The sequence below is a fragment of the Mauremys reevesii genome, linkage group 1 (assembly GCF_016161935.1).
Source record: "Mauremys reevesii isolate NIE-2019 linkage group 1, ASM1616193v1, whole genome shotgun sequence".
NCBI classification, from domain to species: domain Eukaryota; kingdom Metazoa; phylum Chordata; order Testudines; family Geoemydidae; genus Mauremys; species Mauremys reevesii.
Genome location: NC_052623.1, coordinates 15,751,837 through 15,878,041, shown reverse-complemented (window position 1 = coordinate 15,878,041; position 126,205 = coordinate 15,751,837). Strand labels below are relative to the sequence as shown.

The following is a 126,205-nucleotide window of genomic DNA, read 5'->3' as shown; positions in this document are numbered from 1 at the left end:
CGGTTGTACAATCTAAGCAGCTTACATGCCAGAGGCTGTGTGTGAACAGCCCAGGAGTGGGGGTTCTCACAGCAGAGCAGGGTAAGGCTGGCTCACAGAGTCGAGGATTGGCATGACCTAGCAGATCACCGGTCCAGATAACACCAGGGGAACGTCACACCACCGTATAAGGCAACTTCACAAATATCAGTTAAGACCATAAACATAAGAACGGCCATACAGGGTCATACCAATGCTCCATCTAGCCCAATATCCTGTCTTCCAACAGCGGCCAATGCCAGGTGCTTCGGAGGGAATGAACAGAACAGGCAATAAGCAAGTGATCCATCTCGTTGTTCACTCCCAGCTTCTGGCAATCGAAGGCTAGGGACACCCAGAGCATGAGGTCGTGTCCCTGACCATCTTGGCTAATAGCCACTGATGGATCTCTCCTCCAGGAACTATCTAATTCTATTTTGAACCCCGTACTACTTAAGTATGACAACATCCCTGTGGAGTCAGTGCTTTTTTCCCTTCTTTTCATATAGGGAAATTGCGGCAAAGTGAGGTTAAATGACTTGTCAAAGCTCACAGAAGAACATCAATAGCAGAACCAGGAACAGAACCCAGGAGTCCTAGTTCCTAGGCCTCTGTGCTAACTACTAGATTACACGTCCCCACATAGTGACAGTACTTTCCCAGAATTGTTTGAAATGAGATGCCTGTCTAGACCTGATGTGAGTGACTATGGAAAAAATCACGTTTCCTATATGGCTCTGTGATGGGGTGTTCACCCCACAGAGGGCAGAGCAGGTTAAATTAGGTTAATTACCCTGATAGGCTGCACCTGGGAGAGCCAGAGATTGAAAGGCTGATTGAAGACCAGCAGAGAAGGAATGGGTGGGGCTGGTATAAAGGCAGGAAGTCAGCAGAAAGGGACTGCTGGGGGGTAGTCTGCAGTCACTCCCTGGGAGCAGGGAGGTATGTTTGGGGCTATGGAGTTAAGTAGTCAGGGAGTTTGGGCTGGTAAACCCAGGAGGAGCCAGAAGACTAGGAAGGAGACTGGGGAAAGAACAAGAGGGTCTGGGAGAAAGCAGACCTAGGATCCCCGTGGAGTAGAGGGTGGGCCTGGGTTCCCCACCAGCCACTGGGGAAGTGGGCAATGGAGCAGAAGGCTGCCTGGGACTGTTGTCTGATTCTGACAGGATTTTGCTACCCTGGAAGGGGAGGACTATAGTGACATGGCCAGAGGCCAAGCCATGAAGAGAGAGCACCCTGAGTCTCAGTGAGAAGCACCAGGGCGAACGAGTGAGTGACAGAAGGGGGCATTGTTCCTGGATGGAGCTAATCCCCAGAACAGCCTGGAGGAGGCACCCTAGCAGTGAGTGTATCGTATCCCCTGACAGACTCCCACAATAATCCCCAGGATTTTCTCTGAATGAGAACTCCAACTGTTAAAAATCTTTCTCCACATCCAGGGAGAAGAAAAGTGATGAGCTCACCTGGATACAGTAAAACCAGTCTTAAGAGACCACTCAAGGGACTGACGACAGTTGATGGTATAACAGAGTTGTTTCCTGGTAAATACTGAGTATACATTTGGGAATAGTTGCGGGGGAGGGGGGGTTCTCTTCAGTTGCCCAGCAGGGTGGTCTCTTGTGCAGGTTTTGCTGTGATACTCTAAGGATGGGAGAACACTTTACAAACGTTAGCTAACCACTTGACACAAAAGCCCTGAGAAACGCATGAATATTCTTCCTATTTTATGGATGAGGAAACTGAGGCACAAAGGCCTGGCTTAGGGACTTAGGCCTTCGCTACAGGAACATTTAGCTTGCAGCAAGCTGAGGCATGAGTCGATGCTGCATTAGCCTGCCATGGACTAAGGGCTTGTCTACACTTAAAATGTTGCAGCGCATCAGTGAGGATGCTACCTACGCCGACGGGAGAGTTTCTCCAATGGGTGTAGGTAATCCACCTCCCCAAGAAGCAGTATCTAGTTTAACAGGAAAATTCTCCTGTCAACCTAGTGCTGTCTACACAGGGGGTTAGGTCAGCTTTTCACACCCCTGAGCAACACAGTTATAATAACTGACCTAATATCCTAGTGTAGACCAGGCTGAACTGTCCACATAGACCTTGCTGATGCAAGTTAACAGTCTTGTTTCCAAGAGGACTAGATCAAAGCACATTAACAAACTGTTAATGTGCATCAGCAGAGTCCACATGGGCCATTAGTAGGCAGCAGGCTAGTGCAGGGTAGACTCAGACGCCAGCTTCCTGACAACTAAATGTTCATGTAGAAAAGCCCTTAGACAGTGCAATGCTTAGCATCACAGCCCCTAACTTTTAGGCACCTAGAAAAATCACCAGAACACCCTGTGATCCACAAAGCCTGAGTTAGGCACCTCGGCTCCTACACAACCAACGGGGAGTGATAGGCACCTTAGAGTGTAATCCACAAAAAGCCAGCATGCTCAGCGGGGGATCACCTAAGCCAGCCAATAGACATTGAAGCTGCCTGACTCCAGGGGATGGGTTCCCATTTGCAGCTCACAAGCAGAGACACACACCTTGCGATACAGGAACGGGAAGCCATCTCCTGTAGGAGGGGGGCTTAGGCACCTACATTGCCTCTTGCGGGAGTGAGTTAGGCATCTACCTTGCTCCACAGAAAAGCAGCCAGAGGCAGAGGCGCTGCCGTTCAGCTTGTAACTTTTAGCCCCGTGATTAACGCACTCATCTGGGATGTGGGACACCGAGGTTCAGTCCCCCCCTCTGCTGGAAGGGGACAAGGGAATTGAACAGGGGTTTCCCACCTCCTGGAGCAAGCTCTAACTGCTGAGCTATGGCATATTCTGCTGTTGGGTGCTCTCAGTCTCACCTGGTGAAGCTGTGTCCCTCTGGATATCTATTGAAAGAGCATTTGAAGCACGGGGACCGGTCCCTGGGTGTCCCAAGTGGGTGCCCTCACCAATGGACTACCAAGCCCTTCTCACTCACTCTCGTTCCCAATGAGGATTTAAATGTTTATGCAGAGCGGAGCAGCTTCCACAAGAGAGACTGAGGAAGCCTCAGCCTATGCTCTAATCACCAGACAATTTTCTTCCAATCGTCACCTATAAACTCATGGTAACACTGTACTTACAGATGCTCAGAGCCAGAGCCACCAGCACCAGCAGAAGCAAAACCCGAGGACTCATCATGGTGACAGCCATGTGGTGGACACCTCCTTGAAGATTAGCAAAATGGCTAGTGTCCCTGGATACTTGTTATATACAGCAGCTGGAAAAGAGCACCTTGGGGAGGAGTCTATTTAGCTGGATTCTGTTAATGTTCTAATTTTCCATCGTGAGATTTCCTAAGACATCTAGCAGTGCCTGAGCAGAATGAAGGAAGGGCATGGGAGGAAACACCCCAGTTTCAAAGCCCAGCTAATTAAATCTGCCCAGAGCTGATCTAATTATTGATACTGAAGAATCGCCTCATCTTGGACCTTATCATGAGACATCTATTAGACTAGAGTCTGCTGAAGCGATCCAGTGTTCTGGGGGAAATATGTTCCACCTGATTAACGGGCAGGGATTTCAATTATCAAATGAAACTCACAGGATCGATGCACAAATAGAGACACAGGCCCAGATTCTCCTCCCACCAGTGTAAATCAGGAAAAATTCTATGGAAGCAAATGGAGTCCTTCCAGGACTGGTTTCATACTAGTTTAACGCTAGTTTGGTGTAAGTGAAATAAGAATCAGGTCCTTAGCCTCCTTCCTCCCGAATGCACAAAATGAGCCACAAACAAGCTGGAGGAGTTACCATCAGTCACTTTCACTTACACCGCAGAAATTGATGTGCCTCCTGGTTTGCAACAGACAGAAACAGAACAGATGTCTGGTACATTTTGAACATGGCCTTAGGGCTTGTCTTCATGGGGAAACTGAACAGAATAACTACTGTGGAATGAGCTATTTGGCAATAACTCCCCACACAGACCCTCTATTCCAGTATAAAAATCACTCTGTTCCAGATTAAAAATGGCTAGGGCTGGAAGGGACCTCAAGAGGTCATCTAGTCCACCCCTTCGCTCTGAGGGAGGATTAAGTATATGCTAATTATAAATATCATTATTACCATATATAAGTATCATTTATATTACTTCAATAATTCTATTCAATGTCTTCATAAATGATTTGTATAATGGCATAGAGATACACTTATGAAGTCTGTGGATGATGCCACACTGGAAGGGGTTGCAAGTGTATTAGAGGATAGGGTTAGAATTCCAAATGAACTTGACAAACTGGAGAAAAGGTCTGAAGGAAATAGGATGAAATTCAATATGGACAAATGCAAAGTACTCCACTTAGGGAGGAATAATATTTGCACAAATACAAATGGGAAATGACTGCCTAGGAAGGACTGCAGCAGAAGAGGATCTGGGGGGTTACATTCTGGGATGTATTAGCAGAAGTGTTGTAAGCAAGACACAAGAAGTACCGTAATTCTTCCGCTGTACTCAGCACTGATAAGGCCTCAGCTGGAGTACAGTGTCCAGTTCTGGGCACCACATGTCAGGAAAGATGGGGCCAATATGGAGAAAGTCCAGAGAAGAGCAACAAAAATTATTAAAGGTCTAGAAAACATGATCTATGAGGGAAGATTGAAAAAAATGGGTTTGTTTAGTCTGGAAAAGAGATAACTGAGGGGGTGGGACATTATAACAGTTTTCAAGTACGTAAAAGGTTGTTATAAAGCAACTTTTGTTCTCATTATCCTCTGAGGACAGGACAAGAAGCAATGGGCTGAAATTGCAGCAAGGGAGGTTTAGGTTGGACATTAGGAAAAAATCCTAATGGTCAGGATGGTTAAGCACTGGACTAAATTGTCTAGGGAGGTTGTGGAATCTCCATCATTGGCGATTTTGAACAGCAGGTTAGACAAACATCTGTCAGGGAGGGTCCGGGTAATATTTAGTCCTGTCTGAGTGCAGGGGACTGGATTAGATGACCTATCGAGGTCCCTTCCACTCCTACATTTTTATGATTCTACTTGCAATTATGGTATCATTATAACTGGATTATAATAATTAATGAATAGCTTATAAAAAGGTACAAATGGCTTGTTTCACAATTGTTATTCTGGTTAATTTCCCTGGGGAGACAAGCATTTAAACAAGAGCTGGACGAGGCAAAGCACCAAATGGGAGCAGTGCCTTACTCCACAAGGAGTCCTGTTGGAATCACACACAAGGAGCAAAGCTAGTAGACGGCGGAATCAACACTAAGTCAAAGATCCTGAACTCCATTCTAAAATCTGGCTCCAATGAGAAAAATAAAGAAAAGATGTTCCAACAAGTAGGAATTTATGAAAATCTCATACAAATAACTAGTGATAAAGGGAAGGAAATCCTTGGGGAAGCAGAATCGGGGCAGCTATAGCTATGCTGTGCCAGGAGCATTGCAGGGAAGGAGTCATGCCTCGGGGAAGCACAATTCGCTCCCTGTTTCCTCCTTGTTCTGGGGGAACAGCAGTTTGCCACAGCAGCAAATTCCAACTTCCTCCCCATCAGCTCCATTGTATGTGCAGGGGGGACAGGAGCAAGGCTCCAGCTACTCCCTGCTCTGGCTGGGGGAGGGAGTAGTGGGCAAATGATATGTACTCTCTCCGGCGCACCTAGAGCCTAGGTCTGGGTAGTCCAAGCAGGGGTCTTACTTTTGCTAACACCTTGTGTGGACAGGCATTACAAGCTGCCAGAATTTAGCTCCTACTGAGATCCAGCTTGGGAAAGAGAAAGCTAATAGCTCTGGGGGGAAAGAACCCAATCACACACGGCCAATGGCAACAAGAAACAGTAACGCTGACCGAGACCCACTGGAGGGGTGATCGAGGTTAGAGAATTAGACTTGAGTTTGTAATGTGATAGGACAGCAACAAAAACCAGAGCAATTTTGGGCCACACGGACATTGTGTCCCAACTGGGGAGGTAACAGGCCTCCTCTGTCGAATTACAGTGTGAGCCGAGCTGGAATATTGTACTGCAATCCGTTCTGGGCATCTCCCCACCAAAATATCAGGCTCTAATGTAATACCTCTCTCTAGCAGCAGGTGGCAGTATATAATACTGTGCTGCCCGCGGGCTAGTTATACCTGTGGTTGTTAAAACGCTGCCGCCCCTTTTTGTAATAGCAGGGGAGTTCATTGTTGTCCTGCTTAACTTGAAACTCGCAGGCTGTTAAATGACCGCTTTGTTCCTCCACAGAAGTGGCTGCATTTCAGTAGTAGGTGGCTTGCCTCTCCTCTGAGATCTTCCAGGTAGAAAGGTGTTATATAAATATGTTTAGCTAGTCCTGTGTAGGGCTGGGATTTCAAAGGGGCCTCAGGTAAGATGAATATGGGAATTTTCTATAATGTTTTTATGAGCTATCTGTATGACGGCACCTATCACCATGGCATGGTTACCCACTTGGGGGAAGGGGGGAATTCATTTTCTCTCTAGGACATAGGAAATCAGGCTAGGAGGTATTTGAGGCACGTTGGGGCATGTCTACACTGAAATTAAAGACCCACAGCTGACCTGTGCCAGATGAATCAGGCTCATGGGGCTCAGGCTAAAGGGCTGTTTAACCATGATGTAGCGATTCAGGCTCAGGCTGGAGCGTGGGATCTAGGACCCTGTGAGGTGGGGGCATCCCAGAGTTCAGGCAGTAGCCCGAGCCCAAACTGTCTACACTGCAGTTAAACAGCCCCTTAGCCCAAGCCCCACAAGCCCGAGTCAGCTGGCATGGGCCAGGCGCAGGTGTCTAATTGTAGTGCAGACATATGCGAGGAGAGCTGGAATGGAAGCAGCACATTGGAATGGAAGACACTACAGCAGTGGTGCCCAAACTTTGCCTCTCTGTGGCAGGAGAACAGACAAGTGGTGTCAGGTGGTTGTGTTAAGAGGTGGGCTGTGTTAAGAGCTCAGAGACACAGGGCTCTCACTGGGACTGGCAGACAAAAAGGACAGAACGCTTTTCACAGAATGATCACTCCATAGCTGACCTCTCAGTCCTCGTCCTCAAAGAAAACCTGCACAACAACAAGACAAGCCTGGGAGCTTAAATTCATAAGTCTGCTAGACACTTAAAATCATGGTCTTAATAAGGACAATGGATTTATGGCTTATTAGAACAATTTGTAACCCACTAACCCTGTGTTTTTGTCCTATGACTGCAGGGGTGTTAACGGGCCACCTCTCCTGGAATGGTCCCTTAGAATACGTGGTAGCTACTTATGCTAAACAATCTGTGACACTCCGAGGACCTTTCCCAGACCTGAAGAAGAGCTCTGTGGAGCTCGAGAGCTTGTCTCTCTCACCAGTGGAAGTTGGTCTATAAAAGATATTATCTCCCCCACCTTGTCTGTCTAAGGCCTGGTCTACACTAGGATCTTAAATCGAATTTAGCAGCGTTAATTCGAACTAATCGCTCAACCGTCCACACCAGGAAGCCATTTAATTCGAACTAGGGGGCTCCTTAGTTCGAATTTGGTACTCCACCCCGACAGGTGGAGTAACGCTAAATTCGCACTTGCTAGCTCGAATTAGGCTAGGTGTGGATGCAAATCGAACTTAGTAGCTCCGGGAGCTATCCCACAGTGCACCACTCTGTTGACGCTCTGGACAGCAGTCCGAGCTTGGATGTTCTGAGCAGCCACACAGGAAATGACCCGGGAAAATTTGAAATCCTTTTCCTGTCTGGACAGTTAGAATCTCATTTCTTGCTTTGATATCGGGGCGAGCTCCGCGGCACCTGCAACGATGCAGAGCTCTCCAGCAGAGGAGTCAGCCCAATGCAAGAATAGAAAGAGGTCCCCAGCATGGACAGACCGGGAAGTCCAGGATCTGATCGCTGTGTGGGGCGAGGAGTCTGTGCTGTCGGAGCTGCGCTCCAACAAGCGTAATGCAAAGACCTTCGAGAAGGTCTCCCAAGCCATGACACAGAAAGGATACAGCCGGGATGCGATGCAGTGCCGCGTGAAAGTCAAGGACCTGAGGCAAGGCTATCAAAAAGTCAGAGCGGCAAACGGACGCTCCGGAGCACAGCCCCAGACATGCCGCTTCTACGAGGCACTGCATGCCATTCTCGGTGGGTCTGCCACCACTGTCCCACCAGTGACCGTGGACTCAGTGGATGGCATAGTGAACCAGGACAGTTCCTACTCGATGTTCGCCGATGGGGAAGACGACGAAGGGTCCGTGGAGGAAGGCGCAGGCGACAGCGGACACAATGCCGCTTTCCCTGACAGCCAGGATCTGTTCCTCACCCTCACAGAGATCCCCTACCAACCCTCACCGGCCGTGAACCCGGACTCAGAGTCAGGGGAAGGATCAGGCGGTAAGTCGTATAAACAAGAAAATATTTATTTGTTCGAAAACATGTATACCAAAAATAGAAATTCTATCTCTAAATACTATATCTAAAAGTTTTTAAAGGGAAACTATACGAACAGTAGGTCCACACAGATTGGGATGGAACAATAGTCCTCCATGGACAATTCCACAAATGCTTCGAAAAGTTCCTCAAATACCCTCCGCAGGAGGTTTCGAGGAAGAGGTGCCTTATTTGGTCCTCCGGTGAAGCTCACTCTTCCACGCCACGACATCCTTAGATACAGGGGAACCATCGCCTCTACCAGCATGGCCGCGTAGGGTCCCGGTCGGTGAAGTGCTTCCCTTAACATCCTGTCTTTCTGCACTCGAGAGACACGCCTCAGGGTAATCTCGTTACTGAAGTGCTGCATCTAATTAGGGCAATTAGCGAATAGTTACTGTTCTTAATGGTTTACTTATACTTTGCATAACAAAGCCCCTCGCTTAGCAGCCACGTGCTGTAGGCCACACAGGAAAAGCATACATTGATCTTTCCCCTGCAGTGTCGGGAGTGGCTGCAAAAGGGTCATAGTATCTGATTTCCAGATTGCCTTTAGCACGACGGCACAGCTATCCGTTAACTGATAAGCATAATGTACTGTAAGGCTTACCAGGACTCTCTGCTAGACGGATTCTGCTATCTCTCCCGACTTCTCCGCTCTCCTGTGCAATGGCGCAGCCAATCAGAGCGTAGCCCAAAATGTTGTGCTTCTCTGGAGACCACGTGACACTTGTTGTCCGGTACGGTCTTCTTCATAGAAATTGACTAGACGGTGTTCACTGTTCGCCAAAATGTATCTGTACAAGGAAATCACTAACTTTCCCCATCACACAGCTTCGGCTCCTTCCCGGACTGCCCCGGCATCCCCCTCGCAGAGACTGGCAATGATTAGACGGCGAAAGAAGAAGACTAGGGACGACATGTTCGCTGAACTGATGGCCTGCTCCCGAGCAGAGGCTGCAGAGCAGAAACACTGGAGGGAGACCCTATGTGAGCAGCATCTCACACTCATGGAACGTGAGGATAGGTGGCAGCAGGAAGACCAGCAGACCACCCAAACGCTGCTTGGTCTCATGAAGGAACAAACGGACACGCTTCGTCGCCTTGTTGATGTCCTGCAGGACCGCAGGCTGGAGGACAGGGCCCCCCTGCAGTGTCTCTGCAATCGCCCTCCCCAGCCAAGAAGTCCTGGCCCCCCCTCACCCAAAAGTACAAGACGGAGGGGTGGTAGAGGCCGTGAGAAGTGTCACTGAACCAGAGCAGAGCGGCCGTGTACCCCACACTTCTCACGTTAGAAATTTGTAGAAGTGCTTCCCTTATAGGCTCAGCCAGTCCCAAATCCAAGGTTCATCCCCCCACTGTTTATTAGATTAATAAAAGATGTTTGCTGTTAATCACTGTTTCCGTCATGTCTTTCCTGTCAGAGGATTTTTCGGTGTATGGGGTGGACAGGGGTTTCATACTTGCACGGTATAGCCTACAGTACCAGGGTACAGACTTGGGGAAAGGATCAACTGCGGGGCACACACACACTGCAGTCAGTAGGCACCAGGGTCATTCTGTGTTGTGTATGCTGCCCCTGGTCATTTCGTAATGTGTATGCTTGTCCAGGGTCCTAGCGCCTGCCATGCCATTAATGTGAAGGCAGGCTGCCCTTACGATGCACTTGCAACGGATCCACGAGCCTATCCGCTGCCCTGAGCCCCAACAAGAGCCCTCATCCACGGACAGATAGTCACCCTTCTCCCACACCCATCACCCCTTCCCACGCAGAAACCCGCAGCCCACTGCTGTCATCCAAACCCCTATGCAAAGAAGGCACCACTCGCCCCTTCCTGCAAACCCTCCCCTTCATGCAGAACCACTTTCAGCCGTCCCCCACCCCAGAGACCTATGTAGGAGCAGGAGGATGTCAGTCCTCTATGGAGGAAGCGGTCTGTACGTCAGTGCACACCGTGCCCAGCACAGTATGCGTCCATGTCTCAACACCAGAACAGAAATGCAAAGTAAAAGAAAGATTTATTAATAATGAGTGTAACAATTAATTTGCTTAAAAACGTGCTTTGGAAGTGGGGGAAACTTGGAGAACGCGGCATGTAGCCGCAGATCGAAATCAACACAAACTGACACAGGCCCAGGGTCAGTTTCTCTTGAAAGCAAGTGGAGAGTCATAGGTTACCCTGATCTCCGAGGAAACTTGCTTTCAAAGCCTCCCGGATACAGAGCGCTTCCCGCTGGGATATTCTCTCGGCACGGGTGTCTGGCTGAGCGTAAACTGCAGCCAGGCGATTTGCCTCAACCTCCCATCCGGACAAAAAGGCCTCGCCCTTGCTCTCACACAGATTGTGCAGCACACAGCATGCAGCAATAACTACGGGGATATTCTTTTCGCTGATGTCCGAGCGAGTCAGTAAGCTCCGCCATCTCCCCTTGAGACGTCCGAAAGCACACTCCACCACCATTCTGCACTTGCTCAGCCGGTAGTTGAAGAGTTCCTTCTCTCTGTCCAGGGCGCCTGTATAGGGCTTCATGAGCCAGGGCATTAGCGGGTAGGCTGGGTCCCCGAGGATCACTGTAGGCATCTGCACATCCCCAACCGTTATTTTGTGGTCCGGGAAGAAAGTACCTGCCTGGAGGAGTCTAAAGAGACCAGAGCTCCTGAACACACGCGCGTCATGAACCTTGCCCGCCCACCCGACGTTGATGTTGGTAAAACGTCCCCTATGGTCCACCAGTCCTTGCAGCACCATGGAAAAGTAGCCCTTTCGGTTAATGTACTGGGTGGGCTGGTGCCAGGATAGGGATGTGAGTCCCATCTATAGCCCCACCGCAGTTTGGGAATCCCATCGCGGCGAAGCCGTCTATGACAACCTGGACGTTTCCCAGGGTCACCACCTTTGAGAGCAGTTGCTCAACGATTGCGTGGGCTACTTGAATCACAGCAACCCCCACGGTAGATTTGCCCACGCCAAAGTGGTTCGCTACTGACCGGTAGCTGTCTGGCGTGGCAAGTTTCCAGAGGGCTATGGCCACTCGCTTCTGCACACTCAGGGCTGCTCGCATCCGGGTGTCCTGGCGCTTCAGGGCAGGGGACAGCAAGTCACACAGTTCAAGGAAAGTGCCCTTACGCATCCTGAAGTTTCGCAGCCACTCTGTGTCATCCCAGACCTGCAGCACTATGCGGTCCCACCAGTCCGTGCTTGTTTCCCGGGCCCAGAATCTCCGTTCCACACCATGAACTTGACCCATTGCCACCATGATCTCCACTGCCCGGCGTACCCTGCTTTCTGAGAGGTCTGCGCCACTCTCCTCACCGCGCTGCCGGAGCCTCCTCGCCCGATTTCTCATCAGCTGACCGTGGAAGAGGTGGACGATAAGGTGCGAGGAGTTGACAACGGCCATAAGTGCAGCAATGATCGCAGCGGGCTCCATGCTCGCAGTGCTGTGGCGTCCGCGCTGTAACCGACCAGAAAAGTGCGCGAACAGATTTCCCGCCGGCGCTTTCAGGGAGGGAGGGCGTTTGTGAGTGACGGTTGAATGATGACAATTACCCAAAACCACCCTCGACACATTTTTCCCCCAGCAGGCATTGCGAGCTCTACCCAGCATTCCAATGGGCAGCGGGGACTGCGGGAACTGTGGGATAGCTTCCCACAGTGCACCGCTTCCAAAGTCGACGCTGGCCCCGTGAATGTGGACTCAGAAATTCGAATTAGTGTATTTAGTATGGATACACAAATTCGACTTCATAAGGTCGAATCCACAAATTCGAACTAAGTTGATTCGAAATAGCCTTGTAGTGTAGACAAGGCCTGTAAGGGGCAGAGACAGAAAGGAAGCAAAGGCGGTTTCTTCTGTCTCATGGCTCAAGACAGCCATGGCTTTGGCCAATCTGAACCTGTATTAACCCTTCTGTATTAACCTTTTTGCCTGGTCTTACACTGATGTAAGATACGCAACTTCAGCTACGGGAATACCGTAGCTGAAGTCTAAGTATCTTATTCTGACTTACCTCCCATCCTCATGGCGCGGGATCAACATCCGCGGCTTCCTGTGTTGACTCCGCTACCGCCGCTCGCTCCAGTGGAGTTCCAGAGTCAACGGGGAGCGCGTTCGGGAATCGATATATCATGTCTAGATGAGAAGTGATATATCGATCCCCGATAAATCGATCGCTACCCACCGATAGGTAGTCTGGACGTACCCTGTGTTAACCGAAAGTCTTGCAGCTTCTGCAGGCCAAGTGACTAATAAATTGTTACCGTGTCTTGAGAAGACTGCATAGTCTCACTGCAAATGGTTACTGAGAGCCTCCAGCAGGAGTCTGACTCAGGTTGGATTCGTTGCAGGGACCCAGAGAGACAGGGATAACTGGCATCAAAAGGCCCAGGTTCGGAGTCACGGAGCCTGCGGGCCTGCCCTAGTGGAACTGTGGACTCTTGGGGTCTGGCGCACTAAGGAGTCACTTCCAAGCAGGCTGGGACCTAGACGGAACCCTGTGAATCCGTGACGTAAGGGAGTTAGGCACTCAACCCCCAGACTCGATGCTCCTTTGGAAGAAGATAGTAATTCCTTTGAAATTCTAATAATAAAGTTTCCCCTCTGCCAAGTGACAGCAGATGTCGGACTTTAGAGATCTGCTTCCCATTGGAGAAGAAATCAGTGATGCAGATCCTGGGTGTAGTCTTAGAGCAACTTGTCTGTTTACATGATATACCCCAGTCCTTGAACAGAGGCAGCCTACACAAACAACAGTCAGGCCATCCCTTCTTTTGGGAAACTCAGCCAAAACACCAGCGCCCACATCCCAGGAACCAACTCTGCCCCGAACAGATTAAGGCAGAGAGCAAACTCTCCTACTGTCTGCAAGCAGCTCCCCCAGAATAAACCACATCATGAAACTAACACAACATAGCACATCTTCAGCAATAAATATTGGACAGAGACCATTGCTAAGCAGACCCTCAAGCAGTCATGTCCCATGGAAAATTAGAATCCATTCAAATGTAAATGAGTATCATTTACAGGCTAGTAGCATGTGGGGGGAAAAAATAAGATAGAACGATGGAAAGATCAACCAAGATGCTGTTAGTTCTCCCACCCCGCTCCTTCGAAAAGGACGAGATAGTCATTGTCCTTGGCGAGTTGCCCCCACGCTTCACTGATTATTTTGCATAACTCTAAAACAAGCGGAGCTTAAAAGGACTAAAAATGTCAGGAGAGGCCTCATAAAGGAAGCCTGACCTGCGACCAGGCCAGATTCAGATGTGATGCCCTCTGCACAGGGGTGAATGTCACTCCATGAGAACTCAAAGAGGATGCAGATCTCTAGCATGAATGCGTCATTTTTTTACTTAGCGAGGCTGGGAAGGAAATTACAGAAGTTTGGCCGGACTTAAAAATAAACTCACATGACGCACATGACCCCACGGCATGCTGGAGAATGATTCTTCTTCCTGGTGGTCACAACAATTGCATTACTCAGCTGGCATCATGCTTGTTTTGCTGGTAGCAAAATTGTATACATCCTCTTCCTACCCTGCCTTTCTCTTTCTATTGCTTTTTTTTTTTTTTACCATATTGGAGTTATTCTTGCATCAAGAAATGTTGCTCTTGGCTTGATGCGGGAGCTTGGTTTACGGAAGGAATCCTCGGATCTTAACGTGTTGCTCATGGTTTTTTTTTAAGGCCTCTTTTCATTTTTTGTTTTTTCCTCCTTTAAATGTCCTGTTCTGGGCCTCGTGGATGATTTTCTGACCTTGGGAAACATGCCTGGTAGGTGCAAAGCTGCTTCTACACCTAATGCATTGTGCAGTGTTTTTCTTGGGTTTGCAAATGATTTTCAAGACAGGAATGAACTTGTTTAGAGTCATTTTGCTGAACACTTCTTTTACAAAATGATCAGCAAAGAAGTAGATGCAGGAACAGGGCTCGATTATACCAGTTTTGCATTGGGGTAGCTCCAGGGAAGTTACTTCTGATTTGCACCAGTGTAAATGAGAGAAGAATCAAGTCTCTAGTGGGGTTAAAAAAAATGGGAGGAGGGGGATTCCTGAAGTGGATTTAGGACAAGGACCTGATCTTACAAGGTACTGAGCGCCCCACAATTAGCATTTCTACTCAGGGCCGGTGCTTCCATTAGGCGACCCTAGGTGGTCGCCTAGGGCGCCAGGATTCGGGGGCGGCATTTTGTGCGCTCCCCATGGGGCACACAGGAGCTTCCAGTTCCGCTCCCATCGCGCTGCCGAAGAAGGACCTTCTGCCGATGTGCCGCGGAAAACAGCGGCGGGCAATTGAGCAGCTCAATGACTGCCGCTGTCGCCTGCGGCATTTCAGCGGAGGGTCCTTCTTCAGTGGCACGATGGGAGTGGAACCGGAAGCTCCCACACGCCCCGTGGGGAGTGCACAAAATGCCGCCCCCCGAATTCTGCCTAGGGTGCCAGAAACCTTGGGGCCGCTCCTGTTTCTAAGTCACTTTTCATCCAAGGATCCAAAGTACTTTACAAAAGAAGGCAGGTAGAATTATCCCCACTTCACAGATGGGGAAACTGCAGCACAAAAAGTTAAATAACTTGCTAAAGTCATACAATGAGTCAGTGGCAGACCCAAAACTAAATCCCCGGTTCCCGGACTCACAGCCCAGCAGTTCCCAGCACATTGCAGGACTAGGTCCAACATTTCCACAGCTCTAATCTATCCTGGCTTGTGCTTTGACAGGACGATTAGAAGTGATACAGTCCATGGAGTGAGGATCGCCAGACTGTGTGATCATCCTTAAACTAAGAAATTTACAGCAGTGCCTCCAACAGGACCCCATTGCTTGCTTTGCTGCCCCATGGATAACAGTCTGCATGTCAGTCATGTTTGGGTCACTGGCCCAGTCCACATCCATAACAGTGATGCGCCAGTGGAAATCCTCATGAAAGAGGAGTGCTGGGATCAATGACATGGACTTTACAATTTTCAGATTCACACACTCAAGCATTCAGCTTCATGTCTAACAACAGGCAGCTGTGCACATGAACTGCTAAGGGGGGGACATTCACCCTCACGCAGCGGGCCAGCACAAAGCTTATGCACCACGTCAACCTACTTCAAGGATAGGGCTGGGGACATTTCACCCTCTGTGCACACAGTAACCAGCTTGGTGCATGCCACTGCTTGGGCTCCAGTCCTGCATTGGGCTACACTCGTCAATGGGACTAGGGTGACCAGATGTCCCGATTTTATAGGGACAGTCCTGATATTTGGGGATTTTTCTTATATAGGCTCCTATTACCCCCCACCCCCATCCCAATTTTTCACTCTTGCTGTCTGGTCACCCTAAATGGGACTGACTCCATGAAGGCACAAGAGGTGTGTGTCATTATCCCCATTTTCAGATGGGGAAACTGAGGCAAGGGGAGGGAAGTGCCTTGTCCAAAGTCACCCAGCAGCCCATAGGCAGAGCCAGGAATAAAACTCTGCTTTCTTGTCTAGTGCTCCATCCACTAGGCCACACTGCTCTACTGATCATGATGCAGAGGCTCACATCTTACTTTTTTATTAGGGTGTCAGTAGGATTATTGGCACGAGTAAGGTTTGCAAGGGCTGGGTGCTCTCACATGGATCTCAGTATAGGATCGAGGCCTTACACAATGCAGGGACAGACACTTCAGACACATACTTAGATGAGTAATATGGATTAGATACCACTGCCCATCGTGCCGATCAATATTGTCCCCTTGTTTCCTTGTTCTCTCCCACCTGTCTGTATCCATCTGGTGGTTTGTCTTATACTTAAATTTTCAGCTCCTTGGGGCAGGGACTGTCTTTGTGTTGTGCGTTTATACACCACTTAGCGCAACGGAGTCCCGATCCATGACTGGGGCTCCTTGGACCTACTGTAATACAAATGATAAATAAAATAATAAGAACGAATAATAATGGATTGAAAATAGATATGTAAATAACAGCTACATGGGTCCTGCATATGCACACATGTGTCGCTTTACTCATGGAAGTCATCTCACTGATTATCATGACACTACTCGTGTAAGTAAAGTTACTTACATGCACAGTTACATGACTGTGCCAGTAGCACCCAGCCTTGCAAACCTTACTTGTGCCAATAATCCTACTGACACCCTAATAAAAATGTAAGATGTGAGCCTCTGCATCATGATCAGTAAAGCAGTGTGGCCTAGTGGATGGAGCACTAGACAAGAGAGCAGAGTTCTATTCCTGGTTCTACCTATGGGCTGCTGGGTGACTTTGGACAAGGCACTTCCCTCCCCTTGCCTCAGTTTCTCCATCTGAAAATGGGGTTAATGACACACACCTCCTTCGTAAAGCACTTTGAGAGCTGCTGGTGAAAATCCTAGTATGGGCCATGTGCTCGTTCCACAGTTTTATTGCCAACTGTACAGAGTCTAAGCTTCAGATCAAACTGCTAACTCCCCTGGGATGTGAAAGGCAGAGAAAAAAAGTCACCAAAACTTTGGGGCAGTTGCTGACAAAAGAGGAGTCTGTAAGGAACCCTCCTTAGTTGCGGGTAAGTCTTAATTCAGGGTGTTAGAATTACGTAAGCACTTAGCTGAATAACTTGCCTCAAAGCCTTCTGTGCTTGTCTCTCTTGAGACTGCGGTCATGGGAAAAGTACATTGGAGATTTATAATCTGAGGACAGCTTGCAGCTTGGCTCGGAGAAGTCTGATTATATTGAGATAGTTGAGTCAGGTGGCCAAGAGACCAGTTACTTGCTGTGACAGAGAAAGGTTACCACCACTAGAGGGTAAAGTAAGGCCTGATCGATGGTCCATTGAGACTCCCATTGACAATGTCCCTTGTGGCCTTAAACTCGATGCACCCGTGACTTCAGTGGGCTTTGGCCCAGGCCCACAATGATATCTGGCTGCTAGAGCGGATACACTGTAGTCAGACCAGACATTCTGCATCTAAAACAGAGGTGAGTGAACACCTGGCTACTTTGAACTGCTCCCTATCTGAATTCCACTTCATGAGCTCTGAGTGAAGGGGAACAACTGAAATACTTACACAGGGGTCTGTCCTTAGAGGGAGACCACCAGCTCTGGACTTAACAGCCTCCACAGTGCAGAGCATTTGCAGGGCATGAGAAGATGCTTGCACTTTTGAGACCTGATCTTGCAACTGGACTGCATTACAGTCAATGGGGGGAAACATAAGAATGGCCATACTGGGTCAGACCTATGGCTCATCTAGCCCAGCATCCTGTCTTCTGACAATGGATCGTGCCAGATGCTTCAGAAGGAGTGAACAAAACAGGGCAATTTATTGAGTGATCCACTCCCTGTCATGCAGTCGCAGACTCTGGCAGTCAGAGATTTAGGGACACCCAGAGCATGAGGTTGCATCCCTGACCATCTTGGCTAATAGCCATTGATGGACCTGTCCTCCAGGAACTTCTCTAATTCTTTTTTGAACCCAGTTATACTTTTGGGCTTCACAACATCTCCTGGCAACAAGTTCCACAGTTGACTGTGTGTTGTGTGAAGAAGTACTTCCTTTTGTCTGTTTTAAACCTGTTGCCTATTAATTTCATTGGGTGACCCCTAGTTCATGTGTTATGTGAAGGGGTAAATAACACTTCCCTATTCACTTTCTTCACAACATTCATGATTTTATAGACCTCTGTCATATCCCCGAGTCGTCTCTGTTCTAAGATGAACAGTCCCAGTCTCCTCATGCGGAAACTGTTCCATACCCCCTAATCATTTTTGTTTTCCTTCTCTGTATCTTTTCCAATTCTAATATATCATTTTTGGGAAGTGGCAACCAGAACCGCATGCAGTATTCAAGGTGTGGGCCTACCAGGGATTTATATAGTCACATTATAATATTTTCTGTCTTATTATCTGTCCCTTTCCTAATGGTTCCTAACATTCTGTTCGCTTTTTTCACTGCCGCTGCACATTGAGTGGATGTTTTCAGAGAACTATTCACAGTGACTCCAAGAGCGCTTTCTTGAATGATAACAGCTAATTTAGATCCCAGCATTTTGTATATATAGTTGGATTGTTTTCCAATGTGCATTACTTTGGAAGCATCAGGATCTGAGATAGTAAGTGCAGAGAAATATGGGGGTTATATTTATTCTCTTTATAAAACACTATCCTCACTTATGGTGCTATATAAAAATATTAAGTAATAATAACAAACCCCCAGCCCAAAGATTGGAATAGACCTCGTTAATTACATTGGGAAAAGTCATTTTTAAAAAATATGCTACATGTCATCAGTGCAAATGTGTGTGGGAAGGGGAGGCTCAGGGAACTGGTAATGGGATACAGAGCCTTTCACCTGCAGGTATTGGATCTGAACCTCACTCTGGTCTGCAGTGTGGCATATGGGAAATTAGTTTGGTAGGTCTCACTCTAGTTCCATGCAGACAGGTGCACCTAGCACAAAAACACCACCGCAGTTAGCATTAATCAGTACCCTGGACGGCTTTTGGATATGGAAAGTGAATTCCCCTCTGACTCCACAGCAGGTGACTCTTGGTCATTGTCGAGGCACATCGAAGGGTTGTGGGCAGGGGGTGGGTGGCTTGTTCTTTGAAGTTTATCCATCTATAAAGAGATGACTTCAGTCTCCAAGGCAGTGAACCTTATGCCCACACGGAATGAAATTCACAAAAAGCCTGATCCTGTGAGATGCTGAATGTCCTCAGAGCCCATTGACTTTAATGTGATTTAAGGCAGCTCAGCAGCTTGCCGGATTGGGCCCTAATTGAATCAAAAGTCTGCTGTGGTGGTGATGGCAGGAAAGAAAAATAAGGAAATTCACTCCACAGGCTGACCTCCAATCCCCAGCCACAGCAGGGAATTTCCTTAACTACTTCCTTAATACACCCTGCTGTGGGTGTGGACTGGAGGTCAGCCTTAAATGTGGATATCCTTGTGTTTCTTTGCTTCCGTCACAGCCTCAGGAATGTATTTTTGGGTCAATGAATATGCTGTACAAGGGAAGCCAGAATGTTTTTGGCTCTAATCACAACTCACCAGGATCCTTAAGATGGTTTATGCTTTCAGTCCGGATGGTTATTTCTAATTGCCGTAGGTAGTTAAATATTTGCTAAGCACTAATCCACAAAGGTATTTAACCTTTGTGGAGCTGGGCATAAATCTAGAGAGAAAAATATGATTTTTCAAAGCAATGTTTGGAACTAGCTGTCAGCATCTTCAGTATCTCCATGAATGGAGATGGGGTCCTTCACAGAGAAGCACCATTCGGCTGAGACTTCACAGGCCATCACTGTAACTAGTTCCTGAGTTTGGAGACAGGAAGTGCACCACAGTGTATGAAATCATGAGAGAAACTGGACACGGTCAGAGCTGTAAGGTGTGTTAAAGGAATCTCACAGTCCAAGGTTATTAATACAAAACCTTTCATGCTACCAACATGCTAGGAAAAAAAGATGAAGATGCTCTGGTTGGGGAAATAAACGTCAACTGTAACTCATTCAGGCAGGGATCCTTTTCCTGTTCTGTGTTTGTACAGCACCTAGCACAATGGGGCCCAGTCCAGGTCTGGGGCTACTGCAATACAAACAATAAAAACAGCAATAAAGAGACGGATGAAGCAATTGGAATCTCTGCCAGGCCCTTTGAGTGCAGGGAGTCAAGAAGTCACAACACTTCTCAGAGGTGATGTTCTTAAAAGGAGATTTGGATTCTGGATTATAATTCACAAAGCAGAGATCAAAACTACGCTGTAAAACAGAGAGTGTCATCTACTGGTTAGAGTATGGGAACGAGGATGAGGACCCCTGGGGCCACACCCTCAGCTGGTATAAATCTGTGCAGCTGAGAACATGGCTGCTGGATCTGATTTGTGGCTCAGCTGATAACTTGTGATTTAAGAATAAGTCTCTCAGCCTCTTTTGGGGAAATTCTGGCCCCATTTAAGTCAGTGAAAGGTCTGTCATTGATCTCAATGGAGCCAGGATTTCACCCTTTGGATGTGTCTCATTTAGTAGCTGTATAAAATGAGGATAATACCTGCTTTACAAAGCTGGCCTATATTAATGGTTGTTCTCATTGCTGTGACCCTTGTCCTCCCTCTCCTGCTCCTTGCTACTTGTTATACCTTCCTACTCTGTTATATACTCTGTGGATCCATGTCTTGAATTTGATTGCGAGCTCCTCAGGGCAAGGACTTCTACTTCCTGTAAAGTGCCTAGCACAATGGGACTCCACTACTTTAATAAAAAAACAATTATAGCGATTTCAAGAGGAACGATTGTTTGTAAAGTGCTTTTTGCCACTCAGATGAAGGCGCTACATTGTGTGCTTCTGTTGTGGCATACTGACAAGATCCTGTAATATCCTGAACAAACTTTCTGGAATTAAGATACACTTTACTGGATTAGGGTAAATACCTTTGTATATTGTATTCAAAATGTAATTGTGTATGTGTTATTGTGGCATTGTATGTATCTTCTCTAGTAGGAGGGGGATGCTAATGAACTTCCTCCTTACCAACCCTTTGAAGCCACCCCCTTCAGAGATATGCCTATCTTAGTTCAAACTGGATTCTCCAGGGACCAAGAGACAAGGAGAAGTCTTTTGGATAAATGACCTGGGTTTAAATGGACTCAGGGCCTTCTTCCTGATCCAGCAATCAGATATGACCTTTGTTCCACAGAAGGCCCCAATCCTCTGTGTAGGGTTGGAAGGATAGGGCCTGCCAGAATGCATGTTAGCATGTATATAGATTCTATTCTCATTCTTAATGTTTTCACTGTTGTGCTTTTTACCTTATATCTGCAACAACTCTCTGTTGTCTGTATCTGAAGAGAAAACAAGCAAGTTGATTTAGTCTCGGCAGTGAAGGCAGAGGACTGTGCAGCAGAGCCATACCCTGCTCAGATGGGAGTGAGACGCAGGCAACAGCTGGGGAAGCTGAGAGTGAGTGCCCTTGCTGGACCTCAGGGGAGGGGGAGAAATACAGGTGCAGTTACCCCGAATGGTGAGTCATGTTCTGGAAAAATGTAACATTGTATGCACTCTTTACAAAAATTATTATGCCCTTCTATCTGGAGAAACATTAAACCATCTATTGCTGTGTTCCATGCAAATTCTCCATATCCTCTCGGCTTCAAAAGCCGGATATTGACAGTAAATAGTGTAAGTATACGACCAAGCTAATTCTTGGCTTCTTATTTACAAAGGATCCCAGACCTATTACATACCATTTTCCTGATCTTACGCATGCACCACCATAGCAAGCCAAAAAGGAAGAGCATTCGGCTTTGATGTCCAGCAAAAATTTGATGATTAATCACAAAAAAGGAAATAACTTGATACACATACGGACACACACACACACAAGCTTGGCACAATATGCAAATATCTTCTGCTAAGGGCAGACACAGCAAGCCAGATTCTGATTTCAGGCCTGGTCTAAACTAGAAATTTAGTTTAGTTTAATTACACTGGTTTGGGGTGTGAAAAATCCACAACCTTGAGCAGCGTTGTTAAGCTGACCTAAGTCATCGTGTAGACAGCGCTACGTCGATGGAAGAATTCTTCTGTTGATCTATCTACCGCCTCTGGGGGAGGTGGATTACCTACACTGATGGGAAGGGTTTTTCCCATTTACGGAGATAGCATCTACAGTGAAGCGCTATAACCTCAGTTGCAGTAGTGTAAATCCAGAATAACTCCACTGAAGTCAATTAGTGAGATCAGGAACTGGCGATAAAGAGAGCAGTGCTGAACTAAACTGGATCCTGAACTGAATGGAGGCAAGCCAGTGCAGTTGTTTAAGGAAACTGGCTAACTGTGGTCGAGCGTGACCTGGCACAGTACAACCGTGTTTATTTGATGGTGCTTTTTCCCAGGCTACACTAATCTTATAGACCTTTGTTATCTTTACTCCTTTTCGACAAACGAGTAGGTAAACAGAAGAAAGTGCCTCTTATCATTCACTTCTGCCTTTCTTGCAATTTCTCCAGGACAACAGTAACCACACTGTAGTACTTGCAAAAAGGCTGTTGGCTGAGGTGAGAGCTAATTTGTTTAGAATGACAAAGAGTAGATATCCAGAAAATAAGATTTGTGATAAAGAGTTTACTAATGCAGTTGATAGCTCTATAAACACTAAATGCATGAATTGTAACTTTTATATGATTAATCTAATTGATAACTTGAAACAACAGCTTTACAAGAGCTCACTGGGTCCTTTTTATTTTGTTTTTAATGACTGACTCATTTAGCAGTTCGGTGAAATTTGAATATTTTATAGAATAGTACTTAAAACCTAAGACTGGATCATCTGATTATTCTCTAAAGGCCCGACATGGTTAATTTCAACCCACTCAGGATCTTAGTCCTGATTTTTAAAACAAACTATAATTAAAACTCTTATTTACTCTTACTGGAAAAAAGCAAATATAGTATCCCTCTTTTAAAAAGAGAAGAAGGAGAAACCAGGGAACTACAGGCCAGTTAGCCTCACCTCAGTCACTGGAAAAATCATGAAGCAGGTCCTCAAGGAAACCATTTTGAAGCACTTGGAGGAGAGGAAGGTGATCAGGAACAGTCAACATGGATTCACCAAAGGCAAGTCATGCCTGACCAACCTGATTGCCTTCTATGATGAGATAACTGGCTCTGAGGATATGGGGAAAGTGGTGGACATGATATATCATGACTTTAGCAAAGCTTCTGATACCGTCTCCCACAGTGTTCTTGCCAGCAAGTTAAAAAAGTATGAATTGGATGCATGGACTATAAGGTGGACAGAAAGCTGGCTAGATCGTCGGGCTCAATGGGTAATGATCAACGGCTCCATGTTGGCAGCCGGTATCAAGCAGAGTGCCCCAGGGGTCAGACCTGGGGCTGGTTTTGTTCAACATCTTTATTAATGATCTGGATGATGGGATGGATTGCCCCCTCAGGAAGTTCGTAGATGACACTAAACTGGGGGAGAGGTAGATATGCTGGAGGGTAGGGATAGGGTCCAGAGTGACCTAGACAAATTGGAGGTTGGGACAAAAGAAATCTGATGAGGTTCAGCAAGGCCAAGTACAGAGTCCTGCACTTAGGAAGGAAGAATCCCATGCACTGCTACAGGCTGGGGACCAACTGTCTAAGCAGCAAGTCTGCAGAAAAGGACCTGGGGATTACAGTGGATGAGAAGCTGGATATGAGTCAGCAGTGTGCTCTTGTTGCCAAGAAGGCTAACGGCCTATTGGTCTATATTAATAGTAACATTGCCAGCAGATCAAGGGAAGTGAATATTCTCCTCTATTTGGCACTGGTGAGGCCACATCTGGAGTATTGTGTCCAGTTTTGGGGCCCTCACTACAGAAAGGATGTGGACAAATTGGAGAGAGTCCAGTGGAGGGCAATGAAAATGACCAGGAGGATGGGGCACATGACTTATGAGGAGAGGCTGAGGGAACTGGGCTTGTTTAGTGTGCAGAAGAGAAGAGTGAGGAGGGATTTGATAGCCTTCAACTACCTGAAGGGGGATTACAAAGAGGATGGAGCTCAATTGTTCTCAGTGGTGGCAGATGACAGAACAAGGACTATTTCACAAGGAGGGTGGTGAAGCACTGGAATGGGTTACCTCGGGAGGTGGTAGAATCTCCATCCTTAGAGGTTTCTAAGGCCCAGCTTGACAAAGGAGGCTGGGATGATTTAGTTGGTGTTGGTCCTGCTTTGAGGACTAAATGGCCTCCTGAGGTCCCTTCCAACGCTAACATTCTATGAGTCACAATAATCATGTAAGTTTAACTACAACATAATTCTAGACTTGGTTTTGTTACTCAAATTCTTTAGGTCCATTTTGTACAAATGGGTTTATTATACGGCTGCTCATGAGAGCTGGGGAGTTTTGCTCTGGTTTTATTATGGTAGGGTTACTCATTACAGGTTGGTATGTTCCTGGACCCTGCTTGTGAATGCTGGGTAAGGGGAACACTGGAGTGTTGCTGTAGAGTTGTTGCTGTGGGATGAGCTGCTTGCAGTTTTATTTTTGTTTAAGAAAAAACTCAAACAATATATTTTGCTGCCTTCTAAAAAAACATATTAACTAATTATACTAAATGCCATGTGGGGAATATCCCCTTCTCAGGCTGGGAAGCTCCTTTCCTTACTTCTGCCTGAAATGAAACCTACATTTCATGGGGCATATAATTGCACAAGTCGCAGGCCCTGCAGTGTGCCAACAGCAGTCTGTGCTGCTAGCACAGTGATAACTTGACACGTGTCATGCACCCACAAGTTTTGCCTGCTGGGGTTGCTCTTAGGATTTTCTGGCCATTCTCTGTACTGTTCTAATGTGCAATGGAGCACAGAACAGGGGCTGTGCACTGTATAAGAATCTCCAGGGCAGTTCGCTCCCAGTAGTTGTTGTGGAGGCAAAGAACTTCATGAGTTTTAAGAGAGAGCTGGACAAATTTATGAGTGCAATTGTATGACAGGGTTGCTTCTGATGGTAAGGGGCAGGGCCCAGCAGCCCTGGGGCTCACTTCCAGTTTATGTTTCCTTCATCAGGGTTTCAGCCAGCCACCTGTAGGGATCAAAAAGGGATTATTTTTCAACCCACCCAATGTATTCTGTTTTTGGGGTTTTTTATTGTTTTGTTTATTTGTTTTTGTCTCCTTCCTCTGAAGCATCCGAGATGGCCTGGGCTAGAAATGGACACTCGATAAGGAGGGCCAGAGCTCTGAGGCGGGCAGCACCAAGCAGGCTCTCTCAGGTGCTATTCTTGCTCACATGTTCAGGGACTGATTGCCATAGGTGGGATAGGGAAGGAATTTTTCCACAGATCAGTCTCGCAGTGACCTTGTTTTTTTTTTTTTTTACCTTCCTCTGCAGCATGGAATGAGGGTCACTTGCCAAAGTTATATCTGGGTCTATCTCACCCTACCTTCCCCCTGACCCCTGCCTGACCCCTACCCCACCCTGCCTCTGACCCCTACCCCACCCTGCCTTCCGCCCCTTGCTGCAGAGCCCTACCCACCCCGCCTCTCCTACCCCACCTCTGACCCCTACCCCACCCTGCCTTCCCCCTGTCTCTGAGCCCTACCCCACCCTGCCTTCCCCCGCACCTCTGACCCCTACCCCACCCTGCCTTCCCCCCCCTTGCTGCAGAGCCCTACCCACCCCGCCTCTCCTACCCCACCTCTGACCCATACCCCACCCTGCCTTACCCTGTCTCTGAGCCCTACCCCACCCTGCCTTCCCCTTCCCCACCCCTGAGCCCTACCCCACCCTGCCTTCCCGCGCCTCTGAGCCCTGCCCCACCTCTGAGCCCTACCCCACCCTGCCTTCCCTGTCTCTGAGCCCTACCCCACCCTGCCTCCCCTACCCCACCCCTGAGCCTCCCACCCTGCCTCCCCGCGCCTCTGACCCTGCCCCACCCCGCCTGCCCCGCCTTCACCCCAGTGCTACCTCTGCCCCCGACCCCCTCCCAGCCCCGCCTCGAGTCGCCCCCGCCGGGACCCCTCCCCGCGCGCCCCCAGCCGGCGGGCAGCGGCGGGGCGATGCGGGCCCGGCCGGCGGTGCGGCTGCTGCGGCTGGGCCGGCTGCCCTACGCGGAGTCGCTGGCGGCGCAGGAGCGCTGCGTGGGGCGGCAGCGGGCGGCGGAGCCGGGGCCGGAGCCGGGGCCGGGCGCGGCGGGCTGGCTGCTGCTCTCCGAGCCGGCGGGGCCCGTGTACACGCGCGGGCTGCGGGGCGGCCCGGACCCGGCGGGCGAGGAGCGGCGGCTGCGGGCGCGGGGCGCCGAGTTCCGGCGGGCGGCGCGCGGCGGGCTGCTCACCTTCCACGGCCCGGGCCAGCTGCTGGCCTACCCGGTGCTGGACCTGCGGCGCCTCGGCCTCTCGCTGCGCGCCTACGTGGGGGCGCTGGAGGCCGCGGCGCTGGGCCTCTGCCGCCGCCTGGGCCTGCCCGCCGCGCGCGCCCTGCCGCCGCCCTACACCGGCGTGTGGCTGCGGGGCCGCAAGCTCTGCGCCGTGGGTGAGTGCGGGGCGCATGGGGGGCACAGCGCGGCGGGGAGTGAGGGGTCCCTGGGGAGGAGCGGGAAGAGGGGCGAAATGGGGCAGGAGAGAGTTGGGGTGAGGGGGCCCAGGGTCCCTGGGGAGGAGGCAGGAAGAGGGGTGAAATGGGGGCAGGAGAGGTGTTGGGTGGGGCTCAGGGTCCCTGGGAAGGAGACAGGAAGAGGGGTGGGGTGAAATGGGGGCAGGAGAGGGTTGGGGATGGGGGGCTTGGGGTCCCTGGGGAGGAGGCAGGAAGAGGAGTGGGGGTGAAATGGGGGCAGGGAGGGTTGGGGATGTGGGGCTTGGGGTCCCTGGGGAGGAGGCAGGAAGAGGGGTGGGGTGAAATGGGGGCAGGAGAGGGTTGGGGGATGTGGGGGGCTTGGGGTCCCTGGGGAGGAGGTAGGAAGAGGAGTGGGGGTGAGGTGGGGGTTGGGTTATGTGGAGGGCTCAGGGTCCTTGGGGATGAGGCAGGAAGAGGGGTGCAGGGGAAAAGGGAGTAGCAGTTGGGGGATGTGGGGGCTCAGGGGGTCCCTGAGGAGAAAGCAGGAGGGGTGAGGAGGTCTTTGGGGGCAGCAGAGAGGTAGAGGATTAGGGGATAAGTGGAGACTTGGGGAGCTCCTGGGAAGTTGGCAGGAGATGGGCCAGAGCGGCCTTGAGTGAGGTAAGAGTAGTTTTAGGTTTTGCACCTGCCCAAGTGCCCCACCAGTGTTTGTGATTTTATGATCACAAGCCCCGATGCTGCAGTAACCCCACAGACACTAGTGGGGTTCAGTACGGATGCAGGGATCCACCTATGTGGTTTTCAGTGCAGGATCAGGGCCATGCTTTTCTTCCTCACCTGGTCTGCGCCAATGAGTCATACTGGCATTGCTGTGTTGGTTTGGGGTGTGATTTTTACTAACGTAGATATGCGGTAGTGTAGACACAGTTATAACTGTGTTTATACTGGTATCGTTGATCCCGGTCAGGGAAATCCAATAAGCACTTTTATACCAATATAAATATGTCCACACTAGAGGTTTTTGACAGTATAGCTCCTAGCGTAGGCCTGGTCTACCCAGTGTTTGCCAATCTAGCTATGTCATCAAGCATGGAAAAATCACACCCCATAACTGACCTTGTGGTGGTGGCAAAAGCACAAGTGAAGTTGCAGTTATACAAGCAAAACTATGCTTTTGCTGATATAGTTTATTTCATTTAGGGAACTGGTATAAGTTATACCAGCAAGTGCACTCTTCCTGGTATAAACGGCACCTCCTCTAAAATGGTTTGCTGGTATAGTTACATTGGCAGATCCTTTTCTAGCAGAGACAAGGCCGTAATGTAGCCTTTATTAAACTGCTTCTCCTTTCATGTGCTGCTGTGTGAAAGATCCATGGAAAATAGCAGGTAGAGTGAACTGATTATACATGGAGTGTGGCTAAAGGCAGTCCACATACTGAAATAATAGTGATTCCTCCACTGCTCCCCGCCCCCACCCCAGCACGCTAATCTCAATTCTGATAATTTTAGGGGTTACTTGTAAATCACTAGGAACTACATTTTTATGCCTCAGTCCTGGAAAGATTTATGCACATCTGTACCATTACTCGTGTGTAATCTCATTGGATTACTTCTCTGACTAAAATTGTGCACGTGTGTAAATCTTTAAGGACATGGGCCTTAATTCCTGGACATTTTTTGCTACTGAAAAGTCTGTGATTCTCTAAAAACAGTGGTCACAGTAGTGTAGAGTCCCAGCTCTCCTGTTGTGCAGTGCAAAGCAGGAAAATCAGGGATCTACTATGTATGACTGTGAACATGCACATCATGCTGTCCTTTGTCCTCGTTCGCTACCAGAGCCAATCCTGCTAATAGGCAGGATTTGCCCCATTAACAAGCAGATATTTACAAGTATTTCGCTTCCTCATGAGGGACTGCACACCATGCATGCATGTCTCTGCAATAACAATGAACCCTGGGCTAGCTTACTTATTGTTCTTTACTATTTGTATTATAATAGGGTCTGGGAACCCCAATCACAAATACAGTACAGACAGGCAGGTCTCTGCCCTCAAAGAATTTACAGTTGAAGTGTAAGATGAGATAACAGATGGTGGGGGAGTACAGGGAAACATTGAGACCGTATTGGTGAATGTGATTGGTGTGGTCTCAGCACCCTTGCTGCTGCTAAGCACCACAGCACTGTTGCTTCATCACCATGTGGTAAGGTGGATAGGATTCTTAGTGTGAAGGGGACATTTAACCATTGGAACAACTTGCCAAGGGCTGTAGTGGATTGTCCATCATTGGTAATTTTTAAATCAGGATTGGATGTTTTTCTGAAAGATCTGATCTGGAGGTTATTTGGGGGAAGTTCTATAACTCCTGTTATACAGGTCAGGCTAAATGTTCACGATGGTCCTTTCTGACCTTGGAATCTGACATTTAAGATGACTTTGGGGGAGGGGTGGTGTGTGGTACATAGCACTGAACTAGGCAACATGTATGTTTTGCTTTTCAGGTGTCCATTGTGGAAGGCATGTAACCTCTCATGGTCTGGCGCTGAACTGCTGCACAGACCTCACGTGGTTTGATCACATTGTTCCTTGTGGACTCGAAGGGACGGGTGTCACGTCCCTGAGCGAAGAACTCCAGAGACATGTCACAGTTGATGAAATCACTGAGCCTTTTCTGGACGCTTTTGAAGAAGTGTTCCAGTGCACCCTAACTTCCCATGAGGAATCTATGGGATAAAGGGCTCCCAGTGCCTCACTTACCTGTAGAAATGTGAATATTCTTTGGTGCTTTCATGGTGTTACTATAAATCCAACTTGCATGTTCCATCTTCCTTTCAGCAATTAAATATGTGTAACAAACTGTACTCCTGGCATTTGAAACATATTTCTTGCTTTTGTAAAAATGAGCTGCTGTGTCTTTAAGTATACATGTCTTTCCGTATACATTGCATTCTGACACTGATCTTGGCCTTCTTGATTTCTTTGTCTTAATGATCAAATGACATACAAAACAGGGCAAAAAAAACAAAAGGGATTTAATTTTCCTGTACACTAACCCCCTTTACACCATTCTGGTGGTGTTACAATGCTTTAAAGTGGGTGCAGGTGTAATTTACTCCCACTTAAAGTCCCCAATATAATGCCAGAGCAGTGTAAAGGGGTCATAGCATAAATGGGATAAAGCCCAGGAATTTAATTGATGAACTAGATGCTGTGTTTTTGCTGAGCTTCCCCGGAGAAGTAAATTTGAAATTAAAACAGGAAGGACTGTGTGACTCATGCTAACAGCCAGATCCTTTTCTGCAGTACTCATGCCTAGGCAGTTATTTCCCACTATGTATTTGTGCAATTGATTATTCCTTCCTAAGTGTAGTACTTTGCATTTATCCTTACTGAATTTCATCGCATTTATTTCAGACCATTTTACCAGTTTGTCAAAATCATTTTGAATTCTAATCCTGTCTTCTAAAGAGCTTGCAACCCCTCCCAGCTTGGTATCATCTGCAGACTTATAAGTGTATTCTTCATGCCATTATACAAATCATTTATGGAGATATTGAGTAAATTGGACCCTGGACAGATTCCTGTGGGACTCCACTTAATATCCCCTTCCAGCTTGACTGTGAACCATTGATAATGGCTCTTTGAGTATGCTTTTCCAGCCATTTATGCACCCACCTTATAGTAGGTTCATCTAAGCTATATTTCCCTAGATTGTATATGAACAGGTCATGTGAGATGGTATCAAAAGCCTCAGGCTAAAGTCAAGATATATTACAAGGCTTGTTATCCTGTCAAAGAAGGATATTAAGTTGGTTTAACATGATTTGGTCTTTGACTAATCTATGTTGACTGTTACTTATCACCTTATCTTCTAGGTGCTTACAGATTGATTTTTTTGATTATTTGCTCCATTATCTTTCCAGGTAACAAAATTAAGATGATTGGTCTGACTGGTGAGACTAATTCTTTAATTTGTCAGGGTCACTTTGAATTCTAATCCTGTCTTCCAAAGTGCTTCCGTCTCTCTCAGCTTGGTGTCATTCTCAGATTTTATAAGCATGCTTTCCACTCCATTATTCAAGTCAGTAATGAAAATATTGACCAATACTGGACCCAGGAGTGACCTCTGTGGGATCCCACTAGATATGGTCTCCTGGTTTCACAGTGAATCCTTGAGAACTACTCTCTGAGTTCAGGTGTCAGAGTGGTAGCCATGTTAGTCTGTATCAGCAAAAACAACGAGGAGTCCTTGTGGCACCTTAGAGACTAACACATTTATTTGGGCATAAACTTTCGTGGGCTAGAGCCAACTTCATCAGATGCATGAAGTGAAAAATACAGGAGCAGGTATAAATACCTGAAAGAATGGGGATCTCTTACCACTTCAAAAGTTATTTTTCCTCCCTTGGTATCCTGCTGTTAATTGATTTATCTCATTAGACTGACCTCACACTTGGTAAAGCAACCCCCAGCCTTTCATGTATTTATACCTGCTCCTGTATTTTTCACTTCATGCATCTGATGAAGTGGGCTCTATACCATGCAGGCTTATGCCCAAATAAATTTGTTAGTCCCTGAGGTGCCACAAGGACTCCTCATTGTTTTTTCTCTGAGTTCAGCCTTTCAATCAGCTGTGCACCCATGTTATATTATTTCATCTAGACCACATTTCCCTAGTTTGCTTATGAGAATGTCACATGGGACTGTGTCAGAAGCCTTAGTAAAATAACCATAGATCACGTCTACTGCTTCCCTCCTATCCGCTAGGTTTGTAACCCTGTCAAAAGACGGAAATTAGGTTGGTTGGCATGGTTCTTGAAAAATCCTTGCTAGCTATTCTTTAGAACCCTATGATCATTTAGGTGCTTACAAATTGGCCATTTAATATTGATAGTTCGAGTATCTTTCTGGGTATTGAAGTTAAGCTGACTGGTCTATAGTTCCCTGGGTCATCTTGTTCCCCAAAAAGAATGATACCAGGAGTGTGTAATGGAATTGAACCAGATATTTATTAACAATCCGATTTAAACTATTTCTTTTAGTGAATGATCTTCTGGCATTTACAGTAGCTGGGTCCTCTTCTTACAATGATGAATCCCAGTGCAGAACTCCCATGACTTTACTGGGTCTCCATACAGTCACAGTGCTCTGCCCATATAATTCACCCTTGCAGGACCAGGACAGCTGAGAAAGTGACAAGATTATCAAAATCATGAAACAAGAGGAAGGGTTGTCTAGTGGACAGGGCACAGGACTGCAACTCAGGAGATGTGGGTTTGGCTCAGCTACAGATTTTCTTTGTGCTTATTTGGGAGAGATTTCTAAAGGCACAGCATAGTTAGGCACCCAGTGCCCATCGAAAGTCACTGGGAGTTGGGTACATAACTCTGATTCAGGCCTTTGAAAATATCCCCCCTTGGTCTCTCCATTCCCCCAACATTCCACACAAAGATGGACTACAAGCCATCAGGAATAGTATCCCCGATAATATCATGGCTAATCTGGTGGCTGAACTTTGAGACTTTGTCCTCACCCACAACTATTTCACATTTGGGGACAATATATACCTTCAAGTAAGCGGCACTCCTGTGGGTACCCGCATGGCCCCACAGTATGCCAACATCTTTATGGCTGACTTAGGGAACAAGAGCTAAGGAAGCGTTGTTCTAACGCCCCTACTCTACTTGCGCTACATTGATGACATCTTCATCATCTGGACTCATGGAAAGAAGCCCTCGAGGAATTCCACCGTGATTTTAACAATTTCCATCCCACCATCAACCTCAGCCTAGACCAATCCACACAAGCGGTCCATTCCCTAGACACTACCGTGCTAATAAGTGATGGTCACATAAACACCACCCTATACTGGAAACCCACTGACCGCTATACTTACCTACATGCCTCCAGCTTCCATCCAGGACACACTACACGATCCATTGTCTATAGCCAAGCTCTAAGATACAACCGTATTTGCTCCAATCCCTCAGACAGAGATAAACACCTACAAGATCTCTATCAAGCATTCTTAAAACTACAGTACCCACCTGCTGAAGTGAAAAAACAGATTGACAGAGCCAGAAGAGTACCTAGAAGCCACCTACTACAGGACAGGCCCAACAAAGAAAATAACAGAACGCCACTAGCCATCACCTGCAGCCCCCAACTAAAACCTCTCCAGTGCATCATCAAAGATCTACAACCTATCCTTAAAGATGATTCCTCACTCTCACAGACCTTGGGAGACAGGCCAGTCTTCGCTTACAGACAGCCTCCCAACCTGAAGCAAATACTCACCAGCAACCGCACACCATACAACATAAACACTAACCCAGGAACGTATCCTTGCAACAAAGCCCGATGCCAGCTCTGTCCACATATCTATTCAAGTGACACCATCATAGGACCTAATCACATCAGCCACACCATCAGGGGCTCGTTCACCTGCACATCTACCAATGTGATATATGCCATCATGTGCCAGCAATGCCCCTCTGCCATGTACATTGGCCAAACTGGACAGTCCCTACGCAAAAGAATAAATGGACACAGATCTGACATCAGGAATCATAACATTCAAAAACCAGTGGGAGAACACTTCAACCTCTCTAACAACTCAGTGACAGACTTGAAGGTGGCAATTTTGCAACAAAAAAACTTCAAAAACAGACTCCAAAGAGAGACTGCTGAACTCAAATTAATATGCAAATTAGATACAATTAACTCAGGCTTAAACAGAGACTGGGAATGGTTGGGTCATTACACTAATTGAATCTATTTCCTTATGTTAAGTTCTCCTCACACCTTCTATGGGTCATCTTAATTATCACTTCAAAAGGTTTTTTTCTCCTGCTGATGATAGCTCATCTCAATTGATTGGACTCTTCCTGTTGGTATGCATACTTCCACCTTTTCATGTTCTCTGTATGTATAAATATCTCCTGTCTGTGTGTTCCATTCTATGCATCCGAAGAAGTGGCCTGTAGCTCACGAAAGCTCATGCTGAAATAAATTTGTTAGTCTGTAAGGTGCCACAAGTACTCCTGTTCTTTTTGCAGATACAGACTAACACGGCTGCTACTCTGAAACATTCCCCATTTGTGCATTATTATCTGAGGATAATACTTTCCTACCTCACAGGGCTGTTGTGAGGATAAAATCTATTGATGACTGTGAGGCGCTCAGGTAGAGCTCTGCATGGATACAAAATTTGTATCCGCATCCAATCCATGGCAGATTTGCAGGGCTCTACACTCATGTACTACAGTGATAAGGGACACCTAAGTGGCTAGATAGATACCGGCTGCCATACAAATGAAACCTGGTTAACAAAGAGGGGGAGTGATTGTTATTCAGACTGTTTAACTCAACCTGACACACAGCTGGAAGGAAAGGTCTTTTCAACACCCATGTAAATCGATTAGTGGCTGCAAGAGCTGACATCCCAGTTCTTATGGCCCTGCAAGGGCATGTGCAAGACATGATCTGATATTCCTAAAGTAACAAGAAAAAAGCAGTCCCCCCTGCCAACTGCATTAAAAAAAAAAAAAAAGCATGGCCCACCTCCTTTGCAGTCATCTTTAACATCAGCATATGTATTTTTAGTGTGAATCTAGTGCATGGAGGTTAAGGCTGCTATAGTTTTCTTTGGGATTGTCTGTAGAAGACTCTTAAGGAAGTGCCCGGTGACCCTCAACTAGCTCCCCCTTATCTATCAAACATAAGCTACTTGTCTTCACTTTCAAGGCCTATCTTCACCCTTCCTAACATCTCTCATTCACCAGAGATGTCAACTCCTACCTTCATTCAGCTTATGATATTCATGGCGGTAACGTTCCCCAGGGTACAATCTGGACTGATGGACAGCTGTGTCCCTTCAATTCTACAACCTGGGGTGCCTTTTACACTGCTTTGCTGTGAGAACAACCACTCCTGGCCTTCTCGCAGCCAGCCTCTAGCATGTAAATTATTCTAGCTGAGTTATATGATTGCTCTTAGCCAGCCACTCCTGAATTATATTTCAGAGTGACACCAGAAAATTCCCAGTCCCAAATTTGTCCCCAGAAATGTGCTTCTTGTACTTCCCACCCAGTACCTTCCACACACATTTATCAGGACAATAATGTTCAGCAGATTATGAGCTTTCAAATGATACCTCACAAGGCATACTTTGTACAAAGTTTATCATAGGCTGGTAAAACGTAAGGGTACAGACTGTCACAATTGCCCACTTGTTAAGTTTTTAAACAAGCACCTTTGTGCTTTCTCCCATGGGGCCCTTAAACTTGGGAGGTTCGCCCTCTAAACATCTGCAAAACTAACTTACTGTCCTACCCTACAGCCTTTCTTCAGATTCTCCTTTTCCATTATGTCTATTAAACACTTGTCAAGAGTTAGGCTGCTGATATGCTGAGACCACTGCCTGTCATGTTGACCAGTGGTGTCTCATTGTTACCCTGTACTCCCCCATCTTTATCCATCTTTACATAAGAACATAAGAAAGGCCGTACCGGGTCAGACCAAAGGTCCATCTAGCCCAGTATCTGTCTACCGACAGTGGCCAATGCCAGGTGCCCCTGAGGGAGTGAACCTAACAGGCAATGATCAAGTGATCTCTCTCCTGCCATCCATCTCCATCCTCTGACGAACAGAGGCTAGGGACACCATTCTTACCCATCCTGGCTAACAGCCATTTATGGACTTAGCCACCATGAATTTATCCAGTCCCCTTTTAAACATTGTTATAGTCCTAGCCTTCACAACCTCCTCAGGTAAGGAGTTCCACAAGTTGACTGTGCGCTGCGTGAAGAAGAACTTCCTTTTATTTGTTTTAAACCTGCTGCCATATTAATCTTTGTCTCTTATCCTACACATAGTCCTGATCTACACAAGAAACTTACATCGGTACAGCTACATCCACACCCCAAGAGACATAGCTATGCCAACCTAACCCCTGGTGTAGACTGTGCTAAGTGGAGGTGGATTATGCTGATGGAGAACCCTTCCTGTCGGTGTAGGTAGTGTCTACACTGAAGCAGTGCAGCTGCAACAGCGTTTTAAGTGTAGCTTTATCCCTAGACTGTAAGTTCCTAGGGGCAGGGGCCATCTTCTAGTTCTGTGTTTGTATAGCACCCAGCATAATGCTGTCCTGGTCTATTACGAGGGTTCCTACAGTAATACAAGTAATTAATTATAATAACAATGTTGAAGGGCTTATTCAGAAATGCAGGAGACAGCATGCATCTGTTCAGCACATGGGGAACTTTAGAAGAAAAATGCCACGTATTTTTAAAGCCTCTTCACCTGCTTGTAAAAATAGATAAAACAGTAATAAAATAAGATTAAATATAATAAAACAAGTAAAGAAGCAGGTGTTATTTGGCTTGTCTAGTGACACAAAGTCTAGGATTGCAGGTTTGCGTAATGCGTTGTGTATTTACCTTTAGGCCATCAGCCAAGCCCTTGAGAATGTGTTCAATGCATAATAGCTTGTTTTTATTGTACATCCAGAGAAACTCCTATGGTTTCTTTGAAAAGCAAAGGATCCATATTATGTTGTCAGAACGGGCTGAAAAATGGTGCCAAAGGCAGATAAAAATCTGGAAAAGGTGATTAAAAAAATTCCACTAGCAGGGTTAGATGGTGGGAAAGTTAAGTAAAAGGCAAAATGGCAGAGTGGCAGAATAACATAGTGATCAGAAAATGGTTTGAACTGACACGGTCCAAGGTCAATATTTGGTTTGAAAACAAGTTAAAAGCTTTCTCGTTAATCTGTTTTCCAATCCCATTGTTAGGTGTGATTCAGTTGAGGAATTCAGTCTCTCAGGGTTCATGCCTTTGGTAACCAACTACCAACATTTTGATTTATTGGAAGGGAGAGATTTAAACAAAGAGGACGTTACCGCCGGAATGAATTCAGAGGAGAAAATTCTCTCTCTAAGTGGAGGCTTAATTCATTTCTGAAGTGACTGGAGCCCCAGCATTAAAATCCTCTTCAAGCTTTGATCCCATCCCAGGCGATAACCACTTAAAATGTGCAACTTTGAGGGGGAGGGGGCTGAGATTTTCAAAACTGCCTGGGGGATGCTCAGCTCCCGTTGACTTTAATGGAATTTGGGCATCTCAGGTGGCTCTGATTCTCTCGGCCTTTGTTTTCTCCAGGTTTTCATGGTTTTTTAACCTACTCGTCAGTGCAAAGGGAGGAGTGATACGCTCCATGGCCTTTGCTAAGTCAGTTACCCTTTGGCCCTCTGCTTCTGGATCATGGCAATGACAATGCCTAGAGCTTATGGGGGCATTGGGAGTCTTAAAGGATTTTGAGACTTTCAAGACTATATAACTGGCATGAGGTGAATTCCCCTTTGTGAGGTGGAGGACCACAAAGTACACAAGTGGGGGCTATTTTCCACCAGTACTCCTGACTTACTGTCGAGAGGACAGAATAAAACTAACCAGCCCAATGGACATGATATACCTTGACTTTAGCGGAGCTTTTGATATGGTCTCCCACAGTATTCTTCCCAGCAAGTTAAAGAAGTATGGGCTGGATGAATGGACTATAAGGTGGCTAGAAAACTGGCTAGATTGTCAGGCTCAATGGGTGGTGATCAATGGCTCAATGTCTAGTTGGCAGCCGGTATCAAGCAGAGTGCCCCAGGGGTCAGTTCTGGGGCTGGTTTTGTTCAACATCTTCATTAATGATCTGGATGATGGGATGGATTGCACCCTCAGCAAGTTTGTGGATGACACTAATCTGGGTGGAGGTAGATACGCTGGAGGGTTGGGATAGGGTCCAGAGTGACCTAGACAAATTGGAGGTTGGGACAAAAGAAATCTGATAAGGTTCAACAAAGACAACTGCAGAGTCCTGCACTTAGAACGGAAGAATCCCATGGACTGCTACAGTCTGGGGACCGATTGGCTAAGCAGCAGTTCTGCAGAAAAGGACCTGGGGATTACAGTGGATGAGAAGCTGGCTAGGAGTCAACAGTATGCCCTTGTTGCCAAGAAGGCTAATGGGCATATTGGGCTACATTAGTAGGAGCATTGCCAGCAGATCGAGGGAAGTGATTATTCCCTCTATTTGATACTGGTGAGGCCACACCTGGAATATTGCATCCAGTTTTGGGCCCCCACTACAGAAAGGATTGTGGACAAATTGGAGAGAGTCCAGCAGAGGGCAATGAAAATGGTCAGGAGGCTGGGGCACATGACTTATGAGGAGAGGCTGAGGGAAGTGAACTTATCTAGTCTGCAGAAGAGAAGAGTGAGGGGGGATTTGATAGCAGCCTTCAACTACCTGAAGGGGGGTTCCAAAGAGGATGGAGCAAGGCTGTTCTCAGTGATGGCAGATGACAGAACAAGGAGCAATGGTCTCAAGTTGCAGTGGGGGAGGGTTAGGTTGGATATTAGGAATCACTATTTCACTAGGCGGGTGGTGAAGCACTGGAATGGGTTACCTAGGGACATGGTGGAACCTCCATCCTTAGAGGTTTTTAAGGCCCGGCTTGACAAAGACGTGGCTGGGATGATTTAGTTGGTGTTGATCCTGCTTTGAGCAGGGAGTTGGACTAGATACCTCCTGAGGTCTCTTCCAACCCTAGTGTTCTATGATTCTGTGATTCACACCTTCATTCCAATCCTCCCCATCCCTAACCATATGATAGCAGAGTACCAACTATGTTGCAGTTAAGGTTGAGTGTTGCTATCTCTTTAAAGGTGGACTATTCTAAGTACTTTCTAAGCCACATGCTGCAGTGGACTGTCTTGAAATTTGCCACACCTCATGGGGGCACTGGCTCAGGTTAGTGATCCAAAGTTGGGGTCATTTGAGCAAGAGGTTCTTGAGGTGCAGTCCCCACAAGAAAACAGCATTTTATAGAATCATCTCATTCTTAAAAATTTAGTTTTGTGTTTTGCACACACTTGGGGCTCTAGCTATGGCTTTGATCCTTCCCACATTGATCTCAGTCATTCAGGGTATACTTCAACTACTGCACGGCCCCCCACAGTTCCCTTGGAGAAGCCATAGTGAAAAAGCTATTAAGGGAAAAGTTTGTCACTTCTGGTCAGTGTGAACCAAATGGAGTCAAATGTACATGTGCAGCAAGAGGGTTTCCAGGCACTCTGTTATCATAGTAACTGGGCGACTCAAGGGGACATTCTGTAGCCATTCAACCCCAGCTGCACCAATAGAAAATGCCCTCAAACTTTGTTTGTGCAGAGCTCAGGTTGCCTGGTGGTGCCTTGTGCCCTTCCAAAATGTGGAGAGTGACTAAACTTAAAAATGTCTGAAAACCAGGAAATACAAAGTCAAGGTATAGGCCACCCTTCCAATGTAACCTTAACTCTTCCCCTCTGGAGCTGGCAATAACCACTGGGAATGGTTCAGTAAGGGGGATTCAAAACTTAAACTACCAAGGGAAGTGGTGGATTCTTTTCTCTTGATGTCTTCAAATCAAGACCAGATGCCTTTCTGGAAGATGTTTTAACCATAATAAGTTATTAGGCTCAATATGGGAGCACCTGGGTGATATTCTTTGGCCTGTGATATACAAAAGATCCCTGATATAAAATCTATGATTCTACTACATGTAGATATGAGGAAGGCCTAAGAGAACTTGCCGTGGTTTGTGGTGTTCTACAGATTTGAATTCTAGCATCTGTTTGCATGCACTCCGGCTATGTTGGCTGTGTGAAGAGTAGCTCTGCTGAATGGTGGAGGGATTACTTGGAGCAGCTGGGCACAGATGTGACTGTGACAGAGGTGCATGTGTACCTTGAGAGATTAAGTATGCCTCGTTCTGTAGGTTGTGTATGTAGAGATCTTACCAGGGTGTCTTCTTGCCATGGGGATTGTCAGCAGCCTGGTGGCAGACATGACTGTGGTCTCCAGGACTCAGTGAGGGGCAGGTGAAGGCAATGCTTCAGAAGGAATCCCCAGGGCAAGGGTGAAGAGGTGTGTCATGAATCGTTTGTGGTAGAGCGCCCCCTTTGGGCTACATGGGAAGCGTGCACATGAGTCCAATGAATCTCTCATCCCTGCAGGTGTTGCCGGGTGTCTTTCTATCAGGCCGGTGCTTAATTCTCCAGCTGAGGCCTCTCAACTTTCTCATCCCCTCTCAGGCTCTCAGCTGAAATCACAGAACAGCTCACAGTCAGCAAGCGGGGTTAAGCAAAAGAAAGGTAAAGAAAAACCTGCAAGCAGCTCCCTCCAGGCTATGGGCCTCTCTTACTTCAGAGGGGGCCGTTTGAATGCCACTGCCCACTTCAGAGTCCACTGGGGTTCCCGTGCACATCTCAGTCCTTTTCTCCCTTCAGCTCAGGCGTTCTGCACCCACCTTCTGCCAGGGCAGGGGGCTGCAGGCTGTCAGTATTCTCTCCAGGACTGGAGAAGCTCCACAATCTTACCCCCATCCCAGCAGAGTTCCCTCCTTTTAACTCCTCCTCCAGTCCTGGCATGATTTGCCCTTATGGCGGGGCGGGACCACTCCAGCCCAACTCAGCTCCTTAACCCCTTCCATGCAGGGTTTATATGACCACATCACAGGGTGGTGGCATTTAGCAAGGCTGGGGTGTTTGTGTGGAGTAGGCTTGGGGTTGAGTGTAGGTAGCTCCTGTGTGTTACACCTGACCTAAGCCCGAGCTCTGCCGTAGTGAAGAGAAGGTGTTATAGACTTTGTCCTACAGTGCCCATGGTGCTGAATGCCCAAGTATTCTATAGCATCTGGAAGTGGAGACTCCAGTATGCATGTTATTGGAGTGCTGGGGCATTGCTCAAAGAGGACTGAGTTAAGGTTGCATTGTGGAGGTGGAATGCAGCTTAACTTCCTATTTCCTGGCTTTCAGAAGTTTACGTTTAGCCACTCCACATTTTGGAAGGACATGAGATACCACAGGGCAACCTGATCTCCGATTAACAAAGTTCTGGGGCATTCAATATCCTTCATAGCAAGAACCATGATCTCTGAACTTGGTTGTTCAGAGAATGCACTCAAATACTGCAGCGTCGCTCCATAACCAGTGGCTGGGGGGTGGCCTCTTTCTTTTAAAACCCAAGAGCATATTGTTCCCAGCTAGCAAACCCCACCCCACACTCTCCCCATAAAATCAAACCAAACCCTGAGACCCAAACCCCAAGATTTTGAGATCTGGAATCTGTGACTGTAAAGACTCGAGATTGGTTGTTTGCCAACCCACTGCATCTTCCTTACCCAGGACAATCCACGTTCTAGTGGCCACCCTGTTGTTACAGGGAAGGAAAAGCTTGGCCCTTCGACATCAGCTGTGTGTTCATATTCAGATTTCAGCAGCTTCTCAACAGGTGTAAATCCCACAGCTCCACTGACTTCAGCAGAGCCATGCTGATTTGCACCAACTAAGGATCTAGCCTAGGGTGAACAATCCGGTGCCTCCATATAAAATATGCACCTCTGCTGCATTGCTTCTCGTGGTTTGTTTGGAAAGGCAGCATGAGAACATGCCCCTGTTCAACTTTATTATTACAGATATTACAATAGCATCTACCAGTCCCGACAAGGGCAGTCCTAGCTGTTCTGCTGGCCAGGGCAGCAAACATTTTTGGCACCCTGCTGGCCACTCAGTAGAGAGGGGAAAAAAACCCCAAGTGGCACAGCAATCCCAACAGCGGCTCTGCTTTCTCACCCCTGGGTCCCAACCGTGACTGGGACCCTGTTGTACTGTGCACAGTGAGAGCCAGTCTCTGCCCCAAAGACCTTACAATGTTGTAGTGGGAATGGAGTAGGTAGAGGCCCTGAGACAGACACTTTGGTATCAAAGGCCCAGTATGAGGCCTGAGGCCTGAACTAAAGCAATGGTCAAGACTTTGCTAATATTAAGCAAAGTTAAGCTGTGAGCTAGAGGCAGGCCCCTGCTCACAGAAGTTGGCAAGAAAAGGGCTGATGTTGCATAAACATATATCCACATAGTGTATTGAAGCATAAACACGGTACCAGGACACACCAATACTGAACATTCCACACAGATAACAAGGAACAGACTGACCCATCCCAATGACAGGGGCAAAAGGGTAATATGATGGATAGAGTTGTTTTGTTCGAACCAACATGTACAAGGTGAGAGGTGGCACCTTACTACGTAGAGGGGTTGTAGCTTGCTACGTAGAGGGGTTGCACCTCAATACGTCAGGAGTGATGTGGAACTTGTTTGTACCTGTGTATAAGAATGCATCCCTGGGGCGGTGTCTTTGTCCGGCTGAGGGGGCAGTGGAAAGTCCCGCCACTGACTGAGCCGAGTCCATTGCCAAGAGGCACTCTCTCGCAGTACGCCCTGTAGAGTAACGATCTAGGGGGAACTATAATTGTGTCCATACAGCAATAAACCTGGCCGACGTGCCTTCGTACCTTACTAGACTCTGTGGTCATTGGGGGTTCTCTTTGGGTCTGCTGTGTCAGCTATCTTCAAAGAGCTGGGACAGCACGCAGAGGGAACACACGCACGCAGCCGAGTGATATCAACACTGAACAGAACAGAGCACCACACTGGTAGCATCTGACAACAAATGTAAATAGGTAAAGGACAGGAGGGGAAACTGAGGCATGCAGAGCTGAACTGACTTGCCCAAAGTCACCCAGTGGATCAGTGCCAGAGCCACAACAGAACGAAAGTCTCCTGGCTCCGAGGTCAGTGCCCGTGCCTCTCATCCAGGTCAGTACAGTAGATAACAGAGTGAGGGTGTTACATTCCAGGGGTACAATCCAGACTAGTGGGAGGCTGTGTCACTGCTGCCCTGCAACCTTGGCTGCCTTACAATGCATTGCTATGGTAGCTCCCACCTGGGCTGCTCACAAACAGCCTTCCAGCATGCAGGTCACACCCTGAGTGTCTGTTTGTAACTGCTGCCTGCCAGCAACACCCTCTCTCACCACCCTCGGTTATACTGCACCCCCCCACACACCCCAGTCCTGGATTGCCCCCCAGAAATGTATGTCCTGTACTGCCCAGCTCTCTCCTGGACAGTACAAATATATTAAGTCCCTTATTCCTGTAAGGGAATAATATGCCACTTTATTATTTTAAATAGAGTATCCAGACACTCCAAATTAAACACACTGGATTAGGTAAAAGAGGTTTATTACCTACAAAGAGAGAGATTTTGAGTACAAGTAATAAGGCAGACAAGTCAGAGATGGTTACAAGAAAAATAAAGATAAAATGCTTACCAGTATCTATTTAAGAAACTAACAGTTTCGAAGGAAACTTTCTCACCACGTTTCCAGCAAGGTTACTATAGACCAGGACCCCTCCCCCAGAGTCCAAAGGCTGTTTCCTCTTGTCTTCTCAGGTGCAGAGAATGAGGTGAGCAGGGAGAGATTGGGGGGTGGTTTTGTCCCTCCTTTTTGTAGTTTCAATCCCCCTCTTGAAACGCATTTCCAGCTGAGCCCCAGGAGAAAAAAAGTCTATGTGGAAGGATGTTCCCTGCTGTTTTTTCACCTGTTTGAACTTCCTTTGTTTTCTCTCTTTGCTTGACAACTCTATTTACTGCTAAAATGCAAATTAAGGCGTACACATTCCTTCCTTTGTTTAGAGAGACACAGCGGGTGCGTAATATCTTTTATTGGACTAACTTATGTTTGTGAGGGAGACAAGCTTTTGAGCCACAGAGAGCTAGGGTGACCAGAAAGCAAGTGTGAACAATCAGGACGTGGGTGGGCGGGTAATAGGTGCCTATATAAGACAAAGCTCCAAATATCGTGACTGTCCCTTTAAAATCGGGACATCTGTTCACCCTAGACAGAGCTCTTCTTCAGGTCTGGGAAAGGAACTCCCAGCATCACAGCAAAATGCGAGGTGTAACAGACTGGTTAGCTGGTCAGCACATTATAGATGGTGAGACCTCGTGGGATGATGTTTTGTTTAATGCATTTGCTCAGGAAGTAGATGTCACTGTTAAGTTTTGCTTCCTTTTTCTTCATGTTGTGGAGTTTCAGACCTGACTTCAGCCTCGGCAGGACTGTGGGGTTTGGAACATGTGTTAATAACATCACACAGGGGAATCTTACAACTTCACATACAAAGTCCCCACACATATTGGACCAGGACAATACTGACCAGCAAATTCTGAGTTTTCAAATGATACCTTACAGGGCATACTTTGAACAAAGATTATGATGATAGTGTATAGGGTGTAGACACAGGGGTATGTCCTGTCACAGAGAGAAGATGCTAAGTTGTGCTGAGCAATCAAATTTAAAATCCATGTTTTATTCTATATTTTGCTTGGAATTTCAAAATGTTTTTTTTTTTTGCATGACTTGCAGAAAGACACAATTGTACGGGGAGATGTCAACAAACCAGTAAAGTGCCTGAAACCACTATGGCTCATTGCTAAAAGCAGCCTAGTCAGCAGGCAGTAAATTGGCCATTCAGCAGTCTCAGCTTGACCAAGGCAGGAGGGGAGGGGGTTTTGGGGGGCCACAGAAAGGGCAGCTTGACCCCATGTCCTTCCTGATAAGAATTGTGTTGAAGTTGCTGATACATGCATCTGAGAAGAGCAGGATGTGCCCTCAAGGCTGCAAACCCTGGGAAAAACCCACACCTGGTTAATCAATAATCAAGGAAGCCCCTTGCTTGACTGTTGGAACTACTTGCTTAACAAGTTTTCTTTAAGGGACATGTCATTCTATTACTAATGTATAAATAAGGGGGAAAGTTTGAGGCAGTTGGACTCTTCTGGACTCTCCCTCTGGATACATCTTGCAGTCCCTACTGGCAGACGGGCTGCTGTTGTGCCACTTGAGAGCCACACTCAGTTTCAGTAACTATTGAGGGTTGGAGGTGTTTTACTGACCTGTTGCGGACGTGTGTAAGTGCTTGAAACTAAGTAAAGTTTAGCTTTAAGTGAAAGCACTCTTGTGTTGTCCTGTTCGTGCCAGCCAGCTATCAGTCGGATGGCCGTGTCTCCCCTGATTTATTTCCTGACACCACCTCGCACAGAGTAAAAGTTACCAAGAGCTTTGGGTTGAAAGAACCCCGGGTAACAATCAACAACTGAAGTTTACAGAAAGTCTTTCACCCTGATCCATCCCAAAGGCTTTGCAATGCAGCTGGCAGCCTGAATGCAGCCACCGCTGGGGTGAAGGATCAGCAGGTGTTATTTTAGTGCTTAGAGGCCACGATCCAGGCTGGGTCCTATAGTACAGGCACTGTACAAACAGAGAAAAGGAGAGTCCCTGCCCCAAAAAGCTCACAGTCTCACAAACAAGGCACAGTACTGTCAGGTGCATGAGGCAAAAATGGGGTTCAGTGTTATGCTGGGAAAAACAGGGTGACAAAAACAACAGGATGTGTGCAATTCTTCACTGAATAACGGGCATGCAGCATATTGTACAACAGTACTATAGGGTGGGGAAGTGAAACAAGGATGTAGTTTTGGCCAGTTATACCAGGACAAACTGCTTCTCATACCGGAAGTGCCATGGCTTCTTTAATGTCAAACAACGCAGCCTTAACCTTGGGCTCTTCTGAAAGCATCACCTAGTGGCAGGTGTTTCTGGCTCTCGGTCCTATGCTTAGACCGCTAGCCCATACTTCTCTTGACTGTAGACTGAGTCTCTCAAAGGAAGTGGTGGAAGCCGTACTGCTTGAGTCACAAATCTACAGGATAAAGCAATGGAAATAATCCCCCATTGGTCCTTACACCCATTTTACACGTGTAAATGGAGGCACTGAGAAGTCGTGCCATAGGTCACGCGGTAAAACGACGGCAGAGCTGGGCCTAGAACTCACATCTCCTGACGTTCTGCCCATTCCACCAAAAGAACTATGTGAGTTGTGAGCAGCACCAGGGAAAACCCTGGACTTTGTTAGAAGAAATAAGGGAAGACAGTATCTCACGGTGAGCCATGAAACGCCTCCCTCTCTTCCTGAATTAGGTGCAATTTAGAAACAGTCTATTAATAATTCTAGAGAAAGGTCACCCCTTTTAAATGATCATTAAATCATCCAGCCTGCAAGTAAGACTCAGTGGTTAAATGGGTAAATCACAAAAGACTAAGTAACCTTTGGAAGTGCCACCATTTCAGCTAGCAAACCAGCTCTGCCTATTTTGATTCCCTCCATATCAGCTAAGAGGCAGCTAAATCACACTTTCTGCCTAACACACCAGGCTCTTCTACATTCTGCAGCCTGCAGCCTATGGCCGCTTTGCCAGCTGTGCATTTGGTTCAGAGTTGCTCATTGCTAGGCTTGAGATAGTCCTTGCACAAGCAGCGCCAGGACACAGTCTAAGGTAAGGAAAATAAAGGCAGATGAGCACATTTAACCCGTGGGGAGCTGTGTCATTGTTTTGTGATGGATTTATTTTAACTGGTGCAAATCTCTGTGTGGTACATTCCAATCAGTTTATAAATGATTTATATAAATTTACCTTAATTTGCTAAGGAATTGACTTAAGCTAGATCGAGGTAAATCAGCTGTAAACCGATTGAAGTGTGTCCACATAGGGGCTTGCTGCAGTGTAATTTTAAAACCGATTTTAGTTAAACCTGTGCAAGATTTGTGTGCAGACAAGGCGTTAAGAACGATTGTGTTCAAGTCTAGCGCATGGTTTCAAATGCAAACTTGAAAACATGACCTGACTGTAGCCAGTGCAGTGACATCTGCCTGAGCCTGCAGCCTGCCTGAACCAACAGCTCGGAGAAATGAATTGCCCCACGTATCACAGTGGGGTGTTCAGAGATTCAAAGCGGATAAAGCCAGAAGGGACCATCTAGTTTGATCTCCTGCATAACACAGGCCAGCATGTCTATTCGAAACACATCCACTCCCTATGTAAAGATTCCAAGTGATGGGGAACCCCCACCTCCCTAGGTCCGCTGCTCCAAGGATTAATTAATGACCCTCCCTGTTAAAAAGTGTGCACACTATTTCTAGTCTGCATTTGTCTCCCGTCAGCTTCCAGCCTTTGGACTGGCTGTTAACACATCCGGAAGTGAGAGGTGAAGGCCCTGCCACTCCCTCCCACCCACAACAGAGGACTCCGGGGTATGTCCACACTGCCGAAAAAGACCCGCGACAGTGATTCTCAGAGCCCGGGTCAACTGACTCTGACTCAGGGGGCTCGTGCTGCGGGGCTAAAGGCAGCCATGTAGACATTCAGGATTGGGCTCTGAGCCCCTCCTCCGTCGCCAGGTTCCCCAGCCTAGGCTCCAGCCCAGGCTCGAGGGACTACACTGCTATTTGTGTCCCCGCAGCGTGAGCCTGAGTCCATTGAGCTGGGCTCTGAGACTTGCACCTGCAGAGGTTTGTCTGCTGGTGGACATACCCTGTGTGTAGCTGAACAGGGCAGCAGGCCCAGCCCCAGAGGCGGCTCTAGACATTTCGCCGCCCCAAGCATGGCGGCATACTGCAGGGGGCGCTCTGCCGGTCGCCGGTCCACCGGAGCCGCGGGACCAGTGGACCCTCCGCAGGCACACCTGTGGGAGGTCCACCGGAGCCGCGGGACCAGCGGACCCTCTGCAGGCATGCTGCCAAAGGCTGCCTGCCTGCCGCCCTCCCGGCGACCGGCAGAGCGCCCCCCGTGGCATGCCGCCCCAAGCATGCGCTTGGCGTGCTGGGGTCTGGAGCTGCCCCTGCCCAGCCCACCCACCCAAGCTGATACACCCCATCTGCTAAGCTAGGTACTGGGGGGGGGAAGGTGTCCCTGCCTCTCTGGGAATGGGGGAAAGGGGACCCCTTTGCAACCCCTGCTACTCCTGAGGGCAAGGGGCAGGGAAAGATGGCCCCACGCAGCTGGCAGGAGAGGATGGCCCCCAGGTACCATCACTCCAAATCGGGGCAGAGCCTCATCTCCAATCTGGGACAAACCAAGGAGGCCTCTGGAGGTTCCGCAGCTCGCTGAGCAGAAAGCACAGGTCGGAGGCCAAAGGCGGCACCTTCCCTGATTTGAAGCCTTTCTGGGCCGGCTCTGTTACTGTGTAGGCAATTATTACCCGCTCTAATCTCTGTGCTGGCTCCATTCCATCGGCTATTGCAGCCCAGTGTCAAACATCCCCAGGCTAAAGAACAAAGCAGGGCCCAGCACAAGCTAATCAATCATGAGCGTGAGTGCAGAGTTCAGTTCACGATGGATCCAGTGCCAACTTGTTAGCTCTCGCCAGAGGAGCGCGGGGGCTGTGAGTCCTGCCGTCTGGTTGCTGGACAGAGCTGACCTTCTCCTTACTTCGGATCATGGCCACTAGCTGCAGCAGAGGAAAATGGTTCCCAACAGGGACAGGGAGCACATGCAATATGTTTTATTGCTGGGGCAGGGGGTGGTATGACAGCGATCTCCACAGGGAAATTATTCTATTCTACTGTAGCAAATCCACGTCTGCCTATGTCACTGTGCTGGGTACCAGGAGCACTGGGATACCTCAGTGACAACTGTAATAGAGCTCAGATCCTCCTACTCAAAAAGCACAGGCCCTTACCACTTGAACTAAAGGAGAATCTCCATTAATGTTATCACTATAGGGCCTATGACAAAGCGTTGAGCAATTCCATTCCACAGAAGACAGTGATACCTTTACATGCTAGTTAGTCCATTGCACACTCCTCTTTTTAGAAAAAACTTGTGTCCCAAGTCTGGGTTTTACCAACACTTAATCCTGCCAGTGTAACAAATCTACGGCCACATATCCTGAGTGGCCACTGGATTGTTATTAGGCAGAAGTTAGCTGGGGCATCAGGGATTTTAATAGGTCAGCTGATATTAACCCATGAGTACTTGCCTTACAAGTCCATGCACAAGACAGATGATGCATTACTCATTTGAGCTATCAGGCCTGACGTCCTCCAACCACCCCTGCCAACTGCCAGCTCCCCCTGTCCTGACATGGAGGCTTTCATCTTTGTTTCTATTCAAAACAGGTTCCCAAATTTTCCTCCCCCACGATCGCAGAATGATGTAGGGGGGGAAAGACAGCTTGCTTAGAACAAAATCATTAGGAGACCACATAGTTCCATAGATTCCTTCAGCTTGGTTTAATTCTTTGCTCACATGTTTTCCTGTTCTCACACGAGTTTTTAAATAGATGGCCCAGTCCTTTCAACTTTGGCGGAGGTCACAGGTGAAATGAGTCTGTGGCCTCAGCTTACTTAAAGCACCAATGCAATTGTGACCTGTCATTGTTTGACCAACAGCCATCAGGGGAGGAATGTTTATGAATATTTTTTCCCATTTGCTCAAAGATTACAAAGAGCTTTCCAGACAGCATGTACAGCAGGTATCTGTTCCACCACCACTGAAACGCAGCCAGTTCTGGGGTGTAACATGGCGGTTGTTTCACAGCACAGGGCAACACTACCTAACATTTTAGAACAGGAAGCAGAGAAGAATTCTGGATCCATATGAAACGTCAGGGAAAGTATAAGGAGACAAATGACCATTAACTACACAAACTGGAACTTAGCCAGGACACCAATGGTGACATCTTTTCTCAAGTCCCTCCCCCGCCATAGATTTCCTGTGTGACCTTAGTCCCTGAGTCTCAGATTTGCACTGTGCAATGGGCATAATAGCATTGCCCTGCCTCCGAGGGGTGTCCTGAGTATAAATACATTAAAGATTGTGAGGTTCTCAGTTGTTATGGTGATGGAGGCCATATAAGTACCATAGATGACCGATACCCCCTTAAGGAAAGCATAACAACACTTCTGTATCAGCTGCCATCCAAAGATCTCAAAGATCATGGATACATTAAGCCACACAATACCCCTATCAGCTAGCTGTTATTACCCACTTTTACAGGTGGGGAAACTGAGGCACAACGCTGCTAAGTGACTTGTGTACAAGGGCACCGAGAAGGCTGAGGGGCAGGCCCTGAATAGAATTCAGATCTCCTGATTCCCAGCCCGGTGCTGTAACCAGAAGACCATCCTTCATCCCTATGCTTAATAATAATCATGGTTTGAGAAAGGTGTTTAATGGCAGACCAGTTTTATACCTAAGGGCGAAGGTGCATTCAAGGACTCTGTATGGCTCCTGTAGGTCAATGGTGGCTTGTAGTGTTACCAGTTAAGTTCCCATCCCCAGGGATACCTATGTAAGCAGGGGCTGAATGAGCTCTCCCCTGACCGCTAGCTGGGAGCGGGAGAGAGTTCAGTAGCAAACTGTATTTACATGAACACACCTCCTCTGCCTAGATATCCAGCAGATAGAGCTGTGCTGCTCAAAGTGATCAACTTTGGCTGGCGTTGGGTTACAAATCACTTTGGTACTGAAAGCCGGGGTAGTGAGATGTAGTTATCAATGCTGTTGTATGAATAAAGGGGAGCAGAACTGTGCTTAACCTAGCCCTAATGAGGGGGTCACCCTCAGGTGAAAAGACCTTGTTAAGTCAGGGTCTCAAATGCCAAGTGTCCCAACCAAGAAGTATAGACTCTCCAAAAGGGTCCCTGGTCTGATTCAATCTCTTCCTCCCCACTGTTCAAAGACAGAGCTAAATAGGCTCTATTTAGAAACTGTTGTTATTTCAAGTGCTTAAATGGGAGCTGAAATCACTTGAGGCAGGGCCCAGGCTGCAAAAAAGCTGACAATCATTAAGAGACTGACCTGCAGAGGTCACAGCAAAGAGGCAGGTAGCAACAAAAGGTAACTGACAGTCAGCCAGTGGGAGTGGCAAATAAGCAGCTGGTGGGGTGGCTAGTGGAGAGAAACCACAACAGTCAGGGTGGCCAGCCAGAGCAAGTGCTAAGATAGATGGCAGAGCAAGCAAGGTGCCTTCCTCCCCGGGGTGCAATTCACACAGCTGCACCTCTGAACCCTGGGTCCTCATTGACCAAGGACAACCACTGTGAGTGGGGTATGGTGAGGGAGCAGAGAGGGGCACAGAAAAGCAACTTTTGGTTGTAGAACTCAAGAACACAAGGCGGAAGGCTCTGCCCCACGCACGCTGGGGTGGGTGTCCTGCTCAGTTTTATGTTTTATCTATCTCCCCTTGTAAGTATTCTCACACTTCTTATCAAACTGTCTGTACTGGGCTAGCTTGATGATCACTTCAAAAGCTTTTTTCTCTTACTTAATTGGCCTCTCAGAGTTGGTAAGACAACTCCCACCTTTTCATGCTCTCTGTATGTGTATATATATCTCCTCAATATATGTTCCATTCTATGCATCCAAAGAAGTGGGCTGTAGCCCACGAAAGCTTATGCTCAAATACATTTATTAGTCTCTAAGCTGCCACAAGTGCTCCTGTTCTTTTTGCGGATACAGACTAACACGGCTGCTACTCTGAAACCAGTTTTATGTTTATGAATCCTGCTTGCGGCATTTCCCCTAATTAACGTCGGGTGACTTCCCTCCTTTCATTAAAAATTTCTTTTCTACACTCAGGCTCTGTGCTTGTGAGTGGGGAAGTTTTGCCTCTCAGAGGCGCCCAGGGGTGGTGTGTAATCTTCCCAGGTTACTGGGTAGGGGCTCGAGCCAGTTTTGTGTTGTATTGTTGAAAAGGAACCCCTAGATACTGATCCCAGCCCTGGCTGCTGCCGGCTCCACCTGGCAGAAGGGTTACACCTTGTCTGAAGTGTAACGCAGGTATATCTCTTGGGTTTGTCTATTAATGAGCAAGGGTACACAGAGATCAGACTGATTTTGGATTACAGTCATGCCACAAAGCACAAATAACATGGTGCAGCCTGCTCCCACTGAAGTTGATGGGAGTTTTGACCTCGATTTCAATGGGAGCGGGAGTGGACCCACATGTTGTTCTCTTCCTTTGCCTGAAGCCAGGATTGTGAAATGCTGGTTTCTCTAGTAAGAGATTAAATAATGGTGCTCTCAGACATCCTCTCCCAAACTCCAGACGGTTATGCATGCCAACTCTTACGTGCACAGAACTTCCTATGCAACGTCCTGGATACCCCGTTCCTCAACCTGCAGCAGCAGTCCTTGCTCACAGCATCAAAGTCCATTGGGATCACTCATACTGGATCACTGGGGTGCAAGCCTGCAGGATCAAGTTCCAAGTGCACATGGGAAAACCCCTGATACCCACGCGCACAAAGCCTGTAGTGGGAAGGAGGGGGACTGTGTCTATTTATTTCGGTCTATAAAACACAGCTAATGGAAAGGCTCATCCCAAGCTGGGGGAGGGGTTACAAGATTCCTTATTCAAGGAATAAAGAATAACATTACATTAAAGGTCTAGAAAACATGACCTATGAGGGAAGATTGAAAAAATTGGGTTTGTTTAGTTTGGAGAAGAGAGGACTGAGAGGGGACATGATAACCGTTTTCAAGTACATAAAAGGTTGTTCGAAGGAGGAGGGAGAAAAATTGTTCTCCTTAACCTCTGAGGACAGGACAAGAAGCAATGGGCTTAAATTGCAGCAAGAACGGTTTATATTGGACATTTGAAAAAACTTCCTAACTGTCAGAGTGGTTAAGCACTGGAATAAATGGCCTAGGGAGGTTGTGGAATCTCCATCATTAGGGATTTTTAAGAGCGGGTTGGACAAACACCTGTCAGAGATGGTCTAAAAGATAATACTTAGTCCTGCCATGAGTGCAGGGGACTGGACTAGATGACCTCTTTTAGGTCCCTTCCAGCCCTATGATTAAATAGCTTAGATCCAATGCCACCGTCCCCCATAACCATCCTTAGGTCCAGTCCCCAATGTAATTCCCCATGAGCCTTGCAGTGCAGCCCTGGGCAGAGCAGGGTGGGAAGTGTGTTCTAGGGGTGAGGGGCTCTCCTGCAGCTCAAGGGCTTCAGCTATCTAGGCCCTCAGCAGTGGCCCCACGTCTAAGAACACCTCTAAATTGCTAACCTCTTTCACACATAGTGGCCAGTCACCATCAGTTGGCAGAGCTAATCAAATTCCAGTCAGTTCTTCTAGCTCCATCCCCCACCCAAACAATATTACCTCTGTCTGGTCCTCACCCCAACCCCAGTCTCCAGTAGGCAGCCAGCCCTCTCCACCAGTGGGATCAAGCTATATGGATAGTTATTATATAATAATAGGAGATATACCAATCTCCTGGAACGGACCTTGAAAGGTCATGGAGTTCCAGCCCCCTGCCTTCATTAGCAGGACTAAGTACTGATTTTTGCCCCAGATCTGGCACCCTCAAGAATTGAACTCACAACCGTAGGTTTAGCAAGCCAACGTTCAAACCACTGAGCTATCCCTCAACACACAGCAGATAGTGTGACCCCTGTCTCCTTGCTAATCTACCTAGTATACCCATACTGCACGACCATACAGTGTCCTTCAAAAGAGAGCCCTTGGCTTAGGTAATCAATTGCCCTTGATCACCACCTGGGTCCTTCTGTATTAAAAGGAGTGAAGCCACTGCCGAGCTGTCTCACCTCTTCCTGCTAAGGACCACACAACCTTGCCAACCACCCCTCATTACTCACCACAGCAAAGGCACCCAAAAGATCAAACAGAATCAGCTGGGACACGCATTCTATTCTCTAACGCTTCTGATACCGCGCTCACCACCGTCGTAGCTGAGTGCCTTCCCGTAGTGCATTAAACAAGGCGATGAGCATCTGGCATGTGTTGTGTGTTCTCTCATCCTCTTCGTGGGAATGCTCCCAGGCCAACACCACCAGTGCAGCATGGCTCCTGTACCCAGCTCTCAGCCCAGATGGACTGGGGCTAAGGAGATCTATGGAGCGTGGAACAAGGCCCATGACCAGTAGAGGCAGGCTGCCAGGCCATTGCCCCTGCTCTCTGGGGATCACACTTCCCAGGGCTGCCAGCTGCCATAGTGCAGAAAGGGCTCATTTAATTCCATGAACCAAGAGCAATTGGTGTCACAGACCCCTCTAGGCCAAAGGGTGCCCAAGCTGGAGACAGCAGCAAGGGGTGATCTGGCATGGAGAAGAGGAACAGGAAAGACTAAGAGAACAGAAGAGGGAAATGCTGCATCAGCCCTTTCAGTGCCTCCTGACTTCACCAAGACTTTTGCATCCGTCCTAGTGACGACTCTGGCCAAGCAGGGGGTGGGGCTGGGGGCATATGACAGGGAGCCAGGATGCCAGGCCTGGGGGACGTATGCAGGGAGCCAGGACCCAGACCCTGGGGACGTGGCAGGGAGACAGGGACCCAGGCCCAGGGGACGTGGCAGGGAGCTGGGACCCTGTACCGGGGGGACGTGGCAGGGAGACAGGGACCCAGGCCCAGGGGACGTGGCAGGGAGCTGGGACCCTGTACCGGGGGGACGTGGCAGGGAGCCGGGACCCAGACCTGGGGGACGTGGCAGGGAGCCGGGACCCAGACCCCGGGGACGTGGCAGGGAGCTGGGACCCTGTACCAGGGGGACGTGGCAGGGAGCCGAGACCCTGTACCCGGGGACGTGGCAGGGAGCCGGGACCCAGGCCCAGGGGACATGGCAGGGAGCTGGGACCCAGACCCGGGGGACGTGGCAGGGAGCTGGGACCCTGTACCGGGGGGACGTGGCAGGGAGCTGGGACCCAGGCCCAGGGGACGTGGCACGGAGCTGGGACCCAGACCTGGGGGACGTGGCAGGGAGCTGGGACCCTGTACCGGGGGGACGTGGCAGGGAGCCGGGACCCAGACCTGGGGGACGTGGCAGGGAGCCGAGACCCTGTACCCAGGGGACGTGGCAGGGAGCCGGGACCCAGACCTGGGGGACGTGGCAGGGAGCCGAGACCCTGTACCCGGGGGCTGCTGGCAAATGGCAGGGAGCCGGGACCCCTCACCTAGGGGGACATGGCAGGGAGCTGGTGGGGCCGGGGTGCCCCTTGGGCTGAGGTACTGGAGGGGGCAGGGACAGCGATCGGGAGAGGAGCGCGGGCCCCGAGCAGGGGCAGAGGCTCCCCCCGGCGGCAGTGTGGGGCAGCAGCAGCAGGTGGCCCTGCCCCGGGACGGGCGGTGCCGGGGGCCGCTGCGCTCCCCTCCCAGCCTGGGCGGGGCTGGGCTGGGCTGGGACCGGGGCAGCGGCTCGGAGCGCGGCCCCACGTGCTGCAGCCACAGCCGGCGGGGAGCGAGCGAGCGGCGGGTGAGTGCGGGCGGGGAGTGGGACGGCGCAGCGCGGAGCCGGGGCTCGCTGCCCCCGCCACGGCCCGGGGGCTGGAGAGGTGCCGCAGGAGCCCCGAAGCCCCTCCCGGGAGACCCCCCGAATTTCCCCCCAGGGAACCCCATGCCCTGCCCCGGGGACCCCCCGATCCCCCCTGGGCTCCCCCTTCCCGTTCGCTTGGGACCCCTGACCCCACCCCCAGGGAACCCCCAAACCGCGATTAATCTTTCCCAGGGAGCCCCCAAACCAAGTCCTACGGGGACCCCCCCCCCGAGCCGCCATTCACCTTCCCCAGGGAGCCCCCATCTAGTGTCTCAGGGGACACTTGACTCTCCCTCCTTCCCCAGGGATCCCCGATTCCCCGCACTGTCCCAGGAGACCCTGACCCTCCTCCCGCACTTTCCCCATGGAGCTCCTGTCCCAGGGGACCCTCCAACCCCCCTGCACGTTCCCCCAAAGAGTCCTTGCCACCTGTCTTCAGACATCACCTACTACCTACTCCTTGACCCAGGGTCCCTCACCTGCCCCCCTCTCCCCAAGTCCCTCCCCTCCCACATCCCTGTGCCCCAGCCCCCCTGTCCGTTTGCTGCAGGAGGCACTGGGGGGTTCAGGGAGAACCAAACAGCTCAGGGGTCTCCCAGGGGTGACACATACCTGACGTGTGTGAGTTGTGGGAAGGGAGAGTTGTCCTCGTTGAGATGTTCTGCCCTGTGTGTGTTGTGCAGCGTGGCCTTTGCTTTGGAACTGGGGGGATACAAAGCCAGAGTGGGTGTGGATGACAAGCGATGCTGGGGCGAGGAGCGTATCCTAACAAAAGCACCTTTTCAGGCGCTTAACTTTTTCGCAGAAGTTTTAACATTTGGGCAAAAATAATTGTCATCCTTGTTGGCTCTGAATGTCCTCTGGAGGGAGCTTGGCAAAGCCTTGTTTAGCCACCCTTGTAGTAGCAGGGTGAGGGGAGGTATTTTTTACACTGAAGACTTTTCTCAGGGTAGAGGTAACTCTAGGTGTGCAGGCTAATAATTATTAGTTGTTACTTGACTGTCCTGTCTAGAGTGTGTGCAGGACTGCCCTCTACTGGATGGAGTGAGAACCACTCAACAGGATCATAAACATTATGCTGCTAATAGCTGAAGGAGATTCTCCTTTAAGCTCTTTGGGGGCAGGGACTGTTTTGTCCGGTGTTTGTACAGCACCTAGCACAATGATGTCCTGATCCATGACTAGAGCTCCCAGGCACTATCATATACAAATAACAATAAAAAGTGTGGGCTTGTGCTTTGGGAGCAGGAGGATCTGGGCTTTCACATGTCACAGTGAAGTTCTAAGTAGCTGTGGCATGCAGCATCATGGGCACTGGGAAATCTTACGTGACTATGGTTTTGTTACAGGAGACTAGAAATACTATATTGGGCATATGTAACTTGAACCAGCGTGGACCAATCAGGTTAGTTAGTTGGAACCTTCAGTATCAAAAGCATAAGCCTCTAACAATTGAATAAAGAATTAAATCCCTTAGGGCTTGTCTAGGCTGGGATAAAAAGTGTATTTTCAAAACGTGTTGATTAAAGCAATTTAGCCAACGTGTTTTCAAACCCTAGTGTTGTGGCCCGAACAAGAGGCATTTTAACAATTCCAGCTAACACACATTAAAATACAGCTTGTCCTGTCCACAGCAGGACTTTAAAATGTGTCAGCTAACTTGCTTTAAAGAGATGCCTTTTATGCCAGTCTAGATGTACCCTCGATTAGAAAATCACAGACTCTTCAACCCCTTCTGTGAATCAGCCACAAGAGGGGGACAAAGATTGACTTGTGGGGTTACTGAAGGTGATTATGCAGATCCCTCCCCCTATGTGGGTCGCTACCCCTTGAACTGAACTGTGTATTTCAATGATTAAATGCTCGCGTACATGTAAAGCCGGACACCACATGCATTAGCGAGTGGCTTAAACAAAATCCCCAGCCTTCAAACCCCTGGGATGTTTGGGAGTGTTAAAAATCCAAATGTCGCAAGGCCCTGCCAGGTCTAGCTCCTCAGTAGCAATCTGGGAGAGAGCCACGGGCTGGTCCCCTCTGCTCAGAGGAGGGTGGTGGAAAGGAACTATGGCTAGACACCAACAGGAAAGGAACCGAGGGGAGAAAGCAGCCGTGTGAGCTGGGATGGGAACCACTTGCCGGCGTGCTGAGGACCTCCAATAAAATGTGTTCATCAAAGGGGATCAGCAACACACAGCATCTCCCGGGAGTGGGAGGGCGAGTCCACCCGCCTCTCCTACATTGGGGGTTTGGGGAGTGGAAATCACCGTCCGAGGACAGATGCTAAGTTGAGTTTCCGCGGGAGAATGGAGGAGGATGTGAATCTTTCCGGGGGTTCTGTCAAACTCCTGCGGAAGTGAAACTCCAGGACAGGTGTGGGGTCATCACTGAGGCAGAGTTTAACAGAGGCTGCCTCTGGGTTGGCAAAAATAAACCCCACAGTTCCCTGTGGTGTAGATCCATAGATGGTAATAATGGTGAAAGCGCTTCCCGAGGCAGGGCTCAGCTGTTCCTAACCACTCTGCTGTCCAACCCTGCTCAGAGCGGTGTTGAACATCATACAGGGAGAAAAATGCCTGAGCCCTGTCTACACCATGGCTTCCATTCTTGCTCCTGCCAGTGGCTTCCATTCTTGCTCCATGTTTGATTTCTGCCAGCATAGTCCAGGCTAGAAGGATCAGCCCTGGAATTTTATGGGAGGTTTTAAATATATTATGACAAGGGCTCAGGGGTTACAGTCCTCTGTCTGAAAGAGGGTGGGACTTCCTGGCAGCAATCCACTGAGCTGGCAACAGGACAGGGCATGCAGGTAGGACAGATCGCATTGCCTGTATTTCTTCCCACTGCAGAATCAGAGTTTGCAAGAAAGCCACTCAATTTTCTGTAGCAATCGTTATTCAGTTTCTCATAACAACCCCTCGCTCCCCTGGCTCCAGTCCAGCATTTTAGAGCTGTACAGTTACATCTAACCTCACCTTACATTCCACACTCTGACAAGCCAGTTACCACCTGACTTAGCCGTAGTATCCAAACAGCCTCACAGCGCCAGGCTGTGTACAAACACTTAGCGAGGGATGGTCCTAGAGGCACGGATAGGTGAAGTTACTTGCCCAAGGTCTCATATCAGGTTAGTGGTAGTGGAGGAGAACCCAGATTGCTTGACTCACAGTCTGGGTTCTCCTCCTGGATCTACCATTAACCCGCATATGCCTCTTTCAGGCATTGCAGTGCGGGTGGGTCTTAAGGAAGGTTTTGAAGGAGCAGAAATAAAATAATAATAATAATAATAATTCCAGCCAGTGGTAGCAGAAACCTGTGAGGCTGGCGTTGTTGGCAGAGTGGAAGGAGTGAAGCTCTTTGCGGCATTAGTAACCTCACCGTTACGCTTACATTTATTTTTTTGTGATGGGCGGCATTTTTTTCGCTGACTAGGTGTTTTCTCCCCTCTTTACAGTCTGTGCTTTGAGCTGATTAATGCCCTTTGCACTGCTCTTAATTACATTGTTATGTCAGATTTTGTTACATTTTCACTAGTATATCTGGAAGCAGTGAAGCCATATCGAAATCCCTCTTTTCTTTGTAGAGTTTTTGACTGAATCACTTATAGTCCAGCAACTCAAATGAGATTGTCACTCTGCCTGCAGCAGCCGGCGCAATTAATTATTGCCAGACACATGCATCGGGAAGGGCCCATTTCCTTCAGAACGGCTGTAAAGGCGTTTCGGGGGGAAGAGCAGAGTGTGGTCGTAGTTGTCACCACTTGACCTCCCCGTTGCATAATTTGTTTTATTACTAAGGGTGTCGCCGGACGTGACTACACAGAGTTTTACTGCCATAACTGGGTTTCATTATTAAACCGAGCATTCTCTTCTTTAACACCTTAACGTCCTTCTGTACGTTTTCACAACCCCCAGCTGTTTAGTTCCCTCTCAACTCAGCAGGGTTTATTTGTCCAAAAGCCTTTTTTAACTTTTAAGGATTTTTTTTAATGATTTATTTTTGAAAGTGACGTTTTTTTCAGGGGCTCTAAGCTTATGGTTTGGTTTTTGCACTTGTTTTGTAACTTCGTACACTTTGCCGCAAAGCTGTACTCATTAAATATAGTCCTGGATGGGCGGCTGCTATTTACTTTGGATTTATGCAAATGGGTAATAGACATTGTTTTCCTCCTGCCTTTTTGAGAATTTTTGAACATTTCAGTGGCATTCAGAGGACCTCTGCTGTGCTCTGCCATGCATTCTTTTTTTCCCTCTCCAGTACCACTCTCTGGAGTTCCTTTTTTCACCCAATCCTAGTTTCCCTGTAATATTTTTGGGGAGTCCCTTCGATTTAACCTACTTTTCCAGTGTGGTGCTAACTTTATCTTTAAACCCTTCCAATGCCATCTCCTTTAACACTGGGTCACGACCCTTACTCTAAGGGGTGTATACGTTACCTGCTCCAGACAAGCGGATCTGAGTCGTGGCACCACCGTGTTGGGTTTCCCCTGAGACCTCATCGCCTCGATTCCCCAAGAACTCAGTTTGACTCCAGTCTTGTCACTCAGGTTCCTTTATTTGGCATACGGCCCAGCTAGGCTGAGTGGTTGAGACTCAAGTGTAGGGAGTGTGTATGGGGCGTACCACACGTCCAAAGTTACATAGCAAATCTCTTCCTTTATATACATTTACACGTTATTACTGTATGTTGCATCACACATTTTGGGACTGGCATGGTCGCATTCCAGAAACCAATCCCTGTACATATCAATTACAAGTGGAAAGTCAGAAGCAGCACTTGCCTACTTCAATATACAGTATTATATTTTGTTGCACCTGTTGTGATGAAGTGGGAATGTTCTTAATATTTTCTCTGAATACTGTGTGGGTGCCTCAGCTTCCTCTGCAAGGTGCCAACTGAAGGTGTTGGGGACAAAGATCAGGTGGCCGAGCTGGCTGGGAAGATGGACCTGACTGAGGGTCCTGTTTTCTGTACCCACAAGCTCTGTTCTAGACTGTGATCCTGTCATCTAATAAACCTTCTGTTTTACAGTCTGGCTGTGAGTCACATCTGACTGCGGAGTTGGGGTGCAGGGATCTCTGGCTGCCCAAAGCACACAGTGTGGAAGAGCATGCTGAATGCTCTGAGGTCAGACCCAGGAAGGTGTAAGCTTCTTGCCCTGGAGACAGTCTGCTCAGAGCCAGAGTCCTGACTGGCTTTGAAGGAGTGGTTCCAGAGCATCCCAGCATCCTCCTCTGGCCTTTGTCACACTGCCAGCAGATCGAGAGACATGATCATTCTCCTCTATTCAACATTGGTGAGGCCTCATCTAGAGTACCATGTCCAGTTTACATTGCAAAGAAGGATGTGGAAAAATTGGAGAGTCCAGTGGAGGGCAACAAAAATGATTAGGGGGCTGGAGCACATGACTTCTGAGAAGAGGCTGAGGGAACTGGGATTGTTTAGTCTGCAGAACAGAAGAATGAGGGAGGATTTGATAGCTGCTTTCAACTACCTGAAAGAGGGTTCCAAAGAGGATGGATCTAGACTGTTCTCAGTGGTAGCAGAGGACAGAACAAAGAGTAATGGTCTTAAGTTGCAGTGGGGGAGGTTTAGGTTGGATATTAAGAAAAACTTTTTCACTAGGAGGGTGGTGAAGCACTGGAATGGGTTACCTAGGAAGGTGGTGGAATCTCCTTCAAACCCCTGGCTGGGATGATTTAGTTGGGAATTGGTCTTGCTTTGAGCAGGGGGTTGGACTAGATACCTCCTGAGGTCCCTTCAAACCCTGATATTCTATGATACTCTAAATTGACCACCAAATTTAAGTAGCGTGTTTTTCCCGTCAGGTGAGGACTCTGGGGCAGGGCTGGGGATAAGGAACTTGGGGTGCAGACAGGCTGCCCCAGGGCTAGGGCCAGAGAGGACTCCCCTCCACCCTCCCTGGCAGCAGCAAGCTCCAGGGGAGGGACCCCTCCTCTCCCCAGTCACTGCACATGCTCCTAGGGTCCCTCTTAGGTCCAGAAAGCCGCCTCCCCTATGGTGGTGCTGCCACCCCTCACCATAGCCTCACTGGGGCCCAGCATGGTGCAGGAGTGGGGACTGCAGGGAAAATTCACCCAAGCCCCAGCTGCTCAGGTAGTGGTGTAGCCAGGTTCTAACATCAGGGGTGCCAGCCAACATATCCAATTACTAATCAGGTAGTAGGGTTTACAGTGCTATAACAAGAGATTATGCTATTATCATTATCCAGTCCTTGCACGCTACTATTTTGAATTAGTGATAATTAGAGAGAGAGAAAGAAGAAAGCTGAATTTAGAGAACAATTATTAACCAGATTCCTGGTTATCCACCGCCACTTTGCTCCAGCCCATGGCACAAAGCACCATAAACGCAGTAGAATCTGGCCAAGAGACTATTCACCTCAAATTGGCATCATCCCCGCCCCAGTCTCCACTATTCAGGATGTAGCTGAGTGAAAAGAAAACTCCTATAGAGCACTGTGCAGCCCCTGAGATCATTGCTGAGTTCTGAGCACTGGGGCTGCAGCTAGTCAGCAGTGAGACTGAGGAGACAACTGGGCACACAAAGCACCTTTACCCCCACTTCACAAGCTGCACTAAGCACCGTTTCACAGCCCCAGGTGCAACACTGAGGAGGGTAAGTGGGGAAAGTCGCTCCTTTGCCTCCTGGCCCTGCTGATCCTCAGCCTCCTCCGCTGAAGAGAGACCAGGAGAAAAACATCCCCTCTCCACGGGCACCAGCTGAGCTTCAGCAAATGCCGCCCCAGGTCTCAGAGCCCACCAACTGGGCAGCTGCGCGCGGATGGGCGCCCTCCTCCTCTCACCCGGGAGCCCGGCAACCAGCCGACCTACCTGCAGCCCCTGCAGGAGCCAGCTGGCAGCCACATGCAAGCCCAGTGCTGGCTGCCTGGAAAGGTGCTGATTTTGTAAATGTGCTAGAAATCCAGCTCCAGTTATTGGAGCCCTGAATATTCCTGGGGCTGCGCCTATGTCCCTGTATAGTGTGCACTGTCCATGCGCAACTTACTCTGTACCCCATCTTATGTTGCAGGCTTAGCTTATCCGTTATCTTGTCCATTATAAATGGTTTCCTGGGTGTCCCCCTTATCTTAACTAGTCCAGACGTTCTGTTTCCAGCCTGCTGATTCATTTACCTCCCTAATCCTGTCTCCCAAGAAATAAGGCTTTCCCCATGTTTTAGAACTTATGTCAAGTGAGGCCCACAACTCTCTCGTAGATCTGTCCTCTGAAAGCCCCTTTCCCTCCCTCCAGGGGACATTGTAAAGGCCAAAAGTATAATTGAGTTAAAAAAAGAATTAAAGAATTTCCCGGAGGATAGGTCCATCAATGGCTATTAGCCAAGATGATCAGGGATGCAATCCTCTGGATGTCCCTAAACGTTCAACTGCCAGGAGCTGAAACTGGACAACAGGGAAGGGATCACTCGATAATTGCCCTGTTCTGTTCATTCCTTCTGAAGCATCTGGCACTGGCCACTGTCAGAGGCAAGACACTAGGCTAGATAGATCATTGGTCTGGCCCACTATGGCTGTTCGTATGAAGTAGGAGATTCAAGATCCACTGAAATAAGGGCTTTCGAGCTGAAGCGAGCAAACATTTAGTTGAAATGGTTCCATGCAAAGAAGGGCTTGACATCCGATCTATTTTTTATCCTGTACCCCGCAGGCAGCTAACGACTTCTCCCTGTAAACTTTCTCAAGACCTGAAGAATCATAGAATCATAGAACTGGAAGGGACCTCGAGAGGTCAATTAGTCCAGTGGTTCTCAAACTGAGGCCGCTGCTTGTTCAGGGAAAGCTCCTGGCGGACCGGGCCGGTTTGTTTACCTGCCGCGTCCGCAGGTTCGGCCGATTGCGGCTCCCACTGGTCATGGTTTGCCGCTCCAGGCCAATGGGGGCTGCGGGAAGCAGCGTGGGCTGAAGGATGTACTGGCTGCCCTTCCTGCAGCCCCCATTGGCCTGGAGCAGTGAACCGCGGCCAGTGGTAGCCGTGATCGGCCGAACCTGTGGACACGGCAGGTAAACAAACCAGCCTGGCCCGCCAGGGGCTTTCCCTGAACAAGCAGTGGCCTTAGTTTGAGAACCAATGATCTAGTCCATCCCCTGCACTCATGGCAGGACTAATTATCTAGACCATTCCTGACAGGTGTTTGTCTAACCTGCTCTTAAAAATCTCCAGCAATGGAGATTCCACAACCTCCCACTGTTGACTCATATTTAGCTTGTGATCCACTATGATGCCCAGATCCCTTTCCGCAGTGCTCCTTCCTAGGCAGCTCTACGCTGACACTGTGTCGACCTAATGACATTGACCATGACTCTACGCCACTCGGAGAGGTGCCATTACTAAATCGGTGTAGGGAGGCACTTTACGTCAACGGGAGCCGAATTTAAGTGAAGACACTTCCACAGCTCCGTGGACGCAAGGCAGCTTAGGGTGATCTACCCCTGTGGTGTAGACCAGGCCTCACTTTGACTGAGGCATTAGAAAGGGGATTGCAACAGTAGGCCTGACAAGTGCCAAAGAGCTGTATGGATACAGCTCCTTAGCAGGTGACTAAGCCATTGACATCCCACAATATCAGTTTACCCTCTGACGGAACAGTTGCTGCATTCATGAGAGACATGGGCGGGTATTCAACTCCGCCCCCAGGCAGGACCCTGAAGAATGGAGACAATTTTCCTTTCCCTTGTTGCGAGAGCTGCAGAAGCCAGTGTCTGGCCCGGGCAGGAAGCGCAGGTGGACCAGCCCTGTTGGCATACAGAGCCTTGTTGTCCTTTCAGAGAGGTGTAGCTGGGAACTCGTTAGCGTGTGGGATTGGTTGTGAATTGCAACCCCTCCCAGCTCTAGGTCAGCAGTTCAAACCCAGCCTGGGCTGGGAGTTGGCTGATGGTTGCTACCATCTGATGCCTTACTCAGCCAGCTATGAAATAAACTCGGCCTTGGTCCTGGGTCTAGGCCACAACAATCACCCCAAGAAGTCAGGGGCTAACTTGGTCTCTTTCCCCTAGTGGGGAGATTGGTGGTTCCTCTAGGGTATGGCTGGGGCACATGAGTATGTCATCGGTCCATGCTTGTCTAATGTGGTTCTCTTCCTCTAGTGGCTGGACCACAGAGAATTATGACTTTTCCACTGCCTTTGAGCTAAGAGACCTCCCCCTCTGAGGGGCCACCACTTATAATGTGATACCCCTGAGCACGTGGGCAGCAGCAGGGCTTGAGCCTGTGGTCTCTGCGTCAAGCTGTCCTGCCGTGTCTTCAGAGCTTGAGTACCAACCTCAGGGCCGTCTGTTAAGAGCCAGGCACAAACTCCAGATTGGTGCTATACACAGGGCCAGTGTTCCCTCTAATTTTTCCCACCCATGTGCAGAATGAATTTTGTGATGTGCACCGATATGGAGGTGATGTGTGACACCATCATCTTCATATAGGTGCACATCACAAAATTCATCTGGTGGGGGTGGGGCCGAGGGGTTCGGAGTGTAGGAGCGGGCTACGGCCTGGGGCAGAGGGTTGGGGTGCAGGGGTGTGAGGGATGTGGCTGGGGGTGCGGGCTCTGGGGTGGGGCCGGGGATGAGGGGTTTTGGGTGCAGAAGGGGGCTCCGGGGCTCCGGCGGGGAAAGAGAACTCCCCCCAGCTCTCTCTCCCCACTGCAGCACCTGGGCTGGGGGGAGAGGCGCCTCTCCCTGCTGCAGCTCCAGGGCTGGGGCTGTGGGATAGGTGTCCCTCCCCCCGGCCACGGCAGGTCTGAGCCAGGACTGGGTTTGGGCTGCCTCTCTCCCAGCCACGGCAGGTCCGGGGCTGAGTTGGTTCTGGGGTTACAGGTGGAGGGTGTAAGGATGCTTGCTCTACTGCTACCTTTACTGTGAGCAGCGAGCGTCCATCGATAGAAGGGGCTGGATGACCCCTTTCACCAGCACGAGTCATTTAAAAATGCCTCACGGGTGTAACTGTAGAGGTATGATTATGCCAGTAAATTTCCCCGTGTAGACAAGCCCTTCGAGATGGCTTACTTCCGATGAGATGTTAAACCAAGGTCTCTTCTGCCCATCTCTGGGGCCAGGGAGAAGTGACCTTTTGCATGGACCTTTTCAAAAGAGATCAGGGATTAGCCTGGTACTGTGGCAAATGCTCCCTCCCTCCAGGGTCGGTGCAAGCCAGCAGCCCGCAGGAAGCAATAATATTGCTACCAAACTAGAATAGGAGCCCCTTGGCCGGGGCTTCTCCAGCCTCTTCGTTACGCAGATAGTGTGAAACTTCCTGGGGTGTATCACCTCCCCTTGCAACCCCCTACTGCTCCCCTGCTGCTCGCTCCTTCATCTCTCGAGTTCCATGTTTCATAGACTGCCAAGGGGGCTCAGCTGAGCACATCTGACTGGCGTCGCTGCAGGGCAGTTCCTTGGCAGGGAGGGACACGTGCTTCTAAAGGCAGCTGAGTCCAGGCAAACAAAGGACACTGACCCCGGTTTAAGCTCCGTGATGGCTGTGTGGAGAAGGTCTGTTGTTACCGTAGTGCTCCTGGGTGCTGTGGCCAGCCCTGTCTCTGACCTGCGGCAAGTGCCTCTGTGTGCCTGGGTCTAGCCTTGTAAAAGAGATGTGATGTGTCACCTCAGCGAACGGGCGGGGCAGGGACATTCATTAGTATAATTAGTGACACTTGCTGTGGATGGGTCTGTCTCCCTCTGCATGCGTTGATCAGAGAGGGCGGCTTGGGGGCCCTGCACATGCTTACAACTTATGGGCCAGCTCAGTTCCCTTCCTTGGCAACGGGACCAGAGTAAGGGGCAAACCGAGGCCTAATCTCCGGCTCCAGCAATGGGGCTGCTGTTTGCAGCTGGAACCTCTTGGCCAAATGCAAAATCCAGATCCAGGGTTTGCCTGCCACTGTTTCTAACAGGACTGACCTGTAGCTGCTTATTAGGGGCTTGTTACGTTAATAATATACATCGCTGCTGTATTTGTGAATAGACTTTAATATGCTGTAATGCGTCTCATTGGTTAATGCATTATGAGCCCCTGTGAATTCCTGTAGTGCCTCCTTGGGCCAGCCCCGCCAGGTGATCTGTAATAAAATACGATCATTAAATGCTTATGGGATCCAGTGAACTGGATTATTTGGCAAGAGTATGTCTTTAGCCAGCCTTTAAGTAGGAGCTGACCAGCTTTTTCAAGGCCAGGGCACGGTTAGGCCAAGCTGTGTTTATTGTCTCTGGTCTGGGTGTAAGGTATGGGCTGAAATGTTAGCCAGATTGGGAGAAGGACAGATTCCCATTGATGCTGATGGATGCACGTTGGACGCATGGTGCAGCTGGTGCTGAGCTCTGGGGCAGGGGAAGCAGAGGGAACATGATCTGCAGTAGTAAAGTCACCAGGAGCCCTGGCTGCATGACATCCTCCCCTTTCTCCACTGTCTGCGTCCCACCTCTGCCTGGGCTCAGCAGTTCCTTCCTTCGTCCGGTCACTGATCAAATGGAGGCGCTGAGCCCTCACTGTCGGTCATTCCTCGGCTCTTGTGACCCCTGAGTGCTGGGACATGGGGGACCAGTGATGCGAGGGAAGGAGAGAGGGCATTGCCATGTGCTAATAACCACATCATGATGTTCTGCTGCGGCTTTGGTGAGGGGCCGAACAATGGGCAGCTGCCGTCGTTTGTCTGGGAAGGAACAAAGGGCTGCAGCATCCGCGTGAGCGGGTGAAACTCCTCGGGTGGTTAAAGGAGGCCTTAACCCCCACCCCTTCCCCCGGGTGTAATCTGCCAAAGTTACCTCCTTGCAATGCAGCGGGAGAGCAGTTGTGAGCCTCTGCACTGATGGAGTTAGACCTGCTTACACCACACTTCAGCTTGGCCCTACCACTGACGGAGCTCTAAGTGCTTCCCAAACACTAGTGAATTGAGCCTCGCCGTGCCCTTACGTGGCAGGGAAGTATTGTTATCCCTTGGTCTCAGATGGGAAACTGAGTCAGAGAGCGGCTGCAGGACTTGCTTTGGGACATTCTGTGGTAGCGCTGGGAATAGAAGCCAGATCTCCTGAGCCCTAGTCCTGCCTCTGAGCTGCAAGGCCATCCTGGGCGGATCAGCTGACCAGCACAGACCTTGTGTGGTGGAGGGGAATCTCGGCCAGAGCAGCAGTGACCGTCCTGGGTCTGTGCGTCCTGTACAGCTGCACAAGGGCCTGTGCTGCTCAGGCCCCCACTGCTCTCACGCAACTGTCTGGCCAGCCAGAACACTGTGCCCCACGGCTGGGATAAGAACTGCAGCACTGAGGGCAGGCCTCCACTTAAAACACTGCGTCGGCACAGTTGCACTGCTGTAGCGCTTACGTGAAGACGCTCCTACACCCACAGGAGAGTTTCTCCCAGCGACGTAGTTAATCCACCTCCCCGAGAGGTGGAAGGTGTTGGTGGGAGAAGCTGTCCCATCGATATCGCGCTGTCTACACGAGGAGCTAGGTCAGTATAAGTGCGTCACTCAGGGAGGTGGATTTTTCACATCCCTGAGCGATGTAGTGATACCGATACAGGTCTGTAGAGTAGATGTGGCCTGACTCTGGGTCCTTCTCTTGGCCTGGCCCCGTTGGGATGTTGCTGAGAATCAGGACGACGAAGGCCTGACAGTGTCATGGTGGGTCCTGGGTCCCAGGAGCTGGTGGAGGTGGCAGCCATGATGGGGAATCTCGCTCCATTCCTGTTCTCCGGTCACTCAGCCAGCGGTTGTTGGCAGCTAGGTTCATCCTCTTGATTCGCCCCTTTTCCCCCAGAAAAGTGTTGGGTTTTTTTGAGGACCCAAGAAGGATGCGATGGGTGCAACAGCCCTTCCCGTCGTTAATTTGTTCACCAATTAGACCTAATTTCTGACACACCAATTTTGGTCCATTGATTTTCGGTCCAACCCTTCTCTTGGTTACCGGGCATGGCGTTAACACAGTCCCTGAGCGATATCAACAGGCCTTTTTGTTTGGACTCCTTCCCTCTCTGTGTCTTCCCTTTGCACCTTTCCCCATCGGCCTTTATTACTGTAGGTGAGGTGCTGGTGTAGGAACGTTCACTCCTTACAGCTGAACTCACAGCTAGGGTACATCTGTAGGCCCAGTTAGTACATTGGGCTTGATCCTGGGATCATCCTCCATGCTCCACAAGTCCTTGGGACTCAAGGGTGTTCGGCCTCACTCAGCAGTTGGGAGGAGGATCAAACCCTAGCAATTAGCCGTGATTAACTCCCTAGCTCGAGCTTCGAGTGCCCAATGCTGCCCCACTCTGCAGTGTTTCTGGGGGGCAGTTTAACTAGAGGGGCGCATGCTTTGGTGCTGCTGTGGGATGAGTGTATTGCACACGCCAGGTGCTCCTGGCATCTCACCAGTCCCCTCCTGCAAGGCCCCTGTGTTCACACTTCCACCCCCCTGCACCTCCACTCACGCCAGGGGCTCACCTTTCCCCAGATTCACTGTTCAATTAGTGTGACTTTTACATCCTTTCTGGTTTTCTTAGCAAATAGCGACATGTTGGGAAGGAGAGACCAGGTTTGATCAGGTGGTTTTGTTTTTTGTTGCATTACAACGGTGCTTCATGTGACAGTGTTCTGGGCGGGTTGTCTGCTGGGAGTGAAGCTCTGAATCAAAGAGCGTCAGTCTCCACCGCTTGCATTAAATCCATGAGCTCAATGGCTGTGGCACCATCAGAAATCTGTGGCCTAGCCACTAGAGGGGGGCAGAGAGCCACACATGGCCTGGGTTAAACTGGGACGCCAGTGGGTACCTGCCCCAGAGAGCTCTCCCGTTTTAATGTTTAGTGTAACTGAATGATAGTGCCGGTGAGAGGTGCCTGTTTGACAGCCCTGGAGACTCATCCTCTGTCTGTCCACAGGCAGCGACGGGATCAGTTCCTCCGCCCCACCCCACCAATGGGCCGAAGGTAGAGGGCTGCCACGCTGCAGGCCTACTCGGTCTCTGGCCTCTCTGAGAGTGACTGCCCCGAGGGGGCCTATCTGTGGACGTCTGTGACTTCTTGTGGGACCTTGGGGATCTCTGTACCTGTCCATCTCCACAGCGGGACGGATGCCAACACCACATGGCCCCTTCGTCTCGCTCTTTGGATGGGAGACGCTGTGTAAGTACAAAGAATTTACCCTGGCTTACCTGACATGGGGTTAGGCCCCCAGGGATGACTGCTCTCCGGCTGCACCAGCACACGGTGGACAGGGGCTGATTGCGCATCTGTCTAGCCAAGGTCTTCCACTGGTGCCCCTCCCAGCTGGGAGCACAATGAAGGGGGGGTGTTGTCGGCAATGTAGATCACCCAGTTACAGGGCCCCGTGGATGGAGGTGTAGACCTTGCCGGGTGGTCTCCTCTGTGTTGCACTCTGCTCCAGGGGTCTTCAGAAGGCAGGCTGAAGCTAGACCCCTGGGTGGGGAAGGAAGGGGCAGATCTGTAGCTTGTCACTCTTGGCCGAGGGAAAGTCCCCAGGGTGGCTACCAGAGGGGCGGTGCAAAGCAGGGAGCAGAAATACGAGGAGAACCTCTGCCGAGGCCCCCATGTGGTGAGAGATCACCAGAGCTTTGGTGTAGCCCAGTGTGGGAGACGGGGATGTGAAGCACTTTTGATGGGGGAAAATCCTTCCAGCTGTGCTGAACCCTACTAGCTTCCTGGCCCACCAAGCCTAAAGAGCCAGTTACTGTCAGTGGGCTCTACTTACCCCCTCCACACACACCTGTGCCCCAGCCCCCTGTACATCAGGGCATAGGGCTGGTGGATCCGTGTGGTCTGAGACCTTCCTGCCCCAGTAGCACCCTACCTCAACCCATCGTCAGAGCCATGCACAGCCCTGATCTGTAAGGCCTACGCCAAAGCTTCTCTACAGACTCCACAAATCCTGCCCCCTCCACCCTACAATGGACCCGTTGTGACTATCTTGCTGCCAGGGCCCACAGCAGCCCTAGAGGAAGGGAGCAGGATTTCCCTACATAAGAACAGGGGTTTTCCAAAATACACATGGCCAAAATGTCCCCACTGTGTGCTGTCTGGTTGCCGCGCCCCGCACCAGAGGTGGCTGCATCTCAGTGGCGCTGCGTGTCTGTGGCTGGTGATACGTTAGGATTACACTTTGGGACCCTTTGGGGGAAGGTGACATCACAATGTTACGTTATCTGGGATCTGCAATACGCGCAAGTTGTACGCTGGTGCTTATCAGCCAGTGTGACCGCAGGGCCTGTCTTGCAGCAGTGATGCTGTGTGACTTGTAAGCTCCCTCCAACCGTTGCGAAATAAACCGCGAGTGTCAGAGTCCGAGTCAACTGACTCAGGCTCGTGCTGCAGGACTAAAACTAGCAGGGAGACATTCGGGCTCGGGTCGGACCCACCCTGTCGCCAGGTTTCAGAGCCCAGGCACTAGCCCAAGCCTGGACGTCTACACTGCTATATGTAGCCCTGCTGCGCCATCCCAGGTACTTAACCCGGGTTCTGAGACTCGTTGCGTACGTGCCTCCTCCCTGCCCCCACCCCTGGAGAGGCCTGACTGACGTCACTTTTCCCCCTTTATCCTGGCAGAAAGTTTCCTGGGAGTTGCAAGGACATGGAGGTGGGGAATCTGACGGAGACGTGGTACCAAAGCCTGCAGTCAATGCTGAAGGCCCTGAACCAAACGCTTCACGGTGCCGTCCTGTGCCCACCAGACCAGGCCACGGGGCGGACAAATGGCAGTCACGTCAAGCTAGCCAGCAAGGACGACAATTCCTACATGTACATCTTGTTCGTGATGATCCTGTTTGCCGCCACCGTGGGGAGTTTGATTCTGGGGTACACCAAGTCCAGGAAGGTGGACAAGCGGAGCGATCCCTACCACGTGTACATTAAGAACAGGGTGTCTATGATCTGAGCAGGGCAGGGACACTGTTGCAAGGACATGCACAGCTACTGGCATCTGCCTCCGGTAGCAGGAGAAGCCCTTTTCCCTGGTCCAGTCAGACTCTTCTCGGAGGGGCCAACACACGGCTCTGTCTTGCTAAGGGACAGCCACGTGGACACATTTAGTGCAGAGGAGCAGTAGCAGGCGTGATCTTGCACACAGGCAGAGAGCGCCAGATCTTAGAGGCCACAGAATAGTCATGTGACAGCTCTGGACACTCGCCAGCAGGCCTGTCCTGGCTCACTCTGCACCAGTTGCGAAGTTCCCGCCAACCTCCTTCTCCTCCAAAGGAGCGTCTCCATTTACACCACAGGGCCCAGGGATAGGCTGATGGAAGGTCTTAAGTGTATCCCAGAATCCTTTGCTCCAGTGCAAAGGAGCATGGGATGCATGTGAGTGCTGTAAGTTCTCAATTATTGTGATGTTGGACGCCATATGAGATCGTAGCTAAATGGAGCCGGAGATCCAGATGCACAGTGCACACGGCTTAACAGCGAGTGGGCTCCTGGCTCGGGCAGACCATGACACAGTTTGGGGACTGGGTGGGAGCACAAGTGGAGGGCACCTCTTGTCTCCACCTAGAGTCCAGAACATTGGTGCTGGGACCCAGCATCGGTGTGTGGAGATGCCTCTGTCAACAGAACAGAGAATGAATGATTGGCGGATGAGCCAATCGGATGGTTTAATTTGTCCCTCCACATCCTATCAGCCTCTCGCTATGCATGTGCAGCCTGGAATCTAATGCAGCTCTGAATAGGGAGGTCTCCCATTCTCAGGGCAGCAGCCAGAGAACAAATCCGGGAGAAGGGAAAATATTCTGTGGGACTGATCTGGAGAGGGGCTGAGCGCCACGCAGCTCCCACTGATCTCTGTCCTGAGGGCCAAGAGGGTCTGTACACCACCGTGAGCCAAGCTGTCTTCCCTGCGTTGGGTAAACGGTTGTGCATTTGAATAAATCCTTGGCCACGTAGCGCAGACAGTTGTTGGCTACTCAGAACTTCCTGGGGACAGCAGAGATGGAGCTCAGTTCCTCCTGTTCCAAAAGCACAGGCTTCTACATTTGTAGCTGAAAGAGACTTGTTAGCAATAGAGGGCCTGTGATATACAGTTGTAGTAGCTGGATTTTATGTTTGTATTTTGTATAATTTAAAATGAAAAATAAAGAAGAACAATGTAGCATGTATTAAATGTATTGGTGTATGATTTGACCATATCCTGCCAGCCACCCTTTTTGAATAGCAGAAAAGAATGGCCTAAGGGGCCATTTGGTAAAGCTGCATCAGTTGGAATCTGTGTCTGGGCTGATTTCAAGGAAGTAACAGATGTTTTAAGGTCACCACTTTGTTGTATGTTTAGCATTTTAAAATCAGTAAAAGAATGCCATGAGTGTTTTCTTTTGCATTGCAACTTGATGGTTCTGTTCAAAATGGTCTGTGTAAATTAATTCTGTTTTGTGTGTAAATAAGAAATGTGGGTGTTAAGAGCTAAGTGTGAAGGCTATCGCTGAACCAGATGTTGTAGGAAGGAACCGGAGACAGACGCAAGGACGCCAGGAGGCTGCAACACGCCCCGATTGAAATGTCAGAGGAGGGCAGATTAACAACTCTAAAAATGGGACAAGCACCTACCAATGGGGACAAAATAGTTGTGATCAAAACCAGCCTGGGGTAACTCCCTAAAAAAATTCATAAAAAAAACAAAATAAAAAGTAAGAAGGGAAATTTAAGAAACCAAGCACTCATCAAACAACAATTGATTACAGCACGATGGTGCAAAACTCCGTGGTCCCAGTAAAGGAAAGTCACTATGTATCACTTGCCATGAAACTTTGAGTTCGTCCTGCCAAGACTTCCCCGGAACATCATGTCGTGACCGACAGAACCCAGCTCCTCCCTAACCGTGATCAACCTAGCTGGCCACCAGATTGATCCGGACTCTAAACTGGTAACTATAACATCGCCTGGCGGGACAGCGTGTGTGTGTGGCGGGGTGTGTGTGTGATTGAATGCATATGCTAATTGTTGTATCTTCAATAAACGCGGCGTATTGCCGTTTCCCCTGAAAAAGATCCCGTGGGCTGCTTCTAAGCATAACAGTTTTGGGTGGAGAATTGCAAAAGGGGGAAGACCTGCACTGTGATTGTTGAACATACAGTAACTTCTCACTTAACGCTGTAGTTCTGTTCCTGAAAAATGTGACTTTAAGTGAAATGATGTTAAGCGAATCCAATTTCCCCATAAGAATTAATGTAAATGGGGGGGGTTAGGTTCCAGGGCAGCTTCCCCTACTCTGCAAGCACCAGAGGCAGGGGGTTCAAACTTCAGCCCGCCCACTCCAGCCCTTCCCCCAAGCCCCCACCCTTGACCCGCCTCTTCTCCCCCCCACCTCCTCCCCCTTTACTTCACACGCTGGGTCCTGGGTCCTCCCCCCTCCCTTCTAAACACTGCAAACCAGCTGATTGCTGCATTTGGGAGGCAGAGGAGGGAGGGGGGAGGCACGCTGAGTCCTGGCTCCTCCCTCCTGCCCGTGGCAATCAGCTGGCTTGCTGCATTTGGGAGGCAGGGGGAGTCTGTGCGCCGAGTCCTCACTCCTCCCCCCTCCCTCCTGCCCAGGGCAATCAGCTGGCTTGCAGCATTTAGGAGGCAGGAGGGAGGGGGGAGGAGCGAGTATTTAGCGCAGGCTCTCCCTCCCTCCTACCTGCCTGCCTCCTGCCCGGGGCAATCAGCTGGCTTGTGGCGTTCAGGAGGCAGGGGAGAGGGGGGGGAGCCTGCGCGCTGAGTCCTTGCTCCTCCTCCTCCCTCCTGCCTCCAGAATGCCGCAAGCCAGCTGATTGCCTCGGGCAGGAGGCGGGGGGAGAAGGGGGAAGGTGCGGATCCGTAGGGTCTGCTGGCAGGCAAGAGGCGCTGGCGGGGGGGGGGGGAGGGAGGCTGTCAGCTGTGGGGAAAGCAGGCAGCCAAACAACGTAAGAGTGGAGCATTGCACAACTTTAAATGAGCATGTTCCCTAATTGATCAGCAACGTAACAACGTTAAGTGGGACGACTTTAAGTGAGGAGTTACTGTACTGCTAAATATTGCTAAAAGGTTATACCATCCGTATAAAGTGATAGATCATTCAGGTGTGCACATCCCCGGTCGTAGAAGTGCTGGCAATAGGGGGAGGATTAGAGTCCTCACTCCGATCCATCTGTCGGGGAAAACTATACACATAAGGTATATACAAACTGTCTAGGTATATACACCCATGGTCGTAGAGGTGCCAGGCCATAATGGGGAGGATTAGAGTCCTCGCTCCTACCTGTCTGTCGGGGAAAAATTGCATACGTGAATATACCCTCGGTCGTAGCAGGATCGAGCCCAAAAGGTAGGGGGCTTAGCGTTCTCCCCTCCTGCTTTGTCAGGCAGAGTTTTTAGTGGGTATAGACTTTTTGTGTTTTGTAAGCCCCAGCACAAGCGCCAGCAATTGAGTAGATTTCTGTAAGACATCAGTCTGAAGGATACAGGAGGGTGGGATATTGTTGTGATTTCACAGTTTAAAAAAAAATGTTTCAGGAAAGGGACCAGGAGAGGTGGGGGCTAGTTGAGGAGCCCACCCTCCTTGCTAAATTGGTAGTGGAACAAAGCCTGTGTCCATGAAAAGGGACGGTTCAGCAAGGAAAGCAGAATTGGGCCCAAAGAAGCAGGCAGGCAACAAATTAAAAAAAAAAGGGGAAAACAGGTTGGAAAGCCTGAGGGCATCGTGGCAGGAGTAAGGGAAGCAGTAAGTACAGGCATGGGGAATTCAGATCCCTGGAACACTACTTGGAATGGTGAAATCTGAGTTGATGAAGGTGTCAGTTTGGGAGCTAAGCACGTGATTTAAGGAAAGAGAGTGAGAAGTGAACTCTGCAGAGGCTGGAGGGAATTAAGCAGTTGAACACTGTAAAAATGTTAAAAAGGAAAAGTGTTATAGAAGGAGAATTTTTGGATTCTTTGCAGCCATTCTGAAGGAGAAATGGGCCCTTTTCCAAAGGAATGTCTATAAATAAGCCAGGCAAAGAGACTATCTGATTTACATAATTTGACTATGGACAATTTAGTTAAATTCGCTAAAAGAACATAAGGGGTTTCTATTGGAACTTAACTGCCCCCAAATGTATACAAATGTAATCTATGTACAGCTGTGTAAAAATTAAAGCAGTGTAAGGAATGTTAAGAAAAAAGAATATGTGTGTATAAATATATTGTGTAAATATGTGGCGTGTTTAGGACCTAAATCAACACTCCTGGTTGTAAAACTCTTGTTTTGTAGGTTTAAGATGAATTGGTTTTGTTTTTAAATAATATCACTAAAATCCATTTGAATCCTTCCTTCAAAGTTGCAAAACTGAGAAACACTTTTTTGCCACACACTGTTTGGCTTTGGTATTTAGCATTTAACCCTTAAGGTACCTTACTGCTTTATAAGTTCAATATCTTTTTAAAAGACCAAAGTCGTGGCTGCAGCAGGGCAGTCAAACTCAGGAGAATGGGGAAAAAATTCTGGATTTGTTTTTTAGTACCAAAATAGCAAATAAGAGTTGTAGTAAAAATAAATAAATAAAATTAAAATTAAAATTAAAAAAATGACAGTGCCCCAGACAGAGCCTTAAGGTGGCTCTGTGTAATCAAACTGTCACTTTGATAAGAGTACATAAAAACTCTGTGAGCACAAAAGAAACAGTTACACCTTATGTACAAATTAACATGGCTAATGTTATGAAAGTTAAGCTATGGAAGGGACGTGCGTTTTCCCCAAAATGTGCAGTGTATATTGTCGAAGGGGTAAAAGAAATGCAAAAGCATACCATATGACTTAATTAAAATCCTATTAGTGCTCCAAAGGGAGCCACACTAGGTTGTTTTCTCTTTCAGATCACTGGGTGTTTTGGAAGCAGGAGTTCAAAGTGTAAAGTAATCAAAATTCTGGTGGAAGTTGATGGTGTCTGTAGCAGGGTGGTTACCCTGCTCCTGCCCTGAAGGGGTTAAAGCCAGCCCTGGGAGAGGGCTGAGGCTGGGAAGGAAAGCCTGGGCTGATTGGGGAAGGCAGGAACAGATGGGGCCATGTCCCAATCAGGCCCAGCTGGTCCCTATAAGAGGCTGTGAGCCAGAAGCCCAAACAGTCTCCCTCTGCCTGTAGCGGGAGAAGGGCCTGGCTGCAGGGAGCTGGAGACAGGGTACCTGAGTGGAGCAGGGCTGGGGGAAGGCAGAGGAGCTGGGAAACCCCAGCCTGGAAAGCCCCAGGCTGTGGCCTGGCATTGGGCCAACAGGTACTGGGGGTTGCAGAGGGCAGCCCAGGGGTAGGCCAAGGCAGCAGGTCCAAACCCTCCTTGCCAGTGATGAGTGGCTGATACTGCAGTCTGCCCCAGGGTGTGGGGCTAGACAATGACTGGCAGTAGCCATATACTGAGGTGAGGTGGGGATAGTGGGTGGGGGTTCCCCTGGGAGGGGGAGACCCTGAGGCTGAAAGGGGTTACTGCCAGGGGGCAGCACCCCAAGTAAACAGGGCACTAGGCTCTAGGGAGGGACACGGGGCCAGAGGACAGGCAGATCACCAGCCTGCAGAAGGCGCTCCAGAGCTGGAAGAGCTAATTCCCAGAAGTCACCAGCAGGAGGCGCCGCAGGGGTGAGTCCACTCCTCTACAGTGTCCCTTTTAAGACAGAGTCTCTCAACTGCTGATGGCTTTGGATCCAAAAGCAAGTGTCAATGCAGGTTTCAGAGTGGTAGCTGTGTTAGTCTATCAGCAAAAAGAACGAGGAGTCCTTGTGGCACTTTTAGAGACAAACAGATTTATTTGGGCATAAGCTTTTGTGGGCTAAAGCCCACTTCATCAGATGCATGCAGTGGAAAATATAGTAGGAAGATATATAATTTTCAGAGAACATGAAAAAAATGGGTGTTGCCATACCAACTCTAACGAGACTAATCAATTAAGGTGGGTTATTATCAGCAGGAGGAAAAAAAACTTTTGTAGTGATAATCAGGATGGCTCATTTCAAACAGTTGACAAGAAGGTGTGAGTAACAGTAGCGGAAAAATTAACATGGGGAAATAGTTTTTAGTTTGTGTAATGACTCATCCACTCCCAGTCTTTATTCAAGCCTAATTTAATAGTGTCCAGTTTGCAAATTAATTCCAGTTCTGCAATTTCTCATTGGAGTCTGTTTTTGAAGTTTTTTTTGTTGTTGAAGAATTGCGACTTTTAGGTCTGTAATTGAGTGACCAGGGAGGTTGAAGTGTTCTCTGACTGTTTTTTGAATGTTATAATTCTTGACGTCTGATTTGTGTCCATTTATTCTTTTGTGTAGAGACTGTACGGTTTGGCAAATGTACATGGCAGATGGGCATTGCTGGCCCATGATGGCATATATCACATTGGTAGATGTGCAGATGAATGAGCCCCTGATGGTGTGGCTGATGTGATTAGGTCCTATGATGGTGTCCCTTGAATAGATATGTGGACAGAGTTGGCATCGGGCTTTGTTGTAAGGATAGGTTCCTGGGTTGGTGTTTTTGTTGTGTGGTGTGTGGTTGCTGGTGAGTATTTGCTTCGGGTTAGGAGGCTGTCTGTAAGCGAGGACTGGCCTGTCTCCTAAAATCTGTGAGCGTGAGGGATCATCCTCCAAAATTTATTCACCTTCAGACACATACAGAAATTGAAGTAAATGAAGTAGAAGGAAGAAAGGATGAGGAAGTTACAAACAAGTTACAGTATGGAGACCCAGCTTCATGGCCCAGATGTGATGACAGTGTGCGGCAAATTCTTGTGCAACATGAACCTGAACAAGTTCATGAATTTCCCTTCCCTAAGGATGGAAATAAAAGAAAATTCTCTGCTCAGCATTACAAGAGGAACTCATTAATGGGGAAGAAATTCATCTAAACTGGTTACAATATTCAGTGTTGAAGGACTCTGTTTTGCTTTTGCTGCAGGTTGTTAGAAATCAAGCAATTGGTACATCACTTACTGAAAATGGTTTGAAGGACTGAAAAAACATGTCTTTACTTCTTTCATGTGAAGAGAGAATTACAGAACAAAATTGGAAAGAACTTGAATTATGATTGAAAAAAGGAAAAACTATCGATGAAGAAAATTTGTGTGATCAGGTAAAAAGAATATTGGCAACAAATATTAGAGCATCTGATTGTTTGTTTCAGTGAGAGTTCTCGGTGGGCAAAATTTAGCATTCCATGGCCATGGTAGAAATGAAAAATTATATACTCCAGGTAATGGAAACTTTTTAAAATTTGTTGAATACCTAGCTTTGTTTGATTCAGTCATGATGGAGCATCTACGTAAAATAACTGATCATGAAACAAAGGTTCATTACTTAAGAAAAAATATGCAGAAGAACTGATTCAAATCCTAGCAAATGCCATTAAAAAGAAAATTGTAGAAGCTGCCCATTCTGCAAAATACTTTTCAATAATACTGGACTGTACACCAGATGTGAGTCATGTTGAACAAATGACGATGATCATTCGTTTTGTGAATATGGAAAAGTCTGCAGATGAAGATAACGTTGAAGTGCTCAAAGTTCATTTTTTGGGTTTTGTACCACTGAAGGAGATGACTGGAGCATTTATGATTGAAACTATTCTACAAGAGCTTGAAACAGTGTCATCTGTTGAAAACTTATGTGGCCAAAGCTATGATAATGGGAGTAATATGAAGGGTAAAGGCAATGGTGTGCAAAGGAGAATGATGGAAATCAATCCTAGGGCCTTTTTCGTTCCTTGCAGTGCGCATTCTCTGAACTTAGTTGTCAATGTTGCTGCTAGATGCTGTTTGGAAGCAAGCAGAAAACTAAAAATATTCTGGAGGAATTCAGAAGTGATGAAGGGTTTAAAAGAACACTGGTAGAGTCTCTTGAGCCTGCTGAAGAAATAGACTTTCCGACAGAATTTGAAGCAGAGCCAGTTCGGATTCGGCAAAAGAAACAGCATATGAAGGACGAGACACACCCATTCAGAACCCAAAAGAAAGGTTCAAAGTGAATTTCTACTTTGCAGTCCTTGATACTGCTATTCACTCGGTTGATGAAAGATTTCAACCCATGCAGCAGCTAGAGTCAATATTTGGCTTTCTATAGGATATCCACAGCTTGCAAAAGAAAACAGCAAAACAGATAAGAGAATTTTGTATAAAAATGGAGTTGGCATTGACTCATGAAAATTCAGAAGACATTGATGCTACAGATTTGTGTAGTGAGCTTCAGACTTTTTCCAGATGACTTAAAAAACATTCCACTCCTGAAGTTTGTTTCTGAAAATAAACGCACAGACAGTTTTCCAAACATTTTTATAGCAATACACATTCTTTTAACTTTGTCAGTTTCCATAGCTAGTGGGGAACGTAGCGTCTCCAAGTTAAAATTGATAAAAACATCTGCGTTCGACAATGGTGCAAGAGAGACTTGTTGGACTTGCCACAATGTCAATAGAGCATGAAAGAGCTGGAAAACTGCATCTGAAAGAACTAGTGACTGAATTTTCAAAACTTAAAGCAAGAAAACTCATGTTTTAAGAGCACAGAGTGTTTTTTATTCGGAGTGTTTTGTAAATACAAGTTAAAGTTCATTGAAGAGTTTTCTTCTTTCTTTCTATATCAGATGTGGTGGTAATGGCAGTTAAAAAGCAGGCTCGCGTAATGGATGATTTTGGATTTGTAATAATAATTATAATTAACATTTTTAATGCATTTTTATTTGAAATCGGACCCAGAACCTCTGTCCGATCCAACCCCCCCCCACCCGCTCCCTGTCTCCAGGACTCCCTGTCCCTGCCTTATCCAACCTCCTCCCTTCCCCCCGGCCTCTTACCATGCTGCTTACCCCTGCCGGAGCCACGCCGGGGCCAGGCCAGAGCTGCACCGCCCGGCCAGGGCCAGAGCCGCGCCGCCTGGCCAGAGTAGGAGCTGGGGCCGGGCCGGAGCCGTGCTGCCCGGCCAGAATCGGGGCCGGGGCCAGGCCGGGCCGGAGCCAAAGCTGCGGGGCCGGGGCCAGAGGGAGCTGCTCGGCCGGGGCCGGGGCTGGGGCCGGGGCAGAGCCGGACTGGGCCACGTGGCTCCTCCCTGGAGCCCTTCTCTCCCCCCCTCCCCAGCTTACCTTGCAAAGCCGCCACTTGTTTCTGAACCCTCCCAGGCTTCCTGCGTGAACACCTGATTCGCGGGAAGCAGGGGAGGGGGAGGAGAAGGGTGGCGGAGCGTTCAGGGGAGTGCATTCCTGAAAATCTTACTTCATCATATAAAAGAAAAGGTTCTTCCAATCCCAAAGGATCAGCCATACACCCAGGTCCAAGTATAACTTAGATCTTACCCAAAATACATGCCACAGCCAATTCTTATTAACTAAGCTAAAATTTATTAAAAAAGAAAAGAGAGAGTGTTGGTTAAAGGATCAATATACAGACAGACTTGAGTTCAATTCTTGAGGTTCCGATACATAGCAGAGATGAGCTTGTAGTTGCCAAAAGTCCTTTTAGAAATAGTCCAGAAGTTATAGTCCAATGTCCATATTCAGGGTGGCTTCAGTCAGTGACTGGGGATCTCAATCCTTATGACTTAAGGTTTCCCCCTCTTGAAACCCAAAGCAGATCTGAGATGAAGAAGGATCATGTCCCAGGCTTTTTATACATTTCCAGCTGCCTTTTGGCCTGAGAAAACAATAGACTTAACTCCTTCTCCCAAACATCCTGGCAATTAGCACAGAGTAATTTATCCATTAAACAGTTCAGATACAGGTTACCACAACCTTCCCAGAGACACATAGACAATAATACTATTTCGCTCAAGTATCATCATAAATGTTAATATTCCTTTTTTGATCTTTGAATTAAAACTGTAGCAATAGACAAGACTTGTTTGCTTACATCACAAGACCTGAGCAAACATCTCCCCTTCTACCTCTAACAATGCAGGCTTGCATTTCAAAGCTCTATTCATTTACAGATCTTCCTAACCAGTTCTTAAGGTTCACCCGTGGGTCAGCTCAGTCTGTGAGTTGATTAACTCTTTCTGGCCCTGTCATCTTCCAATGAAATATTATATTACACTCATAACGTCACAGCAGGGTTATCCTGTACCCCTCTACTGGACTGCCCCCCTACAGGCCAAGATAGGAATTACTGTGTGTATCACCGATCCTAACTGGTCCCTTGGGTATCTGCATCCTTTGCTCTCCACCAGCCTAGGAGCCCACCAGATGCTAGAGCCTGTAGGGCCCAGTGGGTGAGGCATCTTCAGCCCCGTCTCCCAAGTCGCAGCTGAGCATCTGCTGCACAACACAGCAGCAACTCCCCGGCGGGAGATGGGCGCCGAAGCCGAGCATTGGCCCAGTGCTATGCCAAGCTCCGCCGCCTGCTTCTGCACCACTGGGAACAGCTTCAACAGGCGAGAGACCCCACAGCTCAGGGGCCTGGGCACTCTCCTGGGTTCGAGGCCCTGCCCCACATCAGGCAGTGGGGGCATTTGGATCCAGGTGAGAGCTCCGATTCCTGGGCTATTGCGCAGGGGCCACCACCACCAAGTGTAAGCGCCTCAAGGACTTCAACAGTGGCAAAGTAGATGCCTAGGGGCTTTAGGTGCCTAGAGGGTAGCAGCTGAGTGGGCTTTTGTGAATGCTAGTGGTGCCTAATTGTTGGATTTAGGTGGCCAGCGGCTGGCTTATCAGCCTCCAAGTTGCCTATTCCACACGCCTGGCCTTTACTCAGACTACTGGACTCACTGAGCTACATTCAGTCTCAGTGTTAGCCCCCTGAACACCCACCAGGCCTGAATTGAACCTGCTGGTCCTCCGTGCTTCATATAAACACACTCCCACTAGTGCATCTGGTCTGTAGCAGTTACTGTCTCTTCTCCTGCTTTGCTGTAGCAGGTCTCTGGTGGAGGGTGTATTGGCTATGGTGGTACAAGGTGCTAAGGCTGGGTTTAGTCACTTGCGATTTCACCCATCTCATTTTCTGGCCAGCATATTGGGTCTCTTTTTAATTTCCCAGATTTCCCCCATGATCGTGTTTGTGCACCATGAGCTATTCAGAAATAGGCTATAATGGAGTGTCTGTCTTGCCACTGTATCGCTAAATGCTTTCCTGCATGACTAAGCTAAGGAGACTTTGCGTTTCTTTGGGGACAGCGATCCAATGTCCTCAGAGCACTTGACAAATATCTGTATCTGTTAGCCTCATGGCCCCCCTCAGAGGGAGGGAAGGGTTATTAGCTGCATTGTACAGATGGCAAACTGAAGCCCAGAGAGGTTAGGGGAACTGGCTTTGGGTTACAAAGTGAGTCTCCCATAAGAACGGCATTACTGGGTCAGACCAAAGGTCCACCTAGCCCAGTATCCTTTTTTCTGACAGTGGCCAATGCCAGGTGCCCCAGAGGGAATGCACACAACAGGTAATCCTCAAGTGATCCATCCCCTGTCACCCATTTCCAGCTTCTGGCAAACAGAGGCTAGGGACACCACCCCTGCCCATCCTGGCTAATAGCCATTGATGGACCTATCCTCCATGAATTTATCAAGTTCTTTATTGAACCCTGTTACAGTTTTGGCCTTCACAACATCCTCTGGCAAGGAGTTCCACAGGTTGTGCGCTTGTGAAGAGAATGTGCACAGTGTGAGGATTGAGCCCACTGATAGATTGTCAGCTCTTATAGATTCTAGGACTGGAAGGGACCTCGAGAGGTCATTGAGTCCAGTCCCCTGCCCTCATGGCAGGACTAAATACTGTCTAGACCATCCCTGATAGACATTTATCTAACCTACTCTTAAATATCTCCAGCGATGGAGATTCCACAACCTCCCTAGGCAATTTATTCCAGTGTTTAACCACCCTGACAGTTAGAAACTTTTTCCTAATGTCCAGTCTAAACCTCCCTTGCTGCAGTTTAAGCCCATTGCTTCTTGTTCTATCCTTAGAGGCTAAGGTGAAGAAGTTTTCTCCCTCCTCCTTATGACACCCTTTTAGATGCCTGAAAACTGCTATCATGCCCCCTCTCAGTCTTCTCTTTTCCAAACTAAACAAACCCAATTCTTTCAGCCTTCCTTCATAGGTCATGTTCTCTGGACCTTTAATCATTCTTGTTGCTCTTCTCTGGACCCTCTCCAATTTCTCCACATCTTTCTTGAAATGCGGTGCCCAGAACTGGACACAATACTCCAGTTGAGGCCTAACCAGCGCAGAGTAGAGCAGGGCAGGGATTGTCTTTTGTGCTGTGTTTGTGCAGCACCTGGCACAATGGGGCCTAGTCCATGACTGGGGCACCTAGATCGTATGGTAATATACATAACAAACACATCTACAGCACCTGGCACAATGGACTGGGGCTGTTAGGCCCTACTGAAATCCAAATAAATAATAATAATGATTTGAATTGCACTGGGCATAGGACCAGAAACCTATGCCCTAGGCCTAGGGAACCAGTGATGTCAAGAATCTCGTTCTGGGTCTATTATTGTCCGTGTCCTTAGTTGCTCTTGTCGACACAAAGCTGAATGGGGCGTGTTTTGGTGGCACTCCCTCTAGAGCTGCCTATATTGTTAACAGTTTGCAGGTGAAATACAGTCCATCCAGACCCAAACTTGCCATGACCTACAGGCTGGTAGTTTTGTTTCCTGCCACGGCTCCGTGTTTGATGTGGCTCTCCGGAGGTCAGTGAGAACGTTTGCGTTCCCATGAGTCACCCTGTGGCTCGAGCAATGCAGAGCGGGTGTGTTCTTCCCACAGAGAAGTAAGCAGAGGTGTGGATCATTTATCCTGTTACCTCTGCATGCGGCAGAAAAAATTAAAGCTCTCCCAGTGTTTCAGGCTTTTATCTACAAATGACCAGGAGGAGGAACAGGAGCAGGCTGTGATGTCAGAGAATCCCAAGGTGTAGGAGCATCTGCAGGCACCTGAGGATTTGTTTTTGCAAGACCTTTTAACACATGATTGTTTACCTCCTCATCAAATGTCACTCATATTTGGTCTGATTTCCCCGCTGGCCAATTAGGAACCTTCCAGCCTGCACTGCTTGGGATGCAGGAGCTGGAGGGAGGTCCCTTGTGTCAATACTGAGCCAGCGGGGCTAGGGGGCGCTCTGCTGCTGGACCACCTGCCGGAGGAGCTGTAAAACTGAGATCCCAACCAGGGGTAGTTGCTGAAGATCCCACACCACATTTTGCCCGAATTGGGGGGTTACCCCCACTCTCCTGGCTAAATTTCTAGGTAGGAGATTAATCAAGGGTGGGCAAAGCAGGAGATGGGGTAGAGAATAAGGGAAGGAGGGAGAAAACAGGTGGGACCAGAGAACGAGGAACAAAGATGGAGGGAGAGAGACGCGCAGGGAAGAGGAACAGATAGAATGACCCACAGGGCAGGGGAAAGGGTGATTTGTGATGAAGACAGAATGATAAAATGGAGCAAGAAAACAGAGAGGGGGCAGAGCTGGGGGATGTCCGCTTGTAGGTGTTTCTTCTTGAGAGAAAGCAGCTTGTGCTGCAGGTAGGGTTGCCAAGCCTTCAGGATTGGCTTGACGTCGCCATGAATTCAAGATTAATCTTTAATTAACGATTATGTCATGTTATGAAACCTTCAGGAATATGTCCAACCTAAACTGGCAACCCACGAGGAGGAAGTACCTTTCCCCCTGCCAAGGGTTAGACACAGAGGCAGTAGGGCCAACACCCCGTGTTCAAAAATCATGTCATGTCCCCCCAAAATCACGAGGTTAATAAATCAATAAATGATTTGCTCTCTGGTTTTTGAGCCTTTGGAGTTCACATTTTCAAGCATTTACCCACAGCCAGAAAAGCTAGAGCGACTCATTTGAAAGAAAGGAAGAAGAAAGCTGAGATTCTCCTTCAAAAATGCCCCGCTGAGTCTTCGAAAGGAAAGGCTGAACTTGCTCCACTATGAGCCAACAGGCACCACTTGGAACTCCAGCCATTGCTCAGACTACAGCAGCCCCCCCGGCTTTGCCCCCCGCACCCAAAAGTCAGCGTTAGGGCTGCTGACTTTCTAATCGCACAAAACTGAACACCCCTGCCCCGACCCTTCTCCAAGGCCCCGTCCATGGCCACCCCATCTCCGAGGCCCTGCCCCGCCCTGTCTCCAAGGCCCCACCCCCACTCACTGAGGTAGGAGGTTGGGATGTGGGAGGGGACATGGGCTTTGGAGTGGGTGGTGCAGGTTCTGGGCTGGGGCCAGAAATGACGGGTTCAAGGTGTGTGTGGGGGATCCAGGCTGGGGCAGGAGGTTGGGATGTGGGGGGTGAGGGCTCCAGCTGAGGGTATGGGCTGGTGACGAGGCATTTGGAGTGCAGGACGGGGGTCTAAGTAGGGCACAGGGGTGGGGGGTGGGCTTCAGGAAGAAGTTTGGGTGTGGGATGGGGCTCAGGACTGGGGCAGGGGGTTGAGGTGTGGGAGGAGGTGTGCGGTGGGCTGGATCCGGAGGCAGGAGGGGGCGGTGGCAGCTCCCTGGCAGCTCGGGCTGCCCAGCCACTCGCTCCATCGGCGCATGAGCCGGGATCCGCGCCCCCCACCTAGCCCAGCGGCGCCCTGCACAGCCCACTCAGGCGGGGAAACGCCGCGCCGCCCTGAGGAGACTGTCAGAGCAGCAGCGGTGGCGGCAGCAGGACCCCTCCTCCCTCCCTGCATCCCGGGCCCCGCTTCCCTCCCTCCCCGGCTCCTCACAAACTCCGGGAGCCCCTCTCACCGCCACAGCCCGGGCTCGGCTCCAGAGGGACAATGCTCTGGCTCTCAAGAGCAGGGCTCTGGCCAGGGCCGGCTCCCAGCTTTTTGCCGTCCCAAGCCAAAAAAAAAAAGGGGAGGGTGCGGGGGGAGAGTGCTGCCCCTTGCAAAGTGCCGCCCCAAGCACATGCTTGGGGCGCTGGTGCCCAGAGCCGGCCCTGGTGCCCAGAAAAGAAAAGTCCGACATCTCAGTCACATGGCTACACGCAGCCTAGTGCGCAGTGAGGAAAGTTGGCCGCACACACTTGGAAATCAGCAGCAGCTTTATTATGCAACAAACAACTCTAGGCCATATTAACTCTGGACCGTTCTTCTGTGACGCTTGGAAAGGCTCCTATGAGAGAGGGAAAAAAACCACAATAAAAACAATGAGCTTCAGCTATATATTGATCTTCCAAACTCTCTGCTTCTGTCCATCCAGCGTGCATCTAAACACTCTACACTCATATTAAAACGACCATCGTTTCCACCGGAAAGGACCACGTTTCCTGCCCCTCTAGGGTTACAGGGGTGTACCTAGAGCTGTGGTGCACCGCCCGTGTCTGTGCTTACCTAGCTAGTCCTGGAACAGCTCCTCAGGAAACAGCATCTCGGCCCTTCCGGCCTGGAATAGGTCGAAGAAGGATTAATCATTGAAACACGTAACAGCCCATGTCACCGTGGGGCTGAAGGGCTCCTGCTACCCAGCCTGTATCAATGGGCACAGAGACCGGACATAATCTGATCCGCTGCAAAGGGACCTAGGAGGAGAAAAATGTAGGGGAGACAAAGCATCAGCGCCACCCTGTGGTGAGTGGCTTACATGTACTCCTGTTCTTTTTGCGGATATAGACTAACATGGCTGCTACTCTAAAACCTTACATGACTAGTTTCTGCCTTACCCCAAAGAGCACTCATGTTTTGGAGGAACACTACAGAGTCCTAAGAGGGAACTGTTTCCCAGGACGGAGTCCCGGCAGAGAGGCTGCTTCCAGGGTAGGGTGTTAACTGGGACCCTGCCTTCCTTTGCAATCCCCAAGCCTCTTAGTTCAAGCGCAGTCAATTAGGACTCCAGGAACAGAGGCGGCTGCTTTGGGTAGGGCTGCGCTTGGGGCTATTCCGACCCTGCCAGCACAGGTGTAACAGCAGTGTAGATGGTGAGGCCTGGCTTAGGCAAGTAAAGGGACGCTTGACCCCTATGGCTATGCACCCTACATGCCCATGCAAGGCCTCCCATGTCTGTGCTGCTCTATTTAGTAGGGTAGAGTCCTGCCCCTTCCCCTCTGCCAGAGCCTTTCCCCGCCGCAGTGAAAGAGTCCAGTGGGGAAAGGCTCTGGCCGGGGGGAGACAGTGGGGAATGGCACCGGCAGCTCCCTGAGCTGAGCCTGGCTGTCCTCCCTACCACAGCCTCTCTTGTGTAGCTACACGCACCCCACACGCTGATGTACGTGTAGCCAAGGCCTTTGTGTAATAAAGGACAGAGCAGGATGGAAGAGGGACAGGGACAGGATTTAAGGATAATGGAAGCTTTTTTGTGTGTGTGTGTGTTAGCTGCTGTATGGAGATGGCTGCTGTGTTCGTAAAGGGACCCCGGTACCACAGAAATAGCTCAGGGTCTGGGACAGGGTGTCACATTTTTCCTTGGCCTTCTGCACCTCAAAACTTTTTTTTTTAAAGGCTACGAGTCAAATCCTGCAGTTGGGAACCCAGTGTGCAGTGCGCACAGCCTAGCTACACACCAGGGGTTATTGTAGTCAGCGGCTGCCCCAAACCACATCATTCAGCGCCAGGCCTCCTGATCTGGGTCTGTCTGCCGGCGTGCTGGAGAGGCACCCTAGGGAATCAACACAACGGCTCTTCCGTCAATGCTTACGTTCTCCAGGGCGAACTTTCAGAGGTTCAGCCTCTCAACAAAGAGAGCAGCTTTCAAGACGTCTCATGGGAAATCGAACGCAGTCACAATCTGGGAAACTACTGAGGGACTGATGGCCAAATGCTGCGCTATTTCCACTGTTCCAGACGGATTTTCTCAGAAGTATCTGGATGATTATGGCTTCAACACAATTTCTGCCTTTTACATAAACCCCAGGCCACCCCACTTACAGGTCAAGAAAGCAGGATGCAAGGTGCCCCAGACACACATATGGGGCACTGCCAGTTGTGAGAATATGGGACTGAGCTACGCTCTGCAATCTCAGTTCAACAAGTCAACAAACTTACCTCAGCAAAGAAGGCAACGGAGGTGAGTCTGTGCTTCTTCCCGCCCCACTTGGGCCTTGGGCCTGAAATCCTTCCCTCTCTCATGGCCAGCACAGTGGTGTGGGGCTCTGGAACATAAATACCCATGAGTAACAGGGACAGCAAGCTCTGCAGAGTAAATCCATATGGCAGATGGTAGAAATAATAGTTTATACTATCTATCAATCAATCTATCATTACGTGTTAATTCACTTACAGCATCTAGGCCTCCCCATTGTAGCTGAATGGCTCACAGTTAGAAGCTGGGATGTATCCGTTGAGGGGCTGGATCGTAGGATGAGGGTCCATGCATAGGCGCAGGCCAATGTCTTCCTATGTCACTGTCCAAAGTCTGGCACTGACATTCATAAACAAGTGGATTGATTTTCAGAGGAGCTGAGCAGCCATGGCTTTGGCAGATTTGAGTGAGAAGTTCTTGGTATTCAGCATTTGAGAAAGATCAGGCCATTTATTGAGGTGCTTGAGTGTGGCAGTGCAGCCTCTGCCAGGGGTCGTTTACAATGAATCAACATCATCTCGGCACGACAACCAAGTTCAGGAGCTAGTCGAGCTATATCCTCTCCGTACGGCTGTACGGTTGCGAAACATGGAGACTGCGCCACTCAGAGTGGGCAAAGCTGGAGGCTTTCCACACAAAATGCCAATGTTGTATATTGGGCATAGAGTGGAATGACTTCATTTGTAATGCAGATGTTTATGGTTGCTCTGGTCTGCAGACTACTGGGGCCATTGTCTGCAAATGGCGTCTTATGCTTTTCGGACGTGTTGCGAGTATGCCACAAGACGTTCCGGCTAACGCCGTTCTTTGACTGGCTCGTAACATCCAAGAGAAAATTTCACCAATCAAGGGGTGGAGGCAGCCCAAAGGCAAGCCCCCTATTACGTGGGTGTCTCAAGTCTATTCCGATGTTGGGCTCTCGGCCCGTCAAGCACAGGAATGGATCAACGGTGAACAATTGCTATGGCCAACCGTTCAGCGAAGTGTTGAAGAAGAAGTATGGCTTTAGGTACCTAACTTTTGACATCCGTGTTTGAAAGTGCTGGCCCAAGTGTCTAAAGAAAAGTGAGATTATATAATGTCAATGGGTGGAGAGATGAAGGGTTTTATTTAACTGTCCAAGGGGAACTAGAGGCCTGGATCATACGAACAGCCATATTGGATCAAACCAATGGTCCATCTAGCCCAGCATTCCATCTTCTGACAGTGGCCGGTGCCAGATGCTTCAGAAGGAATGAACAGAACAGGGCAATTTATCAAGTGATCCATCCCCTGTCATCCAGTCCCAGAGACACTGTGACGGAGCTGAGCAGGAGCTGCTGAGCCAGCCCTCGGTCACTCCAGTTCCAATTAAGGGAGGTGAATTGGAGCTGGTTAGACCACCTGGCCCTAATTGGGGAAGCAGAGACAGCTGCTGCCTAATTAGGCTGGGGCTGTATAAAAACCTCAGGGGAAGGAAGCCAGGAGGGGAGCAGGAAGAAAGGGAAAAGGCAGGAAGTGGAAGCAGGGAGGTAGCTCTCCCCTCCCTCCCGCCTATAGGTAAAGGGCTACTTGTATGGTGAAAAGGTGGTGAGAGCACAACGTGTAAATAAACTGCACCAGTGGTTACTGAACCCAGATTCTCTGAGTGACTTTATCAGCCCAACAGGGTTAGGAGCCAAGAGGGTCCTGCAGCACCTTGTTACAGACACCCAGAGCATAGGGTTGTGTGCCTGACCATTTTAGCTAATAGGTTCATCAGTGGCTATCTTCCATGAATGTACCTAGTTATTTTTGAACCCAGTTATACCTTTGACCTTCACAACATCCTCTGGCAACAAGTTCCACAGGTTGACTTTGCGTTGTGTGAAGAGGTACCGCCTTGTGTTTGTTTTAAACTTGCTGCCTATTCATTTCATTGGCTAACCCCTGATTTACCCTGTTACACAAAGGGTAAACAACACTTCCCTATTCACTTTCTCCACACCAGTCATGATTTTATAGACCTCTATCATATCATCCCTTAGTTGTCTCTTTTACAAGCTGAAAAGCCCCAGTCTTTTTAATCTTTCCTTCTATGGAATACTCCTGGGGGAATTCTGTGCCATTCTGCACATGCAGAAACATGTCCCCCCACAGATTCTCTTTGCTTCCCCGCAGAAAAATAGTTTATGTGGGGAAGCAATGAGAAGCTGCTCCAGTGCTCACTCACCCCTCCCTGGCAGCATGGTCGTGTCTGTTTGGGCACCCGGAGTAGCCGAGGGAGAGGTAAGTCACTGCAGGGAGGAAGGAGGTGTCTGGGGATGCCCCCTGGGGAGGGGGGAGGAGAACGATGGTGACAAAGTTCCCCCTCTCCTTGAGTCCCTGTCATGGAGCAGCTGAATCTGGGTCAGATCAACCCAAAACCTCCCCCGGCTCTAGGAAGCTCTGGACTGTGGATGTGCTTGGTGGGGGTGGTGTCTGGGTGCAGGTGGTGAGGCTCAGCGGGGAGGTTTGGGTGTGGGGAGTCGTCCAGATGCACGGGGGTTGTGTGGACAGAAGGAGCAGCTCCCCATATAGTGAATCCTTCCCCCACTTCCTGGTGCCATTGCTTCTCGACCATGTGGGAGGGGTCATTGTATGGGGAGCTGGTCCTGCTTTCCACTCAACCCCTGTACATCTGGACCCTCTTGCACCCCAAACCCCTCTCCCTCAAGCCTCACCTGCTCACCTGGAATTCCTCTCCCAAGTCCCCCCACATCCAGACCTCCCCACACCCAGACACACACACTCAGCAATCACCCTGCACAACCTCTCCCCTGAGCCCAACCCTCTGCATTGGGAATCCCCCACTCCCGGACCCCCAACCCACCTGGCCCCAACCAGCTGCCCCCTGACCCCCATCCCACCAAGACCCATTCCCCAGCACCCAGACCCCTGCTGAGCCCACCATACCCAGCCTCCCTCCACCCCTGCTGAGCCCTAACCACCTTCACCTGGACTCCCCTGCAGAGGCTCATTCCCACTGCACCCAGAACCCCCCAACGAGCCCCTGTGCATCCAGATCCCCTCTGCACCTGGACTCACCTGGTACTCTGAGGGAATTTTGCACCAACAATTAAAAATTCTGCACCAAAAAAAATTAAAAAATTTAAATCCTGCAAAATTCTAAATAATTTTATTTGTGAAAATAATGCAATATAATCATGCCATTTTCAAGTATTTTAGGGCTGTCAAGTGATTAAAAAAGTTAATCGCGATTAATTGTGTGATCAATCACGTTGTTAAACAATAATAGAATAGCATTTATTTAAATATTTTTGGATGTTTTCTACATTTTCAAATATATTGATTTCAATTACAACACAGAATACAAAGTGTACAGTGCTCAGTTTATATTTATTTTTATTACAACTATTTGCATTGTAAAAAAAGAATATAAACAGTATTTTTCAATTCCCCCATTGCAAGTTCTGTAGTACTTATGAAAGTTGAATTTATCATGTAAGTTGAATTTACAAATGTAGAATTATGTAAAAAAACCCACCTGCATTCAAAAATAAAACAATGTAAAACTTTAGAGTCTACAGGTCCACTCAGTCCTACTTCTCGTTCAGCCAATCGCTAAGACAAACAAGTTTGTTCACATTTACCGGACATAATGCCACCTGCTTCTTATTTACAATGTCACTTGAAAGTGAGGAAGGCATTCGCATGGCACTTTTGTAGCTGGTGTCACATGCCAGATATGCTAAACAGTTGTATGCTCCTTCATGCTTCAGCCATCATTCCAGAGGACATGCTTCCATGCTAATGACGCTTGTTAAAAAAATTATGTGTTAATTAAATTTATGACTGAACTCCTTGGGGGGAAACTGTATGTCCCCTGCTCTGTTTTACCTGCATTCTGCCATGTATTTCATGTTATGGCAGTCTCGGATGATGACCCAGCACATGTTGTTCGTATTAAGAACACTTTCACTGCAGATTTCACAAAATGCAAAGAAGGTACCAATGTGAGATTTCTTAAGATAGCTACAGCACTCGATCCAAGATTTAAGAATCTGAAGTGCCTTCCAAAATCTGAGAGGGACGAGGTGTGGAGCATGCTTTCAGAAGTCTTAAAAGAGCAACACTCTGATGTGGAAACTACAAAACCCAAACCACTAAAAAAAGAAAATCAGCCTTCTGCTGGTGGCCTCTGACTCAGATGATGAAAATGAACATACGTCGGTCCACACTGCTTTGGATCGTTATCGAGCAGAACCTGTCATCAGCATGGATGCATGTCCTCTGGAATGGTGGTTGAAGCATGAATGTTTGAAAGGGCATATGAATCTTTAGGGCATTTGGCATGTAAATATCTTGTGATGCCAGCTACAACAGTATCAGGCGAACGCCTGCTCTCACTTTCAGGTGACATTGTAAACAAGAAGCAGGCAGCATTATCTCCTGCAAATATAAACAAACTTGTTTGTCTTAGCGATTGGCTGAACAAGAAGTAGGACTGAGTGGACTTGTAGGCTCTAAAGTTTTACATTGTTTTGTTTTTGAGTGCAGTTATGTAACAAAAAAACCCTCTACATTTGTAAGTTGCACTTTCACAATAAAGAAATTGCACTACAGTACTTGTATGAGGTGAATTGAAAAATATTGTTTCTTCTGTTTATCATTTTTAGAATGCAAATATTTGTAATTAAAATAATATAAACTGAGCACTGTACACTTTGTATTTTTTGTTGTAATTGAAAGCAATATATTTGAAAATGTAGAAAAACATTCCAAATATTTAATAAATTTCAATTGGTATTCTATTGCTTAACAGTGCAATTAAAACTGCGAATAATCGTGATTAATTATTTTAAACGCAATTAATTTTTTTCAGGTAATCACGTGACTTAACTGCAATTAATCAACATCCCTAATTATTTTGGTAATTTATTAAAAAAAAAGTGTCAGCAAACAATTGAAAATGGTGTGATTATATTGTGTTATTTTGATAAATACAATATGCAGAATTTTACAGAATTTCTAATTTTTTGGTGCAGAATTCCCTCAGTTGTACATGGAAGCTGCGTTATTTTCCACTTATCAACATTGGATTTCATCTGCCATTTTGTTGCCCAGTCGCCCAGTTTTGGGAGATCCCTCTGTAACTCTTCACAGACAGCTTTGAACTTAGCTATCACGTAGGATACGTGTCTAGAGAAAGGTCAGTTTATGTAAGATAAGAGGCCGGTGAAGGAGAATTATCCCTATTTGGGCTGGATTGCATAGAACTAGAGGTTGGAGAGGAGCTGCATAAATACCTGGAGAAGGATGAGGGGACCAAAGCATAAGTTTGCAGATCAGCTAGTGAACATATCATATGGCATGTACCTGTTAGTCATTCGTAGATTAGTCCACACAGCATCTACTTCTGCTGCCAAACCTTCCCATGACTCCATAGCATGAGGGCTAATGCACAGATTCCATCTCTTCCTACACGGTCACAAAGAATGTATCAGAGATCGGAGCCTAATCAGAAGAAAGGGAAAAGGTCATTAATGCCGTGGCTGCTGTAATGAACCAGCTGTCTTGCAACTCGTCCCCTTATGGAAGGAAGACAGAGATGTGAGAGCAAATGCCCTTGTTTTTACACTAACAGTCTTGTCACCTTTTTGTCTAGCTGGAGCCAGCAGCCGTCATTCTGCTGAGTACAGGGGTCACTTAAACGCATCCCCAGCTGCCTACATCTCATGGGGAACAATGCAGTTAATTATCACAGCATCATGCAGGCACTGGCTTCGGGTCTGGGGGGGTGGCTCAGCCGACCTCCTCCAGTCACCAACTTCTCTGTGGGAACTCAAGGCCCTCCTGAGACCCATCGGTGGCTTTGGGAAGGGTCCGGGCCACCCATGAGATCTCTGTCAGGAGCATTTTCCCTCTCCTCCTGGCCAGTCAAGCAGTGGAACAGGTTCCTGAATCTAGCTCCTAGGGTCTGAGGTGACTGGTTTCTGCCAGGATTCCGGACTTGCTGAATGGCCCGAGGTGACTGGTTTCTGCCAGGATCCCGGACTTGCTGAATGGCCCGTGAGACGCTGACACGGACAGAGGAATCCGGATCCTGCTGCAGGCCACTGAGAGCTAAGACAGAGAGAGGAAGCTCAGGTCAAAACACATATCGTATTAGCATGCCCCAGCACCTGCACCATGGGCCTCTGTATCTTCCACAGCAACTAACTCCTCCCAGATGTTCTGGACTCACCAGGGCTATCAGTGTCGTTGCCATCTGATAACCCCTTAAGTCCTCACTGACATCTGCCCTTGGCAGCACCATCTTCCACTGCATTCTGGGGCATCCACCTCCTTAGCACCATCTCCCTGACACATGCCAGGGCCTCTCACCCTGCCTGGCATTTACTTCCTCCTTGTAAAACCTTCTGGCACCTGGAGATGGAAGTGACGCCTGACATCAGAGAAAACAAAGCTGCGACTGATGTCCAGGCTCTCTCAACAGCTACCTCTGGCCACGTCTAAACTGAACTCAATGCAGCAGCTTGGTGGGGGAGTTGCACTTTTTCCTGGCATGGTTCACAATGAGAGTGAGCTCTCCTTCCACATGCAAACACAGACAGACACATGTCCACATGGCAACTACTTACACTGAAGTATCAACTCCTTCTCTTGCCTGACCATGGCGGGCTCTGAGTTTTGAACAGTGCAACCTGGAACGTACAATGGAAATGAATCTTGCGGGAGTTTTCACCTCCCGTGGTGCTACCTTTTAAAAAATGTCAGTCTTTCCAACAGGCGAAACAGCTTTCAAGTGGTCCCTGGGACAATCAGACAAGTCTACAAGCTCCAAGACAAAGAGACACATGTCTTGGAAGATACAGAGAGCCTGATTGCCAATGGATATGGCATTGCTACAGTCCCACAGGGATTCCAGTCGGTGGAGCTGGAGGATAGGGTTGTAATTTGCTCCAGGCCTTTTGATATAATCCCCAGCCCAACTGCCTCAAGGGCAGGAAATCTAGACACTAGGATCCCAGGGGGTTAATTCTTGCTGCTAGTGCCCTCCAAGCAGAACACGGGACAACCTCTCAGATAGAAGTTGCTTAAGAAAAGCAGCGGTTACCGATAAAGATGGCTGCTGCCCGTCGTATTGGAACCTGAGGGCTTTGGAGGTGATCCAGACATTGGAGCAAGGTGTCAGATACGCTCCTGAGCTTCAGCACCTAGGAACAGAAACCAAAGAAGATTCTTGTTGCTGGGGCTGCAGGGTGAGGAGAAGAGCGATTTCATCTCCGTGTAGCTGCTTGGTTTGGAGGGGTGGGAAGAATGCAGCTCCCATCTCCATGTATCCTGGGGTCGACCATCTACATGCCAGGCAGTCATTAAATGGCCATTTCAAAGTGTCACCAGACACATTGCTGGTGTCTGAGCCGCTGGCGCAGCAGGGCTGGAGCCAGGCACTAGAGAACACTGAAACCCCGGCTGTATGGGCTTCAACTGGGGAGGACATTAGAGAGGGAGCAGAGCATAGGAAATACGGTGCAGAAGTGGCCAATGGGCTGGGGTAAGGTGAAAAATGGGGAAATCCAGTTTCCTGCAGGATTCAGAAGGCATTTTTGCCATCAGCTGATTCTTTATGTTCTGAGCTTTCACCTCCGTACTGAACTGGCCAGGTCTGGCTGTTCAGATCTGACAGGCACTGGGAGGAGTGGGGGAGCTGGGTGTTTCTAAGAGGAAGGCAGAGTGCAGAATGCTAGTACTAGACATGCAATCAGAGCAGTGAGTCTGAGAGGGAGCACGTTTCCAGTCCCAAATCTAGAAGCAGCACTTACAAGAAGCCGATTGTTCACTTACAGAGTGCTGGCAGATCTTGTCCACCACCTGCGGATACTTGTGCCAAGCCTTCTTGCTGTTAATCTGCTTAGGACAAGCCCATCCCAGGAGCCGAAAACACCCAGCCAAGGCTTTCTGACACCTCTGCAACAGAAGATGGGACAAGGAGAGTTTGCATCATGAAAAGAGCTGGAATCTGTGGTCACTCTGCAGTGAAAAGCCAGCTGAAATGATCAATGAGGGAAAGGAATGTGGGGGTCACATGGTATCCTGCTGACCCTTGGTATCTCTTTGTTCCTATCTTCATGGTGGCTGCAGTTGAGTGACTTAGGAAGTGGCTGCTGGGAGCCATAAAACATCTCCACTGGTGTGTCCATTGACGGCCAGGGAACTTGCTTGGGTAAGTGGGTATGGCTGAGATTTTGCACTTTTGGGAGGCGGCTCTGGAGACGGATCTAGTAGGAGAGCTGGAGCAGTCAGGGCCTGCTGCACCAGGGAGCGCATGGCAGTGGGGACTCACCTTGCCCACGTCAGGGTCCTCATCCTGTAAGTGAAGGAGCAGTGGGACCAGGCTGCAGGTCACTTCCTCCTGCATCAGGTGCTTCTGCCTCCTCTTCACTGTGTTAAGCAACTCTGTAAAGAGCATGATGGCAGCAGAGCGCACCTGGGGTCTCACCTGTGATGGACACACAACCATGAGGGGATCTCACCAAGGGAGCTTCACACTCTCCTTACAGGGTGAGCTCGGCACAATGCAAACCACAGACAGGGGCCAGTCTGACTAATAACTCCATGCTCTGCCCACCAAGAGGGCACCCATTTGCAGAAAGGTTTGGGTGGAGGGGAAGACAACACTGGCTAGGATAGTGGTTCCTAAATTTCCCTGGAGGCCGCCTGTAAGTGCTGACTCCATCCACAGTGAAGGGCTCTTTGGAGGGTTTCTTTAATGGGTTCAACACTTTCATAGTTTCATAGCATTTACGGGCAGAAGAGACCATTCATTCATCTAGACTGCAAAGCACAGGACATTACATTTCACCCCATGACCACTACATTGAGCCTATTAGCTTGGGTTAGATTAAGGCGTATCAGTCCTCAGGAGACCAAACGACTGCATGCCACACACAGAGAACATGAGAGACCAAGGTGTCACCAATGCCTGAGGCCCAGGCAATGGCTCGGAACTGATCAGGTCAGATATGCCACCACTACGACTCCAGGGTCACAACACTGCCTGGCTGGGGATGAGCAGGTCAAGAGCGTCTGACTTACGGCACTGAGTAAGGGGATTAGCTTCCTGGCCACGCTGGTGAGCTCACTCCCAACCAGGCTCTGCAGAAGGTTCTGAACAGCTGAGATGGCCTCCAGAATACTCCCATCATCCATCTCATCCGAGCCCCAAAGGATGGCAGGCAGCAGGGCCTTGACTTGTTCCACCTACACACACACACACGGGGGCTCATCAGATCTCCCAGCCCTCCAGTGAGTACAAGCCACAGTCCCAGGGCTGTATTTATTCTACCCCGTGGCACCAAGTCAGAGACAAGCTCCTTCTCCACAGTCTGAGGCATGGTGCATTAGAATTGATGGGGATGCCTGACGAGGCAATCAGTGAATCCTGTCCCAGGGCGTACCAGTGTAGTGTGGACAAAGCTGTGATTTGCTTCGGGGCTTTTCTCTCTTTTACTACGTGATATTAATTATTATTATAGCAGATGCTATGTAAGGTTGGTACACAGTTTCCATTCTAGTTGCTCCTTTTGATACGCTCCTAAAAACATTCCCTTTTTGGATGGAAATTTTCCATGCTGTCCCCAGTCGTCTGTGATTTTTTTCTGGGGAGATTGGGCAAAATCCCTTCAGCCATCTCTGAGCTGTAGGCCAGTTTTTCCACTTACAAACAAACAAACAAACAAACAAACAAACAAACAATAACTTCTAGCCACCTTCTTTTTCCATGCAGACAATCTCCCAAATGGTGAAACTTTGGAAAAAATCAAACCTGGCCCATGGGGAGTCCTAGGTGAGAGCTGAACCCTCTGCAAAGTTTGAGAAACTTGGAACTGATAGTGCAAGGAATTGAAATATCATTTGGTGGCAGGGTCAGAAACACTCTTTAAGAGAGTGATCTGCCTCTCTCATGGCCAGAGACTTTGGAGCCAGCCAGCCCCATGCATTAATCAGATGCAGCTGAGGAGGAGAGAATTATTTTGGGCTGTCAGGAAGGAAGGGGAAGCAGGAACAGGGGGGAGTGGCTCCTAAGCTCCCTGGGAGGGAAGGCAGGGGGAATCTGTTGGGGGAAAAGGGCCTCCAGGGAGGAAGCCTTGGGAAGCAGTCCTCCCCCAAGAGAACAAAGAACTCTGCAGAGCCTGGGGGCCTTGGAGCTTGCAGATGGGGTGCCCAGGAAGGGGGCCAAAGTTAAGTTTTCCTATGTTTAGTTAGGACAGGGTGGAACCTTTGTTGAAGGTGAGCTCAGAAGAGGAGATGTGGTAATGGCAGAAGATCCTGTTTCTGATTTTTAGTCCATTGGACATTGTCAGGTTTGATTCTGAGGGTTTTATCTTTGGCCTTCAAAGGCTTTTTATCTTAATAAATCAGCCTGAATACGGGTGTTATTGAATGAGGCATTTGTGAAGTCCCTGTTCAAGCCTAGGGAGAAAACTGAGGAAGTGCTGCAATGCTGGGTCTTGCCACTGGAGGGAGCTATGAGACAGGGCCTTGTGTGATGTGCTGGCTAAGGTCTTTAGACCAATCAAGGGCTTCCTTTGTGGCAGCACCAGGAATGGTCTCTCCAAGAAGGAACAGGAATGCTGCTGGGGTAATTTGCCTGGGGGAGAATGATAACGTCCACCTGAAATCCAAGCAGTAAAATCCCATCTAAAATACTCTCAGAGGAAAGATCTGCAGCTTGAGAGGCCGTTATTATCCCTGTTACTGCTGGGGAAATGGAGGCACTGAGAGGGTCAGTGACTTGTGCGGCAAGTCAGCAGCAGAGGTGGGCTCAGAACACTGCCTCGCTGCTGCCCAGAACTCAGTTCACTAGGTCACAGTCACCTCGTTGTTTTCTAGTTAACCAAGCCTGGGCTCTCACCTTCCCTGGTTGGGTTGCCAGGATGCCGAGTCCTCTTAGACCAAGTGAACGGAAAACAGGGCTGGGGTGTTTTGTCCACTCCTCGAGACGGTCCAGAGTGTCTGGATGTGGGAGCTTCTCGGCCTCTTTGCAACGCAGAAGCTGAAAAAAACAAAGAGCAAATCAGCAGCAGAGTGCTTACCGGAGAACTTTGTGTGTCGGTTCTGTGGAGAGGCATCATAACCTACATGTACCGTGCATTGCTATACATCAGCCCCACATTGTGTGTGACGCCCAGTCCTCCCACTGACTTCCTGGGGCTTTGACTGGCCTTTAGCTCTAGACTCAGCCGTAGGCGCTAGCAGAGCTGCTCTACCCTCCAGGAGAACATCCAGGGCAACAAAATGTTTAGTGACCATTTGTATGGCGGACTCTTGTGCATCTGGGGGTTTGCTGAGAGCAGCCGAACCCCTCGTGGTGACCCTGTGAAGCAGGACAAGCTGCTCTGAGATAACATGAAGGCTGTGACTGAGAAATCAACCTCCTGAGTTGAAATCCTGACCCCACTGAAGTCAGTGGAAGTTTTGCCATTGATCTCAGTGGGCCCAGGATTGGACTCCTGGTGAGGAGAGAATTAAACCCCAGCCCGTAAGGAGTTAGATGAGGAGACAATCCATGAAAATTGTCAATAGGAACTAGCCAGACAGAAACCATGGAAATGGGGAAGACAATCTAGCGATGGACTATAGAGCCCCCTCATTCCTGGTGATGTGCCGCTAACTAACCCATCAATAGAGAAGGTTAAAGATTGCTCACTGCATTCAGAGCTAATGATCCTGCATCTGGGGGAGCTTTTATCAAGATCCTCTCTCCTCCATACCCACTCTCAATGCCCCTCTTTGCTTTTCCTTAGTGACTTCGCAGAGAGGAACCTTTCATGGACCTGCAGAAAGGCTGATGCCGACAGGAGACCCAGCTCCCTTTCGGGAGAGTCCAGGCTGATGCTGTTCTACAGAACCTTAGTTTCTTGGATATTCGCATCAGGCTCCTGACCACAACTTTGGAGCAACCAATGATCCCCTAAAGGATCCATCTCAGATTTTACACTGAGCGCAGAGCATGCTGGGACAGGACTGGGGGAGCCTAGTCAGTGCTGCCTGGACACCTGGCAGTGTGGACATGATCAATAAAGCTCATCATTTATGTAGCGCAATAATGAGTCTCAAAGCCTTGATTTAAGGAGTTGCTCACTAATCTAGGACACAGGACCCAATTGCTCCCATCAGCTAATGAAACTTACTTCTACAAAGAAGGCCATCGTGGTCAGCCTGTGCTTCTTATCACCTCTGTCGAGGAGCGGGATCACTAGGTCCAGCAGCATCCTTGTGGTCTCAGGGCAAGCATAGTGCAACATGGCTCTGTGCCAGAAAGCAGAAATACCTTTGTTAGTAAGGGGAGAAGCACATTCTGCAACAAGGGGGTGAGGGGTCAGCTTGGGGCCGCACGGCAGCCCAGAAGTGAGGAATGTTTAATTCTGGAATTGCCCCAGCTAGCAGCAGCGACTGCATGGAAAACACTTGTGTATTACCTGGCCAGCAGGCTCACCCCATGGAGGTGATCTCTGGGGCTTTGTAGAAGGATCCAGCCGTGCTCCTTCTCCATAACAGTCAGCTTGAAACGGCAGCCCACATTGAGCAGCAGCATCTTTACAGCCTCCACTGCAGTGCTAGATTCAAACAACACACCAGCGTGACTGAGTGCCAGGCGCCCCCTCGTGGTAGGTCTGCCCGGGAGCGACGGAGTCACTTGATGGAAAGCTCAGGGTGTGGAAAGACACACAAATGGTTTAAGTAGAGCTTAGGAAGGCGCAGGTTCGTGACTGGGGTTCCTAGCCACTAGGGTAATACAATTTAATAATATGAAGAAAGATAAAGAGTTTTGAGCAAATCCTACAGACAATTGCACATCAGCACTAGGGCATGTCAATGTCACAGAACAGGAGAACTTCAGCCCTTTAGTGTCGGACCCACATGCCTTTGACACACTGGCAAATTGGCTCCCACCAATTTCTCCCCAGAGCTGTTGGGACAGTCTTTCTACTTCCTCTGCAGTGCATAGGTCGGTATGTCATTTACCACTGAGAGACACCCTTGCACCCTAAGCCCTGCCTGCTAACTCCCTCAGAATTAGAGAGAGTTATGGAAAACCTTCAGGGGCCACATGAGAGCTGGAGAAGAGAACTATGACTGTCCATGTAATTAGACCCGTGACTTTACAGTAGGCGCAGTACCTGGTGTGGATGCTCTGCCGACTGCTTTCCCTTCCAGAGACCTTATCCCCTGGCAGGCTCTGTCCCAGGCTGAAATGGATTTCGACAAGAAGCGCCATTAGCAGCTGAGGATAGAGGCGGTTTGTGACATCTTTGGACTTGCTCACCGAGATCATCTCATAGAGGGCGCATGTGGCCTGAAGAGGGCACAAGGGAGACACAAGCTTACTTGGAACTCCTGCGTCAGTTCTCAGGACTTCCTGCTTATGTGCTATGAAACTCCCCTGATTCATGGAGAAACAAACCGAGTTAAACTGCCCTGAGCAGCAGGGCGGGGGAAGCCGGGCACTGGCAGTTTGAAGGCTTTGCCTTGTGAAGCCTGGTGACACTAGGTTGCATTGCCACACAGGGGACCTAGCTTCAATTTCGGATCTCACAGAGCTTCCTAACCTGCAGGGGCAGCAGAGACAGCATGCTTGGGGTGGGGGTTGGGGGTAATGCCTCATGGGACTAAGAGTGGCAGAGAATAAATTAATGAAGAGAAGAGTGGCTCTTTCACTGGCTTCCTCGGCATCTTTCTTCTCCCTCATTTGGACTTCCACTGTCATTCTTTCATGCTTGCGTTGTTTCTTGGCTTCCACGTGCCCCAGAGGGGCCATTTCTTCTGCATCTGGGGTATAGGAGGGCTGAGACCCTGCTTTTTGGTCAAAGTCCATGAGCAAAACTCTCGGTTTGTGTTCTGGGGCTTTCTTCTTAACCGATAGCCCCCTTTCTTTCCATAATTTTTCAAGTTCTTTCGAGTCAAGACTCTCATAGGATTGTGATTCACCCATTGTAACTCATCTTTAACCCTTAAAACTCTCAATATCAAATTTAAACTTTAAATAGCGTTTGGGTTATGATCTTTAAGCCCAATTGACCTGTGGCATGTGAATCCTGTGCTGACTACGCCAATTGTCACGCTCTCTGGAGTGGTTCACAACTGTGAGTGCCAGTCTTAGGTCAGACTGTCATAACACAGGGCAGGCACCCCAAACTGGTGGTATATTCTATAACTGGATTTCACAAAGCCAGTAACAATTGTGCATTCCTGGATTACTGTACCAGTTTTACCATGGACAGTCTTACCACAGACAGTGCTCTTAGACATTCCAGCCTATCTTGCCACCCAGACAAACTGAACTTTGTGATTGAAAGTTATTAAAACCAAAAATCACACCACATCAGGTTACTCCCAACCCCAAAGGGCCAGTCACTTACCCCAGGTCAATTGGTACTCTGGATCTCACACCAAAAACAAAACTGGCAGCCAATTCTCTAGTAAACTAACTAAAGATTTATTAGCTAGGAAAAAGAAATGAGAGTTATTGAGAGGTTAAAGCAGGTAAAATACATTAACAGGTGAGTCAAAATGTGTAAATCCCAAATGATAGCAGAGATGTAGTAATCTCTTGGTTTCCCAAAAGTTTGTTCAGGAACCCAGATGTTTCTGGGGATCTCCATTTTGCATTTGATACCTTCCCTGTAAGAGTCCAAACAGTCAGAGATACAGGATCATTCCTTGACATCTATTCTATAGCTTTTCCAGAAGCCAATCTGAACAGTGTCTTTACCCAAGTGGGTTTTGATGAGTAGGAAATTCAGACTTAGTCTGTGAATTCCCATTCTCAAACACAACAGCCCTTGCTTTGGAGTGAGCAGTCTTCTTCATTTACATTTCCAAGGCTCCAATTGCGTTTGATGGGTAATTTAATTACAGGGATATACACGATGCCAATGTAATGTAATAGCAAACAAGAATCTTTCATTCGTTTTCATAAAGTTTACACATCAAGTTCATTTGTTTCCTTTAACTTTTCCTTTGAACTAAACAAGCACACAAGTGAACTGGCCTGATTACACTACAACACCCTTTGACACTCCTTTGATTTCTATTAGCATATTAGTGAATTAGCCTGCAACCCTATCCTGAGCTGGCACCAGGGCAGACAGCATCACAGGGGTTTCTCTGAGCTCCAACATGGATGTGATGAATGGAACCCACCCCCAAGAGGTTGTCAGGACATTATGCAGTAGCCCCAAAACGGAGTGGATAGTCTGCCCCGTAAAGGTACCGGTGCTAGGGGTCAGCCCACCCTTGTCATGTGGCCTGGCCCTGTAAGATTTTGAGATGTCTGATATCTGGATGTCTGGACTAAGAAGTGGTCCAAGGAATAAGTCTTGTTCAGGAGGAACTCCTGTTATGTTTCTGTAAGGACCTGGGACCAGGAGCCTTGCAAAGTGGGGCGGCCAGGACTCCTCTCTCTCCCAGTGAATTGGGATGAGCTATAGGAAGGGGATCAGCATACATGCTGCCTCCTCCCTCCTAGAAGAGACAACACCAGCAGGAGGAGGCTGAACTCAGGGGTGCTTGAACACTTTGTATAGTGGGGGTGCTGAGAGCCGTTGAACCAAACTGTAAACCCTGTATATGATGGAAACTGCTTCCAGCCAAGGGGTGCTGCAGCACACCCGTTCCCCCAGTTCCAGCACCTATGCCTGAACCCTCTGAGCCTGAGGACTGACTGGGCAAAAAGGGCGACCAAGAGAATCTGGCTAAGGCCCCACAGCTGGCTAACTTACAACCCAGCATAAAGGAGAAGACTAAGGGGGTCCTGCCTGAAGGAGAGGTGGAAGGACTGCCTGAAGCAAATGCCACCTCCAGGAGGAGGGCTAGGGGGCGGGGACTCCTGCCTTATGGAGGGAAACCAGAAGGACTGTTTGAAACACAGCCCAGCTGCTGCCAGAGAAGCTGGGAGCAGCTTTGAGGAAGCTCCTCAGAAGTTGGGTGGGAAGAAGTCACAAGGAGCCACAAATCCAGGGCAGGAAAAGCAGAAGCTGCAGACCCATGGGAGTTGCTAACAAGCAGGAAAAAGGGAGAAGCAGCTCAGGGAAGTGGTGAGGGATTGAAGGAACAGACCTTAGCAGCCTAACATGGGGTCCCTGGGCTGGAACCCAGAGCAGAGGTCAGGTCTGGGTTCCCCAGCAAGAGGCAAAGTACCGACCTCAGGACTAAGAGACCAAGAATGGTGGGTCTCAGATGGAGGCTGAGGGCCTGGCACAGAGGCCACCACATGTTGGCTTTTCCCATATTGGACTTTTCTGTTAATCCTGGAGGAGGTGAGGTGGCAAGAGGGCCAGACCATGGACTCTGTGGAGTGTTGCAGAATCAGGAGGCTGGACAAGGGGACACCAGTGTGGAATAAGCCCTGCAACATCATGTCCTGGCATGAAGAGGCGTGTTGGTGGTGAGTCTGCCCTGTGACCCAGAGACATAGGATAGATTTAATTGTATGGCACTATGGATGTTCGAACAGTGACTTACGGCAGCAGACATGTGAGAGGCTTGGTGCTCAGAGCTGTGGTGACTCTGCAGCTTCACAACCAGGTTCTCCATCACCTGTTCTCTGAGGGCCGGGTCAGCAGATAGGAACTGCCACAGCTCGGCCAAATTTCTAGAAATTCAGAAATACGGCAACATGAGGGACCGGATGGCTTAGGAGAAAAGCTATTAAACCTCTTCGCCAATGTAATCTCTTTGTAAGAGAAATCCTCCTGTGGAGCCAACTCCCTGCCCAGCAGTCCAGTTCCCAGAGCTTGTGCAATTCAATGTGGAGCATGAACAAGGACTCCATGGACCTCAGATTGAGACTCACTGGCACAGGATATGGAGCATTTCAGCTCCAGGCTGCCAGTGTGAATCTGGCCTCAACTGGTCATGACCTGTTACTGGCTGACGGCTAATACCGAGAGGCTGATGGCTAATGGCCAATACAGCCTCTCTGGCAGCAGATGTCCTATATGAAATGAACTAAGGGTCTCGGACCAGTGCTCAGTGCACGCTGTCCATGTTACATAGTCAACTACCACACTTGGCCATTGTTGGTAGGTTCAGGGATTGAACGGGACATAGAGGCTGAATGAGCCTTTCTTGCCTAGATGGCAGCCTCTCCAGCTATGAGCTCAGAGTATTGTTAGAGGCAGTGCGGAGGAAGCTTGCATTGTCACTTCCTGGGCTGCAGCTGTGGTCCTCATTGTCCAAGGGTGTCAATGGGGCACCTTTCACCAGCATTAAATTCCCTTTTTTTAAAAAAAGGGAGGGGGAATGCAGCAGCGTGGCTCAGATCTCCGCAGCGCTCAGTCAACAACTGTGCGAGGGAGGGTTTCAGTGGAGTCCTCTGATATGGATTGTTTTTGGAACTCACCGCTTGGGACCATCCATCATTAAACCACGCTTTGCGTAATCACTATTGCTCAACTTTTCCTGCCCAAACACAAATATGCTTCAGACAGCAACAGTTCCACCTAGGATAACTATCTGTACGTTCAGGTGAAGGAGAACAGAGGAACGAGCTCTGTGCTTGCCAGCCAGAGTAGCAAAGGTACAGTGAACTCAAGAACACATACTTAAATCCACCCCCTGCTCCAGGACCCATGAGCAGTGACCGTAGGTTGGGGGGGACTGTGCTTTTGAAAACCCCTCCCACAGGCAGATCTCTAACAAGTACCAGGGGCCGAGAGAGGGGGACTGGGAATGAGAGCTCCTGCCTTGCACATGGGGAGACACATTCAGGGAATGGGGGAGAGCAATCTCTGACAGGCGGATTTCTCTCTTTGTGGTTTGTGGCTGAAAAGAGAAGCGCCATCAGGAGGAGAGGGCAGGTAATTTGCCCCATGTAGAGAGCGGAGATTCAGTCTTCAACAGTCAGTGCTTTATACCTTATCTTAGTAAGAGTGAACAATGTGTTCAGTGGTGAGGTTCTCATTTACGGCCTCAAAGGATCACATGCGGCCTGAAGAGTGGAGGCATTTAGTACCTGTCTGTAGGGAAGGAGTGGTCCAGAAGGCATGAGATCACTGGGTCCAGATGCTCCGCCTCGCCAGCCAGCAGAGCCACTAACTTCATCATCACTGTCCTGGAGCTGGGCTGCTGGACTGAATCCAACCGGCTGCAAACCCCAGCCACAAGGTCTGCTGCCTGAGAGAGAGGGAACCAGATGAGACGGGACAAGACTCTCATTCCATCCTGCAGCTGGGGCAAGAGGGAGCCTCAGCATCCCTGGAGAATCAGGGTTCGCCTCTAGGGTTTGCCTAAAAGTCACAATTTCCTATATTATTGCCAGGGCTTGTTTCAGAGCCTTACAAGGTATGTTGTCGCAAAGGCCACATATCAATGGCTCAAAGGAGATGAATCCTGTCTATGCAGAATACAGGGGTAACATAAGAATGGCCATAGTGGGTCAGACCAATTGTCCATCTAGCCCAGTATCCTGTCTTCTGCCGGTGCCAGATGCTTCAGAAGAAATGAACAGAACAGGGCAATTTATCGAGTGATCCATCCCCTGTCATCCAGTCCCAGTTTCAATCAGAAGGTTTAGGGACACCCTGTGCATGGGGCTGCATCCCTGACCACCTTGGCTAATAGCCATCGATGGACCTGTCCTCCAGGAACTTCTCTAATTCTTTTTTGAACCTGGTTATACTTTTGGCCTTCATGACATCCCCTGGCAACAAGTTACGAGTTGTGTTGTGTGAAGAAATATTTCCTTAGGTTTGTATTAACCCAGGTTTGTGTGTGTGTGTGTGTGAAAGGATAAATAAAACTTCCCTATTTACTTTCTCCACACCATTCATGAATTTCTACGTGTAGGTGTCCCATGGATTTATACAGAGGCAATATGATATTTTGTGTCTTATTATTGATCCCTTTCCTAATGCTTCCTAACATTCTGGTAGCCTTTTTGACTGCCGTTGCACACTGAGTGGCTGTTTTCAGAGAATTGTCCATGATGACTCCACCCTTGAGTGGTAACAGCTGATTTAGACCCCCTCCATTTGTATGTATAGTTGGGATTATGTTTTCCAATATACAGGAATCAGACTAGAAGATCTGCTGGTTCCTTCTGGCCTTAAACTCTCTGAATTTATGACTGTTCCCAGCACTGGGAATTCTAGTTTCCGTCCCTCTCAGCAGCAGTGCCTCATACCTTCTCCACCTTCATCCCACCACTGTTCAGCATGGCAGACAGCAATCCCTCTGCGGTGGGCTGGCAGTTATTGTTGCAGTGATCCGTCAGGCCATCCATAACAGTCAGAATGAAATCTGTCCTCTCTCTTGGGTTAAAATAGATTCCAAAGAGCTGAAGCATACAGGAAAAAGTGTAATTTACAAAAGGCCTCTTCCTGATTCCACGGGGAGCTGATAACTACTGGGAGCCCAGAGAAAGCCCTGTCTGGGGGTTGCAGGTCCTCTCCAGCTTCTCAGGGACTCTGTTTTAGTTCTTTGTATTACAGGGCCCCAGTGGCTGATGAGGCTTCTGCTGCGAAACCGTATCACTCACAGTGAGGCAAGAGACCTAGTTAAACCATTACAGTGGCCAACCTAAGAGTGCTGCCGTGCACGAAGTGCAAGGGTCACCATTGAAAGATCAGGAATTGCAGGATCCATGTAGCAATATTAGTAATGACTCCCACAGTACTCAGTCTTTGACTGAGACTGTATGTGATACCCTCCTACAACACCTCCCAGCATAAATACAGCACCCAAGTCCTGATTACGACACCATCACCACACTTCCTGGCTTGCAGCCTGATTCAAAGACCACTGAAATCCGTGGAAAGACTTCCATTGGCTTCAACGGGTTTGGGATCAAGCCTATATAGTATAGACCTCGTTGTCACAGCTTCTAACAACCCAAAGTTCTAACCACCCAACATCCCAAACACTCCCTTTCCTATGCTAGGACCCTCCCAGAGCAGGGCCGCCCAGAGGATTCCGGGGGCCCGGGGTCTTTGGCGGCGGGGGACCCTTCCGTTCCGGGACCCGCAGCCAAAGTGCCCCGAAGACCCGTGGTGGGGCCCCCCCCGCCGCCGAATTACCGCCGAAGCCGGACCCGCCGCCGAAGTGCAGCCCGGTCTTCGGCGGTAATTTGGCGGAGGGGGGCCCCCGCCGCGGGTCTTCGGGGCACTTCGGCGGCGGGTCCCGGAATGGAAGGGCCCCCCGCCGCCGAATTACTGCCGAAGACCCAGCTGAACTTCGGCGGCGGGTCCCGCTCCATCTTCGGCGGTAGTTCGCCAGCGGGGGGTCCTTCCGCCCCGGAGCGGAAGGACCCCCCGCCGGCGAAGACCAGGAGCAGAAGAAGCTCCTGCGCCTGGCCCCACAAGAGTTTTCTGGGCCTCCTGGAGCGAGTGAGGGACCCCGCTCCAGGGGCCCTGAAAAACTCTGGTGGGGGCCCCTGTGGGGCTTGGGGCCTGGGGCAAATTGCCCCTCTTGCCCCCCCCTTTGGGCGGCCCTGTCCCAGAGTCCCCTTCCAAACTTGCCAGGACCCTGTCCCATTTGGCAATAAGGAGAGAGCAGGGTGGCTGTGGCCCCCAGGTTGAGAACCCATCTGCTAGAGCAGTGGTTCACAACCAAGGATACGTGTACCCCTGGGGGTACGCAGAGATCTTCCGGGGGTACATCAACTCATCTAGATGTTTGCCTAGTTTTACAACAGGCTACAGAAAAAGCACTAGTGAAGTCAGTACAAACTAAAATTTCATACAGACACTGACTTGTTTATATTGCTCTTTACACTATACCTGTGTTTCTCAATCTGGGGGTCGCAACCCCCAGAGGGGGGTCACGGGATGCGTTTAGGGCGGGTCACAAGGGCAGGGTCGCCATGAGGGGGTGGCAAGCAGGGACCCCGCAAATCTAAGATACATGCAGAAGCTGAAGCCCAAGCCAAGCCCACTGCCTAGGGTCGCCCACTTTGTAATATTTAAAAACTGGACATTCGTGCAGGAGCGCTGGATCTCTTCTGCCCCGCCTCTTCCCCCTGAAGCCGTGTCCCCCATTTGGGCCTCTTCTCCCCTCCCGCTGTTGCTCACTGCTCTTCCCTTCTTCCCCGCCCAGGTCAGGAGCAACTTGCCTGCTGGGAGCTGCAGCCGCATGATGTGGGTAGGAGGTGACCTCGGCTGAGCAGGGGCTGGCGCGGGTGATGACCTGGCACCTCCCCACCTCCCTAACCCGCAGTAACTGGACTTTTGGTGTCCAGTCAGTCACTCTGACCGGACACTATCAGATCCCCTTTTCAATCGGATTTTCCGGTTGAAAACCAGGCACCTGGCCACCTTACCACTGAACCCCGCCACCTGGGACTGAAATCAGTGTCTCCTGAAAGAGGTACAATAATCTGGAAAGGTTGAGAACCACTTGCTAGAGAGCATTTGTTGTCTTGTCTTCACTGTTGTAGCCGTGTCGGTCCCAGGATATTAGAGACACAAGGTGGGGGAGGTAATATATCTTTTATTGAACCAACTTCTGGTGGTGAGAGAAACCAGCTTTTGAGTTATGCAGAGCTCTTCTGTCTCTGTCTGAAGAAGAGCTCTGTATGGCTCAAAAGTTTGTCTCTTTCACCCACAGAAGTTGATCCAATAAAAAAATTGGACCTCACCCATCTTGTTTCTTCCTGAGCATGTCATTTCTAGCCACGGGTAAGGGCAGGAGCTGTAATTCCCAGGTAAGCCATTCACAATAGAGATGGGCGATCCAGGGACAGGAAGTAGTTTGGAGCTCTGCGATACCGTATTGTACTGACACCAGTGTAGAACGAGCAAAGAATCCTGTGGCACCTTATAGACTAACAGAAGTTTTGCAGCATGAGCTTTCGTGCTTGCAAAACTTCTGCTTGCATCCGAAGAAGTGGGTATTCACCCACGAAAGCTCATGCTGCAAAACATCTGTTAGTCTATAAGGTGCCACAGGATTCTTTGCTGCTTCTACAGAACCAGACTAACACGGCTACCCCTCTGATACTTGACAGTGTAGAACGGCCATTCCTGCCAGGATGTGATTACCTCCGCGATCCTGGAGGGGCTGTTGTGAACCACAGTGGGGCTCCAAGCAGCCAGAAATTCCTTGTTCCTCTGTTCAGTGCATTCCACGTTCTTTCTGTCCAACTGTGCAGCTGAAATACACGTTAATAACACTCTTCACTTTCCATTCTGCTTCCCGGCTTCTGTTCCCAGCCCTCTTTACTGGACAAAGCCCTTTGCTTGGCTCTGATCCAGAAAAGCATTTAAGCACGTACATTATTCTAAGCAGATGAATAATCCCAGGGACTTCCGTGGGACTCTTCGCCTGAAGAAAGTTACAGATGTGTGTATATGTTGTGCTGGATCAGGGCCTTGACCTACAGAGTAAAGTGGCTCTATCCAGTGGTGACTGGAATCTAGCCAAAACACTTCAGTGGCATAGAAGTGGATTAACACAGCCATGAATCAAGCCCCAAATTTGGATCCAGATTTCCAACAGCCATCACAGTTCTGGGGCGTTCGGGGTACAGGCATCTCAAACTGATCTAACTGGTCTGATGGCGTTTAATCCCCTATCATCGTGTCCCACTGACCCTTCCCATTCCCACTGACAGAATGAGCTCTACCAGCCTCAGTTTGCGATAATGTGTGTGGCCTTTCTCTGTATTTCCCCCTCCCCTTCCCTTTCTTTGAAAGTCCGGGCTAGAATTACGGGATGGCTGTCAGACGCTTGTTGCTAGATCCACAAAAAAACAGTGCTCTGGTCAAAGGAACGTAAGGAATAAATACTGAGCCAGATGCTCTACTCGTTACTCAGGCACTATCCTGAATGGGAGCTTTGCCTGAGAAAGCCTCTAGCGTTTAGCTCCCAGAAGGGGGGTTCAGATGCTCATCAGTGCTTCTCTTACTCTTTTGGTGCCACGCAATAGAGACGAGGTGATGAACACCCTCTGCTGCCTTTGAGCTGACCGCCTTGACGGGATCCCCACAGCGGATCCCCAGCACTGCAACCAGGTGTCCGAGCCTGGTGAACGGAGACGCTTCCTAATTGTACAAAAGAGGAGAGGAGGAATCCATTACCACTGCAGGTAAAACAGGCTGTGTCTCCTAGACAAGGAACCTATATCCACACCGTCCCTGTCTATAATGGGGCGTGATCCTCAGCTCTCCCTCTTCAGAAGAGGCTTGGGAGCCAGAAGAAGACTATAGGGCTCGGTCCCGCACCACAGATGTCCACTGGAGTTTTGCCACAGACTTCAGTGGGAGCAAGATCAGGATCACAATGATCTGTAATGGCTGAGGTGGGCTGGAATGGAGAGGCCTCTTCCTGCAGCTCCACAAGAGGGAATTATCATATGGAACTAGGATGAGGAATGGAGGCAAACAGGGAACCAGCTGGGGATGAAATGTCTTCAGTCTCTAGGATTTTGAAATCTCTTTTCTCTGAAATTCATTAAATCCAACCATAGAAAAACCCATTATTCCTGTGCCCTTTGTTAGCTGTCTTTCCTGCACTGGAAAGAGGTGGCCTATTCCTCCAGGGGCACTGGATTTATTTTCCAAGTGTATCAGACACCAACCCATCTCAGTTAGGATGATGGAGGAGCCAGGAGATCGGTTTTTCCCCTGCCTGCTGGGGAGCATTGCATTGTGGGGCCCGCCAACATACTTCTAAGCAGGAAGTTTCTCTGGCGTGGGAGAGTGCCCTGGAGGACTAGTTTGCAATCAGGTCACTAGAAGTCAAGAGTTACTCACATCCAGTTTGACTTCTGTGGCCACGAAGTTTAGGAGCATTAAGCTGCTCCATACAGCCCTCACCCGCAGGCACTCTTCCCTGGACTGCATCCAGGACTCCATGAGCTGCAGGAAAAACAAGCGAGGTTAAAAATAACAGGGGGAAAGGGTGTATACCAGTGATCCCCAAAGGATAATCTTTATTCTGGCTGAATCATCTCACTCTTACAGATACAGGCTGCGCCTGCTTCGTGCAGACTCAAAATACACATGGAATTCTTCTCTTCGAACGAAAGCAAAGGGCATTTCTCTCTAAGGGCCCAGTCACACACCCACTGAAGTCAATGAAAGTTTTGACATTGATCTAGGGACTGATCCAATGCCCATTGAAGTCAACGGGAAGGCCCCCATTTGATTGCAATGAGCACTGGATCGAGCCCTTAATGGATGCAGGATTGGGTCCTATGTAAGGAAGGGAAGGGCCAAGTCTTTTCTGGACAAGCCACACAATCCAGCATTTCATTCAGCAAAATCAGAGCAGCTGGAGGAAAACTTCTGTTCTTTCATGACTGCAGACGTTGGGCCCGTCCTCATGCTCTGTAGTTAGCGGCAGTCTTGGTTCCCATTGCAGGCTCTCACTGTGGGATAGCTGGAGCTGGGAGTTCTGTGGAGGCCAAGTGCCAGCCCTCACGGGGGACTAGAGTCCTGGCAGCGACCCATGCAATTGCATCAGGAGTGGCAATGGTGGGCAGTAAAGGGAATAACGTCCTCATTTGGAAAGGACAGGAGAGAAACTTAGGGTAACAATGGAGGAGATTGTCAGACCTCACCGATGGAAATAGAAGACTCCCCCGTGCTGCATGAACCGTGTCACATATGACCTAATAGCAGAACACAGGGTTCCACCCAGGAGAACCCTGTGGAGATGGGGCACTCCATTCTTTCCTTAACTCTCCTTTCCCTCACAAGCTCTTAACAAGATTTTCCTGTACCTCTTCCCTACCTTACCATCCTCCAACCGGCATCTCCAGATCCTGTTTACCTGCAAGATCCTCTCTAGCTCAGACGGAACTGGATTTTCTACAATCAGACTCTGGAGCATCTCGTTGAGGGTCTGCAATGTTCCAATGAAGAGAGCCTGAAAGGAGGGGGAACCGTTATGCTCAAGTGCCACAGAGTTGTGGATTATACAAATAATTTATCTTATGGGCTTGAGGCAAGAATCACAGGGTGAAATTCTTTGGCCGTTATTATACAAGAAATCAGGCTAAATCAGGGGTGGCTAACCTGTGGCTCCGGAGCCACAAGCGGCTTCTCAGAAGTTAATATGCGGCTCCTTGTATAGGCACCACTCCGGGACTGGAGCTACAGGCACCAACTTTCCAATGTGCCCGGGGGTGCTGCTCACTGCTCAACCCCTGACTGCCACAGGCTCTGCCCCCACTCTGCCCCTTCCTGCCCCCTCTCCTGAGCCTGCAGTGCCATCTCTCCTCCCCCCCAGAGCCTCCCACATGCCACGAAGCAGCTGATTGGGAGGTACGGAGAGGGAGGGGGAGGTGCTGATCAGCGGGGCTGCCAGAGGGTGGGAGGCGCTGGGAGTGGGGTGGGGGAGTTGATGGGGGGTTGCTGACACGTTACTGTGGCTCCTCGGCAATGTACATTGGTAAATTCTGGCTTCTTCTCAGGCTCAGGTTGGCCAGCCCTGGGTTAGATGATCTAATGGGCCTTTCTGGCTTCCAAGTCATAAATGCATAGAATTTATAGTTCAGACCTGGTCCTAAGACAAGGTCTATAAAGATAAGGCCAGATCCTCAATGAGTGCATATTGACATAGCTCCATCAGCAGGCGTGAAGCTACACTGATTCATACCAACTAAGGGTCTGGCCCATACTTCTTGTACACAATAGCTGCTAAATAATTAGCTGCTTCACTTATTTAATAATGTGGGTGCCATGAGCGCAAGAGAAACCATATTTAGATTTGTTCTGGGCAGTGAATCCTTCAGGAATCTGGAGAAAACTAGCCTCATGTTTCAACTGATATTGGCCTGATGTGATTCAAAGCTGTGCTCTTGACAATCACCCAGAAAGCCAGATGCATCATTACATCCCTGCCTCATTTCCATTATAAACCAAAGGAAACTGATAAGAGAGAGACATCTGCAGTATAAATTACCCTTTTCTTATCATTAATCTTCCAAATCGTCCCCAAAACCTGATGTAATTAACTCATCAATGCCTCCCTTGGGAAGATAACATGCAGCAAAGCCCTTATCAGAGAGTAAGGAAAATGTTATAGCAAAAGAAAGTCCTACATTGAAATGAGATTTTTTTAACGTTAGAAATAAATATCACTCTAATAACTAGATCACCTTGTCTTTGCCCTTTACTCCTCTAGGTCTTGGACACTATTCACTCCAATGATTTGGTTAGAGAGAGCACATGTGAGCATGCAGGATGGGAGGCAAATTAAGTGTTCTAAATTCTATTGACTTTGGTAGTGAATTCGGTCCGGTGTCTGTAATTTCTCTCCACTCAACTTTAGGGCCATATGTGGCTTTTCAGAATTAAAAAGTGCAGGCACTGAAAGCTTTAGCAGCTCTGACAGTACGGGTCAGATGTTTAAAGATTTGCCACCATGTTTACACCCACAATTTGTAGCCGCAGCTTTGCTCTTACTGTTCTTTTCACCCATCAAGCTGATCGCTTTGATGCCAAAGTACTGGATTTACGTGTGAAATCAGGTAATTCAGGTGCCCACATGAGCTAAGGTGTAACTGCAAATAATTGCAGGTCAAAAGTAGGGACCAAAGTAAAGTTCAGGCTGAAAATGTGGCTGTATCGAGTGCAGCAGGACTCCAACTTTATTCAGCTCCTTCATGCAAGAGGACCTAGCTGTGGGAGGGGATTGTTGTGCCACACACCAGAAATACCTGGTCAGTGATCAAACAATAGCCAGCCCCATTTCTGGGCCAAGCACTAAGTACATTTTCCTCATTCAACAGGCCTCATTCTAGCTTCACCACCCAGATTGGGATCCCGAGTAGTTCCCTAGTAAATTGAAAACGGACGGATCATTTTCATAATTGGGAACGTGGCAGCTACTTGCTGTACGCATGGGACGAATGACCAGGGCCACGTCACCGGGGCTAAAGTCCCCAGCTGATACTCCACAATGGCATTCCATGAGAAATTTCGCTGACAGTGTAGTCACATACCACCCATATGGGCCCAAAGTAAGTAACAGGCAGCCATTCTTGAGTTACCTTTGTGTACTGGGCACTTGTATCCCTGATTACTCCTTGCGCCTGCAATGTCGTGAGGAGTGGCAGGGAAAACACGCTCTTGAGGAATGTTCTCAGCAGGACCCTTCTCTGGTGGGAGCCCATGGCCTTCACCACGTGCTTTTTGCTGGTAAAAGGAAGAAGCCTGGATTGGACTTTGAGGCGCTGAAGCGTAACGGAGGCATCAGATGGTGAGGACATGAACTGAGGGTTATGTTGAAGGAGAGTGAGACTAAGAGACATCTGGACTATACAAGAGAACAAGATCATGCGAACAGGAACAATGTAGAAGACTAAGACCCTGGCAAAGAGTAATAGGATACAGGAAAAGCACGGGAGGGCAGGGACAGGCGACCCGAATAGTAAATCCGGCTCAGAAACGCTACACAAAAGAGTGAAGGAAATGATTCAGCTGACACCTTCAGAAAGAAAATCATCTCAAAACGTCTGCAGAGGCTCTTGGCTTTGATACACGTGTGGAGTAAAGAGGATTACAATGTTACTGGGCAGAAAATCATCAGTCAGCCATGCAATAGACCCCCAGCTCCTCCCCAAAGAGTCCTCAGCATCTAAGGAGAAAAAGGCACGAGGTGAGGGACTGCTATTGGCAACTCTGGTCCCACCAAGCACGGAGTGAGAAGCCAGTTGTGAAACCTGGGCAGTTAAATGAGAAGTCCCGTTACCTCAGGTCGATAATGGTGGCCATGGCCTGGAGCCGTATGGTGCTGGAGAGAGAGTCCCGGGGTTCTTTCTTAATCATCTCCTGTAAGTCACAAAGGAGCAAACATAGTAAATGAGACACAAGTTCTCCCAGCGTCAGTCCTACTCCCTCACACATTCATTGAGGAGGTTATACAAAGCCCTGGCATCACCGCTAACTCTGGAGGCCTCAAAAAAGGCTAAATTAGCCACAGGCTCCTCCGGAGTCTCCAATAAATCCCCAGCTAAAGGGACATCAGACATTCCAAAAGTAACAAGGAGCCCAGCCGAAACCCAGGATCTTCCTTTCTGATTGAGGAGCTCCCAGGTCATGAAGCTGCTCAGGCAGTGTTGTTGTCCAAAGGGATCTCACCCATTTCTACCCAGCCACAAATTCACTCACTCATTTCCTCATCCATCTCTGTCCACTCATCTCCTACTTCCCACCGACTAGCATCCTCTCTCTGTCCATTCACACGAATAATCCCAGTCAATCAGCACTGACCTCAGTTTTACACACTGAAATAATTGCTTCAGTGTATACAACTAAGTTCTTTACAACGCTCCAGATTCCGTGGACCCTAGCATGGGTTTAGCAGCTAAGTATTCTCCACAGGTCATCAATCTTTTCCAACCAACAACACGGACCCTGTGTATGTTATTTACTCACCACGATGGCTCCCGCAGTGTCGGATGCAATGTTGTGAATAAAAAAGTCAGGCATGTTATGCCAGTCGATGCTCTTGCTGAGAACAGACAAGAGTCTTAAGAAACTTTTTTTCATAATGAAATCCTAAACCAAAATGAGAAAAAATATATATCAGGGTGAAAAGGATTTAGACAGAGAACATTATTGGGTAGACTATTCTACCTTCATTCAAAACTCCTCCACACGGAACACCTGGTAGATGAATTAACGATGTTGCAGAGCAATTAATAGTCTCTTTCCCTTAAAATCACACTGTTTTCTGCATAGGCAGGATCAGAAATCGAGGTGAGTTGAGGATGATGATGTATCCAGGCAGCACCTACAATATACTGGGCTGCGTCTTCAAACAAAGGAAGACACAGGCCCAGCTCCCAAGAGTTGACAGCCTAAGAAGGGTTCTGATGGCTTCCAGCAGAATGATGGATTGTGTAGGACCTGCCTGTGTGAGCTACTTGTTCAGAGAAGGGTTGGATCAAGGAGAACAAGCAGAACAGCAGTGGGACTGCATGTGGAGGACTCCACACAGGGCCTGTTTTCTGTAGGACAAGTAGCCAGATGTAGTGTGACCATGTGTAATAAATGAAGGGTGGGGGGAGCTCCCTTTTATGAACACCCAGCCAGCCAGTTAGCTATAAAGTCCCTCTTGGTGGCTGTTTTCTGCTTGCTTTACCTGTAAAGGGTTAACAGAGTTCCCCAGGTAAAGGAAAAGGCATGGGCACCTGATCAAAAGATCCAATGGGAGGGCTAGAACTTGTTAAAATGGGGAAAAAACTTCTCTTTGTCTGTGTCTGTTCTTCGGAGATGGGACACAGAGCAGCAATGCTGTGTAAGGCTGGAACCAGGTATGAAAATTCATCTTCCATACCGAGAAAAATCATTGGGCAGGGAATGTTTAACTAGACGTGATCAGGTTTATTTCTTTATTTGGGCTTGTGGATCTCCTCTGTGCTAACCCCAGATACTTTTGTTTTGCTTGTAACCTTTAAGCTGAACCTCAAGAGAGCTATCTTGATGCTTAATTTTTGTAATTGTTTTCTTTGAAGATCTAGCAAAAAGCCTAAGTTCCAGATGCATTTTCTTCCTTTTTGTTTTTAATAAAATTTACCTTTTTTAAGAACAGGATTGGATTTCTGGTGTCCTAAGAGGTTTGTGTGTATTGTTTAATTAGCTGGTGGCCACAGCTGATTTCTTTTGTTTTCTTTCTCAGCTCTTCCCCGGACAGTGGGGGGCATGAAGGGCTTGAGGGTACCCACAGGGAGGAATTCCCAAGTGCTCCTTCCTGGGTCCAAGGGGTTTTTTTGCATTTGGGTGGTGGCAGCGTTTACCAAGCCAAGGTCAGAAAGAAGCTATAACCTTGGGAGTGTAATACAAGCCTGGAGTGTCCAGTATTGATTTTTTAAAATCCTTGCAGGCCTCCACCTTCTGCACGTGAAGTGCCAGAGTAGGAATTCAGCCTTGGCACGTGTATAAGCGACAAAGCTGGACCCATTTCTTTTGTCAGTGAAGGTCTGAGAGAGGAGCAGTCACCAGGGGAGACCTTGGGTGGAAATGTCTCGTCCTTGAGTCCAACAGATAGTGCGAGGCAGGGGAGCAGCCAGGCAAGGATCTACTGAAGCTAGCACAGAGTGGTGGGAAATCCCTGCAAATCAAGGATACCACCAAAAAACGGGGCATGAGATCACCACTGAGTTTGTGGGATGTATCTGGAGAAGGCATCTAATATGTATAATAGGAGAAAAGCATCCAGAGTTTTGATTGTCTGGAGTAAGTGAAAGAAGAAAGATTGAGTGCTGTAGGCAAAGGGTTTGAAGAGAAGTCAGACCCTATGTGCTAAACCTTCTGGGATGTCCCAGGCTGGGTCAGGTGGGACAGACAGCGTGAGGGGACACTAGTTTACAGATTAGATGGAGAAGGTTTATACCTCTTTGTTACTATTGAAGTAGTCAACAGTGTTTCTCCATGATTCCAGCATGAGCATGGCTCCCTCCATAGCACAGCCATGCTGCTCAAGTCCACCTTCATCCGCCTCCCAAATAGTCTCCATGCGCGAGATATCTGGGACTAATAAGAAAGAAGGAATGACAGGAAGAAAGAAATTACTGCCATTGCTGGTTAAAGGGGAACGAACGTGCTCTGAGGTGTCACTCGTGGACTGATTGGTGCCCAAAAGTCAGTTCATTTAAACCAAAGAAAGGACACGGTCTGTCTGTCTTGGGGTTGTATACTGCTGCCCATCACCGTAGTATCTGAGCTCCTTCCAGCTAAAATCAATGAGCAATAGTGAGTTCCTAGTGGAAAGCCTGGCATCACTGGCACGTCTACCTTTTGGGGTAAGATATCTCTGCTCTGGGTAGGGTTATCTTTTGCTTGTTGGCTTGATTGGTTTGATTCCCACCGTTTGTTTTGAGTAGGGCTAGACATCTATATCCTGCTTGATCAAGGGAGAATTGAAGGAAACTGTGATGCTGGTAAAATAAGCCACTGACTCTCAAAGCAAGAGAGATTGGTGTGATCAAAATCAGAATCAAATTGGGGATTCCTTAAAAAAACAAAAAACAAAATAAGAGAGACCCAGAATGAGACTCCTTTGCACTTCTATGGAGTTTTTTCAGTGGAGGATCTCCAAATGGGTTTTAAAGGTGGGCAGGTATTATTACCGCCATTTTTATGGCTGGAGAAACCATAGCACTGGCTCAGTCAAACAGCAGGTCATTGGCAAAGCTGGGAATAGAAGATAGTTCTCCTGACTCCAGTCACATCCTCTACTCCCTTTATTTCTTGGATAAATGTTATTGATTCATTACACAATAAATATCTTGTGCTCTCCAATTGGACATGAATGAGCACAGACCCAAAGAAATACCAGGACTCACTGTACTGTATAGGGCCAATCAAACAATAGATTTGTCCGATAGCATGAACATCAGCCAGACAAATATGGCTGAATAGGACTGGCTGATGCTCTTGCAATTAGGATTCAGTTCACATATCCTGCTTTGTGCCATCGGCAGAATCGGAAAGCAGCTAGGAGCTCGTGATGGGTGGAATAGCCAGGATAACATCCTCCCAAGGGAAGCGGTGGAAGCCCCATTGCTTAAGTCTGTGGTTTTCAGGTTGGCCACTTCTTATTCAAAGTCAAATATTTTTGCCTTTACACTCACTATAAGAGTTAGAAATGTGTTGTTGCTAACAACGACAGCCCTACAGAATTCACCTGCATGTGTGTTTTGAGAGGTTGGCCAAGAATATGTGACCTTGAAGGGTAAGGGTGTGCAGGGAGTGGGGGAACAAGATTATTTTTGCTTTAGGTTATAATACAATTTTCAGTGCCTCCTGACTCCCTTGATTGCTCTGTGTAATCACCTGGGGTCAAGACCCACCATTTGAGAAACGTTGGCTAAAGACATTTAAAACTAGACTGGTCTAAAGCAGGGCTCAGCGTGGGATGGGCCGCGGTGGCCTGGCATATTGGCTTCTTTTTTCTAATGCCTTTTTGTTCTGCAGCATCTAAGCTTTCATTTAAAAACTATGTAAGTTGCTAGCTGTTATTTAAGATTTTTATTACGGTAATGCCTGTGGGCCCTCCAAGATCAGGGCCCTATTGTCAGGGCCGGCTCCAGGGTTTTTGCCACCCCAAGCAGCAAAAAAAAAAAAAAAAATAGAAGCTGCCTTTTCTCTTCCAGCAGGCAGAGATTCCCAGAGGAATACAGGCTCTGGGGGCATCATCACCTCCACCAGTGCTGGAAGAGCCTTAAAAATAAAGGGGTCTGACTGTCACCCGGGTCTAGTGTTTATACCAGGACTTGTAAGTATTGTGTTCACACTGGGGATGGAAGGACCTCACGGAGATCCAGCATTTACCAAGTTGGTCCGGAATCAGGAACCCCGTCTCCTGTCATTCCAGTGTCTGGCAGATTCCGGGATGATTAGTACTGGGACTGATTACCGCTAGCTCATTATTTATTTACCAAGCTCCAGCAGTGATCTCTGCTCCCTGTGCAGAACAGAGGGCTTCCCTCGTGCCGTGTGCAGACTCAGCCATGGAAGAGCGCCATCTACCCACTAGCGTTCTCCCCTCCTCCAACTTTTCCATGTTTCCCCCCCACTTTCTGCGCCTTATCCTCAGTTTCCACTAAGTGGAACACAAACCCAAGAGCCTTTGGGATCACTGCAAATCTTTGAGCACATGGGGGTTGAGACTGTTTGCCTCCCTTCATTCCCACCCCTTAGTGCATCCTCCAAACGGGGCCTTTCCTTTTACCTGTAGTGACAGTTCGGAGATATGGCATCTTGTCTTTCTTTGCTTTTTGGCAGATTCGCTTTAGACACCTCAGGATGGGCCCACTCTGCTTAGGAACGACCTTGCCTGGGCCATCCTGAGTATCTTCTCGAGCCAGCTGTGGCTCACGCTGGCTCCCACTGGAATGTTCCTCACTTCCCAAGGTGGACGTGCCCTCAGCAGCTGCGTCGTCGTCCTCATCCCTTGGCAAGCTGTGCACGTCCATTCTGCAGCACGTCAGGAAGGGTTGCCAGTTTCGTTTCAGTCAATCTTATTGTCTGTGGAACAATTTCCAGGCTGAAGCTAGTGAGAATGCATGCGTCGTCCTCTGGCTAAAAATGTGAGCCACAGACAGCAGAGCCCGAGAACTGAGGCCCAGATCCTCAAAGGTATGGAGTTTCCTAACTTCCATGGAAATCGATGGCAGTTAGGAGCCTAAATACCTCTGAGAATCTGGGACCCTGCACTCCCTGCCAATCCCCCAACCAAGTGTATCTCTACACTTGCAGCTGGGGGTGTGATTCCCAGCTTGCATAGATGTATTCGCACTGGCTTGCTAAAATAGCACTGTAGCAAGGATGGCATGGACAGTGGTGAGAGGGGCTAGCCACCCCGAGTACAACCCCACCCAGACCCTATGAGTACGTACTCCGGCGGCGAGCCCAAGCCACTGCCTGTGCTGTTGCAGCCACGCTGCTATTTAACACGCTAGCTTGATGACAGCTAGCGCAGGGATGTCTCCTCAAGCAGGGAATCACACCCTACTTGGTCCTGCCTCAGCTTAGGGGCCTGGACTTGAGCAAAGGTTTGGGGGTTCCGTTTGGAACTTTGTTGTTTTAATAATGTCAATAAATGTACTGAAAACCATGCACAGGATAAGCAGTGTGGTCTAATGGTTTGAGTATGGGACTGGAAACCAGAAATAGATTTCTCATCCTGGCTTTGCCACTCACTCACTGTGTGATGCTGGGCAACTCACTTCCCCGCCCTGTGCCTCAGTTTCCCCATGTACAAAAAAGGGATGATACTGACCTTTCTGTACCTCCCAGGGATGAGGAAGGTTACTTAGTCAATGTTTGTAAAGAGAAAAAAGGCGACAAAACTAATCTGACACAATGACGCCACCAAGAGTGGAATTATAAAGCACCTAAAAATCCAAACAAACATATAAATATCACAATATTTGCCAACCCAAAATTCAGTTATGGTGCTTCCAAAAAAACCCCTCACTGAACATTTGTCCATCGCATACATGTTTCATTTGAATAATACATTTGTTGAGTCACATCCACAGCTGCTGTAAATCAGAATACTTCATTAAAGTCAATGGAGCTGTCAATTTATACCAGCTGAAGATCTGGCCCATAAAACCCAACACATTTTAAGCCTAAAGTTTACTTGCTTTAGAAGTTGGGACTCTTAACTAATTTCACAATCATTGGTTTCCTCCAATAGTTGAGCTATGAAGAAAGATGGAGACAGAAGTTCACCCAGCTAAGATTACAGGCTCGATGGTCACCAAGCAATATTCTTAGTCTAGTGGGCAACACACAGCTTAGCTGTATTCAAAATATCGCATTGTGCTCCAGTATTACTTAAATCCTCTCTCAAAGATTTAATTTTTAATCTACCTGCTTGTGCTCCATGGGAGACAGCAGGAAAAATTATAGCTCTTCACATTCATTGCAGAATTCCATTGCACTCTCCAAGGCTCTGGGTTTAAGTGGGATGTAAGAGGTACAGGACGTTTTGCTGACCCTCAGCCCGGGGGAGAATTGCACCCCCAAAAGAATTAAAGAGCATGTATATGTTTCTCCTCATTCCTTCCTAACCCTGGAAAATTTTAAACATTGGAATGGGCAGCGCAAAACCAAAATGATCTGCCATAGTGGGGGAAGGAAATGTTATTCTTCATCCAAGATGGAGAATTATGGAGAATCAACTTGAAGGCAGATTTTAAAGGCCATGTCTCTAGCCCAATTGCTGCCTCCCATGCCAGCTGTGAGGGTGAGGCCACAGAATGGGGATCAGCTTCCCTAAATCTCCAGGAACTGAAGTGGAAATCCCCTGCTGTCCATTCTGCACCTGGAGGAAATAATGCCACAGCAAAGAGCCTCTCCTTTCCATGCTCTGCTGCAGGGACAGCAGGAGCCATCTTTTTATTGTGCCTATATTTGGGCCTGATCCAAGCCCATCGAAGTTAGTGGGAGACTCCCCTGATTGTGTCCTCTGGGGTCTATGCATATGGAGCTCATCTACACCCTCAGATGAATGGAGGCCTGGAACAGAACCCACTTCCTTTCATTCTCCACTTCAGGGACAAGGGCCTGGAGTGAGATCCTAGAACAGGGTCCCAGAGAGGGGTCAGCAGAAGAGACTCCCAGAGGGGACAAGTCTTTCTAGGGATCTCAGTGATCTCTGGAAATCCCTGCTGGGGTAACGAAATATAACCTTAGCATGCAGCCATATCAACTCTGCAGTTATTCCCTATCTGCCACAATTTTTATAGCTGAACTAAAGAATTGAGTGTAAGAGAGAGGTAGGGCACAAGTAGCCCCTGATCAGACAGCTGGATTCCCTCCTGAATTCTGTTAGGATGGCACTTTTCATGCCAGAGCAAGAGAAACATAAAATGGAACAAAGGCCCAGATTCTCGAAGGTATTTAGGCTCCTAACTTCCAGGGATTTCAGTGGGAGTTAAGTGCCTAAATACCTTTGAGGTTCTGGGCCAAAAAAACAAATTTAATGTGGTGACCCTTTTCAAACAGAATTTAAGCGAAGTGGGTCTCTGTTTGTCAGAGGCAGGACAGCCATGGGGAGTAAGAAAGCCCACTTACTTTTGTCCACTCAGTAATAGATTAGATCTTGGATCTGAAATCAGCGTTAGCCAGCACAATACCCAGCCTCTCCTTCTGTCAAAGTAAAAGCAACTGACACTGAGGGCCAGCTGAGCCAGTGTTCAAATCACAGCATAGTGAGGTCACACTGCAGCACTTACGTCATTGTTGCCATGAACACGGGCGGGTAATAAAGGAAGGACCAAGGGTTGTTAACCATATATGGGACATATAGTATTATGGAGGTGCCTGGTTGCGACTCCAGTTAAGGTTTTGTCTAAAATGGGGCATAAACTCCTGCTTTTCCCTATGAGCAGGTGGTTAACCAGTGTGGATTAACCTTTACTCTGACCGCTATGGATGCCAACTTTCCATCACTTCCTGAACCACACTCCTGCACATAACCCTTTACCAAACTGCCCTCTCCCAACACATCCAAAGGCTACTACAAATATCCACCGCGACTAGGGAAAAATCATTTAGTCAAGGGCTGCATCCGGGGGTGAGAGTTGAGGTCATGGAGCGTGCTTTGTAGAGTACGGTGGCTGTGGTAACAGTAAGGTGATGGGTGGAGGAGCAGAGGGTGTGTACTGTAGGTGGCAGTTTCACTTCCCGGTGGGTTTGACTAAGGTATTTCATGTGAAAAGTGAGAGGAGCCCAAGTGACCCTCCACACAACCCCACTCAGCCATGTGGATCAGCACCGAGCTGCTGCTGCTTCCTAAAGTGCTGAGATCACTTGACAAAGTGGCCGCTTATTCTGGGGCCCTAATGGGAGCTCAGTTCTTATAACCAGTGACATTTGGGCTCAGGCTGGAGCCAGGTGGGAGGGTCTAAGAGCTGGGGCTCAGTTGAACAACCCCTGAGTCTGAGCCTGAGTCAGCTGGCACATGCCAGCCGCAGATGTCTAATTGCAGTGTAGACATACCCTGTATGTATGAACAGTGTGGCCAGTCTCAGCTGGTGCTACTATAATACTAACGTTCTTCAGCTCCCTACAGGGGCACCCTTATATCTTCAGCCCCCTCCACCAACAAGCCCTGGGACAACCCTCCTTACCTTGTTGTCTGTGGAGCAGGAGAAAGTGGCCTGTACGTCTCTCCCGCCTCACCCCCGGCACACATACTTCCTGCTACCTGGTGGAAATGGCCACTCCCTGGGCGCTTCTGGGTGGCTGCTCGCTCATCTTTCTTCTTGAGCACATTGCTAAGTAGATCCTTCCCCCACCCATCGTGCTCTTTAGGGATCCCTCAACCTAGCTTTGAGGCCTTTTCCAAAGTATCTCTCAGTTGGGACTGGGGGAAGGTGGAGGGAAGACCTATTAACTCCCCCATGGCTGGGTCCATTCTGGCAGCTGTAGAACCAGGTGCCTCAGATAGGGTGAATTAAACAGAACAGAGACTTTACTAGAGACCCACAGTGCAATAGTCTCTCACACACAAACCCTGATCCAGCACAGACACTGAGGCCTAGATCCTCCTCTTGATTGTAATGGGAGTTAGGCACATAAATACCTGCAAAACCCTGGGCCCAACTGCCACTCAGAACTTCCCCTGAAGATGGTGGTCTCATTGGTTCTAATTGTCGACATTCCTCCCTGCTTCAGTTTCTCTTTGGCTTTGAGTTAAACAGCAGGAAAAGAAAAGAAGGGTATGAATACAACTGTTTAAAGAACATCATGGAAGTTCAGATTGTCTATCCCAGTATCCCTTTACCAAAAACCATGTTGACTTTTCACCCAAAAATTATGTTCATCTATGTGTCTGGCCATTTTGTTCTGTACTATAGTTTCAACCAGTTTTCCCAGTACTGAAGGCAGGCTTACTGGCCTGTAATTGCCAGGATCACCTCTGGAGCCCTTTTTAAAAATTGGCCTCACATTAGTTATTCTCTATTCATCTGGTAACAGAAGCTGATTTAAATGATAGGTTGCAGATGACAGTTACTAGTTCTGCAATTTCATATTTGAGTTCCTTCATGAGTTCCTCCACATTTGAGTTCGGTCCTGGTGATTTATTACTGTTTAGTTTATCAATTTGTTCCAAAACCTCCCCTAACGATACCTCAATCTGAGAGAGTTCCTCAGATTTGTCACCTAAAAAGAATGGCTCAGGTTTGGGAATTTCCCTCACATCCTCAGCTATGAAGACCGATACAAAAAATTCATTTAGTTTCTCCACAATGGCCTTATCGTCCTTGAGTGCTCCTTTAGCATCTCGATCATCCAGTGGCCCCTCTGGTTGTTTAGCAGGCTTCCTGCTTCTGATGTACTTAAATTTTTATTTTTTTTGCATGTATGGGACAAACCCAGCCCAGCCTCACAGGAACAAAGGACACTGGCCTAGGCAGCAACGAAGGAGCATTTGGACTCTCAAGTGAATCAACCCCCCTTCCCTTGGTCAGTTTGGGACTATGATGGGATAATGCTCACCTGACTTTGAAGGGGGGAGGGCAAAGCCAAGAGGGAAGAAAGAACATGATAAAAGAGAGAGACCTTTGCCATGCTCTTCCTCTCTTCCACTTCCATCTACAGACATCACCACCAAGCGAATGAAGCGCTGATCAAAGGGGAGAGCCTGGCTGAAGGGCAACCAGCCAGCCTGCGGTGAAAAGCATCTAAGTTTGTAAGGGCACTGAAAATGTTAAGATCAGCTTAGAATGTGTTTTGCTTTTATTTCATTTGACCAAATCTGACTTGTTGTGCTTTGACTTATAATCACTCAAAATCTCTTTTGTAGTTAATAAATGTGTTTGTTTTACCTGAAGCAGTGCGTTTGGTCTGAAGTGTGTCAGAGACAAGCCTGGTACATATCAATTTCTTTGTTAAATTGACGAACTCATATAAGCTTGCAGCATTCAGTGGGCATAACTGGAAATTGCAAGACAGAGGTTCCTAGGGTTGGGTCTGGGACCAGAGATATTGGCTAGTGTCATTCGGTTGCACGATCCAAGCAGCAGCTGGCCAAAAGTGTTCACTCATGTAGCTGGGAGCAGCTTACATGCTAGAGGCTGTGCGTGAACAATCCCGGAGTGGGGTTCTCACAGCAGAGCAGGGTAAGGCTGGCTCCCAGAGTTGAGGATTGGGTTGACCTAGCAGATCACCGGTCCAGATAACACCAGGGGAACATCACACAGCTTCTATAAAAACAGACATCAAATAGAACTAAATAAGATCATTATTACAAAAGACAGAGAGAAAACAACACAGGACATCAAGCAAAGTTATTGCAATACTAGATTGTATCGTCATATAATATTTATTATATAACAGATGCATGTGTGCTGTATGAGTGCCGCATACAAACATAAACAGCTCGATTCATCTTTGATATAACTGCTAA

At 48.7% G+C, this 126,205-nt stretch overlaps 3 protein-coding genes across 13 annotated transcripts; 2 read left to right on the top strand and 1 right to left on the bottom strand.

Moving 5' to 3' along the window:
• The first annotated feature begins 25,894 nt into the window (after positions 1-25,894).
• LIPT2 (lipoyl(octanoyl) transferase 2) lies at positions 25,895-29,264 on the top strand. Its single transcript, XM_039515200.1, has 2 exons — positions 25,895-26,381; positions 28,905-29,264. The coding sequence occupies exons 1-2, from the start codon at positions 25,910-25,912 to the stop codon at positions 29,135-29,137; spliced, it is 705 nt and encodes a 234-aa protein (XP_039371134.1). The 5' UTR covers positions 25,895-25,909; the 3' UTR covers positions 29,138-29,264.
• Positions 29,265-54,336: 25,072 nt separating this feature from the next.
• On the top strand, positions 54,337-71,556 carry KCNE3 (potassium voltage-gated channel subfamily E regulatory subunit 3). 2 transcript variants are annotated; one of them, XM_039520967.1, is made up of 4 exons: positions 54,337-54,397; positions 55,807-55,862; positions 68,338-68,580; positions 70,018-71,556. In XM_039520967.1, the coding sequence occupies exons 3-4, from the start codon at positions 68,567-68,569 to the stop codon at positions 70,343-70,345; spliced, it is 342 nt and encodes a 113-aa protein (XP_039376901.1). In that variant the 5' UTR covers positions 54,337-54,397; positions 55,807-55,862; positions 68,338-68,566; the 3' UTR covers positions 70,346-71,556. The 2 variants fall into 2 exon arrangements, with proteins under 2 accessions (XP_039376901.1, XP_039376908.1); XM_039520974.1 differs by lacking the exon at positions 55,807-55,862 and having other exon boundaries at positions 54,366-54,397.
• A 13,811-nt stretch (positions 71,557-85,367) lies between these two features.
• On the bottom strand, positions 85,368-122,984 carry LOC120395173 (maestro heat-like repeat-containing protein family member 7). Of its 10 annotated transcripts, none has more exons than XM_039519349.1 (30): positions 122,866-122,984; positions 121,061-121,175; positions 120,011-120,306; positions 117,671-117,810; positions 115,711-115,833; positions 115,025-115,104; positions 114,324-114,468; positions 112,100-112,195; positions 111,079-111,183; positions 110,232-110,367; positions 109,366-109,475; positions 106,512-106,664; positions 105,342-105,502; positions 103,850-103,979; positions 100,507-100,682; positions 99,805-99,942; positions 99,517-99,634; positions 98,238-98,378; positions 96,419-96,583; positions 95,667-95,822; positions 95,168-95,290; positions 94,437-94,536; positions 93,961-94,023; positions 92,973-93,442; positions 92,696-92,833; positions 87,557-88,413; positions 87,322-87,428; positions 86,841-86,935; positions 85,675-85,862; positions 85,368-85,456 (listed from the first exon to the last, which is right to left on the bottom strand). In XM_039519349.1, the coding sequence occupies exons 3-24, from the start codon at positions 120,252-120,254 to the stop codon at positions 93,162-93,164; spliced, it is 3,084 nt and encodes a 1,027-aa protein (XP_039375283.1). In that variant the 5' UTR covers positions 120,255-120,306; positions 121,061-121,175; positions 122,866-122,984; the 3' UTR covers positions 85,368-85,456; positions 85,675-85,862; positions 86,841-86,935; positions 87,322-87,428; positions 87,557-88,413; positions 92,696-92,833; positions 92,973-93,161. The 10 variants fall into 10 exon arrangements, with proteins under 10 accessions (XP_039375283.1, XP_039375299.1, XP_039375324.1 ...); XM_039519365.1 differs by having other exon boundaries at positions 85,675-85,726; XM_039519390.1 differs by lacking the exon at positions 86,841-86,935 and having other exon boundaries at positions 120,011-120,360.
• Between the last annotated feature and the right edge of the window lie 3,221 nt (positions 122,985-126,205).

Excerpts from the sequence above, each read along its gene's own strand:
- LIPT2 (XM_039515200.1), top strand. The coding sequence starts at position 25,910 with ATGCGGGCCCGGCCGGCGGTGCGGCTGCTGCGGCTGGGCCGGCTGCCC. Across the intron at positions 26,382-28,904 it reads CCGCAAGCTCTGCGCCGTGG|GTGTCCATTGTGGAAGGCAT; the intron begins GTGAGTGCGGGG and ends TTTGCTTTTCAG.
- LOC120395173 (XM_039519390.1), bottom strand. The coding sequence starts at position 120,254 with ATGGACGTGCACAGCTTGCCAAGGGATGAGGACGACGACGCAGCTGCT. Across the intron at positions 115,834-117,670 it reads ACTTCAATAGTAACAAAGAG|GATTTCATTATGAAAAAAAG; the intron begins GTATAAACCTTC and ends ATTTTGGTTTAG. Across the intron at positions 103,980-105,341 it reads CACTCCTTCCCTACAGACAG|AAATTTGGCCGAGCTGTGGC; the intron begins GTACTAAATGCC and ends CTGAATTTCTAG.